The sequence below is a fragment of the Peromyscus eremicus genome, chromosome 15 (assembly GCF_949786415.1).
Source record: "Peromyscus eremicus chromosome 15, PerEre_H2_v1, whole genome shotgun sequence".
Lineage (NCBI taxonomy): Eukaryota > Metazoa > Chordata > Mammalia > Rodentia > Cricetidae > Peromyscus > Peromyscus eremicus.
In genome coordinates this window covers 78,565,458-78,709,636 of record NC_081431.1, presented here as the reverse complement: position 1 = coordinate 78,709,636, position 144,179 = coordinate 78,565,458, and the positions used below count along the sequence as shown (strand labels likewise).

The following is a 144,179-nucleotide window of genomic DNA, read 5'->3' as shown; positions in this document are numbered from 1 at the left end:
TACCTCAAGACCCAGCTATACCACTGAAGGGTTCACAACACACCCCCACAGTCAGGCGTTTTTGCGTATAGGACACTTCCACCTAGCCAGTTCCAGGTCAAGATAACCATTTCTGGGTCAAGGCATCTTGTGTGACCAGGATCCATGACGTTGCATGGCTACGTAGGCGCGCAATGTAGCCATGTGATCTATGCGCATGTGTGGAGTAGTGACATCGACCTGTGCACGCCCAGCCTTTAAAATCCAGCGCCATGTTCCTGGTTCTTCTTCTTCTCCACACACATGTCTCTTCCACAGTCCTGCGCACTCTCTGTCCCTTTATCTTTAATAAAACTCTTATTAGCGGATTTTATCGTGTTTTGTGACATTTCCTTGCAGGGTAAGGGCACAGCGCCGCAAATAACTAACAACCACTCTTGGGAATATACCCAAAAGATGTTCAATCATATCACAAGGACACTTAGTCAACTATGTTCATATCAGCATTATTCATAATAGCCAGAGCCTGGAAACAACCTAGATGTCTCTCAACCAAAGAATGGATAAAGAAAATGTGGTACATATACACAATGTAGTATTAGTCAGCAGTAAAAAAACAACGACATTATGAAATATGCAGGCAAATGGATGGAACTAGAAAAAAAATTAGCTCTAGTGAGATAACCCAGACACAGAAAGATAAACATGGTATGTACTCACTTATAAGTGGATATTAGCTGTTAAATAAAGGATACTTATGCTACAATCCACAGACCCAGAGAGGCTAAGTAACAAGGAGGGCTGGGGTGTGGGAGTGCATGGGTCTCCCTGGCCAGATATGTAAACATGCTGTATCAGTTGGTGAGTGGAGAGAGAAATACTGGGAGAGACAAATGGAATGGGGGGGGGGGCAATGGGGGGGACAATGTAGAAACTTAGTGCAGTGGAAACTCCCTGGAATCTTCTAGAGTACTCCTATTGAACACTCTTAGTAATGAGGGATATGGATCCTGAGCCACCATCTTCTATAACCAGGCAAGGCTTCCAGCAGTGGGACTGGGACACCAACACAGCCACAAAACTTTTGACCTATAATCTGTCCTCCCTGCAAAATGTGCCTGAGTAATCATGGCATAGAATTTGTGAGAATGGCCAACCAATGACTAGTCCAACTTGAGGCCCACACTATGAGAGTGAGCCCATGCCTGACACTGCCTGGATGGCCAGGAACCAGAGGCTAGACAGCCCAGAGACTCAGGATAGAATCAAACATGACTGGTGTTGGGGGAAGGGGAGATTCAATGAAATGATTACTAGTGATATTCTGCATTAATAGATTGGTACCTGGCCCAATTGTCACCAGAGAGGTGTCCTCCAGCAACTGATGAAAGCAGATGCACAGCCCCACAATCAAACATTAGGCAGAGCCAGGGGACCCGGAAAAGGTGGGGGGCATTGCAGGAACCAGAAGGGTCAAGGACACCACAAGAACACAACCCACAGAATTAACTATGCAGGGTTCATAGGGGCTCACAGAGACTGAATCAACAATCACAGACTCTAAATGGGTCTATATTAGGTCTTCTGAATATATGTTGTAGTTGTATAGCTGGTGTTCTTGTGGGACTCTAACAGTGAAAGACTCTTTTGCCTGCTCTTGGGACCTTTTTCCTCTTACTGGGTTGCCTCACCCAGCCTTGATATGGGGTTTTGTACCTTGTCTTATTGGAACTTGTTATGCAGTGTTTGGTTGATAACCCTGGGAGGCCTGCTCCTTTTTTTAAGGGAAATGGAGGAGGAGTGGATCTGGGGAAGAGGGGAGGTAGGGGGGAGGACTGGAAACTGTGGTTAGGGTGTAATATATGAGAGAAGAATAAAAGGGAAAAATGAAGGAAAGAAGATGAAATCGTCACTTACAAGATGCCCTGCATGGCCCAAGTGTGCAATAGAAACAACAGCAAATCTTACTCTTCATAAATGGACGTTTTTAGGGGCTAGCAAGATGGCTCAGCAAGTTAAGGGTCTTTCTGCTGAGTATGACTGAGTTTGATCCTCACGACCTATATGGTGACAGAAGGGAACCGACTCCCAAAAGTCATTCTCTGTCTTCCACATGTGCTGTATCACAAATGCAGTCATACAAGGACATGCATGCACTCACTTATGAACACACTAAATAAATAAACAAGCATTTTATATGGATAATTTTAAAGTATTATGAATCAGGCCCTTTCATCCAGAACTCCACCTGCTGCTGATGTTCCCTGGCAGCCAGTCCAGCCTCCATCATGGTTCGTGTTACCTTCTGTATGGCACCAGGTCCAGCCCCTCACACAGCAGCTCAAGAGAGTTTCCTTTGCTTTATCTTTACATAAAGTATCAGAAGTTTAGTTGGCACATTCCACACATCACACTCAGAACCCTGGCCCTCTACATACTGACAGCTCAGCCAGCTGCTCTGAGGATGTCTCTAGACCAGCACCTGGAAGAGTCCATTAGCTCAAGTCTGAAAAAGTGATGGATGATGTAATCCAGGCTGCTGTGGGCAGTGTGTGTAACCAAGCATCAGCATCGGAGTCTGCAGGCTAAGCACAGAGCAACATCCTCACACTTACAAACTATAGAAAACAATTCCTAAAGTATAGATTTGGGATCTAGGCATTAACTTCAACCCTTCTACCTAAGGACCCTGTAAAAGTCCTCAACCCACAGTGCATTGCATTCCTTATCTCCAGCCTCTATGCAAAGCTGCAACTTCCTTTAACATCAGAGGCCTTTGCTTCTGCTTGCTGAGATCCACAGGAAACCCTGCTAAAGCTGGGGCTAAGAACCCCTGCTTGCCAGGGGCATTGTGTGACTATAATGCTAGGGGTCACTTCCTCCAAGAAGTCTCACTCTCCATCTCCATGTTTCCTAGGGAGCTGCCTGCCCCTGCCCCTGCCCGTGCCCCTGCCCATGCCCATGCCCCTGCCCCGTGCCCGTGCCCCTTCTATAGCTTCATGACTATGCATTCTGGCATTCTACCCACAGAGAGAGAGGATCTAAAGTTGTGACTCTCTTGCTAGTTGGTCAAATGGGACTTTTGAATTAGGGTTCAAGGTTAAGATGCCTCCTTCTCTTGTGCTGTCTCTCTTACCACTTTTCAAAAATCACATTTTTGGCTGGGCATGGTGATGCATGCCTTTAATCCTAGCACTCAGGAGGCAGAGAAAGGCAGATCTCTGTAAGTCTGAGGCCAGCCTAGTCTACATAGTATGTTCCAGAACAGTCAGGGCTATGTTCAAAACCCTGTCAAAAAAAGTCACATTTTTTTTTTATTTCTAGGTATTTTTATCTGTTCTTCCCTCAACCATGTGGGTCCCTGAGATCAAACTCAGGCTGCAAAGGTTGGTAGCAAGTGCATTTACCCACTGATCCCAGGGTGGCCTTGAATTCAAGACTCCTGCCTCAGCTCCCAAGTGCCAGGATTACCAGCCTATGCCAGCACAGTCAGCCCTCTCTCTTCTTGTGTGCACCTGTCTCTGTGTGTGCATGCATACCTGTGTTTGGAGGCCAGGGATCAAGGTTTATTGTCTGCCTCTTTCACTCTCCATCTTACTCTTTGAGAAAAGGCCCCTCACTGAATCTGGAGCTCATTAATAAGACTAGACTGTCTGGCCAGCAAGACTCAAGGATTCTCCTGTCTCCACTCCACCAGCACAAGCATTACAAGTGTGCCCTGTTGCACCTGGCTATTTCATGGGTGCTTGGGACCTACTCAGGTCCTCAAGCTTTTACAGGCAAGGGTTTTACTAGTCAGGCCCTCTTCCAGTCCCTCTCATCATCTGTAACCCACTACCGCCATCCCCAAGGCCACCATTGATGTCTGTCTGAGAGTGCTGGCCTATGCTTCAATGAGGCTATGCAATGCCCCGGGGGTTACACTGACTGCTAATGTCACACCAGCTTAGCAAGCCTGGAAAATCCAAATCAGGATTTTTCTTAGAACTGAAAGTCTTTAGGGACTAAAGCCAACCCTGTCAATACAGAGGTAAGGAAATTGAAGCCCTGAGAAGAGAAGCCAGGCACATTTTCATGGGTGAAAATAGGGCACAGACCTGGATTCTTTTATGTCTCCTATAAGATCTGGGATAAAAAAGCCCTGAGACATGAACAAGCTCCCCTCCCAGGCTCAAGCCCATCATGTGTTTCCTCCTTTGCATCCCTTCCCTGCACATGGCCTCCAAACGGAGGTGGCCCCCACCAAGACCAACATCACCAAGGTGTGTGCACTAAATTAGCACACAAGGCTCAGCACTATGCATGGCTTGAAGTCCATCACCAACACGACCATATTCTTGCCTCTTGAGTGCTAAGATGGGACGTGTACCACCACACCCACATATAGTGCCAAGGAGTGACCCCAAGGCTTCCTGCATGCTATGCCAGCCTGATACCAACTGCAGTACATCTCCAGCACATCTTGAAGTTCTTTGTAGATTTGGAGTTTTCATTTTGCACTGAGCTCTGCCAGCTGCAAAGCCAGTCTTGAGCACAGCACACACCTACTGCTGCAAGCCCCAAGAAAATGGAATCTAGCTACTGTCACAAAAGCTACTACTTGGAAAGGTCAAGGACCTTTCCAAAGGCCAAGCCATGGCTTAAGAAATCTTAATGATATTTTAGCTTTTGTATATATGTTAGCTGGTTCCTAAAGTGATTTTCTTATATGCTGTGTGTGTTTCCAAAAACTCCTAACAGTGTATTTATCTAAAATACCTATCAAGCATCCAAGGCCAAACATTTTCCTGAACTAAGGTAACACCCTTGTGGAAACAACACCTGTGTCTTAGGTCAGGCAGATAGCTTTTTTTTTTTGTTTTTTTTTTGGTTTTTCAAGACAGGGTTTCTCTGTGTAGCTTTGTGCCTTTCCTGGACCTTGCTCTGTAGACCAGGCTGGCCTCGAACTCACAAAGATCCGCCTGTCTCTGCCTCCCGAGTGCTGGCATTAAAGGTGTGTGCCACCACCGCCCGACCCTCTTTTCTTAATCAGCCTTACTAACATTGTAGACTTCTAACTTCTTACCTAACCACTTCTAGGAATGTAGATTAAACACATAAATTTCCTTTTTTATATACTAAATGATCATTAGCTCTCAGTTGACCTTCTCCTTTAACCACTCCCTTTTTGGGTTGTAAAAAAAAAAAGCCTGACAGTCACTGCCTGAGGAAAATTCTTATCTGCCTTTATGACCCTCTAAGAATTCAAGCCTGGTGACCTTGCTTTGAATGAGTATATAACTGTAAACCTCAGAGACTTAGAGAGGATTTTGAGGATTTTGACTGGAGAGGATATTGACTGGAGAACTAGATGGAGAACTAAAAGAATGAGATGGAAGATGAGGAAGAGCCAGATGGGGAAGAACGAAATGAGAAAGACCAAGATGGGGTAGAACTAAGATGAGAGAATTAAGATAGAACTTAGAGGGGACAGCAGATAAAGGTAGAGAGAAATCAGGCAAGAAAGCAGATAGGCATGAGTCCGAACTGTTGCTGTGTAGATAGGATTTTATCATAGAGGAACAAAGTAGATGGACAAAAGATCTTGATGTACTTAGATTAATTTCCCAAAAATAATTCTCGCCATCCATAACTTCCCTTCAGGGTCCCTGGGAAGAATATTATTAAGGCAGGTCTTTAATAATATATGAGAACCTACCATGTGAAATAGTCTTCTTTGCTTAGCTAGCAAGAAACACAAGGCTGGGTCCCGCCTATGATCCCAAATGTGGCAAGGACAAGGTGATTCCCAAGCTCAGACCTCTTCTCCTCCAGGGGAGGGAGTAGTTTAAGAAGACTGAAGATGTATGGCTGATCATCCCCTCCCCAGGACTTTTGTGTCTGAGCCCCAACTAACTCCATCTGTGAATACACAGCAGGGGTCACTGTGGCCTAATTAGCCAGCTGGTCTGAATTCTGTTTTCTTCAATTATAAAGCCAACAAATATTACAAAAAATAAAAACAAAACATGTTTTTAGTATTTTAGGGGGAAGGTTTTTTTTGGGGGGGGGTTGTTTGTTTTTGGAGGGACATAGTATTTTATATCCCATGCTGGCCTTGAACAAGCTATGTTGATTCTTTGATAGTTTCATATATGTATCTTAATCACACCCATCCCAACTCCCTCTGCCCATCCCCTCCAAGTCCCCCAAATCATCTCCCTCCCAATTTCATGTACCTTTTTGAAAAGATCGATAAGTCCAATCAGTACTGTCCTCTCTGACTCCCTAGTGCTAGAATTACAGCAAGTGCCACCACGCCTGGTTTATAAGGAGGAACCAAGGGCTTCATGTATTCTAGGCAAGCATTCTATCAATGGAGCTGTCTCTAGCCCATGACTACAGAAATTACAGAATGGTTAAGGTCCCAAAAATAACAGTAAGAATAAAAGGCCACTAACAATCGCCCTATCCACACGCCATCATTATCCATACTATTGGGTCTTCTTTCTATTTATACCTAAGCTTTGATCTTTCACAGAAAGAAAGACCACCTTCTGCTCCTCCTCCTCTCCCCTTACTAAAAAAAGAAAATACTGGTAATTTTGGGATTCTGTGACTTGTGGCCTAGAAGGCCCAGTGAAGGATCAAAACAAGTTGTTACCTTTGCCATGGAAGAGGGGCTCTCAAGTCTCTCCCTGAGGATTTTAGGCAGTTAACAGTTGCTGAAGGGAGAGATTTAGAAGGCCCAACCCCTCTCAGGTGTATAGACAGTTGTGTGTATGCTGGGTCCTGCCTGACTACCAAACAGTCCTTAAGGGAGGAGTGAAGATTGAGAAAGAATACATATGAGAAATAGAGACATAAAGGATAACACCTAGTGTAAAGGATGTAAAAGAAAAAGACACAGAAAATCATTGGGGGGAGGGGGGGGGCTGGGTCAATACCACAGTCGCCCAGAGTTTATTCCTTATGAGCTTTTCATACACCAGCATGGGGAGAGGCAAAAGACACCAGCATGGGGAGAGGCAAAAGACCTCCCCCTCTCAAGGACAAAGTACAGACAAATGTAAACACTTCCTTAATTCCCAAAACATCTTATAGCCATGCCTTACAGTAAAATGTCCTGTAATTATTCCTTGAAATATAAGACACCTGGTAACTACACCTTTGGCCAAAACATCCTATTATGCAGCCTTGTGGGGCAAAACAAGCTCGGACTCTCTGACCTTGAGTCAAAATGGAATAAAGCCACACTATGGAGTCTCTGTGGGTCCCCACATATGTGTGTGTGTGTGTGTGTGTGTGTGTGTGTGTGTGTGTGTGTGTGATTCATTAAATATATACGTATATGGATATATATATAATCAGGGGCCAGTAAAATTATTTGTTGTAGAATAATCTTTTTGTACACTGTGAAAATGTCACTCTGATTGGTTTAATAAAGAGCTGAACAGTCAATAGCTAGGCGGAATTTCCAGGCACAGAGGATGCTGGGAAAAAAGGGCAGAGTTGCCAGCCATATGCAGAGGAAGCATGACATGTAGGAGATGAGGTAAAAAGCCATGAGCCATGTGGCAGCACATAAATTAATAGAAATGAGTTAATTTAAGTTATCCAAGCTAGTTAGAAACAAGCCTAAGCTATCAGCAAAGCTTTCATAATTTATAATGTCTCCATGTCAGCTAGGCAAGAAAAAGGAAGCAAAGACTAAAAGGTTTAATAAGAGGTTTAAAATAAGGACTGGTGAGGTAGCTTACAGGTTAAAAGCATTGGCTGCTCTTTCAGAGGTCCTGAGTTCAATTCCCAGCAACCACATGGTGGCTCACAGCCATATCTAATGAGATCTAGCACCCTCTTCTGGTGTTCAGGGACACATGCAGGAGGAACACTGTATACATAATAAATAAATAAATAAATCTTTTTTAAAAAATGCAAAAGCACTTAAAAAAGAGGTTTAAAATAAATAAATAAATCATAGCACATTTTGTAGAAGTAAGAAAAGAAATTGGGCTACAGGGGCTGATTTAAACAGCAGATGTGCTGAAGGGAGCTGTCCTCTTGGCTGTGGAGTATCTAAATTTGCTTCCAGTTCAGCTCTTGGCTCTGAAATGTCGACTGTACTTTCTGCTGTCCACTTTCCCTTGCATCTGCTCATTCTCCAGTCTTTTTCTCCAGCCCTTCAGTCAGCTCAGTGTTTGCAGGATGGCCTTCTGGGAACACCGTTGCTGCCTCACTTGGCCAGAGTGTGAAGAGTGAAGTGACCTAGCCACCAGAGGGGTCCTAATACACTTGTCTGGCTATGACACATTGTCTACACTGGGCGACTTATAAGGAAATGCCTCTTCCTACAGTTTGGAGGCTTGGACACCCAAGGGTGGGTATGGGCTGAGAATCTTCTTGCTGTATGCAACAGTGGAAAGCAGAGGCAGGTAAGGGGTGGAACTTCTAAACAGCACCTGTAATCAGGACCCCCACATAATCACCTACCCCACAACTGTTCATCCATTTCTAACATTACCTTACCACCACCTAGAAGCCCCACTTCTCAATGCGGTTGCATTTGGGGGAAATTTTCAAATGTGACCTACAGAGGAACAAAAACCCCAGAGGTGGTGGCTAGTTGAGGAGACTGAGGCAAAGAGGTAAAGGAGACGCTTAAGAGAGCCGGATGCATAGGGTGCTCAACCGGGAGACCAGGGCGAGGGGAGATGGTGGATTTGGGAACTGAATTTATTTCACAGTATGCAGATCTCAAACCCAGCCCACTTAAATTCTGAATGCTACCAATCTACCTACCCTTCTATCATGTCTCCTTAGCAGTGTGAAAACAGCTGAGGGGAGAGTGCTCTTGGCAGGCAAAGGCTCTGGAGGAGCAAGGAGAAAGGAGAGATGGAGGAAGAACCTCATTCTATTCATGCAGTACCACTGCTGGTGCCTTTGCCCCACTCCCCTGCCTGTCTGATCTCTGCCCCACTCCTCTGCCTTTCTGACCTTTGCCCCCCTCCCCTGCCTGTCTGACCTTGTGCATATTAAGAACACACTCTTTCTTCTGTGTTTGCGCGGGTGTTTATGTGGGTATATATATGTACAGGGGCATCATTCCTCAGACTCCTTTCACTTTTCACTTCAGATCAGGCCAATCCTTGGACTGAAATGTCTCCAAAAGGTTAGACTAAATAAATTCAGGAATCTGCCTATTACTGCCTCCTATCTCATCACTGGGAATACAAGAGAGCCACTGTGGTAGACTTTATGTGGCTTTGGGGATCTTACTTGGGTTCTTATGCTTGTGAGACAGGCAATTTTACCAACTAAGCCATCTCCACAGCTCAAAATCTTCTCTTAAAAAATACATTACATTATTTCTGGGTGGGGGCTGCATACCATATCATGCATGTGGAGATCAGAGAAAAATTTTTCATGAGCCAGTTTTCTCCTTCCACCATATAAGATCTAAGGATTGAATTTAGATTGTCAGGCTTGGCAGCAAACACCCACTATGCCATCTCATTGCTCCCAACCTTCCACCTCTAATTTGTTTTTATCTTATGAATATGGGTATTTTGTCTGCAAGTACATCTGTGTACCACAGGTATGCTTGCAGTGCATACAGAAGCCAGAAGAGGTCATTGGGTCCCCCCAGAACTGGAATTGTAAGTCACCATGTGCTGGAACTCAAACCCCAGCATCGGGAGGAGCAACCAGTGCTCTTAACCACTGAGCCATCACTCCTTAGCCCTAGAACCTCTCCTTTCAAGTAGCAACTCTCTGGGCCCTCCCAGTGACCCAGAGCAGCCATGCCATTGCTCCAGAGGGCTGAGCATGTGAGGAAGCTGACCACTGTGTCAGCAAAAAGAAGGCAATAGAAACAGCCCTTTCTAGAGTGGCCTCCCAGTCTCTGTCTGTCACCCCTACAGTGGTAGCTAGCATGGTGTTTTGTCTAAATTAGTTGCTGATATCTAAAAACTTGGGAGGATGCAATAAATAAATAAATGGATGGATAGATGGATGAATGGGTGGGTGGGTGGGTGGGTGGATGGATGGATAGATGATAGATAGATAGATAGATAGATAGATAGATAGATAGATAGATAGATGATGGGAGATTCAAAAGAAGCCCCTGGCAAGTTGTGGAGGTGGCTCAGGTAGTAAAATGCTTGCCTTGCAGGCACAAGAACCTTAGTTCAATCCCAAGACCCTACAATAAGAAAACCAGCCAGGCATGATGGCATTGCTTGCAATCCCAGTGTTTGGGAGTCAAAAACTAGCTGATCCCTGAGGCACAACAGTCCTCCAGCAGAGCCAAAAACAAAGAAAAGAAACAAGATGGATGGTGCTTGACAAATAACAGCTGAGGATCTCTGGCCTCTGGCCTCTGACCTCTGCATGTATGGTCGCACATGTACAGGTACCTACACAGACACAAAAACACACACACAAAAAAAATCAGGAGGGTCAGCAGCGGTCCACCCCAAGGCCTAGCCATCCATGGCTAGGGAATCCTGTTTGAGCAGGACCTGTGCCTGCTTCTCTTGGATGTGAGACTGACAGCTGCCATTAGTCACCTCAGTAGCTAAGCTGTTCATCACCTCTTGTCACCTGCTGCTCTGGGAACATGAAGAATGAATGGATATGGCACACAAGGGTAGGCCATGAGAGGCACAAAAACAGGCCCATTTCTTTACATTCTTTTTTTTTCTTTTTATTTGTTTGTTTTTCGAGACAGGGTTTCTCTGTGTAGTTTTTGTCTTTCCTGGAACTCACTCTGTAGCCCAGGCAGGCCTTGCACTCTCAGAGATCCACCTGCCTCTGCCTCCCAAGTGCTGGGATCAAAGGTGTGGGCCACCGCTGCCTGGCTTCTTTAATTCTTAAATGTGTTATAACCTACCATTTTCTACTTAGCGAAGAGGATGTCAGAATCCAGAATCACCTTTGAGACAAGCCTCTGGCCACAAGTGGGGTATTATTTGACTAGGTTAATTGAGTTGGGAAGACCCATCCTGAATGTAGACAGATCTGACCCTGGGTTATATGGTGGAGGACACAACTGAGAACTAGCATTCATCCCCATCTCCTGATGATGGATGAAAACAACATGACTTCAAGCTCCTATATAGCCTAGACTTCCCACCATGATGGACTGTACCTTGATCTGTAAATAATCCCTCTGGGCCAGTGAGATGGTGCACAGGCAAAGGCACTTGCTGCTGGGCCTAGTAACCAGAGTTTGAGCTTCCCTGAGACTCACATGGTGGAAAAGGGTACTGACTACCAAAAGTTGTCTTCTAATCTCCACATGTGTGCCATGGTGGTTACACACACACACACACACACACACACACACACACACACACACACACTATATAATATGTATATGTATATTTTTTTAATGTCTTAAAAAGCCCTTTCTCCCTTAAGCTGCTCTTTTCAGGATATTTTATCAGAGCAACAGAGAATAAACTAAGATCCCCAAATCACAAGAGCAGTGAGTGATGAAGCAGCATCAGCTAATGAGAACTCAGCATTACCCAACTGGGAGACCATCATGCCCAGGGGCTGAAATCACACTCAGCAAAATCTTACTCAGGCAGCTCCAGCCTCAGTCAGTGCAGCTCTCTGAGCAACTGGATCTAGCAGTCATTGTCAGCTTTGCTGATGCTGATGCTCCAGGCTGTTTAGAATGCTAAGAACTGACAAAGGCAGTGATCAGGGCCTGACTACCAACATGGGTCCTAATGAGCTCCCTTTGTGCTCAGTCTTATGTGTGACAGACAGGGCCCTAATCCTGACCTTGGCTTTTGGGCCTTGGAAAAGCTCACTAATCCAAAAAACAAAAGTCCTTTTCTCTTCCTCCATTGTGTGGGAAAAAGACTTTTGACACTGTTCAGTGTGCTGTTCCATTCCTGTAAAACATTTATTCATTCAGTAGGAAATGTCGAGCATCTACTGTGAACAAGAAGTCTTCCTTACCCTTCCTCTGATAGAGCCAAGCTACAGAAATATCACAGAGGGGCTGGGATCGGCTCAGCTGGTGAAGTGCTTGCTGCACAAACATGAGGACTGAGTTTTAATCCCTGGCACTCACAAAGAAGACAAAGATAAAGATGAAGATGAAGACAAAGAGGAAAGGAAGGAAGGAAGGAGGGAGGGAAGAAAGGAGAAAAAATTAAGTTGGGCACTTGTTCATAGTCAGAAATTTTCCTGTGTCCCACCTGGCCCAAGGTCAGGACAAATCTCTCACCCATAGTCTCACAGCCTTTTATAAAATAATCACACAGAGGCTTAATATTATTTATAACTGCTTGGCCATTAGCTCAGGCTTATTACTGACTAGCTCTTACACTTAAATTAACCCATAATTCTTATTTATGTTTAGCTACATGGCTTGGTAACTTTTCTTAGTTCTTCCTTGTCATCTTGCTTCCTCTGTGTCTGCCTGGTGACTTCTGACTCAGCCTTTCTCTTCCCAGAATTCTTCTCATCTGTTTATCCCACCTATACTTCCTGCCTGGCTACTGGCCAATCAGTGATTTATTTTTCAGCCAATCAGAACAACACATATTCACAGCATACAGAATAACATCCCACAGCACTTCCCCTTTTCTGTCTAATCAAAAAAGAAGGTTTTAACTTTAACATAGTAAAATTACATATAACAAAAAAGTTATCAAGCAATAATTATAGTTACAATATCTAGTCTATTTGTATTTGACAAAATTAAAGAAAATACTCTATCATCTATCTTATATTTGTGAGTCTAAAGTTTCATATTTAATTAATCTTTTATCATAACCAAAGAAAATTATAACTATCTAGTCTTCAACTATGTCAAAGACTCCAGAAGGATATATTACCTATTTAAACTGGAAGAACATTGTAAGCAACTTCAAAAAATCTAGAATAACAGAGACAACTGGCTACCTGAACAGTTACCCAAAGTTCCTCTGCAATATTGGACATCCTTCTTCAGCCTAGAGGGCATAGAGTCTCTCAGTCGCTTCTCTCTGTGTCCTGTAGAATGTCTGGCAGTTTCTTCTGTGAAGCAGGAACCTGAAGGACCATTTCACCTTGCAAAGTTTAGTGGTCACCTTCCTATGGCTCCTGCATGTCCAGTTTATACAACATACTGTCAATCAGTCGATGCAAGGACACTTTTTTGCCCAGTGGTTAACTTTTGCCACAAAGAAAGCAACTCTATGAGTTTATTCAATGCTCATCATCCTTCTTGAAGTAACTGGTGCTGCCAGGAACAGACATGTCTTATTATCCAGAAAAGTCTAAGTTTTTAAAACATTTTAAATGCCATATTCTATAGGTCTTTGAAAATATTTGAATATTACCTATCTGCAATATATCTATGTATATCTAGAAAACTTAACTAACATGAGTATAAGTTTGATTATCATAGATGACTAATTATTAATCTGTATTTCTTAATTATCCATTACAATTTAAATGAGTTACATAAACATAATACCTTAAATGAGAGTAGAAATATATATATATATACATATATATATTATAACAAAATCAACTCTTAATTTGTATCAATAAACTAAAATCCATAGCAAGGTAAAACATTTTTAAACAAGTTGTTGCTCTTTAAAAGTAGGTTCATTAATCTACCCTTTCATCCTATCATATCTATACTATCCCCTTTTCTTCTTTAGAAAGAGATTTCATTTATAATCAACCTGCTTTAAATAAAAATAAACATTCATATAGAATATTTTGAATATTTGGGTGTAGCGTGTCTTCCTTAATCAAACCATATTAGCCTGGAGGCAATCCACATGTTCTTATCTTCTGTGGAAACAAAAGCAGAACCTCTTTTCCAAAGCAACATATCCTTAGACATAAATTTTGAAATCAAGATACCTTTACAATATACATATTGATTTAGCTCAGCAGTTTTTACAATCAAATATCTCTGTGCAGTTAAAAATCCCAAAGACAATATAATCCAGACTCTCTGTGTGATTTCCATCTTTATGTGGCTTATTTTTTATATTACCTTTACTTTCTCTTTAAAGACTTTATTTTTAAAACCATTTTTATATAACTGTCTATATTTAATTTTTTCTCTCTTCCAAGCCTACATACATTTTTACACACACTATAAACCATTTAAAGTCTTACTTTATATGAATCTGTCTTATTGTGGATCTATTGCTTTAAACTGCAGTAGCTAGTTTTTCTTAAAGAGCAGCAAACATTCATAACTAACTGCTCAGCCATCTCTTCAGGCCTCCCAAATCAAATTCTAATTATGCAAAAGTACACTCAATGTAGTAATATTATCAATAACTCAGGGCTGGAGCTATAGCTCAGTGCAAGGGCAGGAACTCTAACATATACAGTGATCTTAGTTTAGATTTAATCATCAATAGACTAAAAAATAAAGGAAATAAAAAATTAACTGATAATGCTACAAATTAATACACTATATATATGTATCTTAAGCCCAAAATGATGGTCAGTACCATGTGACAGACTCTAAGTATTTCATAGCATTTTGTTCTGAAAATAAGCCTTAAAATTTGCATTCATAATTATTTTTAAAATATTAGTTTGCAAACTATGTACCTAGCACCCACTCACATCTTTACTATTCTCCAAGTGATCAAGTAAGATGAATTGTTTCATCTTTATTTCACTATTTATACATCTCTTTCTTCTTCCAAGTCAGGATTTAAAAATGCATTATTTACGTGTACGTGCACACATGCACAATTGAGGGGGTGCTATGGAGTGCGTATAGAGGTCAGAGAACAACTTCTGTGGAGTCAGTTTGATCCTGCCACTTTTAAGTGAGTTCCAGGGGTTGAATTCAGATCACCATGCCATCTTTCCAGCCCTATAGTTTTTCATCTTTACTTCACCTCATCATCACAACCATATTGTATTGTCACCATTACAAAGAATGACTTTAACATCTCAATCTGTATAAAAAATAATTGATTTTGATTGTACAATATGAGTGACATTTAAACTTTACAAATTGAGCATCATGTAAAGTAAACTATGGTGCTCAAAATAAGTGGGGAAGAGGAATACAAATCTACTGAATGTCAATGGCACTGACTGAAATATCATGTTTTTACTACATAGTTAATGTTTAGACTATAACTAGCAAAGTTCACTTAAACTGTGAAAAACCATCATAATCTGATTAAACTTTTTCCATAGCTTTTCAATATTAGTAAGGCATAACAAACATTCTTTAAACAAAGTAGGAATAATTGATGTAAGATAAAATTTCCCCTTGCCAGGGAGTGACATGAACCCAAGAAAGGTACTATAAAAATGTTAATTTTGACAGTAAGTAATATAATTGCTTATTGTTAATTATGACACACCCAGAACAGTTATGTTTGGATGCATGTCCTCCAATGGTTTGGTCACCACTCTGTAGTGATATGAGGAGACTTGGCAAACCCTTGTAAAAGGTAGAATCTTTTGAGAAATCTGAAAAGTAGAGGTTTGCCCTCAAAAGTGATTGTGAGATCCCTTATCTTTCTCTCATTTCCTGGACACAAAAAGGTGAGCAGCTTTGCTCTACCCATACATTTTCCCTGGCCCTAACCCTAACTCTATGAAATCTCCAGAACTGTGAGCCAATAAAGCTTTTGTTTATAAGCTGTTTCTTTGTTTTTTTGTCATAGTAATAAAAAGATAATACAAAAGATTAACTATCTTAGAAAATAAATGTTGCTCCTTTTAATTTCCAGTGCCTTAGCCAGGTGGTGGCAGCACACATCTTTAATCCCAGCACATGGGAGGGAGAAGCAGGTGGATCTCTGAGTTTGAGGCTACAGAATTAGTTCCAGGACACAGCCGGGGTTACTCATGAAACTCCATCCCCTCAAATCCCAGTGCCTTAAAAAGCAAACTGAGCACCACTACTAAGAGAATTCAGCCATATCAGAAACAGACCAGAGTAATTTAATACTGTTCATTTCCAACATGAACCTTTTACTTCCAGACAACTAAGCGCTAGATTCTTTTTATTGGGTTCTTAGTATTTCTTTTTAACAGAATCACTTTACAAGTCTTCTTTTCCTTAAAAAAAATATTTATTCTATTTTTAAGCTACTTTTATTTAAAAAACACATTGCTGGGCCAGCCATATGGCTCAGCCTGTAGTTCCTAGCAAGGCTGAAAAACTTTCAGTCTCTGGGAATCACATGGTGGAAAGAAAAGAATTAACTCTTACAAGTTCTTGATTGCCACATATATCATACCCTTCCCATAATGAATAAATAAATAAATAATCAACAAAAATAGAAATAAAAATTATTTGTTCAAAGAATCATAGATTAAGTGTCACGCATCCTTTATTATAGTAATTTGTAGGTCTGTACACTACTTAAGACCAGAAATCCCTTAGGATACTCACCACTCCCTTCCCACTTGTGCAGCTAGTTAAACCCAAATGATGTTTGTACTATGCATTACCTACAGAGTATCTAATTACAAAAACTTTTGTGTATATTATGGAATGCTGAAAAGCTTGGTTTCCTTATGCATTATATATATATATATATATATATATATATATATATATATATATATATATATATATATATATTCCTCATCTTCAATCTGTGGAGGGGCATCACCTTGACTTTGTTCATCAGGAAGAGTTGCCAGGAAATTCTCATTGGAAGAATCAGATGATGAAGATATGTTTCTATAACAGAGAGAGAGAGAGAGAGAGAGAGAGAGAGAGAGAGAGAGAGAGAGAGAGGAGAGAGAGAGAGAGTCCAAACACTAAGAGATTAGCATTAATTTTAAGAATTTTTTAAGATTTATTTATTTATTTTGAATAAAGCATGTATGACTGCAGGCCAGAAGAGGGTTCCAGATCTCATTAGAGATAGCTGTGAACCATGATGTGGTTGCTGGGAATTGAACTCAGGACCTATGGAAGAGCAGTCAGTGCTCTTAACCACTGAGCCATAGCATTAGTTTTAAAATGTTAGTAGCATAAAATTTTACAAAGACATCATTGAAAGCTTATGATTTAATATATTCTTTCAAAGTTTGTGCTGAATTACAAGACGAACTAGCAACCTAATGATGAACTTTTATACTAAGGAGGAAGAACACAGCTAAGTCACCAGGTAGAGAATCAAATGCTAGAAGCCCCATACAAATAGCTAATTTGAAGTCTATAACTTTAGAAACCTGTTTTGTTTTAAACAACCAACAAAATACTTTGTCCTGTATTTACATGCTCACAGAAAATAGAGACAAAACCAAATTTTAAACATCTGTAATACCACACCAACAAATAAAACACCAGCAATGACATTTTAATTACCTCCTTGTGATCTCTTTATGAACTAAAGAAAAACTGTCCATGTATGCATACATTTTCAGTAAAATTGGGACAGTATCTGTCCCTTTTCATTCAATATCTAAATAGTCAAAATTTTCAACTATTGGTGAAATTATTAAGGCCACTCCACATAGTTAAAAGGGAGATTTATTTAATGGCATAACTTACAAATTTTAAACTATTGGTGAAATTATTAAGGCCACTCCACATAGTTAAAAGGGAGATTTATTTAATGGCGTAACTTACAAATGAAGGGATAGGTAGGTTGAGGGTTCTGGGAAAGATGCAGTGTAGTCAGGTGGTTTTCTCTGGAGAACTCTCCTCGGTCCACCTCTAGCATCCAGCTCCCAGCAGGAAGAGAGCACTGCACATCCCTATCTTGGGTCTTCAGGGCCCTCCCTTGGCCCTGCCTTGTAGGCGTGACAGTTACCGAAGCCTCAATGAGGGTTGGAACTTCCAGACCAAAGCTGGAATGGCTACCCACTACATCTCCCCCTTTCTGTCTAAATAAGAAGGTTCTAACTTAATACAAGACTATATACAAAGGAATGGTTATCAAATATTGTCCAGGAATAATGAGGGATAATGACCTAGATAAGATGGAACTACAACCAATGCAAACAATATCAAGCAAGAAACACATACTAAAATCCAGAGAAGTCTAGAGTGTAGGTAAAATGGTATGTCCAAAAGGTGTCCTATCCTAAAGAACCTGAATCTAATACTTAATATGTTCTATCTAAGAATATAATATATATATATATATATATACTAAGTTGTAACTATAACTGCTAGTCTTTAATCCCATCAAAGACCTGAGAAGGAATATAATGGTACCTGAGAAATGGTAGGTGGATGCAAGCAACTTTTGGGAATCTTGCAAGAGTAAACCGAGACAGCTGGCAGAGCCTGGACAGTCACCTAATGTTTCTCAGCATTGTTGGTGCATTCAAATTGTCTACAGGCCTGGAGTATCTGACAGACCATTTTCAGAAGCAGGAATTCTGAAAGACTATCTTACCCTGTCTTGGCAGAGTACAGTGCTCGCTTTCCTTGTGTTCCTCTTGTCCAGAAAGGACAGCATTCGTACTGTCAGCAGTCAAGGCAAGGGCAGTTCTTTGCCCAATAGGCCATTTTGTGCCAAGAAGACAAACTTCCAAATGGAAATGTCTCAGAAGCCCAACATTTTCTCAGGATCAACTTGGTGCTGCTGGGAGCAATTGTGTCTCTCACGTCAATAGAATTCGAAGTTATTTAAACGCCATATCCTCTAGGTCTATGAAGTGTTTGAAGATTACCTGTCCATCTGACCTATGTATCTGTAAATCTGGATAACCTAACTAATGTAACCATAGAGATGACAAGCATAAGTGACTATAAATCTATAAGTCTTATCTACCGAAATAACCCAAGGACCAAGGCTTCATGTAAACAAGGTAAACAGTCCACAAGCAAATGTATGGCAAAGAACAATGACTTAAAAATTGTGACAATATACAAGATATTCATAACAGAAGTAGGAATATACAGTGCAATATACAATATGACAATAATCTTAAATATATATCATTATACAGAATATCCTAAACAGAAGTAGAACATACATAAAGTATGACAGATATAAATTTACATTTGTATCAATATACAAATATTTCAAATAAGAGTAGAAATATATGTACATTATAACAAATATAGTTCTGTATTTGTATCAATATATAAATGATCTTAAACAGGAATATAAAAATAGTTTACATTTGTATCAACATATAAGAATCCATAACAGTGCAAATTACAGTGCAAATTATCTAAGGCTGCTATTTTACTAAATTTGTTTACTAGTATATACAATAATCTACCATAATATCTTATACCTATCCATTCCATTTCTTCTTTTCCCTTTTTTTTAGAGAATACTGAGTCTAATATTTTTTTAGAGAATACTGAGTCTAACATTCAACATTATATAAATTAAAATTAACGCAATGAGTCGTTGTCATGTATAAATCTTGTAGAAAACAAATTTTTCTTTAGGACAGGACACTAGAAATATTAAGTACAACAGTATAGACAATTTCTTTTAAAACTATTAGCGTACATAGTCAAATTACATTCTAGAACCTTCTCAGATACATTTGAGGAACATTCACCCCACTTGTCACTGGTTTTTATGACACACTAGAAGTCTTAAAATTTATTCTATATGTACAAATTTTTAGTTAAAAATTTGATTAAGAAATTCCTTTTATGTGCCAGCAAGATGGCTTATTAAGGCTCTTGCCACTGAGCCTGATGACTCAGATTAAACATCCAGAACACACATTGTACAGAAGTGACTCCTTCAGGTATTCTTTTAATTTCTTTTTATGTAAGTACATGTAAAGCTTATGAGAAACTGAGCCCTGGGCTGGAGGGGTGAGCACCCACTGCTCCTTCAGAGGACTAGTGTTCAATTCCCAGCACCCATACCAGGTAGCTCATAACTACCAGTTCCAGGGAGATCTCACACCACCTCTGTAGGTATCTGTACTTATGTGTACATACCCACACATAGATGCACATACAAACATATAATAAATATGTTTTATTAAAAATAACAGAAAGAAAAAACAAACAAACAAAAACTAAGCCCTAAATCAGGCACTGACTAAATCTTTGGTTGCTTCTTTGTGGTCCAACAGTATCAGAACTTGTGAAATAATTAAAATCTTAACATTAAATAATATAAAATAGCCTGGGTAGTGGTGGCACACACCTTTAATCCCAGCACTTGGGAGGTAAAGGAAGGCGGATCTCTGTAGGTTCAAAACCAGCCTGGTCTTCAAAGTGAGTTCTAGAATAGCCAGGGCTACAGAGAAACCCTGTCTCAAAAAATCAAAACCAAAACCAAAACAAAACATAGCAATAAGAAACAATGAGAAAGTTTATAGGTAAACAGAGTGGTTCTATAGGTAAGAGTGTAATTTGCTTTTGTTCTTTTGTTTTAAAAATGCAAATTATCTTCAATAGATGAACACAATGTGCATACATTAATACCTAACAAACATGTAATATTACTATCACAAACCTAAGACCTCTAAAAATCAAGTATATTTTAAAATAAAAGTAATATGTCTTTTTAAAACACAGATTTGTTTATTTATTATGTATACAGTGTTCTGTCTACATGTATGCCTGCACACCAGAAGAGAGAACCAGATCTCATTGTAGATGGTTGTGAGCCATCATGTACTTGCTGGGAATTGAACTCAAGACCTCTGGAAGAGCAGCCAGTGCTCTTAACCTCTTAGCCATCTCACCTCTCCAGCCCCTAACATATGCTTTTAATCCCAGGACTTGGGAGGCAAAAGAAGAAGGATCTCTGAGTTTAAAGCCAGCCTGGTTTACAAAGGAAGTTCTAGGACAGCCAGAGCTACAGAGTGAGAGACCCTGTCTCAAAACAAAACAAAACAACTATAATGTTAACAAACAGGATTTCTTTTCCCTGCAAAGCCATGAAAATTGCAAAAAGAGGTTAGAATCCACACACAATATAGGTAATAAAGTAGAAAAGAGAGAGAGAGAGAGAGAGAGAGAGAGAGAGAGAGAGAGAGAGAGAGAGAGAGATAAACTACTAGTTCCTGGTTTAAAAATAATAAACATTGGTATCCAACAGCCCTTTAACTACACTTGAAGAAACTTAAATACTAGCCTTCAAATTTATGGGGCAAGAAAGACTTTATTTTGTCAAAGTTTTTGACCATATACATTACCATTTTATGTCTCAAAAATGAGGATTAGAAAAGGAAATAAATTAACAAAGTTGGAAGGAGAGACAGAAAGAAAAAAAGGCCTTTTTCTACCAGACTAAAAATAGAATATGAAAACTGTAACACCTGAACAGTAAAAATATAGCCCCAAACCACAAAGTACTCTACAATAATAACACTTTTGCTTTAAAAGTTATCCATACAAACCCCACAAAAATGCATATCTCTGTAAGCAGCATGTCTGTTATTCATGTATACACGTATACACAAACCAACTAGTTTACCCCTAACACCACTACAGGAGCTGCATTATCACAAATCTTACTCTTTGGGTTATTCAACTTAATTCTTCAAAGTATAAATCTGTATAGATTAGAAAGGGTTGAGATAAATTTCAGGAGATGAAAACAAGAAAATTAATTCCAAAGAAAGCAAAAAAAACAATTAAATAAGGTTTTGTAAAAGCATGTGGTGTGTTTTATGGGGGGGTGGGATTATCAAAGTCCCCAAAAAAAGATTTTTAAGGGGGGAGCAGCAATGTATTAATGAAATTGGTAAGCCTCTAGAAAGATTGATCAAGAGAGAGAATACAAATTAGTAGTATCAGAGATGAACAAAGAAAGACACACTGCCACAAACCCCCATATACACTTTAAAAAAATAGTCAAAAGGATATTACAGGGTCTAGGGTGAGAAGCAGTTTCAAGTTACATAGTATACACTTAGCATATGCAAGGACCTAAGTTCCATCCCAAAACTCAAGGGCACAAACAGTATTATAAACAACTGCATTTAAATAAAGTTGGCATGCTAGATGAAGTGGAGAAAAATGACCAAGACAAAAAAATTGGGTTTTTTATTTGTTGTTATTGTTGTTGTTTAAGAAAATCCTTCTTTAAAAGATGGATCTAGCCGGGCGGGAGTGGCACACGCCTTTAATCGCAGCACTCGGGAGGCAGAGACAGGCGGATTTCTGTGAGTTCGAGGCCAGCCTGGTCTCCAAACGAGTTCCAGGAAAGGCACAAAGCTACACAGAGAAACCCTGTCTTGAAAAAACAAAAACAAAAACAAAAAAAAACAAACAAAAAAAACATGTATTTAGGCTGGGCATAGTGGTTCAGACCTTTAATCCCAGCATTTGGGAATCAATAGCAGGTGGATTTCTATAAATATGAGAACAATGTGATCTACATTGTGTGTTCCAGGTCAGCTAGGGGTATGTAGAGAGACGCTGTCTCAAAAAACAAACAAACAAACAAACAAAAAAGAAAGATCTACATAGAAAATCTGCTTACAAAATCAAGGGGTTTTTTTAATTAGTAAATTTTACTAGTAAAATCTTCCAGTGGTGAATAGACATCAGGAGAACCAGAAACCTTACATAAGCCAAATGAGAAAATAGAGAAATAATATTTCTTTAAGAGCTTTAGGGCAAGCAAAAGACTGACCAATGCTACAGTCTTTACAAACATTATTTCACTTGATCCTCAAACAATGTCATAAAGTTCCATTACTGTTATCCCTATCAAATGAAGACACTGAGGCTTTGAGATTATATAATGTACCCAGTCATAAAGCTGATATGGTGCAAAGGTGAAATTTAATTTGAATGCCAGTAATAAGACTTTGGTCCATATTCTTTAAACATCTTATTGTGAATTGACAATTTATGATTTTATATATATGGCATACAAAATGGATTTATGATTTACTTGGTCCCATAGGCTACACTGAAAAATAAAAGGGTTTTTCCCAGAATCGACAGAAGGCTTAAATCATTCATTTTATTAAAGACTGACAATGTAAGACATCTGAAAAAGACGGGAAAAAAAAAACAGTGTTGTTTTCAGCACTTGAGTTTTTTTTGTTGTTGGTGGTGGTGTTGTTACTGCTGAGGACCTGTATTAATTTTTCTGAAACAAAATATTCATTTTATGGTTGCTTCACAATCATTTCTATCATGTTTCCACACTTAGCACTCAAGGGTTTAGGAGATATACCAATGTGTCTTTATCTTTAATGTCTTACCTGATTCTGTTGGTGGGGGAGCTGAGACTGTCCATCAGGAGCTTGGCCCTGGTCATTCCCTCCAACTGGAAAGCTATGAGTTGTGGCTGTCATACTCGACACAGGGCAGATCTTTGCAATTTTGTCTGCTTATGTAGTTGTCTTCAAAACAGAAATTATAGTCCACTTATAGAAGATGAAGTACCAACATTTGTCAGTCTTAAAAAACTCCAATTAAAGAATAAAACATCTTGCAGAGACCATTGCATAACCTACAAGTAGAAGAGAGAAGAGAACATTGTGTTAAAAGATTTAATTATTTATTATGTATGCAGTGCTCTGTCTGCATGTTTGCAGGCCAGAAGAGGGTGCCACATCTCACTACAGATGGTTGTGAGCCACCATGTGGGTGCTGGGAATTTAATTCAGTTAACAGCCAATGCTCTTAACTGCTGAACCATCTCTCCAGCCCAGTCTGATCTGGTCTGATCCAGTGTGATATGGTCTGAACCAGTCTGAACCGATCTGAACCAGTCTGATCCAGATTGAACCAGTCTGAACCAGATCAAACTGGTCTGATCCAGTCCGAACCAGTCTGATCAGTGGCCTTCTTTCTGTGGCCTCCCGGTCTGAACTGGACTGAACCAGACTGAACCGGTCTGAACCAGTCTGAATTGGTCTGAACTAGATTGAATGGGTCCGGACCAAATTGAACCGATCTGAACCGGTCTGAACTGTTCTGATCCAGTCTGATCCAGTCTGAGCCGGATTGAGCCAGCTTGAACCGGTCTGATCCAGTCTGATCCAGTCTGAACCGGTCTGATCCATGGCCTGTCTCCATGGCCTCTCTCTGTGGCCTCCGTGTCTGCCCCCCTGCCCCCTGTTCCCCGTGACCCACTGCCCTCTTTCTCCCCCCACCCCCCCACCCCACCTTCCCAACACCCCCCACCCTGTCTCCTTCTCCATCTCCTTCTCCATCTCCTGGTTGTCCTAGATCTCCCTTTGTAGACCAGGCTTGGCCCGAACTCACAGAGATCCACCTGCCTCTGCCTCCGGAGTGTTGAGATCGAAGGCCTGAGCTACCAGCTAGTGCTCTTAACTGCTGTGCCGTCTCTCCCACCCTCTACTTTGTTTTTTGAGACAGTGTCTCTCCATGAACCTAGAGTTCATCAATTAGGTTAGCCTGGTTGGTCAATGAGCCCCAGGGCTCTTCCTATGTTCACCTTACCAAAACTGAGATTATAAACACATTCCATGATGCCTAGCTTTTCCTGTGGGTGATTCAACTGAAGTTCTCATGGTTTTGAGACAAACAGTATACAAACTTGAGCTATCTCTCTAGCTCCTGACCTTGAATTTCTGATCCTCCAGCCTTCCCAAATTGGGATTACAAGTGTAGGCCACCACATCAGGTATATGGGGTGCTGGGGATTGAACCCAGGGAGAGAGGCTTTGTTTATGCTAGGTTATGCTAGTGACTACTCTACCAATTGAGTTACAGCCCAGTTTTCACCAGGTTATCAGTAAGGACCCAGAGGTCCTCTCCAGTAACAGCCATACCCTGTACTTCCTTATACAGTAACCAGACTTTTCTAAGAGAATCACACCAAAGGACTAAGCTTCTTGCTGATGGGACTCCCTTCTACTGGCTACAGGAAGTCAGCCCAGCCTGCAGAGGAGAGCATAAGAGACATCACGTCCACCTAGGAGGAATTGGGAGGGAGACACATTGCAGAGGGTTCAATAAGCAGGATAGGAGGTGTCTGCAGCCTTTAAACAATCACCTGAGGCTTGTTTCCATCAACATTACTTTTTTAAAAATGAATTAATTTACTTATTAAGAATTTTTTATTCATTTTACATAGCAACCACAGATCCCCCTCTCTACCTTCCTCCTGCTCCCCTCCCAGTCTTGTCCCATCCACCCTATTCCCTCCTCCAAAAAGGTAAGGTCTCCCATGAAGAGTCCACAAAGCCTGGTACATGCTATGGTGGGACACTTTGCACAGCCTTGATGCAGGGGGAGTGGTATGGACCTGCCTCTGCTTTTTTGGTGGCACAAACCTTTAATCCTAGCACTTGAAGCAAGAGACACCAGGAGACATGGAAGAAGCAGGATGGGTGGTACGTGACAGAACATAGATTAATAGAAATGGGTTAATTTAAGTTATAAGAGCTAGTTAAAAACAAACCTAAGCTAAGGCAGAGCTTTTCTAATTAATTATAAGTCTCTATATTGTTATTTGTGAACTGGCAGCCCAAAGAAAAATCTGTCTACAGGTGTCATAACACCTGGAACTGGAGTTAGCTGTGAGCCAGATGGGTGCTGGGAATTGGACACAGATCCTCCAGAAGAGCAGCCAATGCAACTATTGAGCTACCTCTCCAGCTACTTTTTAGAGTAGCTTTAGCTTCCTAGCAGTATTGAGCAGAAGATACCCAGAGTTCCTGCATGTCTATCTGGTTGCTTTTCTCGTGTGTGCAGAGTGCTTGTCTATCACAGACAAAGCCCTGAGTCCCACAATCCCTAGCACTACCAGAATGCTTCATAGTGCATGTGTGTGTCTATGCAAGTGGAGGCCCAAGGACAGTCTCAGGTGTCATCGTCGCTCAGGCACTGTCCCCTTTGTTTCTGTTTGGAGACGAGTCCTCTCACTGGCCTGGGACTCCTCAAGTTGGCCAGGCTGGCTGTCCAGGGATGGCTCTGCCCGCCTCCACCTCCCCAACACTAGGATCAATTACCATCACTTACAACTCCCCTAACCCCCCACCCCACCACACACACACAGACACACACACACAAATACACACACAGACACACAGACACAGACACACACATACACACACACACACACACACACACACACACACACACACACACTTTTTAATGTGGTTTCTAGATGTGGAACTTGAGTCCACGTGCTTATCTGGATCACACTGAATCCTTTCATACTAGCCTCTTTTCTTTCATTTATCCATTGCATTGTGGTGAACTTTCCAAGCACTCCCCACCTCTCTCTAGAAAGTGGGGTCTTCATATGTAACCCAAGCTAGCCTCAAACTTTTGGTAATCCCTTACTTCTGCCTCCTGAGTTTGAGGATTTCAGGCCTGTACCACCATACCTGGCGGCAGCAGCTTTATGGGTTTGTTTTGTTGTTATTTGGTTCTTTTCTTTTTTCTTTTTGAGATAGAGTCTCACTGTGTTGCTCAGGCTGGCCTTGAACTTCTGAATGCCCTGGATCCTCTTTACTCTGCCTTCCAAGCAGCTGGGGCTCATTGCTCATTTCAGCATAAGACTGACATGGTTTTGTGCTTGCAAGAACCACACACTCTTCTTGATCTAGACTTTTTAATAAGAAACACTCTGAATGTTTGATACCATCAAGGAAATTCTTTTTCTTTTCCTTTGTTTGATTTTTTTTTTTGAGACAGGATCTCTCTACATAGTCCTGGCTCTTTCAGAATTTGCTATATAGCCCAGGCTGGCCTCAAACTCACAGAGATCCTCCTGCCTCTGGTTCTAGTGCTGGGATTAAAGGCTGGCATCCACCACACCAGGCTAGGAAAATCTTAACCCTGGTAAATGGTCCATAATTTTTATCATCTACCAATATTTGGCAATGATAGAAATTCCATTTAGGGAATTTGCTAATTCTTCCTTTTGTGGACAAATGTCATATTGATTTTTCTATTTTTCCTCTGTTGAGGTGGGGTTTATTTCTGTTTGTTTGTTTATTGTTGCATGTGTGCATGATGAAGGGGCCTGTGTGCCTCAGCATGTGAGTGGAGGTAAGAGGACCATCTCATGAAGTTGTCTGTCTGTCTGTCTACCTGTCTGTCTTTCTTTCCTTGGTTTTGGATTCTCAGCTGCACCCTCTGGAGTGGGTGGGCATGACTAGTCCAGGGATCCTGTGTACATTATTTTTAGCTTCCTCTTCCAAAATGTTTCCTGAGCCTTAGTGGTGGGCACATAAATACAGATACTTCCTTTAGGGATGAGTTCTCAGTCTCCTAGTCTCATCTGACAAGTCACACAAAGAGGCTTCTCTGACCAATGCTGAGAGCAGCCCAGGTCCCAGCATAGGTGGGGTAGATAATTTCCAGGCACTACCCATAGTACAGTAGATAGTTGACAGAGCAAGGAAGGAGAATCATTTTTATAATTATTTATTTTGCATATATGAGTGTTTTAGTGTTTTGCCTGCATATATGTTTATGACCACGGAGGCCAGAAGATGGGGTTGGATCCTTAGCAACTGGAGTTACTGATGGTCATGAGCTGCCATGTGGTGTAGGAAATAGAACCCAGGTCCCCTGCAAGATCAAGGCTAAAACACCTGAGCCATCTCTTCATTTCTGAGAATCATGTTTTACGGAGGATGTGGCCACTGATCAGGTTTCAATGTTGAGTGGACAACCCTGTACCCATGCAAGTACAGGCAGCACTAATTGGACTTAGTGTGTTATCAAAAAGCAAAAGGAGGACATGAAGTTGGGAAGACAGTGTGTGGAAAGGAATTTGGAGAGAAGAAATGGGGCTAGTTATGATCATATTTCATTAAATACATGTATGAAATTCTCAAAAATAATGGAGAAAATAGTGATAATTAGGGCTGGTGAGAAGACACTTGCCACCTGTTAGCATTTAGGCATCTGTACTGGCCTGCCCTTAGGATCCTGACAGAATATATATATATATATATATCAGCTGCAGCCACTAAGAGCACCTCTTGTGTGCATTCGCTATGTTTCCTTATAAAAGGCAGGCCTTGTACACACACCTCCATGTCTCTCTCTTTTCCTCCCTCCCCTCCCCCTCCCTTTCTCTTTCCCTTCCTTGGGGATCAGTCTCTGACCCTTCTCTCCCCTCCCCTCAATTAACCTCCTACCTGGGCCCTGTTGTATAGTGTGACTCCTTCCCATCATTTTTAAAATACACCACCAAGCCTGACCACCTGAATTTGAACCCTAGGAACCCACAGAGTCCTTTTGTTAATAAATGTACACACTGATTTCTTTCCTTTAGATTGTTTAAATTTTGTGGTTATTATTATTGTTGCTGTTGTTATTTGTGTGTACATGATTTGGAGAGGGGGGCACATAGCCACAGCATGTGCATAGAGGTCAGAGAATAGCTGCTGGCAGCCCACATAAAAGGGCATGGAAGAAGGAAGCTTTTGCTTTTTGCCTGCTTGTCCTCACTTTTGCTGGCAAGTTCATCTATCCTGTTGCTAAGGCATTCCTTCCCTGACATTAGAACCTACTTCTTTAGGATTCTGGAGTAGATTGAAGACCAGCTAAGATGTACTGTCAACTACTGGATTCTTGGCCTTTCTGTCAGGAGACAGCCATTGTTGGAGTAGCTGGGCCACATCCTCTAAGGCACTCTGATAAAACCTCTTTTTATTTGTGTGTATAGATCCATCTATTGGTTCTGTCCCTCTAGAGAACTCTGACCAATAAAGCAGGGGTGATGGTTTTGTCTTTTGGTTTTTGGTTTTTTTGTTTGTTTGTTTTGAGACAGACTGGGTCTCTTGTATCCCAGGCTGACCTCTAACTCACTGTGTAGTCCATGTTGGCCTAGAACTTTCCACCCTCCTCCTACCTCAGCCTGCCACCATCCTAATTGCCAAATCAGGGTTCCTGACACCCTTTACAGACACAGGAACAGGCCCCATTCTGCAAAGTGCAGTACCTGGGCCAGCACCCCCAGACATATTTGCTCACTCACCCTGTAGCAGCTAAGGTGATACCCAATATAGCAATGCTCTCCCTGTAAATGAAGGTAATGGTTAGACTGTCTGGCATGGCCTGGGGCTTACAAGAATGAATCCCCTTTACTGGGTCCCATCTCCTAAGGGTTTAGAAACCACCTACTGGGAGACAGCCACCAAAGAAACTCCTCCCTTTGAGCAAGTTTCCTTTCTTTTGTGTGTGTGTGTGTGTGTGTGTGTGTGTGTGTGTGTGTGTGTTTTGTTTTTAATGACACAATGTCTAGCTATCTCAAACTTAGTTTCCTCCTGCCTCAGCCTCCCAAGTGCTGGGCAAATATCCCTATTGTGTAGCCCTCCACTGTCCTTCCTCCTCAGCCTCTGTCATTATGGCGGGAGGGCTTCAATGTCAATAAAGGCATAAAGGGGAGGGGGAATCATCTCTTACGATGGCTACTGATTTTTCCCTTTCATTCTGTCCTCTCCTAGTAACTTGAGGACACCCAATCATGGGTTGTCAATACCTAATTTGTAAATGACTCCCTTGAGTCAGATGGCCCATTTTATATCTTGGTTAAGGCTCTCATATTAAGTTTGAGTCCTTTGTACCATTAATTGTATGGTCCCCAATTTTTTGGATGATTTGCATCAACTTGTTGAGGCCTTCTCATACTTAGGTTATAGAGTCCTCAACCAGCCCAGAGTGATCTACATAAAGACATCATTTTTCCCCAGGGCTGCACATAGTCCCCTTTGTTGTAAGATTTGGAGGTCTAGCCCTAGCCTATTCTGTAACATGGCCTCAGAAAGTGAGGCAAAGGATTCTAGCATCATCAGTTTAGTGGCATCCAAACAGGAATTATTATTTAGTTAAGGCATCAATGACATAAGAGCCAACAGTAATTAGCAGAAAGAGAAGGGCCAAAAGCCCTGTGATAGCTGACAGAGTTCCTTATCTTGAAGGAACTTGGAAATGAGAATAGGGTCCAGTTATTATTTTATCTCAGGTTCCCTATGATAGAAATTTTTCTTTGATCTAACATTCCAAGAATAGGGACAACATTTGCATTTCTGTAATTACTTACTGCTGATGTTGGGACATCATTTTCAGGGCCCTAGAAAGTCAGAATGTAAGTCAAAAACAAGGAGGGGATTTAGAAGCACCTGGTTCATTGACCAGCTGAAGAAACAGCATTTATATTAGCTGGCTTGGTCCACATCAGCTTTAAGCAAGCCCATATGTCACAAGTTGAAGTCAGTAGCTGATGCCTGGATCTGTCTGCCAGCCAAATGGAAGCCCACTGAAACTGATATAGACTAGAGACAAAAGTTAGTTTATCTGGAATTTTTAGGCCCACAGCCTCAGTAAATATATTAGGTTTATCAATCAATAGTGAAATACATATTGTAGAAAAAGCAGGTAATAGGTATCTGTCTATAAATCTATATCAGAAGATAACCAAAAAAAAAAAATCCAAATTCCTGAACTCATAATCCAAACAGTAAGCAGCTTGTCAAAACTCTATTAATGTTAAATTCTGAACATATTAAGTTTTAATGAAATGACAGTATGGTCTTTAATTAATTAATGCATCTATCAATGAGTTAATAAGGTGACTGCAACGTTGTGGAAGACTCTGGTTTTCTGGTGTTTCTAAGCTTACAAAGCTATAGATAGCCCAATCATCAATGCCATGAGAGATCTGAGAAGGATAAATTTTACTTTAGTGTAGACTTTCAAATCTAATAAAAAATGACAGAGACTATGCATTGCCCAGACTGCCATCATCGCAGGCTCCTGTACTCTTCATAGCATTGGCAGAACAGGTGTCAAGACAGCATCAGCCTTGCTGCTGGGCCTATAACATGAAGTTTCTCCCTGAGGAGGAGAAAGACTGACCTTATCTTGTCAGTGTCTCTATATTCTGGGCCAGATCTCTGACAGCAGGTGTTGAGTCAGGGCATCTTGCCCAGTGGTCGATGTTGTCTGTAATTCAGGTGGCGTCTTCTTGTCATTGTTCCATACCTTCTTTGGAGAACTTGGGAGTCATAGCTAGGAGCTGGGAGTCTCTGTTTCTTATAGTAAGCTTTATATCAAATAATTTAAATGCCATATTAATCAGATCTTTGATGGGTTTAAGGATCATTATCTACTAAATATATCTGAACCAAACAAATATAAGCCTAATCTTGAAAACATCTCTAAGTTTGTTAACAATAACCAGGCCAATTTGCTATCCTATATATATATATATATATATACAGGATATATAATATATATATACATATATATATATTAGTCAAATGGACCTCTCAGGTTCCATTTTATTTATTTTAATAGCTTATAATTAAATAAGAATTAACAGTTTATGCTTTAAACTAGTATCTGGATAGCCAGATGACTAGTATTAACTTGTATTCCTTAACATAGAGAACACATAAACTCAGACATTACATTAAAAAACCAAACACACATGTAGCCACATTTTTATTCAAACCTACAGAGTAAACAGACATTTTTAAAACTATGAGCCTTTGGAGTCTCAATGTAACAACAGAATAGCAAGAAAAAGGAATCCAAAACATGTGGGTTTTTTTTATATCTTAGGTCATTGTTTTATAATTACTTAAGCTTTTCATCCTCCAACCTTCATAATTTGTTTTTATGTATTTCAATAAACTTGCATTTTATATACTTTTTCTTTTTAAAACTTTTTTTAATATTTTCATATCTAAAACCTTTACATCTTAGACCCCACAAAAACTTTGCTTATATTTAAACCTCACAACTTACTTAAACTTTAAAGTACCGAAAGTTTCACATTTTTATACCTCAAACTATTTTCTCAGACCCAAAATATCATTTATTTAAACTGTTATCCTCATATCTCAGGCCTTTATATTCTTATAAAAAACACTACGTTTTAAATATCTTTTTTATTTAATTTATTTAGTTATCCTCTACTTGGAATTTGACACAGGTTTTTTTTTTTTTTAATCTTACCCAATAATAATTTGGAACCAATTCTCTTAAATGATGGAGATCTTCTCGATCTCTCCTTCTCAATATCCTAGAGCTCCTTCTTAGTTTCTTTTTGATATCCTTCTCCATCTCCCTTTGTTGATCTCCCCTTCTCGATCTCCTTCTGTATCTCCTTCTCAAACTCTCCTCAATCTCCTTCTTGATCTCTCTTTCTCAATTTCCCCTTCTTTTTCTCCCCTTCTCTATTTCCTTCTCAATGTCCTCCTTGACCTCTCTTTCATGATGTCCTTCTCGATCTCTTTCTGCATCTCCTCAATCTCTTCTTCTCAATATCCTCAATCAACTTCTCGATCTCTCCTTGTTGATCCACCCTTCTCGATGTCTGCTTCTCAATCTTCTCAATCTCTCCTTCTCGATCTCCTTCTTGACCACTCCTTCTCGTTATCCTTCTTGATTTCTCCTTCTCAATCTCCCCTTCTCGATCTCCTTTTCGATCTCTTTCTTGATCTCTCCTACTCAATATCCTCAAGCTCCTTCTCAATCTCTTCTCGATATCCTTCTCAATCTTCCCTTTTCAATCTCTCCTCCTCTATCTCCTACATGATCTACTTCTCAAATACCTTCTCTAACTCCCCAATCTCCTTCTCGATTTTCCTCTCTCGATGTCCTTCTCGACCTCTCCTGCTTGATCTCCTTCTTGATCTCTCCTTCTCGATATTCTTCCCGATTTCTCCTTCCTCATATCCTTCTCGAATTCACCTTCTAGATCTCCTTCTTGAACTCTCTTTCTTGATCTCTCCTTCTCGATATTCTTCCCGATTTCTCCTTCCTCATATCCTTCTCAAATTCCCCTTCTAGATCTCCTTCTCGAACTCTCTTTCTTGATCTCTCCTTCTCCATTTCCCATTCTCAATCTCCTCTTCTCGATCTCTCCTTCTTGGTGTTCTTCTCAATTTCCTTCTCAAACATCTTATCAATCACTTTCTCAATCTGCTCTTTTCAATGTCCTTCTCGATCTCCCCTTCTTGATGTCCTTCTCCATGTGCTTCTCAATCTCCCCTTCTTGATCTCCTTCTTAATCTTTTTCTCAATCTCTCCTTCTCAATATCCTCAAGCTCTATCTCGATCTCTCCTCGATATCATTCTCAATCTCACCTTTTCAGTCTCTCCTTCTCGATCTTCTTCACGATCTCCTTCTCAAACTACTTCTCAAACTACTTCTCAGTCTCCTTCTCAATCTCCCCTTCTTTATGTCCTTCTAGATGTTCTTTTTAAAACCCTTCTTGATGTCCTTCTTGATATCCCCTTATTGATCTCCCCTGCTCTATCTCCTTCTCGATGTCCTTTTCCATGTTCTTCTCAATATCCCCTTATCGAGGTGCTTCTCAATGTCCTAATTGATCTCCTCTTCTCGATCTCCACTTCTCCATGTCCTTCTCAATGTCCTTCTTGACCTCTCCTGCTCAATCTCCCTCTTGATCTCTCCTTCTTGATGTTCTCAATTTCTCCTTCTCAATTTCCCCTGCTTGATCTCACCATCTTGATCTCCTTCTCGAACTCTCCTTCTTGATCTCCCCTTTTCTACGTCTTTCTTGATGCCCTTCTCAATCTTCGATTTTCAATCTCCTCTTCTTGATGTTCTTCCTTCTCAATGTTCTTCTCCATTTGCTCAATCTCCTTCTCAAATTCCTATCGATCTCCTTCTTGATCTGCCCTTCTCAATGTCCTTCTCCATCTCCCGCTTTTTATCTCCCCTTCTAGATCTCACCTTCTCGATGTTCTCAATATTCTTCTCAATCTCTTCTCAAAATCCTTATCGATCTCCTTCTTGATCTGTCCTTCTCGATTTCCCCTTCTCGATATCCTTCACGATCTGTTTTTCTCAATCTTCCTTCTCGATGTCCTTCTTGATCTCCCCTTCTAAATATCATCGAGCTCCCTCTCGAACTCTTTCTGGACCTCCTTCTCAATCTCCCCTTCTCAAAATACTTCTCGATGTCCTCAATCTCCTTCTTGATCTCCCCTTTTTGATCTCTCCTTCTCGATCTACTTCATGATCTCCTTCTCAAACTCCTTCTCTAACCTCTTCTCTATCTCCCCTTCTCAATGTCCTTCTCGATGTCCTTCTCAAGCTTTTATTCTTGATGTCCTTATCGATGTCCTTAACATTCTCCCCTTCTCAATCTCCCCTTCTTGATCACCTTTGCGATGTCCTTCTTGTCATCTCCTGCTCGATCTCCTTCTTGATCTCTCCTTCTCGATGTCCTTCTCAATTGCTCCATCTCAATCTCCTTCTGGATCTACCCTTCTCAATTTCCCTCTTGATGTCCTTCTCAATGTCCTTCACGATGTCTTTCTCAATCTCCTTCTCGATCTCCCTTTCTTGGTGTCACCTTCTCGATCTCCTTCTCGATCTCCTAGTCAACCTCTCCTTCTCATTCTCCTTCTTGATCTCCCCTTCTCAATCTGCCCTTCTCGATCTCCTTCTCTATCTCTCCTTCTCAATATCCTCAAGCTCCCTCTCGAACTCCTTCTTGACCTCCTTCTCGATCTCCCCTTCTCGATATACTTCTTGATGTCCTTCTTGATATCCTTCTCGATGTCCTCTTCGATATCCCCTTCTCAATGTCCTTTTTTATCAAAAAGAGATTGTTCTCATCAATCTCCCTTTCTCGATCTCCCCTTCTCGACCTCCTTCTCAATGTCTTTCTTAACCTCTCCTGCTCAAACTCCTTCTTGATCTCTCCTTCTTGATGTTCTTCTCAATTTCCCCTTCTCATTCTCCTTTTTGATCTCCCTTTCTCGATCTCTCCTTCTAGAACTCTCCTTCTTAACCTCTCCTTCTCAATGTCCTTCTTGATATGCTTCTTGATCCCCTTCTTGATCTCCTTATCGATCTCTTTCTTGATCTGCCCTTCTCAATGTCCTTCTTGAACTTGTTCTCATTCTCCTTCTTAATGCCTTTCTCAACATCCCCTTCTCAATCTCCTTCTTGAACTACCCGTCTCAATATTCTCAATCTCTTTCTTCATCCCTCCTTCTCAATCTCCCCTTCTTGATCTCCCCTTCTCGATATCCTTTTTGATCTCTCCTTCTCGATCTCCTTCTCGACCTCCCCTTCTCTGTCTCCTTCTTGATATCCTTCTGGATCTCCCCTTTTCGATCTCTCCTCAATTTTCTTCACAGTCTACTTCTCAAACTATTTCTCAAACTACTTCTCAATGTCCTACTCAATATCCCCTTCTTGATGTCCTTCTCAATGTCCTCATAAATCTCCCCTTCTCGATCTCCTCTTCTCCATCTCCTTCTCTATGTCCTTCTCGACCTCTGCTAATTGAACTCCTTCTTGATCTCTCCTTGATGTTCTAGATTTCCCCCTCTGATTCTCCTTTTTGATCTCCCCTTCTGGATCTCTCCTTCTCGATCTCTTCGTAGAACTCTCCTTCTCAATGTCCTTCTTGATCTTCTTCTCAGTGTTCTTCTAGATCTCCTTCTCAAACTCCTTATCAATTTCTTTCTCGATCTGCCCTTCTTGATGTTCTTCTTGATCTCTCCTTCTCGATATCCTTCTCAATGTCCTTCTTGATGTCCATCTCGATCTCTCATTCTCAATATCCTCAAGCCCCTTCTTGAACTCTCCTTCTTGATATCCTTCTCAATCTCCTCTTTTCGATCTTTCATTCTTGATCTCCTTCAAGATCTCCTTCTAAAACTCCTCAAACTCTTTCTCGATCTCCTTTTTGATCTCCCATTCTCAATGCCCTTCTCAATCTCCCCTTCACAATGTCTTTCTCAATGTCCTTCTTGATCTCCTGTTCTCGATCCCCTCTTCTTGATCTCCTTCTCGATGTCCTTCTCCATCTCCCATTCTAGAGCTCCTCTTCTTCATCTCTACTTCTCGATGTTCTCAATATTCTTCTCAATCTCCTTCTCAAAATCCTTTCTGATCTCCTTCTCGAGCTCTCATTTTCCATATCCTCAAGCCTCTTCTCAAACTCTACTTCTTAATATCCTTCTCAATCTCCCCTTTTCAATCTCTTCTTCTTGATCTGCTTCAAGATCTCCTTCTCAAACTCCTTCTCGATCTCCTTCTCAATCACCCGTTCTGAATCTCCTTCTCAATCTCCCCTTCTTGATGTCCTTGTCAATCGCCTTCTCAATGTCTTTCTCAACCTCCCCTTCTCGATCTCCATCTTGAATTACCCTTCTCGATCTCCTTCTGGATCCCCTTCTCAATCACTCCCTCTCAATGTCATTCTCAATCTCCCCTTCACGATCTCCTTCTCAATCTCCTTCTTGATCTCTCTTTCTCAGTATCCTTGAGCTCCTTCTCAATCTCTCCTTCTCAATATCATTCTGGATCTCCTTTTTTATCTGTCCTACTCAATTTTCTTCACAGTCTACTTCTTGAACTCTTTCTTGATGTCCTTCTCAATATCCCCTTCTCGATCTCCTTTTCAACCTCTCCTGATCGAACTCCTTCTTGATCGCTCCTTCTCGATGTTCTTCTTGATTTCCCCCTCTCATTCTCCTTTTTGATCTCCCATTCTGGATCTCTCCTTCTCGATCTCCTTCTAGGACTCTCCTTCTTGATATCTCCTTCTTGATCTCTCCTTCTCAATATCCTTCTCAATCTCCTCCTCTCAATCTCTCCTTCTCAATGTTCTAGATCTCTTTCTCGAACTCTTTATTGATCTCCTTCTCAATCTGCCCTTTTTATCTCTCCTTCTTGATAACCTTTTCGATGTCCTTCTCGATCTCCTTCTAGGACTCTCCTTCTTGATATCTCCTTCTTGATCTCTCCTTCTCGACCTCATTCTCAATCTCCCCTTCACGATCTCTTTCTCCATCTTCTTCTCCATCTCTTTTTCTCAATTCTTCACAGTCTAAATCTCAAACTACTTCTCAAAATCCTTCTTGATATTACCTTCTCGATGTCCTCATCAATCTCCCCTTCTTGATCTCCTTCTTGATGTTCTTCTTGAATTCCCCCTCTCATTCTCCCTTTCAATCTCCCCTTCTGGATCTCTCTTTCTCAATCTCCTTCTAGAACTCTCCTTCTTGATCTCTCCTTCTCAATGACCTTCTCAATGTCCTTCTCGATCTACTCTTTTCTATCTCACCTTCTCAATGTTCTTCCCAATCTCTTTTTTGAACTCCTTATTGATCACCTTCTTGATCTGCCCTTCTCAATGTTCTTCTCGGTCTCTCCTTCTCGATGTCCTTCTCAATCTCCCCTTCTTGATCTCCTTCTCAATCCCCTTCTCAATGTCTCATTCGCAATATCCTTGAGCCCCTTCTCGAACTCTCCTTCTTGATATCCCCTTTTCAATTTCTCCTTCTCGATCTCCTTCAAGATCTCCTTCTCAAACTCCTCGAACTCCTTCTCGATCTCCTTCTTGATATCTCCTTCTAGATGTCCTTCACTATCTCCCCTTCTCAATGTCCTTCTTGATGTCCTTCTCGATGTTCTTCTCAAACTCCTTCTCAACGTCCTTCTCTATATCCCCTTGTCAATGTCCTTCTCGATCTCCCCTTTTAGATCTGCCCTTCTCGATCTCCTTCTCAATGTCCTTCTTGATCTCCCATTCTCGATCTCCTCTTCTTCATCTCTACTTCTCGATATTCTTCCTGATCTCCTTCTCAAAAGCCTTCTCGATCTCCTTCTCAATCTGTGCTTCTCAATGTCCTTCTCTTTCTCCCATTCTCGATGTCTTTCTCTATCTCTGCTTCTCAATCTTCATCTTGATCTACCCTTCTCAATCTCCTTCTGGATCTCCTTCTTGATTGCTCCCTCTCAATCTAATTCTCAATCTCCCCTTCATGATCTCCTTCTCAATCTCCTTCTCGATCTATCTTTCTCAATATCCTCGAGCTCCTTCTCGATCTCTCCTCAATTTCCTTCTGGATCTCCCCTTTTTGATCTCTCCTACTTAATTTCCATCACAGTATACTTCTCGAACTACTTCTCTAACTCCTTCTTCATGTCCTTCCTGATATCCCCTTCTTGATGTCCTCGATGTCTGCATCATTCTCCCCTTCTCAATCTCCTCTTCTCGATCTCCTTCTTGATGTCCTTCTCAACCTCTCCTGCTCGAACTCCTTCTTGATCTCTCCTTCTCGATGTTCTTTTTGATTTCCCCCTCTCATTCTCCTCGATCTCTCATTATGGAACTCTCCTTGATATCTTTCTAGAACTCTCCTTCTTGATCTCTCCTTCCGGATCTCTCAATGAACTTCTCGATCCCCTCTTCTTGATCTCTCCTTCTTGATGTTCTTCTCAATCTTCTTCTAGATCTTCTTTTCAAACTCTTTATCAATCTCCTTCTCGATCTGCCCTTCTCGATGTCCTTCTCGATCTCTACTTCTCAATGTCCTTCTCGATCTCCCCTTTCGATGTCCTTCTTGATGTCTTTCTCAATCTCCTTCTCGATCTCTCATTGTCAATCTCCTTGAAGGTCTCCTTCTCAATCTCCTTCTCGATCTCCCCTTCTGGATGTCCTTCACCATCTCCCCTTCTCGATGTCCTTCTCAATATCCTTCTCAAACTCCTTCTCAATGTCCTTCTCTATATCCCCTTCTCAATGTCCTTCTCGATGTCCTTCTTGATCTCCCCTTCTTGATCTCCCCTTCACGATCTCCTTCTCAAAATCCTTCTCAATCTTCCCTTCTCGATGTCCTTCTCTATCTCCCATCCTCAATATCTTTCTCTATCTCCCCTTCTTGATTTCCTTCTCAATGTCATTCCCGATCTCCTTCTCAATGTCTTTCTCAACCTCCCCTTCTTGATCTCCATCTTGATCTACCCACCTCGATCTCCTTCTGGATCTCCCTCTCAATTGCTCCTTCTAGATCTCATTCTCGATCTCCCCTTCATGATCTCCTTCTCAATCTCCTCGATCTCTCTTTCTCAATATCCTCAAGCTCCTTCTTGATCTCCTCTTCTCAATACCCTTCACAGTCTAATTCTCAAACTCTTTCTCGATGTCCTACTTGATATCCCCTTCTCGATGTCCTTCTCAATGTCTTCATCACTCTCCCCTTCTCAATCTCCTCTTCTCCATCTCCTTCTTGATGTCCTTCTCAACCTCTCTTGCTCAAACTCCTTTTTTATCTCTCCTTCTCAATGTTCTTCTCAATTTTCCACTCTCATTCTCCTTTTTGATCTCCCTTTCTGGATCTCTCCTTCTCGATCTCTTTCTAGAACTCTCCTTCTTGATCTCTCCTTCTTGACCTTCTTGATGTGCTTCTCAATCTCCTCTTCTCAATCTCTCATTCTTTATCTCCTTCTCACTCTCTTTCTCAATCTCCCCTTCTCAATGTCCCTCTCCATCTCCCTTTTTTGATGTCCTTCTCGATCTCTTCTCTATCTCCCCTTCTCGATGTCCTTCTTGATCTCTCCTTCTCTATCTCATTCTCGATATTCCCTTCTCGATCTCTCCTTCTCAATATCCTCGAACTCCTTGATCTCTTCTTCTCGATCTCCCCTTTTCTATCTCTCCTTCTCGATCTCCTTCACAATCTCCTTCTTGGACTTGTTCTCGAACTCCTTCTCAATCTCCCCATCTCAATGTCCTTCTCAATCTCCTTCATGATCAACTTGTCGAACTTCTTATCAAACTCCTCAATGTCCTTCTCAATCTCCCCTTCTTGATCTCCCCTTCTTGATCTCCCTCTCGATGTCCTCCTTAATCTCTCCTGCTCAAACTCCTTCCTCATCTCTCCTTCTAGATGTCCTTCTCAATTTCTCCTTTTCAATCTCCTTCTGGATCACCCTTTCTCAATGTCCTTCTCAATCTCTTTCTCTATCTCCTCTTCTCAATCTCATTCTTGATCTCCACCTCAATCTCTCCTTCTCAATCTCCTTCTTGATTTACTTCTTGATCTCCTTCTTGATCTCTCCTTCTCGATCTCCTTCTTGATCTCTTTCTCGATCTCATTCTCCATCTCCCCTCTCGATCTCCTTATCGATCTCCCCTTTTCCTCCTTTTTGATCTCCTTCTCGATCTCTTTCTCAATCTCCCTTTCTTGATCTCCTTCTCAATCTCTCCTTCTTGATATCTTTCTTGATCTCCTTCTCAATCTCCTTCTTGATCTTCTAGATCTCTTTCTCTCTTTCTCTCTCCTTCACTCTCCCTTCTCCCTTCTTGACCAGGCTGGCCCCAAACTCACAGAGACCGATGTGACTCTTCCTCCAGAGTGCTGAGATCAAAGGCATGTGCCACCATGGTACAGCTGAACCTAAATCTTTTGCAAAATCAGTTAGTGCACTTAACTGCTGTGCCATCTCTCCCTCCCTCTACTTTTTTTTTTTGAGACAGTGTCACTCCATGTACCTAGAGCTAATCAATTAGTTTAGCCTGGCTGACCAGTGAGCCCCAGGGCTCCTCCTATGTTTTCCTCTGTAGCATGAACCTTAAATGGTCTTTTTAATAAAATCAAACCCAGAGCTGGGTATTGGGGTGAACGCTGGAAGATCAGAGAGACAGAGCAGACCACAGTTAACCTCACCTGGCCAACTTCTCAGCTGATCTGTTTCCTCAGACTGGATGCCTCTCAGCTGAACTGTGCTGCTCAAAAGCCTAAAAGCTTAACCAGCCAAAACCTTCTAGTTTTTGGTCTTCATGCCTTATATACCTTTCTGCCATAACTCCCTGGGATTAAAGGCTCACTTTCTGGGATTAAAGGCGTGAGTCACCATGCCTGGCTGTTTCCAATGTGCCCTTGAATTCACAGACATCCAGAGGGATTGCTGCCTCTGGAATGCTAGGATTAACGGCGTGAGTGCCACCATTTTCTAGCCTCTGTATCTAGTGACTATCCTGTTCTCTGACCCCAGATAAATTTATTAGGGTGTACAATATTTTGGGAAACACACTACCACCACATCCCTCCCCTGGGTTTATGGGGTTCTGGGGATTGAACCGAGGAAGACATGAATTTGGGAACACAGTGTGTGGAAAGAAATTTGGAGAGAAGAAATGGAGCAAGGTATGATCATATTTCATTGTATACATGTATGAAATTCTCAGAAATAATGGAGAAACTAGTGATAATTACATCATAGTGATAATTAGGGCTGGTGAGAAGACACTTGCCACCTGTTAGCATTCAGGCATCTGTGCTGGGCTGCTCTTAGGGTCCTGATAGAATATATATATACCTTAGCTGCAGCCAGTAAGAGCACCTCCTGCATGCATTCACTATGTTTCCTCATAAACACACCTTGTACACACACCTCCATCTCTCTCTCTCTCTCTCTCTCTCTCTCTCTCTCTCTCTCTCTCTCCCTCCCTCCCTCTATCCTCCCCTCCCCTATGAAAACCAAAAGAAACAAAAAAAAGTTGGGTGATGGTAGTGCACACCTTTAATCCCAGAACTCAGGAAGCAGAGGCAGACAGATCTCTGAGTTCAAGGCCAGCATGATCTACACATATAGTGGATTCCAGGCCAGCCAAGGCTCCATAATGAGACCCTGGGTAGGCAGACTTTTCTGTCCCCTCAGACTGCTCCCCAATAATCACAAAGAGACTTAATATTAATTATAAATGCCCAGCCAATAGCTCAGGAGTGGGGGCTACAGAGACCCCAGCTTGTGGCTTGTTTTCATCTTGACTCAAGGTCAGAGAGTCTGAGCTTGTTTTCCCCTGCAAGGCTGCATAATAGGATGTTTTGGCCAAAGGTGTGGTTTACCAGGTGTCTTATACCTCAAGACCTATTGACAGGATGCTTTGCCATAAGTCGTGGTCACCAGATGTCTTGAGTACTAAGGAGGTGTTTACACTTGATCATACTTTATACCTTGAACCATGATATCCTTGAAAGGGGGAAGATCTTTTTGCCCCCCCCTCCATTGCTTTGTGAGTAATAAAACTCAGGGTCTTCAGTATTGACCCAGAGCCCTCCTGAAGCTATCCTCTGTCTCTGTCTTTTTCTTCATCTATGTCTATATTTCATAGCTATCATTTCCCAATTCTGAACTCCCCCATTCAACAGGTCAAGTGGGATTCAATACTCAGGCTTATTACGTTTTAAATTAACCCATATCTCCTATCTACTCTCTGCCACATGGCTGTACCTTCTTTCAACACAGCACACTCATCTTCTCTCTACATGTCCCGTGACTCCCAATACTCCACCCTTCTTCTTTCCAGCATCCTCTGTCTGGCTGTCACACCTATACCTCCTGCCTAGCTATCGGCCAATCAGCTTTTTATTAACAATGAGAGCAAGACTTTTTCACAGTGTACAGAAGGATTATCCCACAGCAACCCTGTCTCAAAAAAAGGCATTTATTTATTTATTTATTTATTTATTTATTTATTTATTTATAGTTTTTTGAGACAGGGTTTCTCTATGTAGTTTTGGAGCCTGTCCTGGATCTCGCTCTGTAGATCAGGCTGGCCTCAAACTCACAGAGATCTGCCTGCCTCTGCCTCCCAAGTGCTGGGATTAAATGTGTGTACCACCACCACCTGGATGCTTATTTTTATTTATGTGTTGTATTTGTGTCTAAGCAAACAGGCAGATCCCTGTAAAGGGAAGAAGTTTTCTGATCCCTTGGAAATGGAGCTCTAGGCAGGAGGTTGTGAGATACCTGATGTGGGTGTTAAAAGAACCAAGCAGATGCCATAACAGGCTGCTCAGAGATCAGGCCTCAATTTCAATTTCCTGAGACTTGAACAAGCAGTTTCTGGGAGGGCTATGACACAGTCCTTTCAGTAGCTCCCTTTCTGTATGTACTCTGACTGCTCAAGGTTCAGCCAATTGTTTACTGTCTGAGACTCCTCATCAACTTAGAGCTATGTGCATAGGACAGCCAGCCCCCATAACAGCTCAAGGGCAAGTCCCAGGCTTTTCCAAAAATGATAACTGTAACCCCCAACCAGTAAATTCAAAGGTTACACACCCTCCCCCAATCATATGACACAAAGGATTGTACCACCCCACTTGTGGTTTTTTTCCTTTAAAAACCCCTCACCCTGAGAACTCAAGGCCATCCTTCTCCACCTGCTTACTCAGAGTGTTTGACAAGGACCAAGCCGGGGCTTGCTTGTTATCAATAAACCCCTGTGTGTTTTGCATCAGATATCGATATGGGCTCTGTGGTGGTCTTGCTCCGGGGTCTGGTGACACGGGCACAACAGTGCTAGGAAACAAACTCAGGATCTGGAAGATCAGGAAGCTCTCTTAACCACTGGGCCACCTCTCCAATTCCAATTCAGTGGGAAACTTTGAAAGATAGATGCTGTCAGCAAGGACTCTGGAGAAGCCTGAGAATACTTGGAGGCATCACCTTTCTAGTATTTTGATGCTAGAATCCAGTCCAATGGATACAAGTGAGTCAGAAGGTTCTAGGCTGAGAACTTCTGATGTGTTTTGGAGAGGGGTATTGTTGGGTTTTTGTTTGTTTGTTTGTTTGTTTGGTTGGTTGGTTTTGGTTTTGGTTTTTCGAGACAGTTCTGCGAGGAGACAGTTCAGCCCTAGAGGGCGAGGTATCCTGGACATCTCAGAGCTACTTAGGACAAGAGCTCTGCCCTGAAGGTGTCCCGGACACCTGAAGCTGTTTAGCACAGCAGTGGTGGCAGAACTGGAGACAGTTCAGCCCTAGAGGGCGAGGTATCCTGGACACCTCAGAGCTACTTAGGACAAGAGCTCTGCCCTGAAGGTGTCCCGGACACCTGGAGCTGTTTAGCACAGCTCTGATGGCTGAGACTGTAAAGAAACAGCCCAACCTTGGAAAGGAAGGTTTTCTGACTTCTCGAGAGAGTCAGGCCTGGAACTGCTTCAGCAAGGAAGGATATCCTGACTCTTCGGGAAAGTCAGGATATACCTGGTATGATGGTATGATGGGGGATGGTTTCCCCGCAGGACACAGCAATCCTGCTTCTCTCCTGGAGAGCCACAATCTCTGGCTCAGTGTTACCAGCTCTTCCTCGCTCAGTCCACTATGAGACTTCCCAGCAAGGCTCTTCTTTCAGCTCCCCCTTGCTCAGGCCACTATGGGACGTCCCAGCAAGGCTCTTCTGTTCTGCAGTCAATGAAGGTCTTCACCCAATACTCTTGAGAAAGAGGTTTATTTGGGAGGAGGAGTCCAGGAGAGTAACTGCCTCTACCAGGGTGGAGAGAACAGCTCACAACTGACAGGGCAGGGCGATTTATATAGGATGTCTAGGGGGTGGAGTCAACTGTGATTGGTTAATTTTCTGCCCAGGGATTGGCCAGTTTTGTGAGCAAGGGGCAGAGATGACCCTGATTTCAGGACCAAACTGTTTCTTTCACTGGCCTTTCTTGGCTTTCTGACACTACCTCTAAGGCCAGGGCACATTTCTTTCACTGACTCTGATTCTAGGGGCCAAGAGTGTTATTTTGGTACTAGTCTCAAGAGTCAGGGCATATTTCCTGGGTTCTGGGTTTGGGAATAAAGTGTTCACTTCTCTGGCTCAGGTCCCAAACTCAGGCTGTTTTTTTTTTTCCCTGCTCCAGGACCCGAGGGCCAGGATTCTACTGTCCTGCTCTGTGATTGGTTGATTTCACAAGTCAGTTGGACAGGGGCAGAGATGGCTCTGATCTGAGTTAAACTGTGTTTCTCTCACTGGCTTTATCTGAGCCATCCTTCCCTAATTCTGGGCTCCAGGGTCAGGGTGTGTTTCTCTAGCCAGCCCCTTTTCCCTACACTTCCCACCCCACCAACACAGAAAGTAAAAACAGTTAAGATACTTACAGTACTTTGCAACAGTGTCTGACACACATGAACATGAAATGGTGTAAACCACTACATATTACAGTCACATATTATTCATGCTTAAATGGGAACTCAAGGGTTCAAAGTCATACTACCCACCCTCCACCTTTTTGGGTAAGGTTTCTTGCATGCCAGGCCAGCCTTAACTCACTATATAGCTAGGATGATCTTGAACTTCAAATACTCCTGCCTCCATTGTGTACCACCATGACCAATTTTCAATGCTGGGAATGAACCCCAGCGATTCAAGCTCTCCAAACAAGTGTACTAGAAAGCTAATCTCCAGCTTATTTTTCTTGTTTTGAAGCAGATTCTACTATGTAACCCAGGTTACCTTCAAACGTTCTCCTACTTCAGCTTACTGAGGATTACAGATGTACAGCACCATGCTCAGCACTGAATACCAAAATTCAGTTTAGGGTCACAATGGAGCATTTCGACATAGCATTTGAGGATTGTGACATCACAAGCAAACATAAAATATTACAGTGGAGGTTGGCTGTCAAAATAATGCTTTACAGTGTCACAATTCAGTTTGGTGGTATGATACACTGTGATATTGTAATTCAACTGTGGTGCCACAGTCACATTGTAATGTCACAATGGAGCATTTACTATAACAGTTCTGTGATATCACAACCCATTGGTGATACAGTAGCACATGTGGAGCACCACACTGTCATTAGTGGACATTCTATTGTCTATGGGACATCACAACAGAACCCTGTGTATCAAATGCCAATGCCACAATGGAGCCTTGAATTGTATGACCTTGGTGACATTAAAATGAGCCATATGTCACATTGAGTGTTCTGATGACACAATGATGTAAAGTGGTTGCTCAATGAAGCACTGTGATGATAAACGGACAAGGACGGCCCTGTTGTTTTATATCTGTGTGTACTCTGCCTGCCTGTACACCTGCACACAGTTGTGCTTGGTGCCCCTGGAAGCAGGAGAGGATAGTTACTGACAATTGTCATGTGGGTGCTGGTAATCAAACCTAGTTCCTCTGAATGACAAATGCTGTTGGCCCCTGAGCCATCTCTCCAGCTTCCCTTCTGCTCACATTTCGTTTTTTTGTAGAAGTGAAGGTGTTTCCTATTACTAAACCACTGGCAAGCACTAGCCTGTTATGTCCACGTGTAGTCAGATTTTGTTTCTGGTCATAGTCAAGTACAGATGTCACTCCCTGAACATGACTGCAATAGATGCAGATATACACGTGCTGAAGTCGGAGGATATCACAAGTACGCAAAGTACACTGATTTCAGTCATCTGTGCTGATTTGAAAGAAAATAGCCCCAAAAGGGTCCAGCACTCAGGGCGGCTGTGTCACACGCCTTTAATCCCAGCACTTGGGAGACAGAGCCAGGCAGATCTCTATGAGTTCGAGGTCAGCCTGGTCTATAGAGCTCTGAGATCTAGGACAGGCACCAAAACTACACAGAGAAACCCTGTCTCACAAAAAACAAAAAAAAAACAAAAAACAAAACAAAACAAAAAAAAACAAAAACAAAAAAAAAAGGGAACAGCACTAATTAGTAGGTGTGGTCTTGTTGGAGGAAGTGTGTCACTGTAGAGGCAGGCTTTGAGGTCTCATATATGCTCAAGATAACACCAAGTGTCTCATTCACTTCCTGTTGCCTTCCTAAGATGTATAACTCTCAGCTACCTCTCCAGCACCATGTCCCACCATGATGATAATGGACTGAACCTCTGAACCGGTAAGTCACCCAATTAAATGCTTTCCCTTATAAGAGTTGCCACGGTCTGCCGGGCAGCAGTGGTTTACGCCTTTAATCCCAGTACTTGGGAGGCAGAGGCAGGTGCATCTCTGTGTTTGAGGCCAGCCTGGTCTACAGAGCAAGTTCAGGGACAGGCTCCAAAGCTACAGAGAAATCCTGTCTTAAAAAAAACAACCAACCCTCTCCCTCCCCAAAACCAGTGTTGACATGGACATGGTGTCTCCTCACAGCAACTCCAAAACATTATCTAAAAACCACTTCATAGGGTTGAGGATACAGCTCAGTGTAGAGTGAAGAGGAAGAGAGAGAAGATGCCAGGTAGGGTGGTACATACCAGAGACAGATGCACGAGTGTCATAGGGAGCCTGGGAAACACAAGACTGTTTCAACAAATAGGTTTGGGAAAACAGCACAGTAAAGTACTTTTTGTCACACAAGCACGAGGATGTAAGATGGATATAGAAGAACCAGGCTTGGTGATACACCTCTGGACAGAGAAAAAGACATCTCAGGGGCTTGCTGGCTAGCTCTGTGAGAACCTCCAAGCACCTCTGGACAGAGAAAAAGAGATCTCAGGGGTTGCTGGCTAGCTCTGTGAGGACCTGTCTCAAAAGGGTTGTTCTGATTTCCATACATGTGCCACAGCCTATGTGTGCTTCTTCCTCCTCAGACACATACACAATAAGGTAAAGTAATTGAAGAAATAGTTTGGCTTACACCACATACAAAAGACATCATAGGCATTTAAGCCATGACATTCTGCCTTGATTCTAAGTTATATTCATTAGCTATCTGCAGCTAAAGCTAAGTACTAAAGTCTCAAGTGTCTGCTGGTGAATGGGAAAGGCTCTCATATTCAGAATGTGTTCACCTAGGTCCTGAACTCAACACCAGGCCATCAAGGTACTCTTGTGTTATGGTCTGAAGTCAGGTTTACTAAGCATCCTATCTTAAGCTGGGAAGTGGTGATGCATGCATTAATCTCAGCATCTGGAAGGCAGAGGCAGGCAGATGTTGAGGCAGTTTGAAACCAGGCTGATCTACATAGCAAGTTCCAGAACAACCAGGGCTACACAAAAAAACACTGTCTTGAAAAAAAAAACAAAAGAGGCCTATCTCAATGAGTAAGGGACAGTGATAAAAGACACTGGGCCTCCGCTTTGGGCTTGTGTACTCTCACACACAAGTATGTATGTTCACACCCCACACCTGGATGAAAAGAATGCTCACTGGTGATTGACAGATATATTCAACAAACCTGCACGGGCAATACAAAAGCATAGAAGGGGCAGAGAAACAAAAACAGGTGATGAACAAAGTTCTCCCCAGCTCCCCCACCTCCAAAGTTCTTAGGTTTTCTTATACACAGATAAATTGTAGAAGTTTGGTCACTGTTTGAATCTTGAATGTAACTGCTGAAACTGATCTGTCAAACCTTCAGTAGCTCACCTCTAATTAATTACGGTGAAAACAATTTATTCCAGATCCTTATAGCACTTGTGTAAATCTGTATTCACACTTCGGACTGCCTTCTCCCGCTCCTTACATGTATTTAACTTCCAATTTCAGAGGTCTGAGGTTGAAGCCCAACATACTCTTGGGTTTATGTGCACAAACACCACATAGACTGGTGGGGCCTCAAAGGCTGCTGGTGGTAGTTAAGCCTGTAATGTAATACAGGCAGAGCAAACTAAGGGAGCTGGGAAGCCTGAATACAAACTTGGGACAGGAGAGGGCAAAAACAGCCAAGTTCCTGAGGGTTTTTCTCACTGTCACAGACAGTCTCATCAGTGGCTTGCACGTCACTGCACCTAGTAAAATATAGTAGGCCTTTATAACAAAATCCCATCTGCCTAGAAGATGTACACACAGAATGCTTTCAGGATCACTGGTTGCTCTTCCTCTTTCTTGGTCTTTTTTTCCCAGAGCGTGCAGGTGTTGGAGTCTTTTGCCCCTCTTCGTTCACTGTGGGCACAGGCTGTTTGAAAATGACTTCATTATCTTTATCGTCATTGATTTCGGTCACCTGTGATTTTCGTCTCTCCAAAAATGTTGGTGTACAAATTGGTGTGGGACCCTGAAACCAACAAGTATATTACAGTCCAGGACTGAGAACAGGCATCTAGAACAACTACCCAATGTCACTGACTTCCTAGCTTTATCTATCAGGAATGACCACCCAACACCACCACTATCCTCCTAAATTTAAGTTGTGCCACGTGATCTATTTTCAGCCTGTTTTTACTTCAATTGACACAACTGAAGATGGTAAAGAGTTTAGGAGCTTACCAAACTTAGTATGCAAATTCACTGACTAGAAATGCCTCATTATTACATATTAGATACAAAATTGTTAAGTCACTAGTTAGGGATCTACTAAAATGTCACAAGATTCAATCTGGTATCTACCCAAATTGATGGTTTGTTTGTAAACTCAGCTTTCAGGAGGCAGGGACAGGAAGATCAGAAATTAGGCTAGCCTGGGCCACAATGTGAGCTGGATGCTTACCTGGACTACATGACATGAGATCCTGCGTCAAATAATCAAAAACAGAAAACCTCAAATACTCAGCCCCACTTAACGGAACAGCAGAGACTGATTTTCCTCCTTCAAACTGTCTACAGTAACTGGCTCCCAGAACATGAGGCACACTCACCTCGCTGTCCACAGACTTCTTAGAATTCTTAGACCTCCTACGAATGCTTTCGGCAATTCTCCTCCTCATCTTCTTCTCCTTTTTCCTAGGTACACCTGAAAGCCTTTCTCTTGGGGTAGGTGAAACCTGAAAACAGAGGTTAGGAATTACACAATTTGCCTATTTCTCAGCTACATGCACATGCTATAGTTGTATGCCCATTTTTAACTTAGTTCATTCTACCAGGGAAAAGGCTTTGCTATAATCCCAGCCAAGATTACACATCACACACTGTCCCCAGAACAATACTTCTCTGACCGTTAAAGACTGAGACAAAGAGGTAACAGACACCTAGCTTCTGAAAGTCTAAAGCCCCGGAACAGATGCCTTCTTTCCCCAACTATGTGTTCTGGAAAAAGGCTGATAGGTTCTAGGGAAGATAGAAACAATCTCAAGATTCATCCAAGAGAAGAGGAAAGATCTTCTGAAAACCTAGGTGCAGCCCTTATGACCTACATTCTTGTTTGTTTTATGGTGAAAGATACCTAGTACTTCCTACTGTAGGGGAGGAAAAGTCCAGCCAGCTTCCTCATCTCACTTCCTGACTAGCAAGGGACTTAGCCAGAGAAACACCCTTGATGAGTCACTTCTTGTTCTTGGAGTTACTGTAGTCCAACCTACACACTCTCGAAACCTGTCGCAGAACTGATGCTCAACAGACTCCTTCTAATATTGACTTTATGACTATTTCCAGTTTAAAAGAACACAAAGCAGAATCACAACTAGAATGGCATAACAATGAAGATTAAGGGGCTGGAGAGATGGCTCAGCACTGGCTGCTCTTCCAGAGGGCCTAGGTTCAATTTCCAGTACCCATATGGTGGTTCTCAAGCCTGCAGGTCAGAAGGGTCCTGGTGTCCTGCTTCATCACTGTTTTATTTCCCTAAGACAAAGTCTCTCACTGAACCCAAAGCTAGGTTGGTAGCCAGCTTCATGTGTACACGTCCCTCCTCTCCCTGGGGTGCAGACATTAACAGAACATGAACACACAGCTAGGCCTGGCATTGTGTGGGGGCTGGGATCTGAACTCTGGTCCTCATATTTGCATAGCAAGCGCTCTTTCTCACTGTCCCATCTCTCCACCCAATTTTAAGCTTTTAAGAATCCATAATGCGGCCGGGCAGTGGTGGTGCACAACCTTAATCGCAGCACTCAAAAGGCAGAGCCAGGTGGATCTCTGTGAGTTCCAGGATGGCCAGGATTGTTACACAGAGAAACCCTGTCTCCAAAAAAAAAAAAAAAAGGAATCCACATTGCAAGCGACCAGCTATAGTGGCATAAACCTACAGTCCCAGCACTAGGGATGTGGGAGGCAAGAGGATGAGAAGTTCATCTTTAGAACTTATGTTGCAAGCCGGGCGGTGGTGGTGCACGCCTTTAATCCCAGCACTCGGGAGGCAGAGCCAGGCGGATCTCTGTGAGTTTGAGGCCAGCCTGGGCTACCAAGTGAGTTCCATGAAAGGCGCAAAGCTACACAGAGAAACCCTGTCTCAAAAAACGAGAGAAAAAAAAAAAAAAACTTATGTTGTAAGTTGGGGGCTCACTTGGGCTACATTAAGATCACCAGATCTCAAAAAATCCCTCAAATACAACTCCAAAACAACACCCACACACCCACACCCGCACCCCAACTTAATAAAAAATGAAGTAGCAGAAATTACTTCCTTTTTTTAGGTAATTCACCTTACATTTTATTATTATTATTATTACTTTTTGTATGTGGAGGTCAAAGGACAACTTGTAGGAGTTAGCTCTTTTCTTCAACCACATAAGATCCAGAGATTGAACTAAGCAGCTGGGCTTGGTGGCAAGTGCCTTCACTCCACGCCATCTCACAACATTCTGGAAAGGATTTCCTCAGTAATTGGTGGCCATTATCAAGCCAATCTCACCTGGGTAACCTTGGAATCTTCAGCATTCTTAGGAGTGCTAAGGGTGTCCTTTGAAGTCCCCTTCTTCAGCTTAGGTAAGACCTGAAAATAAGTATTAAGAATTTAATAATTTGCATATTTATCAGCTATATGATATGCTGTAGCTGAATGCCTATTTTGAGCATCAATGTCCAATTGCCAAATGGTTCAAATGTAACCAGGGGCAAAGGCTTTGCTATAACCCAGGTGAGTATCACATGATTATAATCACAGCACTTGGAAGGCTGAAGCAGAAGGATCTCCAATTTGTGGGGAGCATAGTTCATGTAGGAAGACTCCGGTTTAAAAACAAAATGCTGGGGACTAGAGAGATGCTTCAACAATTAAAAGCACTGGATGCTCTTTCAGAGGACCCAGGTTCAATTCCCAGCACCCATATGATGGTTCACAAGTGTAAACTATAGTTTTAGGGGATCCAATGCCCTCTTCTGGCCTCCGAGGGCACCTGGCACCCACTTGGTACACAGGTGGGAAATTATTTTAGGGAAAAAGGTGGCAGGGGCCTGGGGATATAGTTTATATAAAATGGCACACTTAAAGCCCCGGTTTTTACCTGCAGGACTGTATCCCAGCACTCAGGAAGCAGAGGCAGGAAGGCCAGAAATTTTATGTCATCCTCAGCTACATAACAAGTTTGATGCCAGCTTGGAACAAAAGACCCAGTCTTAACAGGCACAACAGTAGCAGCTGCCTCTGTGGGGGCTATAAGCCCATCTATTTACCCAGGAACTCAAGAGGCAGGAGGAACTGTGATAAAGGCTTGCCTGAGCTACAGACTTTGTTCAAACCAGGCCATGCAACTCAGTGATTTTTTTTCTCTAAAAGGGGGACAGTGTTTGAAAGTGGGAGGGTTGGATGATGCATGCTCAGTGCTCTGGGTTCCATCCTCAGTACCATAAACATTAAAAAGAATCCACAATGCAGTGTTTCAGTTTTGGGTTTTTTTTTTTTTTTTTAGATTTATTTATTATGTATACAGTGTTCTGCCTGCATGTATCCCTGCAGGCCAGAGGAGAGCACCAGATCTCATTACAGATGGTTGTGAGCCACCATGTGGTTGCTGGGAATTGAACTCAGGACATGTGGGAGAACAGCCAGTGCTCTTAACCTCTGAGCCATCTCTCCAGCCTGGTGTTTTGAAGTTTTAGTGAAAACCTTACACACAGAACTAGGCAAGTACTCAGCAACAGACCACTTACTTGCCTAGCATGGGCAGACTCTAACTTGGCCACTAATCAACCAAAATAACCAGACGCCCCCAAACAAACCAAAATCCTAGCATGTGAGAAGCACTGGAACAGAATCTTTACAATCATATAGATTTGTGCCAAACTAGTGAGGTAGAATCCCCACCCCTAAGAAAAACCACTAAGAAAACTCAGAAAAGGACACTTACCAATGAAGGGAAACTATAATCAATCCCCTTCTTAGCTAGCTTCTTCCGGAGTAATTTTTCCTTCTTCTTAAACCGACATTCCATCTTCAACATTTGCAAATGTCCCCGTTTCTGATTATAGCGTTTCACTGCTGGAAATGATGGCTGTTGAAATGGAACATTCCACTGTTTAAAAAGTTCTTCATGGACTTTTTCTGGTGGCAGAAATTTACCTATATATAAAAAGAACAAAACAAACAAAAAGCAAAAAAGAAAGGATCTTAACTTTAATTTTATATTTTCCCTAGGGCCATTTCTTGTGGTCTGAACTAACTACATGGCAGAAAAATACCTTTTAGAAACTCAAACACTATTGTCTATGCAAACGCATGTAAGTGGGCTCACATGCCTCAACACACGTGGAGGCCAGAGGACAGCTTTGTGAAGTTGGTTCTCTTTCCACCTTTACGTGGGTTCTGGGGATTGAACTCGGATTGTGACACTTTCACAGCAAGCGTCTTACCTGCTGAGCCATCTGTCTGTCCTCTTTTTTAACACAGGGTCTCACGTAGTGTAAGCCAGCTCTCAACACCCTGTTTTGCCTAGAATAACCTTGAATTTTTGATCCTCCAGCGTCCTCATTTAATGCTGAGTACAGGCATTAAAGGCTTATGCCATCAGATGCAGTCCACGTGTTGATAAGAGATGAAATCCATGGCCTTATGCATGCTAGGCCAGCATTCTACCAGCTAAGCTACACTCCTGGGCTGGGATGATCCCATTCTATCCTGGGTGGGCTAATGATTTGAGGCAATAGTCAGACCAGTCCTCCTAAGTTCCTGCCCAGCCACTTTCCCTAACAGGAGCCATGCTTACAACTGAGTATGGCACCCCATCAGGACACTGAGAACGTCTCTCATGGTGAAGGAACTGGGAGAACAATGTTACAGCAAGCCCTGTCAACCTCTGGACCGGTCCTAGGGCAGGGCACTCTACCATGAGTGTAGGTAGGTTTCCAAGGACAGAGATCTGAATGGCAACACTACAGGCGTCCTGGGATGGAACACAGAAGTTATCGACTACACTTTGCCTTGTGTAGACTACACTTTGCCTTGTATACAGCGAATGCACATGTGTGTCTGGATGAACGTCTGTGTGGAGCATGTGGTTTTCTGCTCTACCACAGTCTGCCTTGTTTCCTTCAGATCCTCTCTGAACCTAAAGCTAGGCTGGCAGCCAGCGTGCCATCCAACATCCTTTAGTCTGGATTTTGAAATGGGATTCTTTACCTTTGGTGTAACCTGTTTAGACTCCATGAATGGGCTGTACCCAGACCTCAGAATAAACTCTGAGTTTTACAGGTCAAGAATCTGACCTGTAGCCTATCTCTCCCCCGCTCTGGTTCCCTCACGTTCCCAACAACTAAACACCAGTCACCTCTGGTTTGGCATTTATCATCCATTAGGTCAGGGATGCCATCGGTCTGCACTCCCAACCTTTACCTCGCTCATGCCTCTCTATAACGTCAGTTTTTTCCCTCTTTTCTTTTCTTTTCTTTTCGACAAACCTACCTGTCTCTGCCTCCCACGTGCTAGGATTAAAGGCTCATGCCACCATGCTAGGCTTTAACTGTATCAGTTCCCAATCTGAGTATTTCCTCAGTATTTTAATCACCCACTAAGGATGGGTTGGCTCTTCTTCCTGAGTACAAGCCCCACAAGTAACTGCTTAATCCCATCAGTATAGAAACAGCTCTTGTGCTAGAAGGTCAGAGCACTCACACGATAGAAGTCTTTCACCAAAAAGGTAGTTGTCCATTGTTTCTGCAACTATCTTGGCAACATCCTCAGACTCAAACTCCAAAAAGGCATACCCTCTACTGTTTCCAGTCTGCAACAGAAAACCCACAAAAGGAATAGTTAAATCTAACACATCACCGAGCTCCTAACATGCCCCTGTGGGTGCTCAGGAGATGCCAGGGTTACCACTTTAACCCCAACCCCACTCCACACACCCTGGAACTGTTATACAAAAAGAAAACAACTAAGACAGTTACAACCTGGAACACAGATTTTCTGGCCTCCTTTAACTCCCCCAGAAAGGCACATGGAAGGCCGTCTCTGGGCTTCCACAGTCCTGGACTCTGCTCTTTGGAGTTTCATAAGCAGTCCTATTTGTCACACGCATGTTGCTTAATTAAGAACATAGCAGTATGCCCAGGCATGGTGGCGCACACCTTTAATCCCAGCACTTGGGAGGCGGGGGGAAGATGGATCTCTGTGAGTTCAAGGCCAGCCTGGTCTACAAAGTGAGTTCCAGGACAGCTAGGGCTGTTACACAGAGAAACCCTGTCTTGAGAAAAAAAAAAAAAAAAAAAAAAAAGCAGCCTGGCCACATCTGTAATCCTGGTTACATAGGGGGCTGAGGCTAGCCTCAAACTCAAGACATCTGCCAGCCTCTGCCTCCCAAGGGTTGAGATTAAAGGTATGCGCCACTATGCCAAGCTTATTTTCTTGTGACTCCACCGCAACTTGTGAAGCTATTTTATTTATATTTACTTATTTACAGTCAGGCTCTCCTTATGTATCTCTGGCTGGCCAGGAACTCATGACATAAGCCAGGCTGGCTTGGAACTTAACAGAAATCTGCTGGCCTCTGCTTCCTCAGTGGTGGGATTAAAGGCGTGCACTATCATACCCGGCTTGTGAAAACTTCTTGAGTGTGAACTTTGTAGGTGACAATGTTGTGCCTATAAATACAAAAGATGACACACAATTGAAAAACAAAAATACACACATTTGATTTCAGAAAAATCATCTTACCCGTTTACTCCTGGACAGTCTAAATCTATTAAGAGTGCCAAACTGGGTAAAGTAGTCATAGATGTGGCTTTCGTTAAGTGTTGATGGCAGATGGCCCAGAAAGATGACTCCAGGCTTAAGATTTTCTCCCTTCTTCTGCTGAGGACAAAAACAACAGATAAACATTTTAAAAATACAAACTCATGCTGCACCAAAACTTGTGTGAGTGTGTGTATACTTTTCCGAACAGGGTCTCACTATGGAAGCTTGGCGTGAGTGGAACTCACTATGTAGACTAGGCTGGCCTCTAACTCTTGAATGCTGGGATTAAAGGCCTCCACCGTGGCCTTTGAGGGTTATTAATTCTAAAGTCTTTTTAGGGGATAGGTAGGGATCTGCCTGCCTATGCTTCCCCAGCACTGGGACTGAAGGTATATATCACCTTGCCTAGCTGTAACAAAACTTTCAAAACTCTTCCCTCCCATTGGTATAGGAACCTACTCATATGTCTATCCCAGGAGTAATTAAAGAACTAGGTTTTTGATGTTTCTCTTTCCTTAAAGAAAACTGTCGGGCTGCCAATGGTTTTCTTGGGGCAGCAAGATAGCTCAATCACAGGGGGCCACAGCACAAGAGACAGACTCTCAAGGGCTATCTTCTGACCTATAAATGAACCATGACACACACCATAGACACACACGTCCACACTCACCCACTCCCACAAAAAGTTGTCTAACGCCTCGGTACAACATGTGCTGGAGAGCTGGCTGTACTGTGAGTGAACGGACAAGCAAGCAAATGTCTGTCATTGTCACTGAACCCGGGACCTTTAACTCTGAATGTAGATGACAGCTTAGTCACACCTAATCAAACTATTTCCAGTTGTTAGTTTTCACAATGCAGATTGTACTTCTCTGTCGCCATACTCTAACCTGCTTGTTTTCCATCAGGTAGAGTGACTCGGGCCTGTAATTCCACCATTCAGGAAGTGGATACAGGGGTTCAAGGCTTCAGCTGCACACACAGTAAATTTAAGGGTAGCTTGGGCCACAGTAGACCCGGCTGGTAGTGACATTTAAAAATAAAAAAAAAATAAAATAAATAAAAAAACCCTCCCCAAAAGACCCCACAACAGCCGGGCGGTGGTGGCACACGCCTTTAATCCCAGCACTCGGGAGGCAGAGACAGGCGGATCTCTGTGAGTTCGAGGCCAGCCTGGGCTACCAAGTGAGTTCCAGGAGAGGCACAAAGCTACACAGAGAAACCTTGTCTCGAAAAACCAAAAAAAAAAAAAAAAAAAGACCCCACAACAACGACAAAACAAAAAACAACTTCCTTTTTCTCCAGTGCACTTCATGCTAAAAACCAAAGGGAATGTAAACTTTTGTTAGGGGTCATTGTCGGCAAATAGAGCTTGACAAGTAATGTCTCTTTCTTTCTTTTTTCAAAACTTTTTCAAGGTAAGGTTTCTCTGCGTAGCCCTGGCTCTCCTGGAACTCACTCTGTAGACCAGGCTGCCTCGAACTCACAGAGATCCGCCTGCCTCTGCCACCCGACTGCAGGGACTAAAGCCGTGCACCACCACCACCACCACCTGGCAACGTCTCTATTTTCTTTAGCTAACCCTGGTCTGAATACGCAGTCCAGGCTACTTCTGACGCTCGATCCTCCTGCTTCCCCCTCCCAGGTGCTGGGTCTGGGGATGTCAATTCCGTCTTCTAAGCACTCCAACGTAAGGGACATATCTACCTTCCGAGTGCTGCGGGAGCCCTGGAACCCTCACTTTGCGAGCCAAAGCGGAAGCCTATCTGGCTGTGCCATGCTCCTACGCGCGGTACCGCTTTGTCTCCACGTGAGTCCTGAGGGCCTAAGGACCAACGCTCACACCGATTCCCGACCGGCCTGTCTCCTGACTTGAACCGTAGTCTCCAAGCCCGTGAGAGGTCGGCTCCCCGTGCAGCCCGGCCGCCCCGCCGCGCCCGGCCGCTCACCTTTTTCACGCGCTGCTGGATCTGCGTCAGCTGCTCCTGAAACTTGGAGTCTTCCAGCGGGTTCAGCGCCAGACTCGGCTCCGAGGGGCCAGCTAACACTGCCATGCTGGAGGAAGCCTTCCAAGCCGGTCCACGCGGAGCGCCCGGAAGTGACGCTCCCACCGCCTCCCGGAAGCGGAAGTAGAGGCGGCAAGAAGGGCAGGGAAGAACAGCCGGTCCCAGTGACTGGTATGGGCGAGCTCGATCTCCACCTACTGGCCGGAAACTGAGAGCCTTTCTAAAGCCGATTAAAAATAAACCCCAAGGCCGAGGCTTTGGCTCAGTTGGTGAAGTGCTTGCCAAGCATGCACGAAGTCCTAGGTTGGAAACCGAGACTGGAGTCCCACGTCTGTAATCCCAGCACTTAGAAGGTGGAGGCAGGAGGATCATTTACATAGTGAGTTCGAAGACAGACTGGGCTCTATGGGACCCTGGCTCAAAAACAAAAAACATAAAATCCCAAGTATTACCTGTGTCCTTGATACACAGCTAACCAGTCCTTCACTTATGACCTCCCGCCGACCCAACTCATTTGTGTTTTTTGATTGTTTGTTTGTTTGTTTGTCATTCTTCGGTTTTGTTTAAATTGAGACAAGGTCTCACCATAGGTTTCTTTATGGCATTTTCATAGAGATGACACTTGGCTTGGTTTGTAACCCTCCTCCTTCCTCCCGCCCTTCTGTTTAAGTGTGTGCAGGTTCACATATGCGTGTTTGTGTGGGGGCAGAGGACAGTGTCAGCTATCATTTTTCTGGTGCCTCCCAACTTGTTTTTTTTGTTTTGTTTTGTTTTTTGTTTTTCGAGACAGGGTTTCTCTCTGTAGCTTTGCGCCTTTCATGGAACTCACTCTGTAGCCCAGGCTGGCCTCAGACTCACAGAGAGCCGCCTGGCTCTGCCTCCCGAGTGCTGGGATTAAAGGCGTGCGCCACCACCACCCGGCCCCAACTTGTTTTTTTGAGACAGAGTCTGGCCAGGGACTTTCTGGGTCGCCGGCTGGCAAGCTTGCTTCAGCGAGAACTGCCTGTCTTCTTCTCCCAGCACTGGGATAAGATAGTGATACTATGTCCAGCTTCCAATTCTGGTATCCTGTACCAAGTGAGCTGCATCCTGTTTCTTTCTGAAAAGTCAGAGCTGATACTGCCGGGTGTGGTGCTCAACAGTACAGTGCTTGAATGGCATGCACAGAGCTTGAGTTCAGATTCTAGCCTTGAAGGAGGGTGTGTGTGTCTGTGCCAACTCTGTGGACTAGCCAATTCCCAGTCCAAGCCCCTCTGTCACACTTAAACAATTTACTACTCTTTTAAAATATTTAAATTATATACATTTAAAGTTTTATTTTATTTTTAATTATGTGTCTTGTGGGGAGATGTCTGTGCAGGGTGAGTGCAATGCCTGAGGCGGGAAGAGGATGCGTGATACCCTGGAGCTGGAGTTACAGGTGATTGTGAGGCACTAACATGGGTGCTGGGAATGGAATTCCAGGCCTCTGGAAGAGCAGCAAGTGCTTCTCTAGCTCCACTGTTCATTTTTTTTTTTTTTTTTTGGTTTTTTGAGACAGGGTTTCTCTGCGTAGCTTTGCGCCTTTCCTGGAGCTCACTTGGTAGCCCAGGCTGGCCTTGAACTCACAGAGATTTGCCTGGCTCTGCCTCCCGAGTGCTGGGATTAAAGGTGTGTGCCACCACCGCCCGGCCACACTGTTCATGTTTTTAATAGTAGATATTAAGTTAACATAACGAGTTTTATTATGACATTTACATACATGTACATATGTATTTTGATCATATACACCTCCGTTGCCCTCTCTTTCCCCTCCTACTTCTGCTGACCCCCTTCCTCTTCCCAACTAGCCCACCTTCCAATCATGTGTGTGTGTGTGTGTCCCACCAAGTTTTATTAGTGTTATTTACAGGAACACGGTATTTTAAGTTTGCTTTTCAATTCCGTATTACATTCATTTCATTTCTTGTGGGGCAGTGGTGTGTGCCATAGTGTGTGATATGGTGTGTGCCATGGTGCACATGTGGAAATGAGAGGACAACTTGCAGGAGTCAGTTCTTTCCTTCCATGTAGGCCGTGGGGATCAAAATCAGGTTGTCAGCCTTGGTGGCAAGTGCTTTACCTCATGAGCCGTCTCCATGGTCGATATGCTTGAGGCTTCCACAGCAACCTGTTTCCAGTCTCACTGGCTCCATACAAGCATTCCTATTTCTCCACATTTTCATCAACACTTGTGTGTGTGTGTGTGTGTGTGTGTGTGTGTGTGTGTGTAATGCTGGCTGTCCTGGAACACACTGTAGTTGGAATTTCTCTGTGTCCTGGCAGCCACTCCCAAATAACCACTCAGAGACTTAGCATTAATTATAAATACTTGGCTGATAGCTTAAGCTTGTCTGGAGCCAACTCTTACAACTTAAATTAGCCCATTTCTATTCATCTATGTGCTGCCCCAAGTCTCACTTACCTCATCTGTGAACTTCCCATATTGCTTCTTTCCAGTCCAGCTTGAGACTCCTCAGACTCCACCCTTCTTCCCAGCATTCTCTCTGCCTCAAAAATCCTGCCTAACTATCAGCCAATTAGATTTTTATTAACAATGAGAGCGATATATTTTCACATTGTACAGAAGAATTATTTCACAGCAACACACTGTAGACCAGGCTGGCCTCAAACTCAGAGATCTGACTACTTCTGCCTCCTGAGTGCAGGGTTTAAAGGCACACACCCCTTCCCTGCTAAAACTAAATAAATCTTAAAAAAAGAAATGTTTTTCAAGTCCTCTGTCCATGTTTTTCATGTGTGTGAATATTAATGTGTGTTTGTATGTGTGTGGGTGAGCATGTTCATAGGTGAATGACCATGAGGAGGTCAGAGGACAGCCTCCAGTGTCATCCTTGGGAATGCTGTCCACTTCCTTTCACACAGGGTCTCTTACTGGCTGGCCAGGGATTTTCCTGTCTCCAAATCCCCAGCACTGGGATCATAAGCACATACATCTGAATAAAAGAATATGTACAAGTGTTTTGCCTGCTTGTATGTATGTATGTATATGCCTGGTGCCTGAGAAGGCCAGAAGGGTGTAGGATCCCCTGGAATTGGAGTTACAGATGGCTGTGAGCCACTGTGTGGGCGTTTAAAGAGAACCTGGGTCTTCTGCGAAAGGATTAAGTGCTCTTAACACTAAAGCCATTTCTTCAGCCTCACATGCAACTTTTTTTTCATAATTTTCAATTGATTCTTTGTGAATTTGACAGCATGTACCCCAACCCTACCCATTTCCCAGTCCTCATATATCCACCCTCCACCCTTGTAACCTCCCCCTAAAAGGAAAAAAAAATTCTTTCTGTGGAAGCTGTGGTGTGTCACACAGTATATCCTTTTGTTCAAAAAAAGGCATTACTTGCAAATGTTCATTGCAATGAGTAGTTGGTCTAGTTTAAGGCCTCTGGCTTCTACTACATCATCAATACTGGATCCTCACCAAAACTCCTCTCGGATATCCTGATGTTGCCCTGAGTCATGGAGATCCTGCAACTGTAGTTCTGCAGGATTGGTCCCTTCATGAGCTTCAGCAGCTCATAGGTGGGGTAGATGTTGGGGTGGGCCAATTCAAAGCCCTAGATCTGGACCTGGGTGGTAGCTGAGTTGGTCAACCCGCCAGCTCTCCCATGCTTACACCACTGAGGCCAGCTCTCCCAAGTGCAACAAGGAGCAGGGCCAGCTCAGGAAGGCACTGGGTCATCAACATGACCCCAGATGGCAGCCCAGACCATGGATGTCCGTATGGCCTTTGGTGATAATGTGAGCCACAGACATAGACACAGACCCCTACTTAGGTAGGGCCATGAACCGAGACATGGCCCTTAGCAGCAGCAGGGTCCTGGACATCACCATGACCTCAGGTGACAGTGCAGCCCTCTTATATCAGTCTGTTCCTCACCAAGGTCACATCTCCAGTTCTGCCTCTCTTCACAGTACACAAACTACCATGCTCCTCTCTCTACCCTCTCTCTACCTCATACTTGCTTATTGTATTGGCACCTGCCCTGTGTCCTCTGGCTGCCTTCCACCCTGGCCTGGGCGGGGCCTGTCCCCACTGTAGCTGAAGTTTTCCTGTGTCCAACCTGGCCCATGATCAGGACAAATCTCTCTCACCTGCCAGTCCTGCGGCTGCTTGGACCCAAGTAAACACACTTATATTAATTAAAACTGCTCAGCCATAATTCTTATTTATGTTTAGCTATGTGGCTTGGTACCTTTCCTCAGCTCTGCCTTCACATCTTGCTTCCTCTGTGTCTGGCTGGCGACTCCTGACTCTTCTCAGAATTCTCTTCTCTGCTTGTCCTACCTATACTTCCTGCCTGGCTACTGGCCAATCAGCACTTTATTTATTAGCCAATCAGACCAACACATTCACAGCATACAGAGCAATATCCATAGCACCCCACTTCTTTTTCATTTCAAATTTTTGTTTTTTGAGATTTTTATATACAAGCACTGTATTTATGTATTCACATTGTTTCTCTCCCTCCCTCTCCCCTCCCCCTCCTCCTATATCCCTGTCACTTCCTCTCAATTCACAAACTCTTCATATATATCCTGCTGAATCTACTTAGTATGGACTAACCATTTACTGTTGCTCCTATGTATAGATGTTTGGGACTGACCATTTGGGGTTGGAAAACCTGTCAGGGAACTCTTTCCTGGAGAAGACAAATGCTACCTCTCAGTAGCCATTCATTGCCTGTTCCTCTTCTTGTGAAATTCCTCCCATCCATGTTGCCATTCTGCAGGTCTTGTTTAGGCAACCATATTGCTGAGACTTCACGGGTGCTGCTTCCCTATCATGTCTAGAAAATACTGCCTCTCCACCAGAATGGCATCCTGGTATTCTGGCTCTTATATCTGACCAGTCTTCCACAATTTTCCCTGAGCTTTAGGTTTAAGAGTTTCGTTGTAGATACATCTGTTGCTACAGGGCACCTCCATGGTCCCTTATGTTAGTTTTTTAGCTGCGTTGTGTTCTTACCCAGCAAGGAAATGCCACGAAACACGACAGAATCCGCTAACAAAGAGTTTTATTAAAGGTAAAGGGACAGAGAGTGAACAGGCCTGCGGGAAACACGTGTGTGGAGAAGGGGAAGCCAGGAGCATGGCGCCTGATTTTAAATGCTGGGCGTGGACAGATCAGCGTCACTACTACACGCAAGCGCGTAGGTCACATGGCCACGTTGCGCGCTTACGTGGCCAGTGAAACGTCACGCATCTCAGTCGCGCGAGATGCCCTGACCCGGAAATGGCTATCCTGACCTGGGCCTGGCTAGACGGAAGTGTCCGCCAGGCATATGCGAACACGCCTGACCGTGGGGGCGTGTTGTAAATCTTTCATTCCTGACTCTTTGTTTTTAAAAAATTGTGGTTGACTGGGTATGGGGGCGACGTTTCTCTCAAAGACTGCTTCCAGCTGAATAGTGGGCGTTGGTTGGCTCTTGGGGGCAGGGGGATGAGAGAGTATCTTGTGAAGTCCTGGAATGATGGTGGGCAGGTCCTGGAATGAAGTTCTGCCGTCCCCTCGTTCTGCAGCTGTCCATCCGTGCTGTGGCTGAGAACCTTCCGTGCTGTGGCTAGGAACCTTCTGTTTGACAAGATACTGTTGACATAGAAAAGACTTAGAGAGAAAGAATCATTATTATTTTATTTTGGAGTTTGTATTTGTCTGAGGTAGATCTGGCTTGTCCAGATAGAGACATGTGATATTTACCTGAGGTAGATCTGGCCTTAGTACTCTGCTTAATTTTTATCTGAGACAAGCCTTATTAGAGGTAGTTTATTTAAGGCACCTGTTTCCCTTATTAGGTTAGCACTTAGGAAACGCAGGTGATCAGTTGCTGAGTATTGAAGAATGATAGATTATTGTATTACATTATTCCTTACCGCCTGGATATTGATGGTCCTTTTTGCCTCCGGCTCTGTGTGGCCCTGGTTGGGAAATGAAGGGGTGATACCTTATTCCTCTGGAATTGGTGACAAGGCAGTGGATCCTGGTGTCCTCTGGAGCTTGAGAGTGAGAGGCCCTGTTTGTTTCACTGTATATGAAGAGAGATTTTTCTGGGGTGGAGGTGAGATAAAAGGTTTTAGATGAGACAGGTGGACCCAGTGAGGAAAGCCCTCGAGTTTAGCAGCTGTAGGAGTCACAAGAATTACCTTGAAGGGTCCCTGCCACTTAGGGGAAAGGGGTGAAGGGCGCTGGCCTGGAGGAAAGAGAAGAACCTGATCCCCAATATGTATTGGAGGTGGACAATTATTGTCACACGGCTGAGGTAATGAACAGTCTGCATAGCTCCATAGAATAGACCTTAGGTGACATAAAAGAGGAGTTAACAGGCTATCTGGAATAGTTGGAGGTTTGGATAAAAGACCTGGTGTTAGAACTGGCCTTCCATACATTAGTTCAAATGGAGAGATTGAAAGAGGCTTTTTAGGAAGAGCCCTGAGCCTGAGGAGAGCTAGAGGCAATAATCTTACCCAGTCGAGATGAAGTTCCTGTGACATCTTAGTAAGAATAGTTTTTAAAGACCGGTTGGTACGCTCCACCTTTCCTGAGGATTGAGGACGGTATGGGATATGAAAATTCCAGGGAATATTTAACGCCTTAGCTAGTGTCTGAGAGACCTGAGAAGTGAATTCTGGGCCATTGTCAGACTGGAGAGAAGCAGGGACTCCGAACCGAGGAATAATTTCTCGGAGAAGGAGGTCTGCAACTGTCTGAGCCCGCTTATTAGAAACCGGATATGCCTCCACCCAATTTGAAAATGAGTCCACCATCACAAGGAGATACTTAACTTTCCTGACGGTGGGCATATGAGTAAAATCGAGCTGCCAGTCAGTCCCTGGAAGGGAACCTCTAGCCTGGTGGGTGGGAAAAGGCTGACTCCTGTACTTGGTATTGGGATCTGTTTTTTGGCAGATCTCACAAGAGGCAGTAATAGTTCTTAAGAACTGTAAATCCTCCGAGGTGGGCTGCAGGTGAGCTTTTACGAATTGAGACAGAGCAAGATTATTAGGATGAAAGAGCTGGTGTAGATAGGAAAGAATTTGTCTAGTGTCTGGAGTTCCCTGTGAGGGTGTAGGCTGTACTGTATGGATTCCCTGTGGTGGGTGAGGTGAGACTTGGCCCTGGAGGGCCGCTGTCCTGGCTGCCTGGTCAGCCCGGTTGTTTCCCCTAGAGATGATGGAGCTATCGGTCTGATGAGACCGGCAGTGGACAATTCCTATAGCCCTGGGGAGGTGGGAAGCCTCCAGCATGGCCATTATTTGGCCTGAGTTAGATATGGATCCCCCTTTTGTTGTGAGAAGCCCACGCTCCCTCCAAATAGCAGCATGGGACAGGAGAATATGAAAAGCATATTTGGAGTCTGTGTAAACATTTAGGGATTGTCCCTGTGCCAATTGGAAGGCACGGGTGAGAGCTATCAGCTCAGCCTGTTGGTTAGTGGTGTGTGTGGGTAATGCCTGTGCCTCCACTGTCTCAGTATCTGACACTATGGCATAACCTGCTTTACGGGTCCCTTCATATAAGAAGGAGCTGCCATCTGTGTACCAGGTATAAGTAGCCTGAGGCAATGTGCCCTCCTGTATGTGTGAAGGGTGAGGTAACAGCTCTTCTAAGGTTTCAGTGCAGGAATGAGAAGGAGAATAGTCACCGTTAGGTTGAGGAAGGAGGCTTGAAATATTGAGAGGTGGACAGGTCCGGAAAGTAAGCGTCGCATCCTCTAGTAATGCCACCTGGAGAGAAAGAACTCGGGAAGGAGGTAAAGTTTGTAAGCCTTTATAAGTTAAAAGATGGGACAGGTTATGGTGAGAGAAAACAGTAATGGATGACCCAAAGCTTAGCTTCTTTGATTCCCGAATAAGGAGCTCTGCAGCTGCTAAGGCACGGATGCAAGGTGCCCAGCCCTGACTGGTAAGGTCTAGCTTCTTTGACAGATAGGCTACAGGTGCAAAGGAGGGTCCCAGCTGATGCCCTAGAGTTCCCAGGGCAAATCCCTCCTTCTCTGCTACATAGAGGGAGAAGGGACGGGTTAAGTCTGGGAGATGGAGCGCTGGAGCCTGAAGAAGAGCCTGCTGGAGCCTATGGAAAGGTTTAGTGACAGGATGAAGGAGGGGCTCGTGCGGTGAGCCCTGAGCTGCCTCGTATAAGGGGCGAGCAAGGAGAGAAAAAGATGGAATCCAGGACCGTACAAAGCCAGCTATTCCTAGGAAAGACAGAATCTCCTGTTTAGTAGAAGGGACTGTGAGGGACTGGATTAGACGCTTCCTGTCTACAGTAATAGCCTTGTGAGTTGGAGTAATGGATAGACCCAAATAGGTGACCTGGGGAGTTGACAACTGAACTTTAGAAGGAGATACCCTGTAACCCCGGCTGGATAAGAAATTTAGGAGAGCAGAGGTGTTAGTTTGGCTAACCTGTAAGGACGGGCTACAGAGTAAAATGTCATCTACATACTGTATTAGTTTAGAGCCAGGGAGAGACAGAGAAAGCAGGTCAGAGGCCAGAGCCTGACCAAATAGGTGTGGACTGTCTCTGAATCCCTGTGGCAGAACAGTCCAGGTCAGCTGTGTGGACCGGTGAGTGTCAGGGTCAGTCCAGGTAAAAGCAAAGATATTTTGAGACTGAGGACTGAGAGGAATAGAAAAGAAGGCGTCTTTGAGATCTAGAACTGAGAAGTGAGAGGTTCCTGAAGGGATAGTGGACAGGAGAGTATAAGGGTTAGGCACTACAGGATGGAGAGGGACCACTGCAGAGTTAATGAGCCGGAGGTCTTGAACCAGGCGGTAGGTTCCATTAGACTTTTTAACTGCAAGAATGGGAGTGTTAAAAGGTGAAGAGGTTAGGCGAAGCAGCTTTTTCCTGAGAAGGTCAGAAATGATAGGCTTAAGTCCTCTCAGGCTCTGGAGTGAGAGAGGATACTGAGCTTGGGTGATATACCTGGCAGGATCTTGTAGCTGGATAATAACAGGCTGATGGTGCCTAGCAATAGAAGGGTTCTGGGTATCCCAGACTTTTGGGTCTACCTGAGAAGCTGGTAGGGGAAAAGAATTGTTAGAATCAGAAGAGTGAGTGGCTAGGAGAAGGAGGAGAGGAGCTGCTGGCGCGTCTGGGATGAGGCGAATATGTGGAGCGAAAGAAATGGACGCTCCTACCTTAGCTAGAAGATCCCTCCCCATTAAAGGTACAGGGCAGCTTGGCACCACTAAGAATGTGTGTGTGAGAGGGATGCCCCTGAAAATGCAATTAAGTGGTGGTGTCTGGTGAGGTAGATAAGGCTGTCCCCCAACCCCGACAATAGGGAGACGAGCAGGAGAGGTGGGCCCCCAAAACTCTCTCAGGACAGAGTAGGTAGCTCCGGTGTCCAAAAGGAACGAGATGGGGCGCCCATTGACTTTTATAATTACCCTAGGTTCCCTGTGTGAGATGGGAGTGGCCGGGGCGGAAACCGGGCAGCGTCAGTCCTCGCTGTAAGCCAAGCCTACAAAGTCAGCTGGGGGTTGGTCTTCATCTGGCGTTCCTATGTCGCTTGGGACATTAGGACAGTCAGCTGACCAGTGACCCTTTTGGTAACAGTTTTGACAAGGCTTTGTCGGTGCCCTTCGTGGGCCGGCGGTACAAGCCCGGGCCCAATGGCCTTCTCTCCCACACTTGAAACAGGGACCAGACGGCTTTCGGGGAGCCGGTCGGGCAGTGCTTGCCAGCATCTGGCAGCTCCTTCTATGGGCTTTTTCATCTCTACCATGGTACACCTTAAATGCTATCGCCAGCATATCTGCCTGTGGAGTTAGAGGGCCATTCTCCAAACGTTTAAGTTTATCCCTAATGTCAGGGAAGCTCTGTGAGACAAAGTGGGTCATTAGCAGCTGCCTGCCCTCAGGGCTCTCTGGGTCTAAGCTAGTGAACTGAAGTAGAGCCTTGGTGAGCCGCTCTAGGAAATGAGACGGATTTTCGTCCTTATCTTGAATAACCATTTTTAGTTTTTCATAGTTTACTGGTTTTAGGGCAGCCTTACGGAGACCTGTCAGGAGACAGGTAATAAACCTATCTCTGGCTAGACAGCCACCCTGGGTGTTATAATCCCAGTGTGGCTCCCGGTCAGGAACCGCCTCAGCTCCTGGAGGGTGTGAAAGGTTAGTTTGATGGATTTCGTCTGCGTGAATCCTAGCCTGCTCCCAAACCCGCCTGCGCTCCTCAGGAAGTAAGTTATTAGAAAGTATCATGAATATATCATGAAAGGTGAGACTATAAGATTGAGTTATATATTGAAATTGTTTAATAAATGCAGCAGAATTAGAAGTATAAGAACCCAGCTTACTTTCTATCTGAGAGAGTTCTGCTAGAGAGAATGGAACATGAACTTTAATCAGTCCATCCACACCAGCCACCTCTCGCAAAGGGAGAACAGTGGAAGGTTTTGGATGGCTGGAATCCGGCAATTTAGCAGCCCGAGAGCGGGTAGTAGGAGGAGTGAAGTTTGGAGCTAGGGCAGGGCCTTTGGAACTGGCCGCTGCCGAGGAAGGAACAGCTTTAGAAGAAGAATCCGGAAGAGGAGCGGTAGGAACGTTCGTTCTAGGAGCCGGAGCTGGAGGCCGAATAGGTGGAGGTTCGTTAGCAGGATCTAGAGTCAGAGATTCCGGAGTTAGAGAATCCTCCGGTTCAGGCATAGCTAAGAGCATATGAGCAGGAGAGAAGGAATCCAGAAGAGACGGTTTAGCACTGAGAAAGAAAAACGCAATTATGTACGGAAACTCTTTCCATCTGCCTGAGCGCTGACAGTAATTAGATAACTCCCATAAAATATCGGGATCTAAAGAGCCGCTCGGCGGCCATTTTTTGTTGTTTTCTAAAGCATACTTTGGCCATTTTTTAGAACATAGACGAATTAGCTTAGGAATCTTTATGTGAGGCATTAAACTGAGAGGTTTTAAAGCTTCAACCAGACAGCCTAACGGAGAGGAAGGAGTAACAGGGTTGGAAGCCTTGTTTCCCATGTCTGCAGCAGAGAGGCAGAAAAAAAATAAAAAAGAAAAAAAAACAAACGTGATCCGGAGCCAAGGCCCCAGGCGTCCCCAAGGCCAAGGACGGATACCGGGCACAAGCCGCTCCTTGGCTCGTCAGCCACAGAAGCGGGGACCCCTGCCACGTGAGGAAAGGATTCCCCGGGAATCCAGACAGCGTCTGCCGCTTCGTCAAGTCGGATGAACGCGTCGGCCCCACGTGGCCCCCAGGACGCACCCAACGGCGGTGGTCCCAACGCGAGATATATCTCAGGCTGCAGACGTGGGAGAGGGCTAGAAATCTCAGGCCTGCGATAGGGGCCGACCGTAGCCAATGAAGACCGTGGCCGGGGGTTCCCCCGTCTCAAGAATAATTGTGAGGCGCCGGACGATCAACGGTCATTCTCACAAATTCAGGAAACCGTTTACGCTGGCCAAAAATGGGGGGACTCACCAATCGGAGAAAGCGGTGTTGCATGTAATTTTTGCGGTCAGGCGAAATGGAGAGCGGTCTTTCGCGTACGGAGCAGAGTGTTGCAGTCCCCGGTTTACGGGCTTCCAGGCGCAGGGCCTGGAAGCGCCCGCTCGGTCTCGGCACCAAATGTTAGTTTTTTAGCTGCGTTGTGTTCTTACCCAGCAAGGAAATGCCACGAAACACGACAGAATCCGCTAACAAAGAGTTTTATTAAAGGTAAAGGGACAGAGAGTGAACAGGCCTGCGGGAAACACGTGTGTGGAGAAGGGGAAGCCAGGAGCATGGCGCCTGATTTTAAAGGCTGGGCGTGGACAGATCAGCGTCACTACTACACGCAAGCGCGTAGGTCACATGGCCACGTTGCGCGCTTACGTGGCCAGTGAAACGTCACGCATCTCAGTCGCGCGAGATGCCCTGACCCGGAAATGGCTATCCTGACCTGGGCCTGGCTAGACGGAAGTGTCCGCCAGGCATATGCGAACACGCCTGACCGTGGGGGCGTGTTGTAAATCTTTCACCTTATCCTCTGAATTTTGACTAGTTATGGATCTCTGTAATCCTTTCCATCTGCTGCAAAAAGCAGCTTCTTTGATGAGGGGTGTGCTGGGTAGTATTTGACAACTTGACACAAACTAGAGTCACTTGGCAAGAGGCCACTTCAATTGAAAAATTCCCTCCATCAGATTGGCCTGTGAACATGTTGGTGGGACATTTTCTTGATTGGTGTATGGGAAAACCCAGCCCACAATGGATGGTGCCAGTGGTCCTGGGCCATAAGCTGGGGGTCAGGCATAGTGGTGCATACCTTTAATCACAGCACTCAGGAGGTGGAGACAGGCACATCTCTGTGAGTTTGAGGCCAGCCTGGTCTAGTTAGCAAGTTCTAATGCAACCAGGGGTAGAAAGAGCCTGTCTCACAAAGCGGGGTGGTGGTGGTAGGTTGAGCTAAGCAAGCAAGCAAGCCATGGGGAGCAAGTCAATAAATAGTGTTCCTCCATGGCCTCTGTTTTAATTCCTGCCTCCAGGTTCATGCCTTGAGTCTGTGCCCTGACTTTTTTAGGGATGGACTATAACCTGGGAATTGTAAGATGAAATAAAATCTTTCTTCCTCAAGCTAGTTTTAGTCAGTATTTTATTATAGCAACAGGGAAGAAAACTAATAGGTGAGAGCTATATCTATCTGCGGATATAAATATTTAGACTACTGTTAAAAATTATATTGGATTAGGCATGGCTCCTCCCATTAAGAGGGCTTTGAATCCAGTTAGACTGCTGTTGGTTACCCCAGTATAAACCTGCTACCATTGCAACATTGTGGCTTGCCAGGCTGGTCATTGTTGTGGTTTGTAGTCTTTACAGCTAGGTAAGATTATTGATTACTTTTTTCCTTGGCAGTTTGCATAGTACTTTCTGATACTGTGAGAGCTGGTTCTTGGAGAGGAGGCTTCCAGGTCGACTCCTCTAAGTCCTGTATCTGAAATGTATGGTGTTTTCAGCCATCGAGTCTTGTCTTTAAGTTCTGGGAGGCAACCAAGGCCAATGGCAATAACCTATATCGCTTTGAGAACCCCCCCCCCCCCCCCCCCGACTCCACCACACCCCTGACCAACAACTCAGATGGAGGTTTCCATGCCTGGTGCTGCTGGTGCTGGCTGGGGTTTCTGTTAGATTGTCTATGGCTGTTAGAGGGAGTATCATCACCCTGTACCACATCCAACATTTTTACATGAGTTCTGGTCATTAAACTTGGGTCTTCATGCTTTCAAGGCAAGTTTCTTTACTGACTGAACTATCTCCCCAACCCTGCCCGTTATTTTGTCTTTGAACAGGGTCTCATCATGCTGCCCAAGCTGACCTATAGCTGGCAAACCTAAGCTCAGCCTCCTGAATAGCTGGGTTGACAAGTGAGTGCTTTGTACCCAGCAATTATACATTTTTAATTGTGATTTTTGGTTTTTCCCATATTTTAACAGTTCATTATATAGTCTGGATATTAGTCCCTTAACAACTATGACTCATGGTATTCTACCTCATGTTGGGGTTTTCTTTCTTTTTCTTTCCTCCCTTTTTTGTTTGTTTTGTTTTTGAGACAGAGTTTTTCTATATAACAGCCCTGGCTGTCCTGGAGCTCACTTTGTAGAGCTGGCCGGCCTTGAACTCATAGAAATCTGCCTGCCTCTGCCTCCTGAGTGCTGGGACTAAAGGCCTGCACCACCACGACTGGCACACTTTTCTTTTTCTTGATAGTGTCCTTTGAGAAACAAAACTCTAGTGCATCATTTTGTTTTTGAGGCAGGATCTCAGGGAGCCCAGGCTGGTCTCCACTTACTGTGTAGCCTGTCTTACTGCCCTGACCACTGGGATTACAGGTGTATGTCACCACTTGGTTTATTGATTGAACCCAGGGCTTCATGATTGTTAGACCAGAACTCTACCAACTGAGCCTCAGCCTCCAAACTGTAATTTCGATCAAAGTATTTTTTATTTGTTGTTTGTACCGGGTTCAATTCTCAACATCTATGTGGTGGCTTACAACCACCCCTACCTCAGTTTCAGGGGCTCCAACAGTCTCTTCTGACCTCTTTGGGTACCAGGCATACCCATACACATAAAATAAAATATTTAATAAAATAAATCAATGAAACAAAGAGTTGGTTCTTTGAAAAAAATCAACAAAATAGACAAACCCCTATCCAAATTAACCAAAAGGCAGAGAGAGAGAGCATCCAAATTAACAAAATCAGAAATGAAAAGGGAGATATAATAACAGACAACAAGGAAATCCAAAGAATCATCAAGTCACACTTCAAAAACCTGTACTCCACAAAATTGGAAAATCTAAAAGAAATTGGCAATTTTCTGCATAGGATTTAACATACCTAAGTTAAATCAAAACCAGATAAACTATTTAAATATACCAATAACCCCTAAAGAAATACAAATAGTCATTAAAAGTATCCCAACCAAAAAAAGCCCAGGACCAGATGTTTTTAGCACAGAATTCTACCAGAATTTCAAAGAAGAGCTAATTCCAATACTCTTCAAATTGTTCTACATAATAGAAACAGAAGGAACATTACCAAACTTTTTATGAGGCTACAGTTACCCTGATAACCAAACCACACAAAGATGCAACAAAGAGAATTGCAGACTAATCTCCCTCATGAACATTGATGCAAAAATAAGCAACAAAATATTGGCAAACTGAATCCAAAAACACATCAAAAAAAATTATCCACCATGACCAAGTAGGCTTCGTCCCAGAGGTTCAAGGATGGTCCAACATACAAAATCTGTCAATGTAATATACCATATAAACAAACTGAAAGAAAAAAATCTCCATGATCATCTCATTAGATGCTGAAAAAGCCTTTGACAAAATCCAACACCCCTTCATGATAAAGGTCCTAGAGAGATCAGGAATACAAGGAACATACCTAAACATAATAAAGACAGTTTACAGCAAGCCAACAGCCAACATCAAATTAAACAGAGAGAAACTCAAAGTGATTCCACTAAAATCAGGAACAAGACAAGACTGTTCACCCTCCCCATATTTATTCAGTATAGTACTTGAAGTTCTAGTTAGAGCAATAAGACAACAAAAGAAAATCAAGGGGATAAAAATTGGAAAGGAAGAAGTCAAACTTTCACTATTTGCAGACGATATGATTGTATACATAAATGACACCCAAAATTCTACCAGGGAACTCCTACAGCTGATAAACACCTTCAGTAAAGTGGCAGGATACAAGATCAACTTAAAAAAGTCAATAGCCCTCCTATATACAAATGATAAAAGGGCTGAGAAAGAAATAAGAGAAACATCACCCTTTACAATAGCCACAAATAATATAAAATACCTTGGGGTAACACTAACTAAACAAGTGAAGGACCTGTATGATAAGAACTCTAAGTCTCTGAAGAAAGAAATTGAAGAAGATATCAGAAAATGGAAAGATCTCCCATGCTCATGGATAGATAAGATTAACATAGTAAAAATGTCAATCTTACCAAAAGCAATCTATAGACTCAATGCAATCCCCAAAAAAATCCCAAATCCCAACACAATTCTTCACAGACCTGGAAAGAACAACACTCAACTTCATATGGAAAAAACAAAAAACCCAGGATAGCCAAAATAATCCTGTAAAATAAAGCACCTCTGGGGGCATCACCATCCCTGACCTCAAGCTCTACTATAGAGCTATAGTAATAAAAACAGCTTGGTACTGGCATAAAAACTGACATACGGACCAATGGAATCGAATTGAAGACCCTGACATTAATCCACACACATATGAATACCTGATTTTTGACAAAGAAGCCAAAACTATACAATAGAAAAAAGAAAGCATCTTCAACAAATGGTGCTGGCATAACTGGATGTCGACATGTAAAAGATTACAAATAGATCCCTATCTGTCACCATGCACAAAACTCAAGTCTAAGTAGATCAAAGACCTCAACATAAATCCAGTTACACTGAACTTGATAGAAGAGAAAGTAGGAAATAGTCTTGAACTCATTGGCACAGGAGACCACTTCCTAAATATAACACCAATAGCACAGACACTGAGAGCAACAATTAATAAATGGGACCTCTTGAAACTGAGAAGCTTTTGTAGGGCAATAGACACAGTCAATAAGACAAAAAGACAGCCTACAGAATGGGAAAAGATCTTCATCTGACAGAGGACTAATCTCCAAAGTATAAAAAGAACTCAAGAAACTAGACACCAAAATACTGAACAATCCAATTAAAAAATAGGCTACAGAGCTAAACAGAGAATTCTCAAAAGAAGAATTTCAAATGGCTGAAAGACATTTAAGGAAATGCTCAACATCCTTAGTCATCAGAGAAATGCAATTCAAAATGACTCTGAGATACCACCTTACACCTGTCAGAATGGCTATGATCAAAAACACTAATGACAGTTTATGTTGGAGAGGGTATGGAGCAAGGAGAACACTCCTTCACTGTTGGTGGGAGTGCAAACTTGTACAACCACTGTGGAAATCAATATGGTGGTTTGTCAGAAAATTGGGAATCAATCTACCTCAAGATCCATCCATACCACTTTTGGGCATATATATACCCGAGGAATGCTCAATCATACCACAAAGATACAGGCTCAACTTTGTTTATAGCAGCATTATTCATAATAGCCAGAACCTGGACACAACCTAGATGCCCGTCAACTGAAGAATGGATTAAGAAAATGTGGTACATATACACAATGGAGTACTACTCAGAAGAGAAAAAGAATGACATCATGACATTTACAGGCATATGGATGGATTTAGAAAATGTCATCCTGAGTGAGGTAACCCAGACTTAGAGGGACAAACATGGTATGTACTCACTCATAAGTGGATACTAGATATAAAGCAAAGGACAATCAGACTGCAACCCACAGATGCAGGGAGGCTACCTAGCAGGAGGGACCCTAGGATGACTGTGGCTTATAGTAAGTTTTGGTTTTGCCCAATCACTGGGCAAGCTTTAGTGAAACATTTCACTATTAGAATAAGAATTTGTACATATCAAACTGATGAAAGGATATACTGACTGTACTTTCAGGAGGGGAGGCTAAAATCTTTTTAGATTATGGATTAGCCTATAGAAAAATGTCTGCCTTGAATCAAACAGTGAAGGGGAAGGTGAATAGGAATTTCACTTACACAACTCAAGTAAAACATAGCTCTCTGAACAGATGAAGATAGGTTTCTTCTGTAGCCCAAAATCTAATCAATATTTATGTGTATAATTCAGCTATTATTTGGCTTAAAAGGGCTTATTGGGAAATGTTATAATTTTTATTATTTTCTGCAGAGAAAATATTTTCCAGTTTCAAATAACCCTGGACTTTTGAATCATAACCTGTTTTTATGTTCAAGCTATCTGTGTATTATTTCTCCTGGAGTTGTACATAAAATGTTTTTACAATAAAAAGAGGACAAATACTATAGAATTGTATTACATGAAATATATAGAATATACAAATTCATAGAAACAAAAAGATTAGACATTATCTCAAGATGGAGAAGAAAGGAATATAGGGCAATGATTTCCTAAGTACAGAATTTCTGTTTTGTGTGATGGAAAAGCCCCACAAACAGACAGCAATATCAGGACATAATAGCATGAATGTAATAAATCAATACAATTAATGTAATTAATGAATATCATAAATATAGTTATTGAATGAATACTGCAAATGTAATCAATGAATACCACAAATGTAATTAATATCGTAAGTATAATTAATGAATATTATGAGTATAATTAATATCTTGAATGTAATTCATGCCACCAAATTGTGAACTTAAAAATGGTTACAACTGCAAATATTATGTTCATTAAAAAAAAATAAGGTAGAATGTAATTACCATACATTATATGTGAATATGAAATTGAAAAAAAAAATAAGGCGGTATTCCTACAAATGACCTTGCTCAGTTAGAAAGGAATGCATGTTTGCAGAGATCACCTATCTCCCAAAGCAATCTGTCTTGCCTGAAGCACGGAAGAGAGACTGTGGAACCATCCTAGCTTTCTATGGCTGCAAACAACTTTTTTAGTGTTTGAAATACACAGTCCAGTCTGTTGAGGTCAGATTCTTGTCTTTTTTTGCCTTCTGTTTCTTTATGCTGCCTCAGATATTTAACACACCCACACACCCACACATGCTACTAATAAGTAAAAACCAGTCAAAAGGTAGATATAACTTGAATACTGGTCAACAGACAGTTTGTAAAATTTGATTTCATTCAGTGTTACAAAGGATTGTTAAATTTGGGCCCATGCTACAACTTTGAGGACACTGTAAAATAATGTAAAATAAGCCTATGCTGGATAATTTTATCAGCTTGACAGAAACTAATTTGAGAGGAGGGAACCTCAAAAATGCCTCCATAAGATCAGGTGTAGGTAAGCCTGTAGGGTATTTTCTTAATTAGTGATCTCTGGGGGAGGACCCTGCCCATGGTGTGTGGTGCTATCCCTAGGCTGGTGGTCCTGGGTTCTATAAGAAAGCAGGCTGAGCAAGCCATGGAAACAAGCTGGTAAGCATCACTCCTCCATGGCCTCTGCATCAGCTCCTGCCTCCAGGATCCTGCCCTGTTTGAGTCCCTGTCCTGACTTCCCTCAGTGATGAACTGTCATGTGGAAGTATAAACTGAAAGAAACCCTTTTCTCCCCAAGTTGTCTTGGTCATGGTGTTTCTGATAGAAATTCCCACCACACCCCCATAGTCGGGTATGGTTGCACATGCAGGGCGGGACACTTAGTCATCTCTGCCTACTCATTTCCAGGTCATACGTACTGTGTGACCCATGCCCCATGGTTTCACGGTCACGTAGTTGGGTCGACATAAAGGCATGATCTCTGAATGTGGGCCTGTGTGCACAGGTGCATCCTGTCCATGTGTGTATCCCCCTACCCTCACCGTCTCTTTTACTTGCACATGTCTTTCCACAGGCCTGATCACATCTATCCCTTTCTCTTTGTCTTGATAAAACTCTTGTTATTGGATTCTGTATGTCGTGACTTTTCCTTTGGGGCAAGAGCACCACAAAAAAACACAACATTTTCATCACAGCAGTAGAAACCCTAACTATGACAAAGCTAGGCACAGAAAAATAAAGATTTTCTGAGTTGCACTTCTTCACCTGAAACTCACTGTGTAGCTGAGGATGACCTTGAACCTGCCTTGGCCTCTGGAGTGCAGGGAGCACAGTAGTGCACCACAACTCCTAGTTTATGTGATGCTGGAACCTAGGCTGTTCAGATTCATAGGAACTAGATGCCCTTGCCTGACAGCAATCCTTCTGTTTACCAGGTCATAGTCCTTCTGTTTAGGACATTGTCATCAGTACTTGCTGCAAAGTGCAGTAGGATTTCTGCTGATCATGACAAGCTAATATCTGGAAGAAGCCAAGGGCCTTCCAGAGGTAAAGCCGGGGCCCAAGGAGTCTTGATGATATTGGCTTTTGATTATTAGCCGTTTCCTGCCATGAATTTCTAGTGTGCTATTGTAGCTTTTCCATCATTCATTGGGCACATTTTCTCCTCTGCTAATGGAATATTTAGATAACCTGTGCGGTAATGAAGCCAGGATCTCTAATTTCAGGCCTTTCTGTAATTAGCATTACAGAATTAGCGGCATCTGGCCAGGACCATCCCTGAATGGACGAAAGTTATCTTACCTGAGATACCTTACAGATTCTCTAAGAACAGACTTAATCATCCAGACTGTTTGAGAAGGCCTGGCGGATGTGCTAATTAAGCTTAACTTTCTCCTTTTCAAAGTCTTATCTCTAGTTTTAGATCCACCCTTAACAATTAACTCAGAACTAAAGGGTTCCAATTTACAGATACATCTAGCTGTGATGGAAGTTGCCTAGCAAATGGCATAGCTTGGAGAGATAAGGGCCAAAGGGATAAAAGGCAGTTTTATTTTCAGAGCAGGGACGGAGAAGAAAAAAGAGAATGGAAGAACTAGATGGGTAAGAACTGGAGGGGAACTGACTGAGATAGGGAAGAACTAGATTGTAGGAGAACTAGATTGGAAGAGAACTACATTGGAGGAGAACTACATTGGAGGACTAGAAGAGAGAACTAGAAGGACGAGATGGAAAATGAGGGCGAGCCAGATGGTGAAGAACTAGATGGGTAAGAACGGGATGATGCAGAACTAAGATGAAGGAATTCAGATAGCACTTAAAGGGGACAGCAGAAAGATGTGGAGAGAATCAGGCAAGAGAGGAGCTAAGTAAGAGAGCAGAAAAGAAGCTATGCGGAGAACTGACTCAGAAAAATAAAGGGAATGAACTAAAGAGTTCCGTGTACATAGATTCATTTCTTATCATCAAAGATTAGATTATCAGCTGGTTGTAGATTCTTCATTCTTCCGGGACCCTGGGAGAGGATTGTTGAGGGGCTGGACCCCAATAGTCCCATTAAGTTCTGCTATTTTGGGGGGCCTCTAACACACAGGATAAGCACTCAAGTGACTGAACAGCATCCCTCGCCCCTAAAGTTGCGTTTCCATAGGTATAGTCAGATTCATAAAGACAAAAGTTCTGTTTGGAATACACTTTTGGTGCTCTCACCTCTTTTTTGACCTAGTCTCACTATTAGCTTAGAGAGTCCTTAAACTTCCAGTCCTCCTGCCTTGGCTGTCAAAAGTGCTGGTTACACAGATGTACATTACCATACCTGGCCTACCTATCCTTTCTGCACCCCCCCCATAGGGGGTCTTGCAACGCTACTTTCCTAACACCCTCCCTCTGAGATGGGGGGGGGGGTCTTGCGACGCTACCCAGTGCTCCCAAGTTGGTCTTATACTCCTAGCTCAAGGATTCTCTGCTTCTGCCCCAGGTAGCTGGGACGACAGGTATGAGACTTCCCCTGGGGCACCGTTCAGAGATCTAGCTGTAACTCTTAGAGATAAGGACTAGCAATTTGTCATTTGATGAGAGAAGCCATGCCCTCAAGGGGAAAAGAAAGCCATCTCAAGTCACACTCTCCCAGTTGCTGGCCTTGCTGCCCGAGGGAGGTCCCAGGCCACAGCAGGTTGGTCTCAAACACAAAGATACCTTCCTACCTCTGCCTCTGGAGTGCTGGGATTAAAGCCATGAGCCACCGTGCTCCGCTATTTTATTATTTTTATTTATCAGATGACTTTTTTCGACATACTTTCACACTCAGTTTATGCATGCTCTTTGTTGAGAAGTATGTGAAGTTTTTTTTTTCCTCCCTTGAAGTATACAAGTAAGCGAACAGCACCGCCCTCTTCGAGCCATGTGCCGCTAAGCCCCTCCCCCTCCCCGTTTCGGAGATGCCTATCTGTAAGAAGGCTTGGCCCCGCCTTCGGCCCCGCCTCCTCCCTTGGAGCTGCTTATCAGCCGGCCCATGGCCACGTGCCTCCGAAGCCCCTTCTGTAGGGCTGTTTCCGGCGATGCCTATCTGCGGGCCGCAGGCGATAACCACGCCCCTAGTTCTGCTGCCCGGAGGCAGGACACGCGCCCGGCACGGGACTCTGCGCGCGGCGGCGCCTCAGGCATTGCGGCGGGCAGCCCGGGCTCCCGTGCGCCGCGGGCGTGGGAAGACCCCGGCGCCAGCCGTGGCGCAGAGCCCGTGGACGCGGCGGTAGCGGCAGCGACGGGCGTTGCGAGCGAGTTGGCCGCTCGTCTGTGAGACGCGCTTCTTCGGCGGTGGTCCGGCGCTGGCTGATTGTTGGGCGGCCGGCGCCATGTCTGTGAGCGAGATCTTCGTGGAGCTGCAGGGCTTTTTGGCTGCCGAGCAGGACATCCGAGAGGCGAGCCTCCCCATCCTTTTCTCCTTTTCTTTGCCAGGCTGGGCTACTTGGTTCCGCCCGGCTCGGTCTCTCGTTTTCGGGCCCAATGGGTTCAGGTTAGGCCGCCTCTCGGTTCCGGACTCGACTTCTCTTCTTGCTCCTCAGCATCACCTGCCTCTTTGCATGTCACTTTTCCTTCCTGCCACTTTGAAATACCACTATTTCAGCATTCCAGTCCCAGGCTCCGTTAACGCCCGGGGCTATCTTCCAGGACGCCTTTCCTGTACTGGTTGCTGGTTTTTTTTGTTTTTTTTTTAAGTACTTGTGATCATTCCTTTAAAAACAAAACAAAAACGAAAACAAGCTCTGCTGTAGCTTCTCACCCCATATAAAATTAAAAAAAAAAATCTATTGTACTGTGGCTCATAATGTCTCTCTCCCTGATCTCATTTTAATGCTTGTTACTGAGTGTGTGTTCAAATTTACCTTTTCATTCCTCTAGTGCTTCAGATACTGTCCTGTCTGAGGACTCTTGGATGTACTGTCTGCTTTTGCTGGAATTTATCTCCTGCTTTCGCAGACTCTTTCTTTTTGCACCAGAGACAAGAGCTTGACTTGTAGCCCTGGGGGGCCTCGAACTTGAACCTTTAGCCTTTAGCGTCTTCGGTGCTGAGGTTACATAGATGAGCAACACCATTAGCACAATTTATAGTTCTCATCCTGACCTTACAATGTAAAGGGTTGCTTTTCTGCTAGCTTTTAAAATCCTGAAAAATGAAAACATGTTTACCTGTCCTATTTATTAAATTGCCAGAGGGATTTCTTGCTTTCTTCAGTGGTTGCATGATACCCATCACTAAATGTGCACAGTGTGTGTTTGTAAAATGAATGGGTGAGAACCACTCAACCCTTGTTTGTAAGTCTTTGTTCTATACAACATTTACATTGCCAGCTATTCATTTTCGTACTGTCTCAGATGGGTACTTGTGCAGGTGGCTGTTTTTCTTCTATGACTACCCAAGGAATCTAAGGCTTTTTAGTGACTCCTTGAATTGTTACAAGAAGAAATGAGTGGAAGAGTGTGGGTTTACAGCTGGGCAATCCCTTCTTGTGGAGGTCCTGAGGGCTGTGACTGGATATGAGGTTGTGGTAGCAATGTTTGTTTGAGTCTATGATAATGAATAGACTGACCTTATCTGATTCTTATTTTTAATTCTCTAGGAAATCCGAAAAGTTGTACAGAGTTTAGAACAAACTGCTCGGGAGATTTTGACCCTACTTCAAGGGGTCCATCAGGGTACTGGGTTTCAGGACAGTAAGTGCTTTGATTTGCTTTTGAAGTTTTTTGTTCAATCTGTCAGTCTCTAAGTCACTTTCCATTGAGAAGATATACCCCATACATCTGTGTCATTTTATTGTGTAAAATGTCCATTATACTGTCTTTATAGTAGTAAAAATTAGAGAATAGTGGCTTGTTCATTATATGGATTTGCAATATTCTTGGTACTTTGATTGCTTTCGACTTGTGCATAGATGTATGGTTTAAATTAGGGATATTTGGCCGGGTGGTGGTGGTGGTGGTGGTGGTGGTGGTGGTGGCAGCGGCGGTGGTGGCGCACGCCTTTAGTCCCAGCACTCAGGAGGCAGAGCCAGGCGGATCTCTGTGAGTTCGAGGCCAGCTTGGTCTCCAAAGTGAGTTCCAGGAAAGGCGCAAAGCTATACAGAGAAACCCTGTCTCGAAAAACCAAAATTAATTAATTAATTAATAGGGATGTTTGTTACTGTGACAGTCTATTGGCATTAATTTCAGACGCTTAAAAACCTCTTGTTCATCTAAGAACTTTTATTTGGCTAACGTGCATGAGGGTGTGTGGGGGTGTGTGTTGGTGTTGGTGTTGGGGTGTGTGGGGGTGTGCGTTGATTGGTGTATGTGTGTTGGTGGTGTTTTGTTTTTTCAGCAGGAGTCTTGCTTTGTTGCTTTGGCTGGTACTGAGTTGTGTTCCTCTGACCTGAACCTCAAACTCCACTGTGTGTGTGTGTTTTAATGTACACTTCTAATGACTGAATACCTTTTAATATACATTTGTAGATATGATGTGACAAGTGTAAAATGTTCTAAAATTCATATGTTTATAGTCAGCCCTTTCATTGAGATTCTAATATGTCAAGTCAGACCTAGAACCCCGTGTAAGATTTTATCCAGCATAGATAGCTAAGACCTGAAATGATTTTCTCTTGGAGTCTTAGAGCTTGCAGGTTTCCAAGACAAGTCATTTTATATAGTGATGTGGACTTTATCAGTCTCAGAATAATCAGTAAAAGCTTTCTTTGATGACAATGGGAGGTAGACACAGTCAGGTATCTGAGGACTGATAGGAGTCTCTGGTTTTAAGTTGATTGATGTCCAGATAGACTACATAGATTTTTAAGCAAGAACTGTATTTGCAATTTGGTAAGTTTTTCATTATTAAATTTGATTATCTTTTCTGATTAGTTCCAAAGAGGTGCTTGAAAGCCCGAGAACATTTTGGTACGGTGAAAACACATCTAACGTCTCTGAAGACCAAGTTCCCTGCGGAACAGTATTACAGGTTTGTATGAAAAATAGCACTATTTTATGACGTTAGGTTTTGTAAAGAGGCAGGAGAAAACAGGTGTTGAATGATTCCTAGAACAGGTAAACGTCTTTGTAGAAGGAACAGAAAAGTCACGTTGGCAGTAGTGGCAGTCAGACTTGTGTTTTCGTATTTCCTTTAAACAGTGGTTAAGGAAACCGGTACTTTTTAACAAAGTTTTTTGTTTGGAGATTGTAATTTGATTGCAACATTCCTCCCCTTTCCCCCTCCCCTTTCTTTCCTTTTAGTCCAGGCTGGCCTCAAACTTGGTGTATACTGAAAGATGATGGCCTTGACCATCTCTCCCTCCTGCCTTTACCTCCTGAATGCTGGGATTACATATGTGTGCCACCATACCTGGTTTATATTGTGTGTAGAGTAGAGAACCCAGGGCTTTGTATGTACCAGGCAAACACTCTACCATCTGAGCCCTCTTCAGTTTTAATTTTCTTATTAATAAAAAATTGGGTTATGCTTCTCATTGATTAAACTTACAAGTAAAAGCCGGGTGGTGGTGGCGCACGCCTTTAATCCCAGCACTCGGGAGGCAGAGCCAGGCGGATCTCTGTGAGTTCGAGGCCAGCCTGGACTACCAAGTGAGTCCCAGGAAAGGCGCAAAGCTACACAGAGAAACCCTGTCTCGAAAAACCAAAAACCAAAAACCAAAAAACATAAAACAAAAAACTTACAAGTAAATACTACAAAGCTGAACTTGTCAAATTTAGCCAAATCTATTTAATGTATTTGAGTGCTGAGATGCTTCTGTCTGTTTTATGTGTTGGGGTTGCACATAGATTTTGTTTGTAGAGCCCCATTTCTGATCTGCTGCATGCATCCTTGTGACAGCCCTTAACCTGGCACCTGCTATGCCTTTGTGCAGGTTTCATGAACACTGGCGGTTTGTGCTCCAGCGTCTTGTCTTCCTGGCCGCGTTCGTAGTGTATTTGGAAACAGAGACCCTGGTGACTCGGGAGGCGGTTACAGAGATTCTTGGCAGTAAGTGCTTTTGTGTGATCTGTAGAGTCACGTACGTTAGCTTAGGTTTTTGTGTGTGGGGGAATATCTCTCTGTGAGTATGTGTGCACAGAATGTGTGACGCTCATATGGAGGTCAGAGGACAGCTTGGGTGTTGGTTCTTCTTCCCTCGTGTCCGTCAGTTCCCAGTATTGAACTGAGTCATCAGGCTTGGTGGCCAGCCTGAGGAGCGTGCAGTAGTATTATCTGTAGAGTTGATTAGGGTGGGAACACCCTAAGAAGCTAGGAAAATTTCTATCTATTTAACTGTGTATGTGTGTATATTTATTTATATTCTTCGGCTTAAATTGCCTTGATATCATGACTGTCTTTTATTCTGATGTTTTTTAGTTGAACCAGATCGGGAAAAAGGATTTCATCTGGATGTGGAAGATTATCTCTCAGGAGTATTAATTCTTGCCAGTGAACTGGTAAGAGGTGTGTGTGTCGGGGTAGTCCTGTGTGTGCAGATGCACCTCTGTGAATGTGCTTTGGAAGTCAGAGGACAGCCTCGCTGTCATCCCTTGTGCTGGTCATCTTTTTTGGAAGAAAAAAGTTGTATTTATTGTGTTTGTGTGCGTGCCTGTGCCATGGAGTGTGCATGGAAATTACAGGACGGCTTTTAGTAGGTTCTGTTGTTCCACCATGTGGGTCCCGGAGATGGAGCTCTGCTCATTAGGCTTGGTGCAACCACTTTACCCACTGAGCCATCCTGTAGGCCCTGCCTTGTGTTTTTGAGACGGTCTCTGGTCTGGAGCTCACCAAATAGGATAGGCTTGCCGGTGGGGTTCAGGGATCCTCCTGTCTGTGCTGCCCCACGCTTGGGGTTATAAGGACATGCACCCACATGGAGCTTTTGTTTTAAACTGGATCCTGGGGATCAAACTCAGGTCCTGATGCTTGCAAGGCAAATGCTTTACTGATTGTCCTACTTCTCCAACCCACCAGGTTTTACTTTTTTCAACTTCCTGCTTCTGTTTCATTCTTAATTCATAAATGGCTGTCTGAACTAAGGAAGTCTGGAGTCTTTCTTAAGCCTTCCAGCAGTCATGAGGTAGTCACTGACTGCATTGACTGTCACAGTTCACTGTTAGGGTAGGGTCAGAAAAATGCCAGTTCAGATGCTGAGGGAGGGAGCTGTGCACATTTACTAATGGGCACCTTTTTGGGACAAGATTTCATGGAACCCAGATGGGTCTTGAATTCACTGTATACAGCTGAGGATGACCTTGTACTCTTGGTTCTTCTGCCTCTACCTCCCAAGTGTTGTGGTAGGTGATGTTTTAATTTAAAAGATGATAATACCTCTTTCTTTTAGAAATGTCAAGGCATGTGTTCCTGACAACTGTAATAATTCTTAGAGTAATTTTAGGGAACAGTTTGACTGTGGAGGTTATTTTTATTTTTTGAGACCAAGTCTTATGTAGCCCAGGTTACCCAGAAACTTGTGATTCTCCTCAGCCTTCTGGGTGTAGGATTGTAGGAGTGTGCTACCACTTCAGCCCCTGGATGCATACTTTTTTTTATGTTTTATAAAATCTTTGTTGATAAATAATTCACATAGTATACAATTTGTCTATTTGCACAATTTGATAGACTTTAGTCCAGCATCCTCATAGGCCCATGACACCATCACTACTTTCTATTTTAGAACATCGCTATCTTCAATTTCATACACATATGTAATGTATGGTGATTACATTCCACCTTATTTTTTTAAATGAACATATATTTGTAGTTGAAACCATTTTTAAGTTCACAATTTAGTGGCATGAATAACATTCAAGATATTAATTACACTCATGATATTCATTAATTATACTTACGATATTAATTACATTTGTGGTATTCATTGATTATATTTGCAGTATTCATTCAATAACTATATTTATGATATTCATTAATTACATTAACTGTATTGATTTATTACATTCAGTTATTATGTCCTGATACTACTGTCCATTTGTGGGGTTTTCTGGATGCATAATTTTTATTTTATATTCCCTTAATCTGCTTTATTTTTGAAATCGTCCTGTAAAAATAACTGTAGACAACACGGATCTGTCAAGAGCAGGCGTGGCAGCCTGCATAACCTTCAGAGGCAGAAAGCTCAGTTTCTTTCTTTTATATTATTGTATAGGTGTATTTCCTGTGTGTATATCTGTTAACTACATGCCAAAAGGCCAGAAGAGGGTGTCACATCCCCTGGAATTGGAATTACAGACAGTTGTGAGCCATCATGTGGGTGCTGAGACTCTAACCCGGGTCCTCCTGAAGAGCAACTAGTTCTCTTAACTGCTGAGCCATCTCTCTAGCCCATTGTTCTTGCTTTACTATTACTGTGTCTGTGTGTATGGTGTATGTGAGTGCAGGAGTGTGAGGTGCCATGGCATTGTATAGAGCTTAGAGGACGACTTTGTGGAGTCTGCTCTTCTTCAGTCCACATAGGTTCTTGGGGTGGAACTCAGGTTGCTAGGCTATACTCACTGAGCTGTCTTATTGGTCTGACTGTCTGAGTTTTTGAAAACCTACCCAAGCTGGGCTTGATGGCGCATGCCTGTAATCCCAGGTTTAGTCAGAGTGATGTCTGGGAGTTGGAGGCCAGCCTGGGATACAGGGTGAGACTGTTTCATATCCCCCAGAGATGGGAAAGAAGCAGATGGTTGGTTGATAGCTCTTTTGAACTTCCGCATGGATCTTTCTAGCTTTCTGGATTTTTCTTTTTTCATGGTGGCCCTGTGCTCTAGGTCTGGCAGTTCGCAACTGTGTTATACTCAGTAGGGGGAGGAATAGAAAAGGAGAACCACTCCTTTTAATGGTGTTTGTTTTTATTTAATTAAATTAATACATTTTTTTATTTTTGAGACAGGTTTTCTTTGTGTTAACAGCTCTGGTTGTCCTGGATCTCGCTCTGTAGATCAGGCTGACCTCAAACTCACAGAGATGCACCTGCCTCTGCCTCCTGAGTGCTGGGATTAAAGGCATGTAACCATGCCCGGCCAAGGACGCTTGTTTAAACACGTAGCAGTTTTTGAGACAGGGTCTCATACAGCCTAGTTAGATCCTCATCCACCTTCCGAAGAACTGGGATTGCAGGAATCTGCCACCATACTTGATTTATGCAGTGCTGGGGATAGAACCCAGTGATTTGTGCCTGCTAAGCACTAGCATTCTACCAGCTGAGCTCCGTTTCCTTCTAACTTCTGTTTAGCTTTCTTAACGACTGCGATTGGGGTGTGGCTGCATGGTCACACACTTGCCTAACATGTGGAATGCCTCCGTTCCATTCACAGCAGTGCGAAAATGGAACAGATGGAACAAAGCAGCCATTCTGTGACTGTTAGCATGGGGCCAGATTTGGCATCTCTGGTGTATGTGGAAAGGGCCAGTGAAAATTTGAGACATTCTCAATATGGACATGGGGAGGGGATACTGAAACTCATTGAAAAGTCATATCATCAACTCAGACTTGTTGGAGCATGTTTAAATCTGAACACTGGGTCACTGTTAGTGGCTGGGGTGAAGTGTCTTGACTACTGTGTGTGTTGGGAATGTACTGAATGAGTAGCTCAGAGAAGCTTGTCAGAATGGGTAGGACTTCATGAGAAAGGGCTCTTGAGTTGGGGTCTCGAAATCCTACCTCTCCTTCAAGACGACATTGGACTGACGTAATTTTGGCTTTTTAACCTGTCTGTCTTTGTTACTAATTCTGGGTGACCAGATGGGCCCTCAGTAGTTGGCTATGGACATGTGATCATTTGGCCTAGGTTTCCGAAGATAACAGAGTCATTGATTGCCCTGGCATTTTTTTTTTTTGTTGTTCTGAACAGTAGCTGATGAGCTGTGAAGTTGACATTTGCTTAATTTAACATAACTTTATTCCACAATAGCCAGCTGAAGGCATTAGAGAGGTTTTAGAAGATGCTAATTATATCTTGGGCTTGTAGCAGACATTATGTCAGTTCTGGTGGCATTCACTTCAGAGAACCTTCTATTTTAATGTGCTTACATGCACCTGAATACAGAGTCTCAGTTATGTATAGGTGTCTAGATTGGAGGTTCTAGCTGTGATTGGGGGGAGGCGCCGAGGGAGAAACCATGTAGTAATGTACTTGATTTCTTCTCTTTGTGCAGTCGAGGCTGTCTGTCAACAGTGTGACTGCTGGAGACTACTCTCGGCCCCTTCACATCTCTACTTTCATCAATGAGCTGGATTCAGGTTTTCGCCTTCTCAATCTGAAAAACGACTCCCTGAGGAAGCGCTATGATGGCTTGAAGTACGACGTGAAGAAAGTAGAGGAGGTGGTCTATGATCTTTCCATCCGAGGCTTCAATAAGGAGACAGCAGCGGCTTGTGGGGAAAAATAGGAGCTTCTCCCTGCGGCTGGCCTTGCCGACTTGGCATTTGCCAGGGAGGGCTAGCACAGTGCCTCTTCCTGTAGTTAGCACGCCACTTGCTAAACGCCATGCTTTATTTTCGTAACCAGCTGTGTGGCGTGAGTATCAGAATTAAGATACTTTTTGGATCTAAGAAACCTTTCCACGGATAGGGTTTTCTTTGTTGAAGTTTCAGTGAACTTGCTGTGTAATTTGTTGTATTACCATTTTGTCCAAAGTGTAATTGTCGGTCTCTTGGTAAAAGTACTTTTCTTGCTTACCTGACTGTTGATGTACTGATTGACAGGTTTGTTGTCTTGTTCATGATTCTTCCTGAAGTGACCCATGATATTTTCTAGGTCCAAGTTAGTCCTCCATTTGCCATCCTAGCCTGGGTACAGTGTGAGAATGGTTGACAAGCAGGGGAACTTGATTTTCTCCTTCTTATTTGAAGCTTTGTAAATTAGTTTTTTTTTTTTCCCAAGAAAATTAGAGGCCCCGATTCTTTCACTGCCATCAAAATACAGCAGATGAAATTGTACAGTCCAACTCAGCAAGGCCGGTTTAGAAAGGTCTGTTTAGTGAAGTCTCTGGTTCTTTAGAAAAGTCTGTTAAGTGGTGTCTCTGGTTAGAGCACCTTGTTTTCTGAGGTCACCTTGTGACCTGCCTGTCATAGTAGTTATAGTCACTGTCACACCTGTCTTGAGCTAACACCCATGTGCTGTGTTCATAAACCATGAGACGTTTTCCCAGCAGCCAGCTAGACCTGGTCTCGGAGTAGAAAGCCATCCTCATGCATTCATTGATTAGCTGTACCCGAGGAGTGTGTTCTTAGAGAAAACAGTGCTGTTTGGTGTGGAAGAAAGTAAAATTTGGCTTTAAAAAATTCATGTGATTGGTAGTATTTTTTTGGAATAAGAAATTTCAGGTTTTGTCAGGCGGTAGTGGTGCATGCCTTTCATCCCAGCACTCGGGAGGCAGAGACAGGTGGAACTCTGTGAGTTCAAGGCCAGCCTAGTCTACAGAGTGAGTTCTAGGACAAGCTCCAAAGCTACACAGAGAAACCCTGTCTCGAACTTCCCCCGCCCCCACAAAAAAAAAAAAAAAAGAAAAAGAAAGAAAATTCAGGTCTTGATGCTCTCAGTATGTTTTAAATGTACAGTTCAGGGTATCATGTGAACGTTGTGGGCTCCTCCAACCCTTCTCCTTTTCAGATAGTATAAGAATGCACATATGGCCATTCTTGGGGCAGGACTGAAGTTATTAAAGTCGCGGCTGGTCATGTAGCTTGGTAGTAGAGCACTTGCCTTGCAGGTATGAGGCACTGGGTCCATCCCTGGGACTTAAAAAAAAAAAACAAACCCCAAAATCCAACAACAAAAATACCCTAGTTTTTTGGCACCCTCTGAAAGGAAGCTGCTGGCATTTCCAGTATAGTAAGTATTTAGGAATGTACCCTTTCTTGCTTGGTAGTAGTTTGGGCTTCATGTCTGTGCAGTGGGATATTTGACACTGGCTTTTATCAGGCGGTGGTTAAAGACTGACTGGAGAGTGGGGCCTGAAATTGCAGGCCTGTACTCCCAGGTACTTGGGAGGCTAAGGCAGGAGGAGGGCAAATTCAAGGCCTCAAGACTTGCCAGGCTGATTGAGTGAGACCTTGTGGCAAAAAACAACCAAAAGGCTAGGGGAGTGTTTGAGTGACCGTGTTTTCCCAGCATGTTTGAGGCTTAGGTTCAGCCCCTCATTTTCTGTGGGCTGGGGTGAGGCCGACGCTTAATTTCCCATCATGAGGGACAAAGGTAGGGATGAGATGTGATTGCTGTATATTTTTGGACATGTAGACTAGCTTTCTTCCTGGATCTTTTTGCGGGCTTAGAGTAAGTTATTAGGCCATTTTTTTTGTTAGTTTGCCCTTTGAGACAGGCTTTAGTTCCTAGTTCAGGCTGGCCTGGGACTTGCACTTCTGTTTCTACCTCCTGAGTACAGGTTTAGGCTCTTGAAAGTGTCTGGGAACGTTGTTTCAGATGCTCAGTCATAGCACACGCTGGACTGAGGAGGTTTTTCAGCCACACCTTCACCTAGAGGAGGAGATTCCACAGGTCCTTGCTTTGTTGCTTCAGTGTGGGCTCTGCTGGACAGTAAAACTCTTGCCAAAAGTTTTAGATTTTTCTACTTAGAAACAGAGGGTGTGATGTCCCACCTGTAGTGTTGTCTAGACTGGTCTCAACCTCCTGGGCTCAAGCCCTCCTCCTGCCTCAGCCTGCCAAGCAGTTGGGGCACTAGGCCAGTGCCACTGTACCTACCTGACTCTTGAACTTGAGTTTTAACAAATGCAATGAAATTGCACTTAAAGCAAAGGCGTACGTTCTGGTCTTGTAATTCCATCTGAGAGTTAGATCTGGTCTTGTAATTCCATTTGAGAGTTTAGAAGTGTCATGTTGATAGTTAGTTGTGTTTGTTGCTGGTTTGTAAAGCAATAAAACTGTTTTTGGTCTCTTTGTAACTTAGTGTGCTTCTGTTTGAACCCTTCTCTGTGGAGAATGAATTGTTACGGTTTCTTTGATGCTGAAGCAGCCTGGAGTGGTAAGCGTGTGCTGTTGTGTGATAGTGACACTAACCAGGACACTAGCCACGCCCAGGGCTTTAATGGAAAGTACAGGTAATGTCTGTGATCTACCTCCACCAGGAAATTAAAGGTGTTTGAATTGAAGATGTCAGGGAAACCTCGCTTCTGGTTTTAGTATACGTTTTTGTTTTGATGACCAGGTGGATTAAACCCAGGGCCTCACATATGCTAAACATGCATTCTGAGATAAACCACTGAGATACACAGCTCCCAGAATTATTCTTCATTTATTTTTTGAGACAGGATCTCATGTAGCCCAAGCTGGCCTTCAGTTTGCTGCGTAGCTGAGGATGGTTTTACTTCTGATCCTCCTGCCTCTAGCTCCTGAGTACCAGACTAGCAGGTGGGATCCACAATACTGTCATGGTAGGATCAAGTCCAGGGCTTTGCACACGCTAGGCAAACACTCTACCAATTGGTGTATAGCCCTAGCCTCAATTGTTTCTCAATTTTGGAAAACCAGATAGGGCAGCTGAAGAGATGGCTCAGCAATTAAGAGTATCACGGCTCTTTCAGAGGACCTGAGTTGGGTTTCCAGCACCCATATCAGTCTGGTAGCTCAACTGCTTGTAACTGCAGCCCCAGGAAATGTGATGCTCTTTTTCTGGCTTCCTTGGGCAATTGTACTCCAATTCTTATACTCCTAGATACACATTTGTTCATATAATTAAAAATAAAAATCGTATAAAACAACAACAGAACTAAAAAAGGAAACCAGATAGAGCCCAGCAAGATGGTTCAGTGGGGAAAGGCACTTGCCACTAACCTTATAACCTGAGTTTAATCTTCAGGACCTCAGGATCCCACATGGTGTAAGGAGAGAATGGACTCCCACAAGTTTTCCTCTGGCTTACACATTAATGTGCACACATAAAATAAATCAGCTGTAATCAAAGTTTCCTAAAAAGAGAAAGAGGTACCAGAAAGACATCCAGGCTCCTAGGCAGGCTGAAGAAGAACTGCCCTGGATGTGTTCTTACTGAAGCTTTCTTTATTTGGATTGAACTGTTTTTCTTTCAGCTGGAGCTTCCTAGCCATGCCTGACATGAGGGCTTTTCCCAAGCCTGAAGTAATTTTTCTTAGTATCCAACTGTATTTGGGTTTCTAGAGGAACAGGACTCTTGGAATGAATAAATTATAAAAGGGGATTTATTAGATTGGCTTACTTGTGTAATACGGACTACTTAGTTCAACAGTGGCTGCATACACACTGCAGAGGCTGAGGCTTAGGCCCCCAAATGTGGATGCTTCAGCACTAAGGCCTGGAGGATTCCTGAGAACTGCTGGAATTTCAGTGCGTTGGAAGGCTGAAGAAGCTGGGTCTGACTTCAGTGAATGGTGACTGCTGATGGTGGCAGCAGAGTCGATGCTCACCATCAGGGAATGAAGCTGGCAGGGCTGCTGCCAGAGGCACTGCCACTTTGGGAGAGGGTCTTCTCCCCTTAGTCAGTCCTTCCTGGAAATACCCTCATGGACCCAGCTAGGGATGTCCATAATTGATCCCATGTCCAATCAAATTGACAACCAAGATGAACATTAACTGTCAAGGCCACTACAGTAAGTAAGCACTGTACAAATAAAAACAACCACCTCACCAGGCAGTAACCCACACCCACACTGTGAAGTTGTGTAAAACTGCTAGTGCTGGTTGGTTAAATAAGGATGAGCTGGGTAACTTAGACTAAGGTGCAGTTAACTCAGCTGGGGAGTGGAGAAGGAACATCGTCTGCAGGGGCCACTGGCAGTTAAAGCGTTACCCTTGGGTGTTTGGGGATGAAGCTGTGTAGCAGGTAGCTGGTTGTTCAGAAATGGGCAAGCTCCACAGAGAACGTGTGATGTGTTGAACATGAGTTGAGGGTAGAAACCTCAGCCAAGGGCGTGCTTTAAGGAGTTGGGGGCTAGGAGATGGCTCAGTGGCTAAGAGCGCAAGCTGCACAAGCTTGAGGACCTGAATTCAGATCCCCAGTACCAAGTTCAAAAATACCACAAAACTGGGTTTGGCTGTGACTAGCGATGTTGGGGATAAACGAGAGAATTGCTGGGGCCTGCAGCCTGCGAGCCAACTCCAGATTCAGTGGGAGACCCCATCTCGGGAAGGGGAGTGTGATAGAGCAGGACACTTGACATTCTCCTTGGGCCTCCACCTGTACATAGGTGAACATGTAGGGACATGCATGTGAGCAGATGCCATATCCCACCCCAAAACAAAACAACAACCAAATCCATCAGGCAGAGGAAATAGATGGGAGAGGTTGGCAAAAAAGGAGTGGTCATCACAGAAGTTACAGTCTTACAAGGTTTTGGGAGAAGAGTTCCATTTTCTTGAACAGTTACATTTGTTCTTTTGACAGTTCCCTACCTGTATGTAGTGCGTTTTGATAACTCCTTGCCTCTTGTCTCCCTCCTACCCCGAATACCCTATCCCCATAGTCCCTTTCTCAGGTTCCTGTCTGTTTTGTTCTGTAATTCACGCCTGCTTCTCCCCTAGTGTCTTAGTTAGGGTTACTGTTGCTATGAAGCAACACCATGACCAGCAGCAAGTTGGGGAGGAGAGGGTTTATGTGATTTACACTTCCATAGGACCATCAGCCCAGGAACGGCCCCACCCATAATGGGCTGGGCCCTCCCCCATCAGTCACAAATTAAGAAAATGCCATGCAGGCTTGCCTGCAGCTGGGTCTTACATAGGTATTTTCCCAGTTGAGGCTCCCTCTCAGATGACTCTAGCATGTGTGAAGTTGACATAAACCAGCCAACACACCTAGAATCCATCAGAAGCATATAGTTTGGCAGGGAAGGGTTGTGTTTCATGGGCTTGATGTTAGGGTCTGTTGATAGGCATCGTATAGGCCCACTGTAGGAAGCAGCTGCTGCTGGGGGATTATGATTGCATGGACTGTGTCATGCCTGCAGGGTAGCCCTTCACAGGTCTTCTGACTGTTACTGTTCTCTTTCCTGTATTTGTGTGCTGCGGTGGGACTCGTGGAGGGCAGAGGACAGCTTGCAGGAGCCCAGTTTTCCCCACTGGTGGATCCTGAGGATCAAACTCATGTTGAGAGATTTATAATATGGCATCTCATGGCCTTAGAACCAGGCGGTTTTTGGCTGTAGGGTAGGTTAGGTGGGCTATGTTGTACTAACGCTGCCAAAGTCTGTAGGCATTGCCTGTAGGTGGTTTCTCTCTGACTCATGGGCCCTGTGCAGTGCAGGTTGGCTGCTATTGTTCCCTAGGCTTGACAGCTACAAACCTGGCAATGGCTGGTCACACGGGAGGCAAAAAGCTGTAGAAGTTCTCACACGCTCCCACACATGCTCTGGCTTGGAAATGACACATCACCTTTAGAGTCGGTTCCTGTGAACTAGACTCATGGCCCTGTTAAACTATAAAAAGCCAGGAAGTGAAATCATGTGGTGTAGGATGGGAATCCGAGCTGGTGAGTCACTGTGAAGGTAGGAGGAACGGTTATTCAGTGTGCTTCCGGACATACCAGTGTCATTGGGCTTGGGTCCCAGGGCCACACTTGGTGGTGACAAGAAGAGGTTCATCTGTAGGTTTCCTGCTTGTGAGATTGATAGATAGAGAGCAGTTGAGCTAGCATTTGTGTTGAGTTTATATGTGTGTTTTGTACCTTTTTTTTTTTTTTTGAGAAAAGGCCTCATATATCCAATGCTGATCTTCAACTTGCTATTTAGCGGAGGATGACCTTGAACTTCTTCATCTTCCTGCTGTGATAGCTAAGGAAAACTACCTGCTAAGTATCTGGAATTGGAACTACATGGGGGATGCCCTTGTGTCTTGGTCTGTGTCCTCCCCGCCCCCCCATATATATGAGAAAAAGAGGAGAAAACATTACTTGTCAAGTAAAGTCCTCGGCTCTTACTTCTGAATGTTACCATAGGTCCTTGTATCATAAACTGGCTACTTACATATAAAAAGGAGGGTCAACACAATTAAGATATCAGCCTTTAGACTCACATAAATGTGACCAGTGATTGGATTCATAGGAGCCAGAGCCTGTAGGGAATGAGCCGCTGAGGACTCCATCTTAGAAGTTTGATGCCATTGAGACAATACCAGGAGGAATTCCAGGAATGCAAAAGACTTTCTCTCCTCACACTTGCAAAAGTAAATTGTGCCCTTTGGCTTGAATAGCAGCCCTCCCCATTTAGCTAGGCCTTAATTCCAAAGCCAACGGTGGGAACTGAGGATAGTTTTAGCTTAAATAAAAATTGGGCTAATTACTACTTGATAGAATTAAGGTGGCTTCCAGATGTTTTCTGACTCCTAACGCTGCCTCCACCCTCCTCAGAGCTGTGATTCCAGACTTGCACCATCATACCTGTTTTTTTCTGGTGTTATGAGATGAAACCCAAGGTTTTGTGCCTAGTAGGCTCTGCACATTGAGGTGGGCTGTATGTGCTTCTTGGCTTGGAGAAGAACTTTTCTTAACTTTGTAAGTTCTGAGCTGTGAAGCAAGCCCAGTTACCTTTGAAATTTGTATTGAAATGATTTAAGGAGGTGGACTCTTGGTGTGTTGCCCAAGCTGGCCTTCAGCTGGAGGCTTCCAGATAGCTGGGCTGCAGGCATGTGCTGTGGTGTCTGCTGTAACTGTAGCGTTGGTGTTTACATAGACTGTTTCTACCTTGATGATCTCTTGTGATCAGCTGTGACCTCAAAACAAACACCTTTGATCTGCAAATAAGCACCTTTGATCCCAGTATAGTTGTCTTTAAAATTAACATGAAAATAAGGGGAAGGTTTGGCTTTTCTTTAAGATGTTAGGGTTTTGTGTCTTATGTTTCTTGTTCTTTGTGATTAAATATCCTGACAAGAGCAACCCAAATAGAAGCAGTTTATTTTGGCTCTCGGGTCAGGAGTCCATATATTCACAATGGGGAGCTCAGAGTAGCTGGAGCTTGAAGCAGCAGCTCACATCTCATTCACAACCGGGGACAGAAAGGAATGTGTGCTAGTGCTCAACTGGCTTTCTTCCTTTTATTCAGTCCAGTATCAGAGCCCACTGAATGGAACCATCCAAAATGGGTGGGTCTTCCCACCTCATCCCAATCAAAATAACCCCTACAAGCATGCCCAGAGGCCCATCTTCCAGAAGATTCTAGATTCTGCCAAGTTGATGACTGGCATTAACTAGTACACCTGGCAAACTGGAGGACCCAAGTTAATACTCAACAAATTGAAAAATCCAGGCTTGTCAATGTGTCCTTACAATAGCCAGTGCTGGAGAGGCTAGGACTGGTCCCCCCACCCCCACCCCTCAACTTGCTGGCTAGCCAGCCTACCCTACCCTACAGGTTTGTAAGAGACTCTGTCTTTGCCTTAAAAAGAAAAAAAAAGGGGGGGGGGGTGCCTAAGAAACAACACCCAAGGTTATGCTGTGATGTCTGCATATGTAAATGTACCTGCATACATGTATACCCCACCTTCTTAAAAATGTTAGGGGTGCTGAAACAATATCTAAACAGGTAAGAGATTCAATATTCAGATAAAATGAGTGCTACTGTGATGTGTCTGTGCTGAATAATTTTATGTCAACTTGACACAGGCTACAGTCATCTGAGAGGAGGGAACCCAGTTGAGAAAATATCTCCATAGGATTGAGTAGGCAAACCTGTAGAGCATTTTTTAAATCAGTGATCAATGAGAGAGGGCCCAGCCCATTCTGAGTGGTGCCATCCTGGGTAGGTGGTCCTGAGTTCTATAAGGAAACAGGTTGAGCAAGCCGTGAAGAACAGGCCAGTAAGCAGCACTCCTCCATGGCTTCTGCATCAGCTCCTGCCTCCAGATTCCTACCCTGTTTGAGTTCCTGTCCTGACTTCCATCACTGATGGTCTATGATGTGGAAGCATAAGCTGAACAAACCCCTTCCTCCCGTAATTGCTTTTGGTCATAGTGTTTCATCATAGCAGTTGTAATCCAAACTAAGACAGTGCCCAACTTAATTACTGCCTTGTCTTGGCAAAGTTCAACATTGTCTTCTTTTGTATCCTGCTCATCTAATTTGGACAGCCTACTGTCAGCACTTGAGACAAGGGCAGTTTCCTGCCCAAATGGCAACCTTTGTTTAACTTTTTTTTTTTTTTTTTTTTGGTTTTTCGAGACAGGATTTCTCTGTGTAGCTTTGGAGCCTGTCCTGGAACTTACTCTGTAGACCAGGGTAGCTTTGAACTCACAGAGATCCACCTGGCTCTGCCTCCCAAGTGCTGGGATTAAAGGCATGCACCACCACCCAGCTTCCAAATGGCTAACTTTGTCACATAGAAAGCAAACTCCATATGGAAGTTCTTCGATGCCCATCTTCCTTATTTGAAGTAAATTATTGCTGCCAGGAGCAGACATGTCTCACTGTCATGAAAAGCCCTATGTTTAAAAAAAAAACATTTCAAATACCATATTCTCTAGGTCTTTGAAGTGTTTAAAGACCATCTATCTATCTAAATATATCTGTTTAATCTTGAAAACATACCTAATATGACTACAAGTTTGATTATTATAGATCACAAACTACTGACCTGCTTTTCTTAATTATGCATTACATTTTTAAATGAGCTACATAAGCACAATACTCCAAGAGTAGAAAAATACATTCAGTATAACAAAAATAACTTTAAATTTGTTTCAATATACCAAAATGCATGCCAATGTAAGATATTTGAGGTTAATAGTTCATCCTATATTCCTATATTTCCCTAAATGATGGCAAACATCCATAAGCCACCTAGTAACCGAAAACCACCATCCCACCTCTAGGGACTGTGGACGTTGTGTTCTCTAGACTGCTTCCTGTTGTCTTGGGATTAAGGCATCTTTAGGGAACCTCAGAAAATTGAAATAATGGTCAAGTCCTGGGAAAAACAGTTATAACATTTGTTGTCCAGTCTCTGTGCAATGGGAAAGCATAAGGCTTATCTACAGTCCTGACTGGCATAGTCTGTGAAGCTGGACCATCTCAACCAACAGCCTTGAAGTTGTTCTGGATGCAGAACTCTGAGGAAACTGCAACAGAGGCACTCTGAGAGGCTGGATTGCCTGGGCCACCCATTTTCACTGGTGTCTGGTTCCTTTGTTCTGAAAACATACAAACTTTCAAAGGTACTATATAATCTTCATTAACACAAATATGGACTGTGCATTATACACAAGCCAGATATTTGCTTTGTTTTGTTTTATGTTTGAGTAAGTAAAATATATGTTATCTGTCTTGTAGTTTTCCTTGTTTTATTTCTTTGTATGTAGCCAGGATTTTCAGCGGGTCTTCTCTGATCAAACCTGATCTCCATTAACCTTGAATGAATCTACAGCTTTTCATTTCCTATGGAAACAAAAGCATAACCTCTTCCCCAAAGCAACACATTTTCTGACTTCCACTTTAAAGTTAAGACATCCCTAAAGTATCTAGGCTGGTTTAATTTGGCAGTCCCTTTAACAGTCCCATGTCTCCCAGCAACTGTTGTTCGCTCATCAGCAATCAAAAAATTCAAAATCAGTACAACACCATACAGGATTCAGACTCCCTGTGTATTTTCCATCTCTATGTGGTTTATTCTTTTTTTTATTATTTATAAACTATTTACTTTTTTTCTATGACATTTCTATCCATTTTATTTTCTTTCTTAAGCCTATGCAAATTTTTAAGCACACTGTAACCTGTTTAGCAGTTTTTTTTTTTTTTCTGTTTGAACCTGCTTTACTGTATATTTCTAGCCTTTTGTCTGCATGAGCAAAATCTTAAACTGCTAAACAATTGCTGGGTTCTCCACAGCAGCTTTTGGTGGCTGGTCCAACCCCCATCTTGGGTCTGTGAAAGCTAAGTCTTAAGCTCTAAGGCTGGTCCAGAGATGTGTGGCTGTGAATTGCATTCAACCCCCTAGACGTAGGAAGTGGGTGCCTACACCATGGCAGGCATTTTTACTTAGTTTTTTGTTTCTACTTTATGTACTGGCTGCTCATGGGCTTGCTGTATGGCAGAGACTCAAAAAGGAGCTGTATCTGTTTTTTATTTGTTTGTTTGTTTTTTCCCCCAACTTTCTCAGGCCCTGTGTGGAAATATGGGCCTCCTGTTGGAAAGCTAAAATGTAGCAGGTTTTTCATTTTGGGCCCTCAACCAGCTCTCAAATCATGACACCGAGACTTCTTATTAGTTTTGGATGCTCAGCCTAGCTTTGGCATGTTTGTGACTAGCTCTTTTAACTTAAATTAACCTGTTTCTTTTTATCTGCCTTTTGCCTCGGGGCTCCTTACCTTTTTTCTGTATATCTTACTTTTGCTGCTCTCATGCCTGCTGGTTAACGGCTGCCTGGCTTCTTGCCCCGAGTGTGTCCCTGATTCTCTCCATTGTCTTCTTTCTTTTTATTTTTGGTCCATTCAAGCCTAGATTTATCCTCCCATTTTTTTTAAAATTTTAAATAATTTAACTTTATTTTATGTGTGTTGGTACGAAGGTGTCAGATCTCCTGAAACTGGAGTTAGAGACAGTTGTGAGCTGCCATGTGGGTGCTGGGAATTGAACCTGGGTCCTCTGGAAGAACAGCCAGTGCTCTTAACCGCTGAGCCATCTCTCCAGCCCCTTCTCCTCCTATTTATTCTCTGTGCCTGCCAGCCCTGCCTAGCTATTGGCTATTCAGCTTTTTATTAGACTAATCAGGTGCCTTAGGCAGGCAAGGTGAAACAAATGCAATACATCTTTACTTAATTCAACAAATGCAGCATAAAGAAAAGTAACACACCTTTACACAGTTAAAGTAATATTCTGCAACATAAACAAATGTAACACATCTTTCCATAGTTAAATAACAAGTGTTGTGGGATGTCATTCTGTATGCTGTGAATATGTATTTCTTTGATTGGTTGATATATAAAGCTGTTTGGCCAATGGTGAGGCAGAATAAGGTTAGGTGGGACATTATAACTAGAGAGGAAGAAGGAGAAAAACAGAACAGAGGAGACACTGCCAGCTGCCACCATGAGAAGTAAGATGTAAAGGTACCAGTAAGCCACAAGCCATGTGGCAAAGTATAGGTTTATAGAAATGGGTTAATTTAAGATGTAAGATCTAGCTAGCGAGAAGCCTGAGCCATTAGGCCATATAGTTTGAAAATAATATAAGCCTCTGTTTATTTGAGTCTGAGAGCCTGTGGGACTAAGCAGGACACAGGAAAACTTCCAACTATAATTGGTGCTTCACTGTTGGGCATTGATCCACATAGAACTAAGAAAGCTTAAAGATTCTGAACACACAAAAACGGAGCCACACTAGGCTTCCTAGTCTCACAGTCTCATGTCAGCAGCAGCGCAGATTCGTCTCCTGACAACTGCCTGTGAGATGGAGCTGGCCACCAGCTGCCATGAGCTAAGTGGCATGATTATGGATTCCCACCGAGTTACACAGAGGTTTCTCCAAGCTGTGCATTGAGTAGCAAATTTAGCTTTTGCTAGTACAGACACGCACACACACACACATACACACACACACACACACACACACACACACACACACACACACACACACTAGTTTCTGGGCTACATGCTGCTTTGATGGAGGCATAGACTCACTGCTTCCAAGAGTTGGTGGTATGCATGGCTCCCAGAGCTGGCAAATTACCTCTGCCATATTGGGAACATGAGGTGGGCAGAGTCAGCAGCCAAGGCTGCCACTTCATTACTAGCTACTACAGTTTAAAGCAATAGATTTACAATAAGACAGATTCAGAAAACATAAGACTTTAAATGGTTTATAAGTGTGTATAAAAATGTATATAGGCTTAGAAGAGAGAAAAAATAAATATGGATAGCTATATAAAATGGTTTTTAAAAATAAAGTCTTTAAAGAGAAAGTAAAGGTAATATAAAAAATAAGCCACATAAAGATGGAAATCATACAGAGAGTCTGGATTATATTGTCTTTGGGATTTTTAACTGCAGAGAGACATTTGATTGTAAAAACTGCTAAGTTAAATAAATATGTATATTTTAAAGGTATCTCCATTTCAAAATTTATGTCTAAGAATATGTTGCTTTGGAAAAGAGGTTCTGCTTTTGTTTCCACAGAAGATGAGAACCTGTGGATTGCTTCCAGGCTAATATATTTTGATCAAGGAAGACCCCCTACGCCCAAATTCCCAAAATATTGTTTAAGAATGTTTATTTTTATTCAAAGCAGGTTGATTATAAATGCAATCTCTTTCTAAAAAAGAAAAGGGGATATATATCTATATATATATTCATATATATATATATTCATATAGATATATGATAGGATGAAAGGGTAGATTAATGAACCTACTTTTAAAGAGCAACAACTTGTTTAAAAATGTTTTACATTGCTATGGATTTTAGTTTATTGATACAAATTAAGCATTAATTTTGTTATTTTATATATATATAAAATTTTATTATATATAAATATATAAATTTCTACTCTCGTTTATGGCATTATGTTTATGTAACTCATTTAAATTGTAATGGATAATTAAATACAGATTGATAATTAGTCATCTATGATAAACTTACAGTCATGTTAGTTAAGTTTTCTAGGTATACATAGATATATTGGAGATAGGTAATCTTCAAACATTTTCAAAGACCTATAGAATATGGCATTTAAAATGTTTTAAAAACTTAGACTTTTCTGGATAATAAGACATGTCTGTTCCTGGCAGCACCAGTTACTTCAAGGAGGATGATGAGCATTGAATAAACTCATAAAGTTGCTTTCTTTGTGGCAAAAATTAGCCACTGGGCAAAAAAGTGTCCTTGCATCGACTGATTGACAGTATGTTGTATAAACTGGACATGCAGGACCCATAGGAAGGTGACTACTAAACTTTGCAAGGTGAAATGGTCCTTCAGGTTCCTGCTTCACAGAAGAAACTGCCAGACACTCTGCAGGACATACAGAGAAGTCACCGAGAGACTTTAGGCCTATAGGTTGAAGAAGGATGCCCAATATTGCAGAGGAACTTTGGGTAACTGTCCAGGTAGCCAGTTGCTGTGGGGTGTTCTGTGTGCTGTAAATATATGTTGCTATGATTGATTGATAAATAAAATGCTGATTGGCCAGTAGCCAGGCAGAAAGAATAATGTAGGTGGGACAAAGAGGAGGAGAATTCTCAGAAGTGGAAGGCTGAGGCAGAGAAACGCTGCCAGCCACCGTGATGAGATGCAACATGTTAAGATACCAGTAAGCCACAAGCCACATGGCAACTTATAGATTAATAGAAATGGGTTAACTTAAGATATAAGAACTGAGCCGGGCAGTGGTGGCGCACGCCTTTAATCCCAGCACTTGGGAGGCAGAGCCAGGCGGATCTCTGTGAGTTCGAGGCCAGCCTGGGCTACCAAGTGAGTTCCAGGAAAGGCGCAAAGCTACACAGAGAAACCCTGTCTCGAAAAAACAAAAACAAAAAAAAAAAAAAACAAAAAACAAAAAAAAAAAAAAAAAAAAAAAAACCAAGATATAAGAACTGTTAGCAAGAAGCCTGAGCCATTAGGCCAAACAGTTTAAATAATATAAGCGTCTGTGTGTTTATTTTATACGTGGGCTGTGGGACTGTGGGGGCTTGGAGAGACCCAGAGAGAAAGAATCCAGCTAGCTATAGCCAACTGTCTCTGTCATTCTAGATTTTGGAAGTTGCTTACAATGTTCTTCCTGTTTACTTAGGTAATATATCCTTCTGGGGTCTTTGATGTAGTTGAAGACTAGATAGTTATAATTTTCCTTGGTTATGATAAAAGATTAATTATATGAAACTTTAGACTCACAAATATAAGATAGTTGATAGAGTATTTTCTTTAATTTTGTCAAATACAAAGAGACTATATATTATAACTGTAATTTTTGCTTGATAACTGTTATATGTAATTTTACTATGTTAAAGTTAAAACCTTCCTTTTTGATTAGACAGAAAAGGGGAAGTGCTGTGGAATGTTGTTCTGTGTGTTGTGAATATGTGTTGTTCTGATTGGTTGATAAAAAAAATGCTGATTGGCCAGTAGCCCGGTTGGAAGTATATGTGGGGTAAGCAGACAAGAAGAATTCTGGGAAGAAGAAGCCTGAGTCAGGAGTCAACAGCCAGACACAGAGGAAGCAAGATGACAAAGCAGAACTGAGAAATGTACCAAGCCATGTAGCTAAATGTAAATAAGAATTGTGGGTTAATTTAAGTGTAAGAGCTAGTCAGTAATAAGCCTGAGCTAATGGCCGAGCACTTATAAATAATACTAAGCCTCTGTGTGAATATTTTATAAAAGTTTGTGAGACTATGGGTGAGAGATTTGTCCCGACTGTGGACCAGGTGGGACACAGGAAAACTTCCAACTACGAACAAGTGCCCAACTTAATTTTTTCCCCTTCCTTCCTTCCTTCCTTCCTTCCTTCCTTCCTTCCTTCCTTCCTTCCTTCCTTCCTCCCTTCCTTCCTTCCTTCATTCCTTCCCTCTTTGTCTTCATCTTCATTTTTGTCTTCTTTGTGGGTGCCAAGGATTAAAACTCTGGTCTTCGGGCTAGAGAGATAGCTCAGTGGTTAAGAGCACTGACTGCTCTTCCAGAGGTCCTGAGTTCAATTCCCAGAACCACATGGTGGCTCACAACTACCTGTAATGAAATCTGGTGCCCTCTTCTGGCCTGCAGGGACACATGCAAGCAGAACACTGTATACATAATAAGTAAATAAATCTAAAATAAATAAATAAACTACTGGTCCTCATGTTTGTGCAGCAAGCACTTTGCCAGCTGCGCTGATCCCAGCCCCTCTGTGATATTTTGTAGTTTAGCTCTATCAGAGGAAGGGTAAGGCAGGCCTCTTGTTCACTGTAGATGCTTGACATTGCCTACCGAATGAATAAACGTTTTACAGGTATGCAACAGCACACTGAACAGTGTCAAAAGGCTTATTCCCTCACAATGTGGGAAGAGAAAAGGACTTTTGTTTTTTGGATTAGTGAGCTTTTCCCAGGCCCAAAAGCCAACTTCAGGATTCAGGCCCTGTCTGTCACACATAAGACTGAGCACAAAGGGAGCTCATTAGGACCCATGTTGGTAGCCAGGCCCTGATCAGTGCCTTTGTCAGTTCTTGGCATTCTAAACAGTACCAGCATCAGTGAAACTGACAGTAACTGCCAGATCCAGTTGCTCGGAGAGCTGCACTGACTGAGGCTGGAGCTGCCTGAGCAAGTTTTTGCTGAGTGTGATTTCAGCCCCTGGGCATGGTGGTCTCCCAGTTGGGTAATGCTGAGTTCTCATTGGCTGATGGTGCTTCATCACTCACTGCTCTTGTGATTTGGGGATCTTAGTTTATTCTCTGTTGCTCTGATAAAATATCCTGAAAAGAGCAGCTTAAGGGAGAAAGGGCTTTATAAAAAATTAAAATGGTGTGTGTGTGTGTGTGTGTGTGTGTGTGTGTGTGTGTGTGTATGTGTACCATGGCACACATGTGGAGGTTAGAAGACAACTTTTGGGAGTCAGTACCCTTTTCCACCATGTGAGTCCAAGGGAAGCTCAAACTCTAGTTACTAGGCCCAGCGGCAAGTGCCTTTGCCTGGTGCACCATCTCATTGGCCCAGAGGGATTATTCTAGTTCACAGCTCAAGGTACAGTCCATCATGGTGGGAAGTCAGGGGTCCAGGAAAATAGAAATGTAAAATTATAAGCTTAAGAGATGGAAACTAACAGTCTTCAACTCTAAAAGTAAACTTCTAGTAATGGCTCTCTGCTTTACAACCAGCTCCTCTGTCAACAGACAGGGGTTAACTTTAACCCCCTTACCCCTCATAGCCAAAAACTGCCTGGACCAAAGTTAACTTTTAATAAATGTTTCTACGTTACTTCTAGCATGCATCCCATGCCTGATGTTTCTACGTGACTCCTAGCATGTACCCTGTGCCTGACACTATAAAAAGGGGCTACAACCCACCTCCATTGCCACAGCCCCAGAATTACAACATAGGCTGTGGTCTCAATTAGCTGATAAGCTTTTGTGTGGTTTTTTTTTTTAATTATTTTTTTTTCTGGAATAAAATTTGCTTCTGGTTTAATACACTTAGGTGGTTTGTCCCCCCTTATTGTGAGACCTTGGACCTGAAAGGGAAAAATCAGTAGCCATCTTGAGAGACAGTTCCCCCTCCCATCCTCCAAAGGTATTTGCTGGTCAGCCATTTTAGAACTGACCAGAAGTTGAACTCATAGGAAGATAAGGCTGAAGCAATAAATCTATGTATCCTGGCCTTGGCAAAACAAGATATGGGGAGTAATGGCCTCAACTGACCAGAAGTTGAACTCGGGAGAGTAGAACTGGAACAATAAATCTGAATGTATATATTCTGGGTTCAACAAAAGCAGGATATAGGGAGTAAAAAATGTATGTCTCTATAGATACCCTGAATCCTGTTAGCCATCAGTAACTCTATGCTTATAGTTCAGCCAGTAACTTCAAAGAACTACCTCACCCTTAGCCCCTCATCCAATCCCAAGCTGTCTGTAAACTTTTCTTATAAAAACCCCTTAAAGTGAGAGCTCAGGGCCATCCTTCACCCATTATGTCGGATGTTGGACGTGGCCCAAACCAGAGCTCGCTTGTTATCAATAAACCCCTTTGTGTTTTGCATCGGATATTGGCTCTGTGGTGGTCTTGCCTGGGGGTTTGCGATGCAGGCACAACAGACCCAACAGGCTATAGGAGTTTGAAGTCATGTTGTATCCACCCATCATCAGGAGATGAAGGCTAGTTCTCAGCTGTGTCCTCCATCATATAACCCAGGGTCAGATCTGTCCACATTCAGGATGGGTCTTCCCAACTCAATTAACCTAGTCAAATAATCCCCCATTTGTGGCCAGAGGCTTGTCTAGAAGGTGATTCTGGATTCTGACATCCCCATTGGTAAGTAGAAAATGGTAGGTTACAAAGCATTTAAGAATGAAAAGAAATGGGCCTGCCTTAGTGCCTCTCATGGCCTACCCTTGTGTGCCATATCCATTCATTCTTCATGTTCCCAGAGCAGCAGGTGACAGAGGTGATGAACAGCTTAGCTACTGAGGTGACTAATGGCAGCTGTCAGTCTCACATCCAAGAGAAGCAGGCACAGGTCCTGCTCAAACAGGATTCCTTAGCCATGGATGGCTAGGCCATGGGGAAGACCACTGCTGACCCTCTTTATTTATTTATTTATTTATTTATTTATTTATTTATTTATTTATGTGTGTTTGTGTCTGTGTGTGTGTCTGTGTAAGTACCTGTACAAATGTGACCATATGTGCAGAAGCCAGAGACCAGAGATCCTCAGCTGTTATTTGTCAAGCACCATCCATCTTGTTTTTTTTTTTTTTCTTTGTTTTTGGCTATACTGGAGGACCATTGTGCCTCAGAGATCAGCTGGTTTTTAAGACCTGAACACTGGGATTGCAAGCAAAGCCATCATGCCTGGCTGGTTTTCTTATCATAGGGTCTTGGGATAGAACTAAGGTTCTTGTGCCTGCAAGGCAAGCATTTTACTGCCTGAGCCACCTCCCCAACTTGGCAGGAACTGCTTTTGAATCTCTCGTCATCATCTCTCTCTCTCTCTCTCTCTCTCTCTCTCTCTCTCTGTGTCTCTGTCTCTATCTCTATCTATCTATCCACCCATTCTTCCATCCATCCACCCACCCACCCACCCACCCCATCCATCCATCCATCTAGCCATCCATTTTTTTTATTTATTGCATCCTCCTAAGTTTTTAGATATCGGCAACTAATTTAGACAAAACACCATGCTAGCTACCACTGCAGGGGTGACAGACAGTGCCTGGGAGGTCGCTCAAGAAAGGGCTGTTTCTGTTACCTTCTTTTTGCTGACACAGTGGCCAGCTTCCTCACATGCTCAGACCTCTGGAGCAATGGTATGGCTGCTCTGGGTCACTGGGAGGGCCCAGAGAGTTGCTACTTGAAAGGAGAGGTTCTAGGGCTGAGGAGTGATGGCTCCATGGTTAAGAGTACTGGTTGCCCTTCCAGATGCTGGAGTTTGAGTCCCAGCATGTGGTGACTTACAATTCCAGTTCTTGGGGGATCTGATGACCTCTTCTGGCTTCTGTATGCACTGTAAGCATGCCTGTGGTACACAGATGTACTTGCAGACAAAATACCCATATACATAAGATAAAAACAAATTAGAGGTGGAAGGTTGGGAGCAATGAGATGGCATAGTGGGTGTTTGCTGCCAAGCCCGACAACCCAAATTTGATCCCTAGATCTTATATGGTGGAAGGAGAAAATCAGCTTACAAAACATTTCTTCTGATCTCCACATGCATGATATGGTATGCAGCCCCACCTCCCCACCCAGAAATAATGTAATATATTTTTTAAGGGAAGATTTTGAGCTGGGGAGATGGCTTAGTTGTGGGAGCCCGTTCTCGGGTTCCTCGTGGCTTTACCCAGCAGGTCCTCATAGAGGATGATTAGACCATGGGCCTGAGTGCAGGTGTCTGGGATGGTCTGCACTTGGTTGTGCTGGGGGAGGAGGTCTTTTGCTCCACCCCTTGGCATCTCTATAAAAACCCTTGGGCAGAGACAGTCGGAGCCCGTTGGAATAGGTTCCAGGCCCTCTCGAGGCTATCCTTTATTTTCTATCTGTTTATCTCTGCAAAATTCTCCACAATAAATCCTTTTATCTAATATTTCCTGCTGCTCGCACTCAAGAAAACTCTGGGGAACTGTGGGGGTGGTGGGTAAATGCCGCACAGAATGGCGCCATGAACAGGGACTAAAGAAAAAAGAAAAAAAGGAACTAAAGAAAAAAGGGGGGACTAAAAAAAGGGGGGACTAAAGACAAATGAACAGGGACTAAAGACAAAGTAATAAGAACTAAAGATAAAGGAAAATAATAGTTTTATTACAGAGTTTTTGGTGAAAGTGCTGAGTCAGCCCTGCCAGTGGATAAGGCATGCCGATGTTATGGAAAATATATATTTTTTATATATATTGAGAGGCAGGGGTTTTATCCTCGAGAGAAAAGGAAAGCAGACTGTTAGGATGTCTGATGCTGCAGCGAAATTCTCTCCTCTCAAAATTTTCTATCTTCTATCCCTTTCTCAATTTCTATCTGTGAAAAAGTATAAGGCATAGGGTAGTAAAATAGTGTAGGAAAAACTTAGAAGTGTAAGATTGTGTAGGAAAAAATAAGTAAGGCAACTAGACAGAAAAACTCTTCAATTTTCTAACTTTGGGGCCTCTGAATGCAAACTGGGGGAAAAAAATCTTTCTTTGGGCTTTACGGATAGTAAAAAAGCTCTTCTTTGAGCTTATGGGGGAGAAAAAGTTTCCTATGGAAGCTTTTTGACCTGGGGACAGCTGAAATGCTAAGTCCAAGCGGCAGGAGAAAGCGATTTCTCCCTGAGACAAAAATGGGGGTGTAAAAAGCCAAAGTTTAAAGTTGGGAAGTTTTGGGAAAAGTTGGTCTTTCTCTTTTGGGAAGAAAAAAAATCTTTCTCTTAAACTAAAAAGCTTTTCTTAGAAAATTTGGGAGGAAAAATCTCTAAAAAAGCCTTAATCTTTCTCTCAAACTTAAAAACTAAAGCCTCTAACCTCTCTCAGAAGCATGAGATTAGAATCACCTGGAGATTAGAGAGAATTATCTGCGAGTCGCTTTAAGAAAAAATAAAGACCTCTTGATCAAAATGGGTCAGGAAAATAGTAAGCAGACCTTTGAAGAGTCACTTGTAGAAAGACTATAAAACAAAGGCGTTAAGGTGGAACTACAAGTACAGAGGTTCTTAAAGTTTGTAGAGGAATTGTGTCCCTGGTTTCCTGAATATGGGAAGCTGAATGAGGATTCCTGGGAGAGAGTTGGAGTTGAAATTCAAAAATGCTATGAAAAACATGGGCCAGAAAATATTCCTGTGGAAGCCCTTGGCCGGTGGGCATTAATCTGGGATAATTTAGATCCTAACCCTGAAAAGCAGGAGGGATCATTCCCTAAGGCAGATGAGGTGGAGACACAACCCTCTGCTCTGCCAGCAGAACCTGAAAACCCTTGTACAGCACCGCTTAAACAGGGTCCGGTTTCTTTTGGCCATGACGCTAAGTTTAAGGAACAAAAATCTTGGAATAAGACAAGGGAGGAACTGAAAAAGTTGAAAAGCCTAGTAACTTCTCTTACTCAAAAAATAGAAACTCTCCAAGTCTCTCCTCTTCCCTCTGTAGGGGTGGAACTAGACTCACCTGGGGAGGCGTCTTTTAGAATGGAAAAGCCACCTGTAATTGCCATAGCACAGAGATCCTCTGAGGCAATGCGAACCCTCTCTGTTAAAGCTACATCTCCCCTTCAAGCTAGCCTCTGGGAAGCTGCTAGTAAGGGGGAAGAAATTCAAGGCTTTCAAATGTTCCCTGTCCTGGAAGAGCAGGACCGCCAGAGTAATATCATAAGAGTGCACGTTCCCATTCCTTTCAAACAGCTTAAGGAGTTAAAAACAGCATGTAGTCAATATGACCCAACTGCTCCTTTCACAACATCATTGTTAGAAAGCCTGGCTTTAGAAGTTTTGCCTCTGGGTGATTGGAAACAAATGGCCTGAGCATGTCTATCTGGAGGTGACTATCTGCTGTGGAAAAGTGAGTTCGTGGAACAGTGTCAGGCCACAGCTGAAATAAATCGGGCACAACAGATTCCTATCACCTTTGATATGCTCGCTGGGGAAGGCCCTTATTGAGAGACAGGTCAACAGTTAAACTTTGATATAGCGGTGTATGCTCAGGTTCAGGCCGCTGCCAAAGGGCTTGGAATACGCTTCCATCATCAGGAAGACAAACTGAGGATCTGTCCAAGATAAGGCAAGGGCCTGATGAGTTATTTCAAGATTTTGTTTCCAGATTAATGCAAATGGCTAGCAGATTAATTAGCGATTCAGAAGCTAGACTTTTACTTGTAAAACAACTTGCATATGAAAACGCCAATGCAGCATGTCAGGCTGCGATACGCCCTTTTAGAAAAAAGGGAAATATTTCTGACTATATCCGACTTTGTTCTGATATAGGACCATCATACAATTAAGGGATAGTCATGGCCGCAGCATTACAAGGAAAAATGGTTAGGGATGTTCTATACCAGCAAAGAAACCCTAATTCCAGACAAGGGAAAGATACTGGACCTTCTGGAAGTTGTTTTGGGTGTGGACAGATGGGACATTATATTAGAAGTTGCTCTAGCAAGAGAAGGGGCTTCGGATCAAATAGAGAGCCTGGGTTATGCCCAACATGTAGGAGAGGGAAACACCGGGCTAGCAAATGCATATCAAGGGCAAACACCCAGAAGAGTCCGTTCCAGGGAAACGGACGGAGGGGCCCGCCCTAGGCCCCGACAAAATAGACCTTTGGGGTAATTCAGCAGTCAATCCTCCAGCAACGAAATATATTCAAGACCTCTATAGGGCAACACCAGGTAGTGCTGGATTAGACCTCAGTTCTTCCATCTATACAGTTTTGACCCCTGAAATGGGAATGCAAGCCCTCCCTACAGATGTTTATGGACATTTGTCACAGGGCTCTGTGGGGTTATTGTTGGGCAGAAGTAGTACTACCATGCAAGGAATTCTAGTTGCCCCTGGAGTGATTGATGTTGACTATATGGGAGAAATAAAGGTGATGACTCATTCACCCACAAGATTTTCAGTAATAAAGATCAGTCAGAGACTTGCACAGTTAATCTTACTTCCTCAAATACAAACAAAAAAATCCAATTAAAAGAGATAAGAGAGGAGAGGCTGGATTCGGTTTGTCAGATGCCTGTTGGCTACAAGCCATAGGACCACAATGCCCAGAACTTACATTAGTCATAAATGGGAAAAATTTCTCGGGTCTTTTAGATACAGGTGCAGATTTATCTATTATATGTGCTAGTCAGTGGCCTGCTATGTGGCCCAAAATGGAGACTATTACACAGCTGCAAGGGATTGGTCAAACTCAGTGTCCCGAGCAGAGCAGCAATGAGCTCTCCTGGAGAGATGAGGAGGGTCATGAAGGGACTTTTCGGCCAACATTGTCCCTCACTTGCCGGTAAATTTGTGGGGTCGAGATGTTATGAGCCATATGGGAGTATACTTATATAGTCCCGATACAACTATCTATGAACAAGAAGTTCCTGACCAAAAGTTAATGGAAATGTCATCTTTAACTCCTAAAGATAAGGACGTTATGGAGCATTTTTAGGAAGGGTCATTGAGCAGCCTGTATTCCATGCAGATCCTGTAACCTGGAAATCCGATCAGCCTGTGTGGATAGATCAATGGCCCCTAACAGAAGAAAAAATACAGGCTGTCCAGCAGTTAGTACAGGAGCAGCTGGATAGTGGTCATATTGAACCTTCTAATTCTCCCTGGAATTCTCCTATTTTCCTCATCAAAAAGAAGTCAGGGAAATGGAGATTAGTACAGGATTTGAGAAAGATTAATGAAACCATACAACCTGTGGGAGCTTTGCAGCCTGGATTGCCTATCCCTACTGCTATACCAGAAAATACGTATAAAATTATTTTGGATTTGAAGGATTGTTTTTATACCATTCCTTTAGCTCCCCAAGACTGTCAAAGATTTGCATTTAGTGTTCCCTCAGTCAACTTTAAAGAACCCATGAAAAGATTCCACTGGAAAGTTTTGCCCCAAGGAATGGTCAATAGCCCAACACTGTGTCAGAAATTCATAGCTCAAGCTATCCAAAGAGTTAGAGAGCAAGTTCAACAGGCTTATATTATTCGTTACATGGATGATATTTTGCTTGTGCATAAAGATGAAGAAATTTTGCTTGGCACTTTTGGACAGCTTCAGCACTGTCTTACCCATGCAGGGTTAATTATCACTTCAGAAAAAGTGCAAAGACACTCGCCTTTTCATTACTTAGGACATGTATTATACTCTAAGGTGATAAAGCCTCAAAAATTAGAAATAAGAAAGGATGAGTTAAAGACTTTAAATGATGTTCAAAAATTATTGGGGGAGATTCAATGGTTGTGCCATTATTTAAAAGTATTTACTGGTGATTTGAAACCTTTAAGTGATATTTTAAAAAGGAGATAATAACCCTAATTCACCCAGAGAGTTAACTGAAAAAGGTAGACAAGTTCTTCTGCAAGTTGAAAAGGCTATTCAAAACCAGCAAGTACATTACATTAATTACACCCTACCTTGGTATGCACATATTTTGCCCACTAGACATACTCCTACAGCCGTATTATGGCAAAACAAGCCTCTCTTATGGCTACATCTTCCTGTTTCACCAGCCAAAGCATTAAATCCATACTATGAGTCTGTAGCTTGCTTGGTACAAAAAAGCAGAATTGAGTCTAGATGTTATTTTGGTAAAGAACCTATGGTAATTAATGTTCCTTTTACAAAGCAGCAAGTTGATTGGCTTTTTCAAAATAGTGATTCTTGGGCAATTGCTTTTTCCCAGTTTTCAGGCCAAATTGATAATCAATTCCCAGCTGATCCATTATTGCAATTCGTTCAAATGCATTCCTTTGTATTTCCTAAAATCATTATGAAAGACCCTGTAGAAGAACCAGCACAAGGCATCCACAGCTGAGATCCGTGGAAAATCGATGCAACACAGAAAAACCTGAGCTAACATAAAAAACGGTGCGGTTTAGAATACTACTGTACCTAAAAAGGCCTCTGGCTTGAGAATAAGTTCAGAGACGCTTGTTTGAATAAAAATTGTTAACTGCAAAAAGTTTTGGTTGAAAAACATCTCTTCATATTTTGAAGTGAAAGCCTAATACCAGAATTTATTTGTTTGAACTTTTTGAACTTAAAATGAGATAAAACTAAAAAAGATTTTGGTTATGGATTTCTTCATATTTGGAAGGCTCGTACCAGAATTTATCATTTGAATTTTGGGACTTAAGAAATGAAATGAATAGTAGAGATTTCATTGCAATGGGACAATTTTGAGTTTACTTATAGTAATGACTTAGGAACTGTTTTCTGGAATTGGGTTAAAAATGGAACTGCTTAAATGAAGAAATTTATTATTTCTGCCTAGAATCAAGATGCAGTTTTGTGTATGCATATATGCTTTATTAATTGGTGATTCATGAATTGTTTTGTGGAACTGTTTATGTAAAAATGAAATTACTTACAGAACTGGTTTTGTGTTACAAATGGAACTGTTTAAATGGAAAAGTTTGGGTTTTCTAACTAGGCTTGAGATTTTGCTTAAATTACAAAGAATTATAAAGAAATCCTTAGTCTGATTTCAAAAGTTGTTTGAGTGGATTAATGTCATGTTTTTGTTAGTAAGAAATGCAAATGGGGTATATTAAGAGACTGCTTTTAAAGTGTAAAGAGTTTTATTAAGAAACTGCTTTTGGATGTTTTGCTAATTTTCAAAGTGTTAATGGTTAGATTGAGAAGATTGCTTTTCAATATGGGTTTGTAGGAATTGTATGAGTTTGGGTTCTTCTAACTAGCTTTGAGATTTTGTTTAAAAAATTATAAAGAAAAGGAGGAGTTATGAGGTTGAATTATGTTTGCAGAAATTATATTTACCCTATTGATATTAATGCACCCTGGTTTTGTGGAGTTAAGGAATATTTAAGTTTGATGTGAATACATCGAAGTTTTTCCTATGTTCTGTTAGCAAGAATATTCAAATGATTAAGAGTTAAAGTTGTAAGACAGAGAAAATTGTTAACTATATATAGCACCATATATGCTAATTCAAATGATTCTGTTAAGAGTTTGCTTTGTGTTGTAAGACTGAGAGAATTGTGACTATGTATAGCAATATTTATGTTAACCTGTTAACGGTAATGATGAAGCTAAGGGATTCTTTAAGTTTGTAGTCGCCTTAAGAGTTTTTGGTTTAGAAAGGGCTTGAGGCAGCTAAGACTGCTGTAGTCACCTTGGACCTAATTCAAAAGAGAAATGCCATCTTTATCATCCTCTACTCCCATATTGGGAGGTGTAACAGCTATGGAGATTGCTGTAAGCCCTTAATAGTTATTTTTTATATATTAAGAAAGGGGGACCTGTGGGAGCCCATTCTCGGGTTCCTGGTGGCTTTACCAAGCAGATCCTCATAGATGATGATTAGACCACGGGCCTGAGTGCAGGTGTCTGGGATGGTCTGCACTTGGCTGTGCTGGGAGAGGAGATCTTTTGCTCCACCCCTTGGCATCTCTATAAAAACCCTGGGGCAGAGACAGTCGGGCCCGTTGGAATAGGTTCCAGGCCCTCTCAAGGCTATCCTTTATTTTCTATCTGTTTATCTCTGCAAGATTCTCCGCAATAAATCCTTCTATCTAATATTTCCTGCTGCTCACACTCAAGAAAACTCTGGGAAACTGTGGGGGTGGTGGGTAAACGCCCCACAGCTAGTTGGTAAAATTGCCTGTCTCACAAGCATAAGAAAGCAAGTATGATCCCAAAAGCCACATAAAAAGTCTACCACAGTGGCTGTCTTGTATTCCCAGTGATGAGATGAGAGGCAGTAATAGGCAGTTCCCTGAACCTAGTTAGTCTAATGTTTGGAGACATTTCAGGCCAAGGATTGGCCTGATCTGAAGTGAAAAGTTAAAGGAGTCTGAGGAATGATGCACCTGTACACATGTATAACCACATGAACACCACATAAACACAGAAGAAAGAGTGTGTGTTCTTAATATGGATTGTGTTTCCTGGAGACTGGGCAGTCTCAAGACAAGGTCAGATAGGCAGGGGAGTGGGGCAAAGGTTGGACAGGCAAGGGAGTGGGGCAAAAGTCAGACAGGCAGGGGAGTGGGGCAAAGGTCAGACAGGCTGGGGAGTAGGACAAAGGTCAGACAGGCAGGGGAATGGGGCAAAGGTCAGACAGGCATTGATACTGCATGCATAGAATGAGGTTCTTCCTCAATCTCTTTCTCCCTGCCTCTCCAGAGCCTTTACCTGCCAAGCGCACTCTCCCCTCAGCTATTTTCACACTGCTAAGGGGAAACATAGAAGGGTAGGTAGATTGGTAACATTCAGAACTTAAGTGGGCTGGGTTTGAGACCTGCATACTGTGAAATGAATTCAGTTCCTGTTGCGGTAACGCCTGCACAACCGCTACCCATTCACCATGTCTGAGTGAGGGGCTGTGGATTAAAAAATAAGAGACAAGAGACATTTGCCACAGCTGAATGCCAAATGCCGTTTATTGAAAGAGGGAGGAAACCTTAAATACAGGCTCACAGCACAATGGAGGATCCCTGGAGGGCAGAAGTTTGATACTGAATGTTCTACATTCCTGCATCTAAGCTGTTTACACCAAATGCAGGAGACACGAACAAAGAACCTCTGGTGATTGTTAGGTGAGAAGGAAACCGGCAGGGAATCAGCATAGGGAGGACATATGGTCAAGGTCAGCAAGCAAGGTGGCAACCACTCACAGTGGGGTGCCAGGGCCCACAGGTCCCCCCTTTTTACTAAAAAATGAGCTTCTGACTTAGGTTGCATGGGACATCAGCAGGTCACCTTACCCGTCATGGAGACACCTGCCCAGGCCACATAGGCACTCTGGCTTAGGTTGATGACCGCCCCCCAAGCATTACTCATCTCTGAATACTCATTATCATACAGACTCAACCATGTGAGCTGTAGAGTAACTTCTGCCAAAGATCTCAAAATGGTGCTGGGCTTGCAATTTGTGCGACACAGAAAAGACCAACAGAAGTCCTAACCCACCCATAGCCAGGAGGCTAAAGGCAATTGAGCAATTCCCTTCCTTAATGAGCCTTACTGCAAATTGGAGTCCTCATAAGGTGGTATCCCATAGGCAAGTAGAACTTGAGTTTTATAAATTTTACAACTTTCAAAGCCAATTCAAATGTATAATTGTAGAATTAAATTTATCATGCCCAATAAAATGAAAGATTAACTAACTGTGGTAGCTACTTTTGCTGCCAGGGTCTCCATTGTGCTACCTGTAGTAACCAATTATGAAATAGCAATACTAGAAACAATAGCAGCAGTGGCCACCACCGCTATAACAGCAACAACGGCAACAGTGATGTCAGATTCTCTTCTGGAGCATGTGAGCATCATCTGTGTCTAACTGCCACGGTCCACTGGCATGGACACAGCTCCAGGAACACGAACCACCAAGGCCCATTTTTCTTGATCCCAGCATGACTTAAGCTGGCAGCTCTGCAAAAGAATAACTGAGAACCATAAAGAAAAACAGACAACAAACAAGGAGCAGAACTAATGGTCTCAATAATGGCTACATTCAGGCTCACAAATTATAAGGTATCTTCAAAAGAGGCTAGATGAATTTCAAGAGGCCAATAAATGTTGCACAGAGCCACTCCTGAAAAGCAGGTACTACACCAGCTCGAAGAGGATTGCAAAATGTGAAAGGCTTAGCTGGCATGCTATTGTTAACAAATGAAGGTCATTGACCTTCAGAGTTATCCTTAATCTCCAAGGTGTTTGAGAGACACATTCTCAACATTTTTGAAAAAGGTTACCATACATGACCTTCTGAAGAATCCAACCTCATGGCTACAGTTCCTAGGCTTACATTAATGCTTGCCAAGGTTGGCCATATCGGACTCTCAGTCCCCATTGGCATCAGAAGGGGAGAGTTCTTCACAAAAGCCCAATAGGTCTCTGCCATGTTGGGATTCAGCAACAGCCACAGGGGGCACACAGTGCTCAGGAACCCAAAGAGGAACCTCATTGTCCTGCAGAAAGACACAAACAGAACCCCGGGCCCACACCAACACTGGATCAGGTCCCCTCCAAGTGCCAGTAGAAAGATCCTTCCATTGCACCAGAGGACAATTTGCAACAGGAGCCCTCCAGTGCTTATCTACAGCGGATACTCCAGCAGAATCCACCAATAAAAAATTTAAAGTATATAAAACAAGGGAAAGAATAGAATGTGGAGAGGAGAGATGAACCCCTAGCTCCCCCCTTTTTACTTTAGCAATATATGTTTTTAAGGTACGATGGCAGTGTTCTACTATAGCCTGTCCTTGAGGATTATAAGGAATACCAGTCTTATTAATAATAGAAAAGTCTTGGCAGAATTTTGAAAATCCCATACTGCTGTAGGCGGGACCATTATCAGTCTTTATGCATTTTGGCAATCCCATATAGGCAAAAGCATGAAGACAATGATTCTTTACATCTCTAACCTTGTCACCTGAGTGGGCAGAAGCAAAAATTAGAGAAGAATATGTATCAATAGATACATGGACATATTGTAATTTTCCAAAGGAAGGCACGTGTGTGATGGCCATCTGCTGCACATGATTAGGTAAAAGTCCTCGGGGATTAACTCCCAAATGAGGAACAGGTAAAAATTCAACACAAATAGGACATGATTTAACTATCTGGATGGCTTGTTCCCGGGTTATGTCTGTATGATGATGAAGAGATCCAGCATGAAGATGATAACGTTGATGCAACTGAGTAGCCTTGTCAAAGGCAGAACAAATTAATGTGACAGCCATACGAGTAATGGCATCAGCCCTCTGATTACCTTCGCTTAGAGGTCCAGGCAATTGAGTATGAGCTCTAATATGGCCCACATAAGGGTTATGTGAGCGGGACCATATAAGTCCTTGCACTTGCAATAAATATTCATGAATGGGAGAAATGGATGGTATGTAGGCTGCTGTCTCCAAAGGCATAATGGCATGTGCCACATATTAACTATCAGTATAAATATTTACATTCTCATCAGAAAACATCTGTAAAGCAAGCTCAGTGCCTGTACCTCTGTCATCTGGGCAGAAGTACCCTGGACTTTCATTCTCTTTACTATGTTACCAGAAACTACCACAGCAAAACCATGTGAAGTGTCATCAGTAAATACCACACGGGCCTGAGGAATAGGAGTCATCTGTACTATCTTGGGAAATAAAACAGGATGCAATTTAAAAAATTGACACACATCATTGGAGGGATAGTGAGTATTAAAATGACCCTGCATGGAGCATGGCAGTATGGTCCAATCATCATTAGCTTGCAACCATGCTATTTGAGACTGGGTGTATGGGGTCACCACAATATCTGGTTCCTTACCAAAAGTTTGAACACTGATCTTGATTCCCTTAAATATAATCTGAGCAACAGCCTGTGGATAAGGAGTAATGGTTTTTGCTGGAGAAGCTGGGGAATGTACCCATAGAATAGGACCTGTTTGCCAAAACACTCCAGTAGGTGAATGAGTAAAACAAAACATCAAATACAATAGGGAGAAGAAAGATCTATATACTGCACGTGAGCCTGTTCCAGGGCCTCTTGCACTCATTGTAGGGCTATACGTCCTTCAGCTGTTAATTTACAGGGAGATAAAGGGTCAGGGTTGCCCTTTAAGACATCATACAAAGGGTGAAGCTGACCTGTTGGAATTTTTAAAGTGGACTGAAGCCATTGAATATCTCCCAGAAAGGTTTGGAAATCATTAAGCGTACGTAGCTGATCCGTATGCAGAGTAATCTTTTGTGGACATATGCCTGTGCATAACAATTCATGACCTAAATAATGATAGGGAAAAGATACCTGTACCTTTTCTGGGGCTAAGAACCTCTTGTAATTTAGAAAAGGCATCAAAAACAAGTTTTTTATCTTTATCAGCCATTAATATATTATCCATATAGTGAATTATATAAACATCTGGAAAAGCTTTTGAACTGGAGCTATGGCCAAAGACACATAAATTTGACATATAGTAGGGCTATTGGCCATTCCTTGAGGCAATACCCCCCACTGATATCTCTGATAAGGTTCTTTAAGATTTTCTGAAGGAACACTAAAAGCAAAGTGAGGACTGTCCTCGGGATGCAAAGGAATGGTGAAGAAACAATCCCTCAAGTCAACCACAATTAAATGTCAATGTTTAGGAATTGCCACAGGGGCAGGCAAGCCAGGCTGTGTTGCTCCTATGAGAAGCATGGTTTTATTTACAGCTCTAAGATCCTGTAATAGCCTCCAGTTTCCTGACTTCTTTTTAATATCAAATATAGGTGAGTTCCAAGGTGAAGTGGAAGGAATGATATGTCCAGCATCTAACTGTTCCTTAACTTATGTGTTCGCAGCCTCCAAATTTTCTTTAGTAAGGGGCCACTATTCCACCCATACAAGGTAATCACTTTTCCGGCCGGGCGGTGGTGGCGCACGCCTTTAATCCCAGCACTCGGGAGGCAGAGCCAGGCGGATCTCTATGAGTTCCAGGAAAGGCGCAAAGCTACACAGAGAAACCCTGTCAAAAAAAAAAAAAACCAAAAAAAAAAACAAGGTAATCACTTTTCCAAGTGATTTTTATCAGTTGTATCATTGAAGGCTGCTGTGCAGTGCCCCCTATGGAAAAGACCCTAATCCTCTAGTATTCCCAGGACCTCTAGTGACACAGCTTTTGTCTTACACAGGTTGTGGGTCTCCTTGAAACATTTTCCCTAAGCCTCTGCTTGGGCAGTAGCCCTGACCCTTCAGCATCTATTGTACAGTCTGTGTAGTAAGCACAGCTCCCATACCATCTAACACATCTCGTCTCCACTAGTTCACTGGAATGTCAGGTAGCACAAAGGGTTGAAAAGTTCCTGCATGACCTTCCTTATCCTTCCAATTTAAAAGTAGCCTGCTCTGTAATGGCATCTGAGCTGTGCCGATACCTTGTAGGTTAGAGGTAGAATTTTTAAGGGGCCAATTGGGATGTCAAGATTCTTGTGAAATTATAGATATATCCAGCACCAGAATCCAATAATCTTCCAATCTCAATCCCATAAAATTTTGTTTTTAATTTAGGCTGCTTATTATTGATAACTGTTTGTCAAAACACCTTTTTCCCTGTACTTTCAAAGCCTCTAGTTCTACATATAGATGCCATTTTGCATTTAAAATATGAATGCAATAATAATTGAGCAATTCTATCACCAGCTTCTGTTTCCATGGTCCTTTTTACATATGTCAATTATAAAAGCATTAAATACAATCTCTATAGGATTTGAAAAGGTAACTTTAGGCAATACTCTGGAGTATTTTTTATAAAATCTTAAAAAGAGGATCCTTTTTTATAAATTCCAAGTAACACATCTGCACAAATAGCCAATTATTAACAATGTGGACCAAACAATTTACCTGTATTTTATTTACTGGAAAAATAATTTTGTAACCTCTTTATCAGTAAGAGATTATTATTTATGGGTTTATCTTAGCAACATTATTTAATAAGCTAACAACCCAATCCATTTCAGGTGTTATATTTCTATAGAATTAAACCAAGAATTTATAGAAAGCAACTTAAAGAGTAGAGCCAAATTTTTTAGTAATGATTAACAGACAAGAGCATACTTTATATATAGTTCAAAATTATGAATTCTCTTCCTTTAGTTTATCTACCATAAAAATCCAAACATTTATCCAAACATTTATTAAGACAACCAAAAGAACAGAACATCCTTTATTCAAACAGCATTGACTTTGCATTCAATGTCCTGACCGAAACCATTTTTGACCAGAAGTTGGGCCCGTTTAAACTTTTAGTGCTAGTTCCTTCCCGGGCATCTGCTCGCTTGGTGCAAGCTGAGGCTGCTGCTTAGCTTTGTTCCTCCCACTGCTTGGGCTCTATTGCTGGTGCCTGCCTGGGCCACGCTCCATCCATGCTCCATCGCAGCTCCGCCTACCACTGGCGTGTGCCTGTCCACCCGCTGCTCTGGGCTATCTCATGCATGCCTTTGTCCACCGCCACCGCCACTGGGCGCATGCCCCCCCCACACAAACTCACGTTTAAACTTCCTACTCCCATGAAGGGACTACCTAATGAGTTATTCCCACCATAAGGGAAAAACAGAAAAACATTTCCCACGAAGGGATCCTAAATATTGAGTTGTTTCCACTCTGAGGGAAAAAAAAAAAAAAAAAACATTTGAACCAAAATTAAGCAAACAGACAGGAAAACTTTAAGCTCTGGGCTTGTTTGCTAGTTCAGCCAGCAGCAATGAGGCCTACCTGCCGACTCTGTAATTCAGATGCTGCCGCTCTGCACTGGCAGGTAGAGAGAGTTCAGAGTTTCAGCTATCCTGAAAATTTGGAAAGAGACTTTTCTTCCTCCATTACCAATGGGAAGAGGCTTTTCTCTTTCCTTCATCCTTCCTCTACAGGGCCCTGAAAAATCTTTAGGCCTAGTTTCAAAAATTTTTTCCCCTTTTATCGTGAAAATCCTTTTTTCTTGATTAAATTTTTTTCTCCCTTTTCTAATGGGAAATTTCCTTTCCTTCCCTCTTCTCTATTGGGAAGATTTCCTTTTTCATTTAAAATCTTTAGCTGTCTTGCCCTATCTTAACTTCAGTGCTCTCCTGCTTCAACAGTCCAATTAACTGACTGTGAGCTAGCTGCACCCATTTCAATTCACCCTTATCTTTTCTTTAAATTGCTGGCCAGCCTTACCTTTCGGGTGTCCATCAGTGATGTCCCTTCTTTCTCGGATCTCGGTGGGACCTCCATTTGTTGTGGTAACGCCCATGCACCCACTCACCATGTCCGAGTGAGGGGCTGTGGATTAAAAAATAAGAGACAAGAGACAGCGAGTCATTTGCCACAGCTGAATGCCATATGCCGTTTATTGAAAGAGGGAGGAAACCTTAAATACAGGTTCACAGCACAATGGAGGATCCCTGGAGGGCAGAAGTTTGCTACCGAATATTTTACATTCTTGCATTTAAGCTGTTTACACCAAATGCAGGATACAGGAACAAAGAACCTCCAGTGATTGTTAGGTGAGAAGGAAACCAGCAGGGAATCAGCATAGGGAGGACATATGGTCAAGGTCAGCAAGCAAGGCAGCAGCCACTCACAGTGGGGTGTCAGGGCCCACAAGTTCCCAAATCCACCATCTCCCCTCACCCTGGTCTCCCCGTTGAGCACCCTAACCAACCAGCTCTCTTCAGTCTCTCCTTTCCCCTTTTGCCTCAGTCTCCTCAACCAGCCACTGCCTCTGGGGTTTTTGTTCCTCTGTAGGTCATATTTGAAAATTTACCCCCAATGCAACCATGTTGAGAAGTGGGGCTTCTAGGGGGTGGTAAGGTAATGTTGGAAATGGATGAATAGTTGTGGAGGTAGATAATTATGTGGGGGTCCTGATTACAGAAGCTATTTAGGAGTTCCACACCTTACCTGCTTCTGCTTTCCACTGTTGCATACAGCAAGAAGATTCTCAGCACACACACACCCTTGGGTGTCCAAGCCTCCAAACTGTAGGAAGAGGCTTTTCTTATAAGTCACTCAGTGTAGATATTGTGTCATAGCCAGAGAAATGTGGTAGAACACTTCTGGTGGCTGGGTCACTCCACTCTTCACACTCTGGCCAAGTGAGGCAGCACAGGTGTTCTCGGAAGGCCATCCTTTCTAGATGCTGCTGGGGTGGAGACAGGAGAATCCTTGAGGCTTGCTGGCCACACAGTCTAGTCGAATTGATGAGCTCCAGGTTCAGTGAGAGGCCTTTTCTCAAAGAGTAAGATGGGGAGTGATCAAGGCAGACAGTGAGCCTTGATCCCTGGCCTCCAAACACAGGTATGCATGCACACAGAGAGACAGGTGCACACAAGAAGAGAGAGGGCTGGCTGTGCTGGCATAGGCTGGTAATCCTGGCACTTGGGAGGTGAGGCAGGAGTCTTGAAATCAAAGCCAGCCTGGGATCAGTGGGTAAACGCACTTGCTACCAACCTTTGCAGCCTGAGTTTGATCTCAGGGACCCACACGGTTGAGGAAAGAACAGATATAAGTACCTAGAAGTGAAAAAAAAGTGCCTTTTTTTTTTACAGGGTCTTTGAACATAGCCCTGACTGTTCTGGAACATACTATGTAGACCAGGCAGCCTCATACTCACAGAGATCTGCCTTTATCTGCCTCTCTAGTACTGGGATAAAAGGCATGCATTACCTTTCCCAGCCAAAAATGTGATTTTTAAAATGTGGTAATAGAGACAGCACAAAAGAAGGAGGCATCTTAACCTTGAACCCTAATTCAGAAGTCCCATTTGACCAACTAGCAAGATAGTCACAACTTTAGATCCCCTCTCTGTGGGTAGAATGCCAGAATGCTTAGTCATGAAGCTACAGAAGGGGCAGGGGAAGGTGCAGGGGCACAGACATGGGCACGGGCATGGGCATGGGCAGGCAGCTTCCTAGGAAACAGGGAGATGGAGAGCGAGGCTTCTTGGAGGAAGTGACCCCTAGCATTATAGTCACACAATGCCCCTGGCAAGCAGGGGTTCTTAACCCCAGCTTTAGCAGGGTTTCCTGTGAATCTCAGCAAGCAGAAGCAAGGGCCTCTGATGTTAAAGGAAGTTGCAGCTTTGCATAGGGGCTGGAGATAAGGAATGCAATGCACTGTGGGTTGAGGACTTTTACAGGGTCCTTAGGTAGAAGGGTTGAAGTTAATGCCTAGATCCCAAATCTATACTTTAGGAATTGTTTTCTATAGTTTGTAAGTGTGAGGATGTTGCTCTGTGCTTAGTCTGCAGACTCCGATGCTGATGCTTAGTTACACACACTGCCCACAGCAGTCTGGGTTACATCATCTATCACTTGTTCAGACTTGAGCTAATGGACTCTTCCAGGTGCTGGTCTAGAGACATCTTCAGAGCAGCTAGCTGAGCTGACAGTATGTAGAGGGCCAGGGTTCTGGGTGTGATGTGTGGAATGTGCCAACTAAACTTCTGATACTTTATGTGAAGATAAAGCAAAGGAAACTATCTTGAGCTGCTGTGTGAGGGGCTGGACCTGGTGCCATACAGCACGAAACAGGAATCATGACTGAGGCTGGACTGAATGCCAGGGAGCATCAGCAACAGGTGGAATTCTGGATGAAAGGGCTTGATTTCTTGATACTTTAAAATTATCCATATAAAATGTTTGTTTATTTATTTAATGTGTTCTTAAGTGCGTGCATGCATGTGGTTGTATGTCTGCGTTCATGATACAGCACATGTGGAGGTCAGAGAATGACTTCTGGGAGTTGGTTCCCTTCTGTCACCATATAGGTCGAGAGGATCAAACTCAGGTGGTCAACTCAGCCGCAAGGCCCTTTAACTGCTGAGCCATCTTGCCAGCCCCTAAAAAAGGTCCATTTATGAAGAGTAGGATTTGCTGTTGTTTCTATTGCACACTTGGGCCATGCAGGGCATCTCATAAGTGACAGTTTCATTTTATTTCCTTCTTTTTTCCTTTTATTCTTCTCTCACATATTATACCCTGACCACAGTTTCCAGTTCTCCTCCTACCTCCCCTCTTCCCCAGATCCACTCCTTCTCCATTTCTCTTCCAAAAGAAGCAGGCCTCCCAGGGTTATCACCTGAACACTGCATAAAAAGTTCCAGTAAGACAAGGTACAAACCCCCATATCAAGGCTGGGTGAGGCAACCCAGTAAGAGGAAAAAGGTCCCAAGAGCAGGCAAAAGGGTCAGAGACACTGCCACTTCCACTGTTAGAGTCCTACAAGAACACCCAGCTATACAACTATAACATATATTCAGAGGACCTAATATAGACCCATATAGGGTCTGTGATTGTTGATTCAGTCTCTGTGAGTCCCTATGAACCCTGCTTAGTTGATTCTGTGGGTTGTGCTCTCGTGGTGTCCTTGACCCTTCTGGTTCCTGAAATCCTCCCCCAACATTTCTGGGTCCCCTGGCTCTGTGTAATATTTGACTGTGGGGCTGTGCATCTGCTTCCATCAGTTGCTGGAGGACACCTCTCTGGTGACAATTGGGCCAGGCACCAATCTACTAGTGCAGAATGTCACTAGCAATCATTTCATTGAATCTCCCCCTCCCCCAACACCAGTCATGTTTGATTCTATCCTGAGTCTCTGGGCTGTCTAGCCTCTGGTTCCTGGCCATTCAGGCAATGTCAGGAATGGGCTCTCTCTCATAGTGTGGGCCTCAAGTTGGATCAGTCATTGGTTGGCCATTCTCACAAATTCTATGCCACCATTACTCCAGCACATCTTGCAGGGTGGACAGATTATAGGTCAAAGGTTTTATGGCTGTGTTGGTGTCCCAGTCCCACTGCTGGAAGCCTTGCCTGGTTATAGAAGATGACTGATAAGCTCAGGCTCCATATCCCCTATTACTAGGAGTCTTCAATTGGGTCACTCTAGAAGATTCCAGGGAGTTTCCATTGCACTAGGTTTCTACATTGCCCCCCCCCAGTGCCCCCCAATTTCAGTTGTCTCTCCCAGTATGTCTGTCTCCACTCACCAACTGATACATCATGATCACACCTCTGCCCAGGGAGATCCATTCACCCCCCACCCCAGCCCTCCTTGTTACTTAGCCTCTCTGGGTCTGTGGACTGTAGCATGAGTATCCTTTATTTAACAGCTAATATCCACTTATAAGTGAGTACATACCATGTTTATCTTTTGGGGTCTGGGTTACCTCACTCAAGATGATTTTTTTTCTAGTTCTATCCATTTGCCTGCATATTTCATGATGTCATTGTTTTTTATTGCTGAGTAATACTACATTGTGTATATGCACCACATTTTCTTTATCCATTCTTTGGTTGAGAAACATCTAGGTTGTTTCCAGGCTCTGGCTATTACAAATAACGCGTCTATGAACATAGTTGACCAAGTGTCCTTGTGGTATGATTGAGCATCCTTTGGGGATATACCCAAGAGTAGTATAGCTGGGTTTTGAGGTAGATTGACTCTCAATTTTTTGAGAAACTGCCATGTTGATTTCCAAAGTGGCTGTACAAGTTTGCACTCCCATCAGGGGTGGAGGAGTGTTCCCCTTATTCCACATCCTCTCCAACATAGGCTGTCATTAGTATTTTTGATCTTAGCCATTTTGGCAGGTGTAAGATGGTATCTCCAAGTCATTTTGATTTATATTTCCCTGGTGGCTAAGGATGCTGAACATTTAAGTGTTTCTCAGCTATTTGAGATTATTTTGAGAACTCTTTATTTAAATCTGCACCCCATTTTTAAATTGGACTACGTGGTATTTTGATGTCTAGTTTCTTGAGTTCTTTATATATTTTGGAGGTCAGCCCTCTATCAGAAGTGAGGTTTGTGAAGTTTTTTCCTACTCTGTAGGCTGCTGTTTTGTCCTATTGACAGTGTCCTTTGCCTTACAGAAACTTTTCAGCTTCATGGGGTCCCATTTTTTCTTTCTTTCTTTCTTTCATTCTTTTTTTTTTCTAGACAGGGTTTCTCTGTGTAACAGTCTTGGCTGTCCTAGAACTCACTTTGTAGACCAGGCTGGCCTTGAACTCACTGAGATCCTCATGCCTCTGCCTCTCAAGTGCTGGGATTAAAGGCATGTGCCACCACATTTCTTCTTTTTGGTTTTTCGAGACAAGAATTCTCTGTGTTGTTTTAGTGCCTGTCCTGGATCTCACTCTGTAGACCAGGCTGGCCTTGAACTCATAGAGATCCACCTGGCTGTGCCTCCTGAGTGCTGGGATTAAAGGCATGTACCACCACCACCCAGCTAACCACCAAATTTCTTAATTGTTGATTTTAGTGCCTGTGTGATTGGTATTCTGTTCAAGAAGTTGTCTCCTGTGCCCATGGTCAAGGCTTTTTTCCCACTTTGTCCTCTATCAAGTTCAGTGTAGCTGGATTTATTTTGAGCTGTTTGATCCACTTGGACTTGAGTTTTGTGCATGATGATAGATATGGATCTATTTTCAATATTCTACATGTTGACATAAAGTTAGACCAGCACCATTTATTGAAGATGCTTTCTTTTTTTCCAATGTATATTTCTGGCTTCTTTATCAAAAATCAGTTGTCCATAGGTGGGTGAATTTATGTCTGGATCTAGTGATGACCTCATTTCCTGGTGTGCCAGTTTCCCATCATCTCACTTAACTCATGTCTATTTGGTATGCTAATCTCTTTTCTTCAGGTCTAAGGCAATTTTCCATCCTGCATGCTGCTGTCATGTTTTCCTATACAAATGCTGAAGAAAAAACTTCACAGTTCCCATTCTTCCTGAAGAAATATGAGCCGAATCAATCCCTATTTGCCCTCACAACTATGAACATCAGAGTTCTTCAGGGATTTAACCTGGTCTCAGGCCAAGAACAGAATTTGGTGGGCACTGTGAATTTTTTCTCCTTACTCTTGAATGGCTGCAGAGTCTGGGGATGATGGATAATTTTGGATGTAGAGTTTCTTTCCTGGCAACAGACACCCAGGTGATGACAGGGAACATTCTCTGCCCAGCACACTGCTCCATGACCACAATCCAAGGTTTACTTGTCACTCCACTCTGCTGATGAACTTCTCTACCGCAGTGACACAAGATGGTCAGACTCATGGCAGATTTATTGTGGTCCTCCTCCCATTCTTTATGGGGCCAGTTTTAATTAGCATCCATACAGAAAAGCCTTTGACTCCTGGACTGTGAATAACCATTATTAATAAAAGAGTGAGTGGCTTACAGAGGTGCTATTGCATATTTCCATATTAATAATGCCATAAATCCCCCCCCCCCCCGAGAATGGTATCTCAGAATGCAGAGGGTCACTTTTTTTTATTAACTCTGGGCTTTGGGTGGGGCTAGTAAGCCGGGGAAGGAGATGTGCAGAGGTCTGCCAAACAGTCTGGGTGCTGGGTCCTGACACTCCCCCGCTTGACTTTCTCATGTCCCTTTATGTGTATTACCACAGGGAATAAATAACTCAAGCCTGATTCCAGATGGAGGGGGTCAGGAGAACTGTCTGTTGAATTCATTTGCTCATTTATTGATTGGATAATCTGAGTTCTTTATTGGTTCTCCATATTAGCTGTCGGCTGTGAAGGTGGCAGGTCCCCCTTCCCCCTTTCCCCTTAGTTAGCTGTTACTCCGTTCTGTTGATGGTCTCCTTTGCTGTACAGACTTTCTAATGTCATGCAATTCCACTCACCACTCTTGCTATCATTCTGAGCAGTCGGAGTCAATGCCGGAAAGCTGTTGCCCGTCGTTGGACCTTGAGCTGTTCTGCTTGTGTTTTCTGATAGGAGTTTCAGGTCTCACATGAAAGTCCTTGATCCATTTTGTGTCAATCTGAAAATTCTTACTATTTTTATTTATGTTTATGTGTTTGTGGGGAGTGTATGCCGTGTGTGTGTGTGTGTGTGTGTGTGTGTGTGTGTGTGTGTGTATGCAGTGTTGCCAGCATGATTTGTTTTTTCCCCCGGCATGTTTTGATACCTTTATTGAAATTAGTTGGCCATAGCTGTATGGGTTTTTTTTTTTTTTTTTTTTTTTAGGTGGCCATAGCTGTGTGTGTGTGTGTGTGTGTGTGTGTGTGTTTTGGGGGGGCGGGGGTTCACCTTTGTTTTGAAGCAAAGTCTCTCACTGGCCTTGGGCTCAACCTATTCATCTAGTCTGGCCAGCCAGTGAGCCCCAGAGAGCCTTTGGGCTCTGCCTTCCCACTATTGAAATCACAAGTGAATGTTATTGCATTTGGCTATACAAATGAAAAACAATTGAATTCAGATTGCCAGGTTTGTGCAGCAAGCATTGTTCCCTGCTGGGCCACCTCCCAGCTGCATCCAGCTTTCTTCTGGGGGGGTCAAACTCAGTCTTCACACTTGTGTGTCCCCGCACAGGAGACCTTCCATATCTAAACTGCAGCCACCTATACTTTGCAGTGTGAAATGGATTCCTTGTTCAGAGCTATTCACCTGAGGGAGGAGTATGTGATTAAAACCAAACTGTTCTTTCTCAGCTCACAATCAAACTGTAAATATGGACGAAAACTGCATAGAATGCAAAAACTTCTCCACAGAGAACATTTTCTATGCAGATTTAATCAACATTGTTCTGTGCGTGACTACAAAAGGCGAAAGGCGTGTGGTTCTCTCTGTCTTTCTCTGAAAGCAAGGTCTGTCCCTGTCATCTTGGGTGGGTGACATAATTTTGCTGCTTGATTGGCTGCCAGCCAGTGGCCACTAGGACCCCCAGTTTCTCCCCTTCCCCATCATTTCAACTGTAGCAAACCCACCCTCAGCAAGTTGAGTGAAAACCTCCCAGACCACTTACGACGGGACTAAATACAAATCATTTTTTTCTGACATTTAAAACATTTGTTGTGTAAAATCATCTCTCAAATCTCCAGAAATGTTTATTTTTGTACTAAAAAGGCATGCATCCAACACTCAAAACAGATGTAGTCTTGAAAGCCCAAACTTACAGTATTTAAAGCTTACACTATTCCCCACTTTGGAATTAAATACCTGTGATCTTGGATTATTTGGTGTCAGTATTCTGAATTTTTCTTCCTCTTCCTTCTCTCCTTTGTTCCCTCCTTTCTTCTTTCCCTTCTTTCTGGAAGAGGAGGATCTGGAGGGGAGATTTTCTCTCTTGAGATATGTATTAGTCAGTGTTCCATCACTATAATGAAATACCTAAGACAATTAGCTTAGAAAGAGAAAAGTTCACAATTCCAATCCAAGATAGAATAGACACATTGCTTTTGGTTTCTGCCAGGGCCAGCATATCCTGGGGGGAGTGTGTGGTGGAGAAAATTTCTTACATCATGAGCAAGAAACAGAATGAGACAGGAGATGGGTTGCACAGTCCTCTTCAGACTCCATTGTGAACTAAGGGCCTCCCTGTGAGAATGATAAGAGGCGCTGGTTAGGTGCTGGTTACTGCAAGGAAAGGTTACAGTCACCACAAAACCCAGTATCAATATCAGAGCTTTATCAGGAGGAAGAGGGTTGGGGGTGGGGGGACAAGAGAACCAGGCCTGGAGAAGGACCAGGTGCAGAGAGAGAAAGATGGTAGGGGGAAGAGAGAACAGAACAAGGCTCTTTAAGGCACAGGTGAGCTTACAGAGCTGTGCCATACATGCGCAGATTGCATGACCATGCCACACATAGGTAATCATCAGCGCACACTGATGAGGTAAGACGTCAAGCTCCTGAACTGTGCATCTGCAGTCATGCAGCTGGAGCGGGGCAGAATCCCAACACTCCCACTAGGCACTAGCTCTTCTACACTTTCTCATGCTCTCTTTTTTTTGTGTGTGTATGTTTTGCCTGCATGTATGTCTGAGCACCACATGCATGCGCTGCCTGAGGAAGCCAGGAGAAGGTGTTAGATTTCCTGGGACTGGAGATTCAGGTGGTTGTGAGCCGCCATGTGGGTGCTGGAGATGAACCTGGGTCCTGTGGAAAAGCAGCCTGTGCTCTTCACTGCACAGCCATCTCTACCATCCCTAGCCCTTGTCTCTTAAAGGGTCTGTCGACTGGCAATGCCATAGGCTGGTGATCGGGACTTTAACACAGGCCTTTGGGGAGCACTCATCTGAGCCACAGTTTTGATGGTCTTTTCTAAATTTCTGCAGTCATTGGGATACCCAGCCTGTGTGGTGTAAGCCACGGATTGAGCAGCTACTGGGTTCTCAGCATCCCAGAATGTAGGCGGTCACTGAGATACCCAGACTGTGTGGCCTTAGCCAATCTGGTACAAAGCACCTTTACTTGTCCGTCTTGCTAGCCTAAAATTTCAGAAATGAAATCTCAGAAGACGCCCTCCATTCCCGATTTCTTCCTTCCCCATCTCCTCCTCTTCCTTCCCTTCCTCTTCCTCTTTCTCTCCTCTCTTCCCTCTCTTTCTCTTTTCTCCTTCCTTGGTAAGCCTTTCTGCTAGTCTACAGTTGAAGATTTTCCAGTCTTGAGGATCCAGTGCCTTAGCTCCGTTACCTGCACTTGTCCAAAACGGCCAAAAGAGGGCAGCAGACACAAGCGAGTCCACGTAGCTCCAGGATGCTGGCGGCTTTCTGGGAAACCTCAAAACCCGGATTCTGCCAAGCCTGCTGGCCTGTTTCTAAGCGTCTGAAGCACTTAATCCTCCGCAGAACATGATGTTAACGAGGAAGCCAAAAAAACTGGGAAAAGAAACAGTGAAAGCAAGCCAACCAGCAGAACAATAGGGAAGGGGCAACACAGTCCTTTCGCTGTGTCGAGGGGCTGGCTGGCTGGAAGTGCAGAAGCCAAGCCAGCAGGCTGCCTGGCCCCAGGTCAGTCCTGCACAGGCATTTGGAGCATCACCGTGGGTCGGGGTAGCATGTGTTTTCAATCCGGAGCACCTGAGCAAGATTGTTGTCTCTAGTTCCAGAGATACCTTTGTTAGGACCTGTCCCACATCCTCCCTGTGTCTGGCCCTGGTGATCATGGCCTCTTTTTCGGTGGCATATTCCAGTCTTTATTCTAGCAGTCACTTCCCACTCAGCCCTGGGTTCCCGCCGAATATTCTCAACAGAACTCAGCTACTCAACCTTTGGCCATCCTGGGTAGTTCACAATAAGCGAGGCCTGGGGACCTTTAGGCATACCAGCGTCCTCAGTCCTTCCTATGGAGGCTACAAGACGGGGCCAGTGCTGCTGGGACTGTCCTAGGGCCAGCACTGAGTATGTATTCGTTAAGTAAACCAAGTGGCAAGGGGGCTCTGGAAAGGGCAAAGGAGTCCTAGAGGCAAGATCAGCAACCCCCATTTTTCAGGGACCACCCGGGCTTGCCTGCCAAGCAAGGCTTGCCTAGGGCCCCCTGCGGGGTTCTGGGAGTGGTTTCTACTTCCAGGAGCCTGGCTTTTATCTTTTCACTTCTTTCTTTCAAACCAGCACCTCTTTCCTGCAGAGCATGGGCAAGGCCATCACTGCTGAGCAGGAGCCAAGCTTTGTTCTCATCAAGGGATGAGTCTCCTGAGAAAACCTCAGCCTAGGGCTTTCTTCCTGGAAATCTCTCTCTCTCTCTCTCTCTCTCTCTCTCTCTCTCTCTCTCTCTCTCTCTCTCTCTCTCTCTGTGTGTGTGTGTGTGTGTGTGTGTGTGTGTGTGTGTGTGTGTGTGTTGGGAGGGAGGTGCGGTAGGGTAGTCACTTTTCAGCTTAATGGAAGCAACTGAGCAGGAACTCCGTTTTGAAACCGCAGTCCACAATGGAAGGTTTCCTAAGTTTATTTTCTGTTGCTGTAACCAAACACCCGACAGAAACAACACAAGAGAGACAGGCTTATTTGAGCTTAGAATTTACAGGACAGTTCATCACTGTGCCGATGACAAGGCAGAAGGAGCTTGAAGCAGCTGCTCACAACTGAACCCACAACCAGAAATCAAGAGTAGTGCACACACGCTTGTTCACACTCAATTTCTCTGCTACATACAGTCCAGGATGCCTGGTCCAGAGATGGCCCAATCCACAATTAAGACGATCAATTAAGATGATCAAAATATTCCCCTCTGTCCAGAGATTCAGCTCCCCCAAAACATCAAGCTGATAATTATCACTAACCATGACACACACACACACACACACACACACACACACACACACACACACTATACTGTCATCTGCTGGAAAGGGGAGAATGGAATGGGATGAGGTTCTGGTGATGGTCTCGGCTTGGTAGAACTGACTGGAGCCCAGCATGGGCATCCCTCCCTGTACATTCTCCTTGACTCCTCACACACCACTGTGCTCACTCACCCTCAGTGATTTTGTCTGACGTCCAGGTAGTTTCTAGCATCTCTCAGGGCTGTGTGAGTGATGCCTGATGTGGGACCAAGGCTTGAGTGACATTCTGATTATGATATACAGGACTCAGGTGCTCTGTGGAGAAGATGAAGCTGCCAGCAGTGTTAATAAGACTCAACTCTTCACTTGAGCCCAACATGGGCCCAGGAGAGGAATATGAAGTTGCAGAGGAGGAGAGCAAAGCAATAAAGAAAATGGAAATCTTTGGGGTGTCGGTGCTGTGGGAATAGATGGGAGAATGGCACCGAGTCCAGCTTTCAAAGGCTTGAAATTTCCTCAGGGAAAAGAAAGGGGCAGGAAAGGGCAGAGCTGACCTATAAAACAATCCTTTCCTTACTTTTTTTATTTTCGCAGATGCCTGGAATATTAGCTAAAAGGATGAGAGAGAAAACAGTCTACTTCCACACAGCTTCTCCAACAGTCGGGGTTGCTCCTGCCACCTCAGTTTTATTAGAAGATGAGAGATTGGGTGGGGCTTTTAAAAACAGAACAAAAAACAAGATCACACTGTGTAACACTGGTTGGCCTAGAACTCACTGTGTAGGCCAGGCTAGCCTTGAACTCAGAGTCCACTTGCCGCTGCCTCTTGAATGTTGGGATTAAAGGCATTTGCTACAGTGCCTGGCTGAGGGATTTTTTTTTTTTTTGAGAGTTTCATGCATTTATACAGTGGAATATCACAGCCACCCCATTTCCCTTTCCAATTCCTCCCATATTGCCCCCAACACAGTCTCCTCCCAATCCAACTTCATATGCTGTCTTTGAAAATAATCTTGGGGCTGGAGAGATGGCTCAGAGGTTAAGAGCACTGACTGCTCTTCCAGAGGTCCTGAGTTCAATTCCCAGTAACCACATGGTGGCTCACAACCATCTGTAATGAGATCTGGTGCCCTTTTCTGGCCTGCAGTCACATATGCTATATACATAATAAATGAATAAATCTAAAAAAAAAAAGAAAATAATCTTGATAATAGTTCTCCGTAAGGGATGGGGCCTGGCTATGCTTTCCCGTTTATGCTAGAATCGTGGCTGGCTTAACCTTGCACATTTCACAGTACGCCTCCCTATATTCTCCCCCATCCCCATGTTTCCAGAGCTGTTGGGGGTGTGGGAGTCTGTGCGTGTGCAAAGTAACAGTAACTAAGTGGTCATGTGGTCATATTGCCCTCTAACATTACGTTTGTACCCTGGAAAGCACTCAGCCTTGGTCAGAGCAGCTTCTTCCCTCGGTGGACAGTGGTCAGCAGGAAGACGCAGAACTGGTCACAGTGCTGAGAAGATGAGGGCTCAGACGTCAACGACACATCAACCCACACACGCACAGACTTTTCTACACTAGGGCCTATGGCATTCAGTGGGGGAACCCTGTAATGAAAAGGGCAGTTGCTTCGTGGCCACATGGTAAGTGCCAGTTTTTGTGCTAAGTTTTGCATCTCCATCTCATCCCTGAGAGTCCCACGAGCCTTGGGAACTCAATTCTACTTTCTTTCTGGGCTGATAACCACTGAAGCTCTGTGAGGTCTGTGATTGTTTTAGGGTTTCTATAGCTATGATAACATACCATAACCAAAGCAACTTGAGAGGGGAGTGTTTATATCATCGTATAGGTCGCAGTACATTATCCAGGGAAGCCAAGGCAGGAGCTGAAGCAGAAGCCATGGTGGAGGGCTGCTTAACAGCTTGCTCCCTGTGGATTGGTCAGTGTGCTCTCTTATAGGACCCAGAGCCACAAGCACAGAGATGGCACTGCCCACATGAACTGGGCCTTCCTGCATCAATCATTAATCAAGTAAATGTAGCCGGGCGGTGGTGGCGCACGCCTTTAATCCCAGCACTCGGGAGGCAGAGCCAGGCGGATCTCTGTGAGTTCGAGGCCAGCCTGGGCTACCAAGTGAGTTCCAGGAAAGGCGCAAAGCTACACAGAGAAACCCTGTCTCGAAAAACCTAAAAAAAAAAAAAAAAATCAAGTAAATGTACCATCAGCTTGCCCAGACTAGTCTGGTTGGGGGTTTTCTTCATTGAGGTTCCCTCTTTCCAAATGACTCTAGCTGGTGTCAAATTGACATAAAACAATCCAACACAATAACCATCTAGAAGATTCCATGCGATCTGCAAGCTTTCCTTAATTATAAGTCCCATAGTCTTCTGGTTCTGCTGAAACCCAAAATCCTCATTTCTTAGGGAAGACAGCTGGGGGAGTTGCATTGCCTCCAAGCACTCTGTTCTCTGCAGCCTCCTGCCTTCCTGACATTTCGGGCTTGCTGCCTGGAGCAGAAGGCATGCCTAAGTTTATAACTTCAGGTGGATGGAGAAGCACACTTTGGCTGAGAGGAGGGGTCACCTTCTATAGTCCTGTGGGGTGCAGGAGTCCCTTGCCATAGCCTGACTCCCTGCAGAAGGGAAGGAAAAGTGGGAAGGCATTTATTTGTCTCAGCAACTCATGCTGTTTTTACCTCATCAACACTGGGAAGTGGGGAGAGAAGCAGTCTCTCAGGTACTCATCTGGGAAGCAGGAGGCATGCAAGAGGGATATGTCCCAGAGGGCTGTCTTGTTCATTCTGGGGAAGTGGATGTGCTTGGTGGGTTCTTTCTTGAGGTCCTATACATGGTTTTCAATGCTGAGGCCTCAGGTCACAGGAAGCGACAAGGGCTTCCTCATCAGGATGGGCAGGTGCTGAGCCTTCTTTGCTGCTTGGGGTGGCATGGCGTGGGCGTGAGCCTTGGCTGGGAGAGAGAGAGCTTGTGGCCAGCTTTTGCTTCCATGTAGTCTAACATCACAGAAGCAGGTTCAGGTCAGATCAGGGGCTGACCTCTCTGTAACTGAGAGTGCTGTAACCCTGGCAGGCTTGGTGAAGGGTGAGACCAGTGTTCAACAACGGGAGAACTGAAGCAGAAAGGCTTTGCTGTTTGTTCCAGTGTGGACCCTCAGGGGCTCCCTTCCCTGTACCACATGGGGCATTATATAAAAGCACAAATATGAACATAAAGAGGGTTCTGGGTTGCTTGGGCTCCAGTGTGGTGTGCTGGGGGCCCCTAGGACCTTGGTTTTCACCGGAGGGCAGCTGAGCAACACATGCTCCTGTTGTCTGTCTGTCTCTGTAGTGCATATCCCAGTGGAACCTGGACCTGCTTGCTGGCTCTGTTCCTGCCAGCTCTGAATCCCATAGCCAGACAAGAGTTGCTTGCCAGTGTTTTGGGGACAGCCTTCCAGCTCCTATTCTGTCCCCACATTCATAAATTAACAAGAAGATACTCTGCTAGGCCAGTTAGTACATTTGGACTGGCAGCTAGAACTTCAGTCTCTGGCACTGTCTCCGGGGATGCCCTGGAGTAGGGCATGGCCATGCTCCACAACATCAACCTGCAAGAGGCAGGGTTGCACCTTAAGTACCAGTTATGGATTGACTGTGGATTTATTTAAGCTCTTCCTGCACCTGTTTATGTTTCATTAAACTCTTTTATTGATCCTCTTAATTCTCCCTTTGCTGATTTACTTCTAGGCCCTGACTTCACACCCTTCTCTCAGGCTCATTTTCAAGGGTTTTCTACCATGTATCTGTAGCCCAGTGCCCTGAAGCAGCCCACAGAGCAGGCCATCAGAAGCCACATGGTCCTTACATCCCTCCTCCTCCTTTCTGAAGCTGGAGGAAGGTCAATCTCTCTCTCTCCATGTCTATTCTGAACTTGCCTTTTTTTCAGCCTCTTCCCCATCCAGTCCTCCTCCATTTCTCTTCAGAAAAGATCAGGCCTCCCATGGATACCAACCAGCCATGGCATATCAAGTTGCAGTAAGTCTAGGCACTTCCGCTTCTATTAAGGCTGGACAAGGCGACCTGGTAGGAGGGAAGGGTCCCAAAATTGGACAACAGAGTCAGAGGCATGCTGGGGGATGTCTTTCTGTATGCTGTGAATATATGTTGTCCCCATTGGTTAATAAACTGTTTTTGTCTATGGCAAGGCAGCTGAGAGGCAGGCAGGAAAGGAGAGAGACAAGAAAGGGAGAGGTGGGGTCAGGAGAGTGACGCCATCCTGCTGCCAGAGAGCAGCATGTAATGACACACAGGTAATGCCACAGAACATGTGGCAATACATAGATTAATAGTTATGGGTTAAGATATAAGAGCTAAGTAGCAAGAGGCCTGCCATAGACTATACAGTTTGTAAATACTATAAGCCTCTGTGTATTTACTTGGCTATGAGTGGCTGCAGGACCAGGCCGGACACAGGAAAACTTTCCAACTACAGAGACAGCCCCTGATCCTCTATTAGGAGTCCCACAAGAAGACTAAGCTATATAACTGTCATATATGTAGAGCCCAGGTCAGTCTCAGGCAGGCTCCCTGGTTGGTGATTCAGTCTCTGTGAGCCCTTTTGAGCCGCAGATTACTGAACTTCCCTTTAATGCACCAAATAAGCAATAAATCTTTTATTTGATTTTATTTTTCTGATGTTTGAGTGTGTGTGCATGTGTGTGTGTGTATGTAAGCCAGATGTTAGTTTCTGGTGTCATTCCTCAGGAGTTGCATACCTTGTGTTTAAAACGTTTTTTTTTTTTTTTTTTTTTTTTTTTTTTTTACATTTTGTGTATGTACACATGTATGCTATGGTGTGTGTGGAGATTGGAGGACAATTTGTGGGAGTCAGTTCTTAGATTCCACCACGTGGATCCTAGGGATTGTCAGACTTGGTGGCAGGTCTCTTTCCCTGCTGGACCATCTCACTGTCTTCCACCTTGCTTCTTGAGATAGGATCTCTACTGGCTTGGAAGTCCCCAGGTTGGCCAGTGATCCCCAGAGAGCTACCTGTCCCTGCTTCTTACCTATGGGATTACAAGTGTGTTACCACACTCGTCATTTATACTTAATGGGTTCTGGGAGATTGAGCTCAGTTCCTCATGCTTGCATGACAAACATTTTACTGACAGCCATCTTACTGGCCCAGCAATGAGTCTTTGATGGCACAATTTCAAGTCACTGTTTTTCTAGTGGTGAAGAGACTTGAGTATTGTCTTAGTTAGGGTTTCTATTGCTGTGAAGAGATGCCATGACCATGATAAACTCTTATAAAGGAAGCATTTAATTAAGGTGGTGGCTTACAGATCAGAGATTTAGTCCATTATCATCATGGCGGAGAGCATGGCAGCTGGGAGTTTGGTGGTGTGCAGGCAGACATGGTGCTGGAGAGGGAGCTGAGAGTTCTTAGATCTTGACTTACAGGCAACAGGAAGTGGTTTGAGACATTGGGTGTGGCTAAGGCATATATGAGACCTCAAAGCCTGCCTCCACAGTGACACATTTTCTTCAACAAGGCCATACTTACTCCAACAAAGCCACACCTCCTAATAGTGCCAATCCCTTTGAGATTCATTTTCTTTCAAACGAGCACAAGTATGAAGGCCTTTAGACTCCACTTTCTGTCTGACTCTGTGTTTTATTTTGGGTGGGAGACTGTGACATGTATGACACCCACAATCCATTATGAGGGCTTAAAAGGGGTTATTTTGCAGAACACAGATTGGACCAGACTGGGAAATTTATTGATAGTCTTTTAATCCATTCTCTGTTGTTCTCCCAAATTGGGGATTTTGTTAGAAATATAGTGGGTCTTCTATCAAAAAAAAAAAATTTTTTTTTGAGGCAGTGTCTCACTATGTAGCCTTGGCTGTCCTCAAATTCACAGAGATCTACTTGCCTTTGCCTCTGCCTCTGCCAAATTGGGTTCTGTTTAGACTTGGCACTTAAAATATCCTCACTGTATGGTTATTTTGGCAGAATGGAATGGAGCCTTGACTGCCTTGTTCACATGGTTCTTGTTTTCTCTTTCTTCTGTAGACAAAGGTCTAGTTTTCCTAGTCCTGATCCTCCAGAGTAGCTACCCATCTGTCCTTGTTATATTCCTGCCAACCACTACTTGTGACTAGGTCTTCCATTTACAGTTGATCTGAGTTATGGGAAAAATAGTTGCTTAATATTTTGGTTTTAATTGATCTGGATTGACTGATTTTTTATTTACAAGATGTCTTAGCCAGGTTGTCCTAAACTGTCTGTGGAGCAAAGGATGACTTTGAACTTCCCTCTTACCATCCATCACATTCCCTAAGAGCTAGGGTTACAGGTGTGTCCTATGTAAACTGACATTTCCTGTCCTGATTGCCTGGTCCCAAATAAACACACAGAGGAGTATATGAATTATATATGCTTGACCAATAGCTCAGACTTGTTACCAGTAACTCTTACATTTAAAATAACCCATTTCTATTAATTTATGTATTGTTATGTGGCTTGTGGCTTTACCTGTTCTCTAGAATGTTTTGGTGTCTGAGTGGCTGGCTGGCTAGCATCTCTCTCTCTCTCTCTCTCTCTCTCTCTCTCTCTCTCTCTCTCTCTCTCTCTCTCAACTGCCCTGACTCTGCCCTTCTCTCCCAGCACTCTTCCTGTGTCAGGCTGTCTTGCCCAATCTCTTTCTGTCCTACTATTGGCCAATCAGTTTTATTATTAACAATGAGCATAATCCACAGCGTCTTTACATGGCTATGCCTCTTATAAGCTGGAGATAGAGCTCAGAGCTTGGTACATATTAGGAAAATCCCCCACCAACTGAGACACATACCCAATCCTCTGTCTCTGTTTTTCTAAGGAGAGAAACAGAAAATGGTGAGTACATTCTCAATATTTGGGGTGATCAACCAGTATTACCGTTTTTCTTCCTCTCCAACGTCACACAACCAAATAGAAAATGGCAGAATCTTTTTCAAAGAGGTGGACTGACCTTTGTAGAGGGGTTTATCTCAACACTCCTTTGCTCTCTAGTTCCAGCACAGTGGATGGCCATGTGGCTTTCCTCTGTGTGGTCTCTAGGCTGCAGCTGAGCTCCCATGGGAGATTATGAATCTTCATCCTGACAGGAACTGTTTTTCTGTGTTTCCTCACAGCCTGCATATCTCTGGGGCTGCTTTGGAAGTCCCCTCATTAGTAGGTCTGGGAGTCACGATGACAGTCTTTCAGCAAGTGGAAGAATGTCTTGTGGGATCCTGTTTTTGATTTGCAGCAAATATCTTTTCGGGATGGTGGTGGGATTGCTCAGGTATTTCTTCAAGTGTGATCTTTATTGATTCCTATTGAAGTTTGGCTCTTTCAGATGTGCTCTGGTAAACCACTCATACTGAGTAGCAGCAGCAGTACTGATAATAATCAAGTGAACTAATAACTCCTACTCCTGCACAGGCATTTTGTTAGATGCTTGTGAAATACAGTGGGTCTTCTACTAAAAATGTGAACACATACACACACACACACACACACACACACACACACACACACACATTTTGAGACAAAAGTTTCATGTATCTCAGGTTGGCCTCAACCTTGCTATGTAGCTGAGGATGATCTTGAACTCTCAATTCTCCTTACCTTCATCTCTGACTTATAGATGTGCACCACCATGGCTAGTTTTATATAATACTTGGGATTGAACTCAGGGCTTCATGAACACCCAAAAAACACTACCAGCTGAGCTATGTCAACAGCCCTTCATGAAATAGTATCAGTGTCAGTTGCATTTTGTCCTTGTAGAACTGAGGCTCGGCTAGGAGTATGAACCCTGCCTCCCCGTCACAGTACTAGTGGCAAAGCTGAGACTAACCTGTGATCCATTCAAGGATGGGATGCTCATGCCTTCATGGTGACACTTTCCCTAACAGGAGCAGTGGGATCTGGGCAGAGAGAAGGCTGAAGCCAGCTAAGAGGTCCAGAGAGGCTTTAAAGAGGTGGGCCCCTTATTAATCTTGGGTTGGGGTGTGTGTGTGTGTGTGTGTGTGATAATCTATCTGGCTGTGTATCTGAGGGTGGCCTGGAACTCACAGAGATCCACCCTCCTCTGCCTCCTGAGTGCTGGGATCAAAGCTGTATGCCACCATGCCTGGCATTGGCCCTCTTTCCTGGACATTGTGGTCCTATATCTTTACTCTCATCTGTGACTTCTGTCCCTAGATATGATCCTTGTTCAACATGGTTTGAAGCTGAGAGTTTACACTGGCTAGAAGGACAAAGTGACAGGGATCCACATTGAAGAACAAGCTCTTCCTTTAATAGAAAACAGACAGCAGTGTCATAATGTAATTGTGTGTGTGTATATGTGTGTGTTTGCATGTGTGTTCCCATGCATGCATGTGGACACCAGCGGCCAATGTCAGGTGTTTTCCTCATCGATCTTCACCTTGTTTATGAACTGTAAACTTTTAAACATTTATTTTTATTTACTGTGTATATAGGGCATGACACGGCACACATGGAGAGGTCATGACAACTTGTGGGATTCGGTTCTCTCCTACCATGTGGTTTCTGGGGATCAAACTCAGGGTGTCAGACTTGGCAGCAAGCACCCCACTGAGCCAGCTTGCCAGCCCCCCACCTTATTTTTTGAGATGAGGTCTCGTCTCTTCCTGAGCCTGAAGCTTGTTGATTTGTCTTGACTGGCTGGCAGGTGAGCCCCTGGGAGTGCCTTGTCTTCATCTTCTTAGTGCTGGAATTACAGGTTTGTGAGTGATGTCTGGCTTCTTTGTGTGGTTTGGGTAACTGGAACCCAGGCCCTGCATCTCATTTGCAAGCCCTTTCCTGCCTGAACCATCTTCCTGGCCTTGCTTGTTGAATATTTACCAGCAGCATTCTAGAATCAGGTACCCACAACATTCACACTGGCTCTGAGACAGGCAGCCTTGCTCTTCCCCTGATGTCGGCTGAGCTCGTAAGCATGAGTCCATAACTACATAGTACCTTCCTTTCATCAAAACCTAGAGCAGCTAAAATACATATTTTTTTGGATACAACTAGAGAGGTGCATCACCTACTAATCAAGGAAAATCAAGAACTTGTTTTTGGTCCCATTGTCTTGTACCTTGAAACTTAAGAAACCGTAAGTGAAGGAGAGAGCCACAGGCTGCTCTGTTCTCACCATCTGTGGGAAAACCATTGTACAAGAGAAAGAGCTGACTGTCACTGAACTCTGTAAGTGACAACAAGGAGCAGTGTGGCTCCATACACTGGCTTGGTGTCTCTCTGGAGGGCCAAACCTGATGGAGGTGGGGCATCCCCTCAGGTAGTGATGGCATGCTGGATGATGATGGCTTAAAGCATGCCAGAGGCCAGGGGAGAAACAAACTGGTGATGTCTCGCTCTCTCCTTCTCCTCTCCTTCTCCTCTCCCTTCTCCTCTCCTCCCTCCCTTCTTTTCTCTTTCTCTTTGTGCTTGGGACTGCGGCAGTAACCATGCTGGAAAAGTGCTCTTCAACTGTGCTATATCTTTAGCACTCATGGGGTGTGTGTGTGTGTGTGTGTGTGTGTGTGTGTGTGTGTGTGTGTTACACTTGCCTGTACCTACATGTATGGAGGACAGGGCTCAAGCTTGGGTGTTTTCCTCTACTGCACACCATATTAGTTTTTCGGGAGAGGGTCTCTCGAACCTGCTGCACACTGATTTCCTGCACCGTCAACCCGTGTTTATTTAGTTAGTCCTTTCATTCTTATTTGTGTGTGTGTGTGTGTGTGTGTGTGTGTGTGTGTGTGTGCATGCTCATGGTGTGTGAGTGCATCACATGGTGTGTGAGTGCATCACATGGTGTGGTGTGTGAGTACAGCACATGGTGTGTGAGTACAGGTATACACATGCCCCAGCATGTGCACTGAGATAAGATGACAACCTTGGGTGTCAGCCCTCACCTTCTACCTTGTTTGAGATACAGTCTCTCGTTTCTCAATGTGTACACCAGGCTAGCTAGCCCGCAAACTTCTGGGGAGTCTCCTGTCTCTGCCTTCCATCTCCCCGTAAGAGCGCCTGTGTTACAGATGTCTTTTTTGTCAACTTGATGCAAACCTAGACACACCTGGCAAAAGGGAGTCTCAACTGAGGAATTTCTTCTATCAGATTGGCTGTGGGCATGTCTGTGGAGGAGTTTTCCTGAGACTAATTGATGTACTTGATGTAATGACAGCCAGCTGTCAGTCCAGCCCCCCTCTGTGGGTGGTACCATCCCCTGGCAGATGATCTTGGCCTGTGTAAGAAAGGTAGCTCAGCAAGCCAAGGGGAGCAAGCCAGTGGGCAGCACTCTTCTCTGGTGTCTGCTTCAGTTCCTGCCTTGACTTCTCTGCTGATAGACTATAACCTGTTGGCCACATACATCCTCTGTCTCAGTTAGGGTTGCTATTGTTGTGATGAAATAGCACGGCTGAAGGTAACTTGAGGAGGAAAGAGTTTATTTTGCTTAGACTTCCACATCACTGTTGATAACTGAGGGCAGGCAGGGCAGGAACTCAAGCAGGGCAGGAACCTGGAGACAGGAGCTGATGCAGAGGTCATGGAGGAGTGCTGTTTGTTGACTTACTCAGGCTGCTTTCTCATAGAATCCAAGACCACCAGCCAAGAGATGGGACCACACACAATAGTTTGGGTCCTCCCCCATTGATCATGAATTAAGAAAATACCTATAGACTTGCCTACAGCCAAATCTTTTGTTGTTGTTGTTATTTATTTATTATGTGTACAGTGTTCTGCCTGCATGCATGCCTACCCACCAGAAGAGGGCAGATCTCATTACAGATGATTGTGAGCCATCACATGGTTGCTGGGAATTGAACTCAGGACCTCTGGAAAAGAAGCCAGTGCTTTTAACTGCTGAGCTATGTCTCCAGCCCCAGGTTGTTGTTGTTTTTTTTTTTCCCTAAAGCCAAATCTTAAAGAGGCATTTTCTCAATTGAGGTTTCCTCCTTTCATATTGTGACAAGTCGACATGGATTAGCCAGGAAACCTTCCCTCCCTCAATTTTTTTTTTTTAACAGTGTTTTATCTCGGCAACAGAGAAGCAAATTAGCACACAGATGCATGCTACCAGGTCCTGCTTTACGCGGGTTCTGGAGATTTAAACTCATGCGCTCATGTACTCATGGCAAGTAAGTTGTCCTCCAAGTCATCTCTCCAGCCTTTGGTTTCTTCTTGAATTTGAACGCCCCTTATTTCTACTGCCTGACTACTCTGTATAAGATGTTCAGTGTTTGTTGACTAGAAGTGGTAAAATCGAACATCTTTGTGTTTGGTCAGGATCTCAGTGGGGGTGTTTGATGAACTTTCCTGTCTCTTGTTTTGTCATATGCACCCTTTCTTGCATTGGGGTATATTCCTCAATACCTGATTTGTTGAGCTTTTTAATGTTCGTGGAAGAGTGTTGAGTTTTGCCAGATGGTTTTTATACAAGATGACCATGTAGGTTTTGTCTTTGAACCTATTGGTGTGCTCTATCTCACATATTGCTTTTATTGTTTGATGTATATCAAACAATTCTTAAATCTCTAATCACTTGACCAGGGTATAGTATATAACTTTTCTAGTGTGTTGTTTTATATATATGTATGTATGTATAATTATAATAATATAATACATTATATATGTATACACACATGAACACACAAACACACACACATTTTATATATATGTGTGTGTGTGTGTGTGTGTGTGTGTGTGTGTGTGTTTCTCCACACCCCTCCCACCCAGACAGAGTATTAATGTGTAGCTTTGGAGCCTGTCCTGGAATTCACTATCTTGTCCAGGCTGGCCCCGAACTCACAGAGATCTAACTACCTCTGCCTCCTGAGTACTGAGATTAAAGGTGTGCACCACTATGCTTGGCTTTAGTTTGTTAATGTGTCATTGAGAATTTTTGTTATTGTTTGTTTGTTTTTTCAAGACAGGGTTTCTCTGTGTAGCTCTGGCTGCCCTGGAACTTGCTCTGTTGCCTGGCTGTGCCTCCTGCATGTTGGGATCAATGGCGGGCACCACCACCACCTGGCTAGAGAGTTTTTACATTCGTTTATCAGGGATATTAGTCGGTCATTTTCCTTTTTAAAGATTTTATTTGTGTGTGTGTGTGTGTGTGTGTGTGTGTGTGTGTGGTGTGTGTGTGTGTGTGTGTGTGTGTGTGTATGTGAAAGGCAGGAGAGGGTGGTAGATCCTTTGGCACTGGAGTTACAGGTGGTTATGAGCTACCCGGCATGGGTGCTGGCACCAAACTCAGGGCCCCTGCAGAAGCATCAAGTGCTCCTGAGTGTTGACCGACTCTCCAGGCCCCCATCTCCCTCTTTGTTGTCAGCCTGTAGCTCTGCGATCACAGAAATACCAGCCTTGTCAGACAATGTTGGCAGTTTCCCTCTTCTCAAATGTTTGGCATAGTAGGAGAAGGATTGGTATTGTTTCTTCCTCACATGTTTTGTAGAATTCTGCAGTGAAGCCATCTGGCCCTGGGCTGCTCTTTGCTGGAAGGCTTCATTACTGATTCAGTCTGGATGCTCACTATTGGTCTGTTCCAGTGTTTTGTGTTTTCTTGGTTCAGTTTTGGTAGATCACAGGTGTGCAGAAATTGGTCTGTTTTCTTCTCGGTTTTCCAGGTTGCTGCTGCATATTTGTTGGTAATTGTCCTTAATGAACTCTTGTGTCTGTATTTCTGTGCGCTCTCTCTCTCTCTGTCCGTCCCTCCCACCCTCTCTTTGTTAGCTAGGGTAAGGACTTTCAATTATGCTTATCGTTAAAAAAGAAAAACCCAACCATTTGTTTCATTGATCTTTTGTTTCTAGTTTATTGATGCTTTCATTTTTGCTATTTCACTTACTAATTTTAATTTTGGTTTATGTCTTTTTAGTTCACTAAATGGCAATATTGTTTATTTGAAATCTATTTTTTTTTTTTTTTTCGAGACAGGGTTTCTCTGTGTAGCTTTGCGTCTTTCCTGGAACTCACTTGGTAGCCCAGGCTGGCCTCGAACTCACAGAGATCCACCTGGCTCTGCCTCCCAAGTGCTGGGATTAAAAGTGTGCGCCACCACCGCCCGGCTGTTTATTTGAAATCTATTAAAGTTTTTTACTACATTTATTTATTTGTGTGTGTGTGTGTGTGTGTGTGTGTGTGTGTGTCTGTGTGCATCCATGCACAGGCCTTCACAAGGGTGTGGTAATTAGAGAATAATTTATAGGGGTTAGTTCTCCTGGAGTTGTCTTGTAAGACCCTTCTTTATATTTCTATTTAGTGTACCCCAAATGGGTTTTGCTATGATGTTTTCACACACACATCATTATACTCATGTTCATCCACACTAACCCTCCTCCTGCTCTCCTTCCAGATCACTGCT

General features: G+C 43.3%; 2 protein-coding genes across 5 annotated transcripts; one reads left to right on the top strand and one right to left on the bottom strand.

The window, feature by feature from the left end:
• Positions 1-47,705: 47,705 nt before the first annotated feature.
• Nifk (nucleolar protein interacting with the FHA domain of MKI67) lies at positions 47,706-57,204 on the bottom strand. Of its 2 annotated transcripts, none has more exons than XM_059280459.1 (7): positions 57,041-57,204; positions 55,071-55,208; positions 54,030-54,138; positions 52,270-52,481; positions 50,835-50,915; positions 48,904-49,029; positions 47,706-48,323 (listed from the first exon to the last, which is right to left on the bottom strand). In XM_059280459.1, exons 1-7 carry the CDS (start codon positions 57,143-57,145, stop codon positions 48,132-48,134), a joined length of 963 nt encoding a protein of 320 aa, XP_059136442.1. In that variant the 5' UTR covers positions 57,146-57,204; the 3' UTR covers positions 47,706-48,131. The 2 variants fall into 2 exon arrangements, with proteins under 2 accessions (XP_059136442.1, XP_059136443.1); XM_059280460.1 differs by having other exon boundaries at positions 55,071-55,205.
• A 21,464-nt stretch (positions 57,205-78,668) lies between these two features.
• On the top strand, positions 78,669-131,633 carry Tsn (translin). 3 transcript variants are annotated; one of them, XM_059280397.1, is made up of 6 exons: positions 78,669-78,925; positions 80,126-80,219; positions 81,399-81,495; positions 82,400-82,515; positions 82,885-82,964; positions 131,370-131,633. In XM_059280397.1, the coding sequence occupies exons 1-6, from the start codon at positions 78,860-78,862 to the stop codon at positions 131,616-131,618; spliced, it is 702 nt and encodes a 233-aa protein (XP_059136380.1). In that variant the 5' UTR covers positions 78,669-78,859; the 3' UTR covers positions 131,619-131,633. The 3 variants fall into 3 exon arrangements, with proteins under 3 accessions (XP_059136380.1, XP_059136382.1, XP_059136381.1); XM_059280398.1 differs by lacking the exon at positions 131,370-131,633 and adding an exon at positions 86,668-87,190 and having other exon boundaries at positions 78,677-78,925; XM_059280399.1 differs by lacking the exons at positions 82,885-82,964; positions 131,370-131,633 and adding an exon at positions 86,668-86,850 and having other exon boundaries at positions 78,674-78,925.
• The last annotated feature ends 12,546 nt before the right edge of the window (positions 131,634-144,179 follow it).

What these genes read in the sequence shown, in the direction of transcription:
- Nifk (XM_059280459.1), bottom strand. Translation starts at nt 57,145, where the DNA reads ATGGCAGTGTTAGCTGGCCCCTCGGAGCCGAGTCTGGCGCTGAACCCG. An exon ending in GACTGTCCAGGAGTAAACGG is followed by an intron (nt 54,139 to 55,070) that starts GTAAGATGATTT and finishes TTTCTGTTGCAG; the next exon opens with ACTGGAAACAGTAGAGGGTA. An exon ending in TGGTGAAAGACTTCTATCGT is followed by an intron (nt 52,482 to 54,029) that starts GTGAGTGCTCTG and finishes TTTTATATATAG; the next exon opens with GTAAATTTCTGCCACCAGAA.
- Tsn (XM_059280397.1), top strand. Translation starts at nt 78,860, where the DNA reads ATGTCTGTGAGCGAGATCTTCGTGGAGCTGCAGGGCTTTTTGGCTGCC. An exon ending in GGTTACAGAGATTCTTGGCA is followed by an intron (nt 82,516 to 82,884) that starts GTAAGTGCTTTT and finishes GATGTTTTTTAG; the next exon opens with TTGAACCAGATCGGGAAAAA. An exon ending in TAATTCTTGCCAGTGAACTG is followed by an intron (nt 82,965 to 131,369) that starts GTAAGAGGTGTG and finishes TTATTTTCGCAG; the next exon opens with ATGCCTGGAATATTAGCTAA.